The sequence below is a fragment of the Chenopodium album genome, chromosome 8, assembly GCF_948465745.1.
Source record: "Chenopodium album chromosome 8, dcCheAlbu1.1, whole genome shotgun sequence".
Taxonomy (NCBI): Eukaryota; Viridiplantae; Streptophyta; class Magnoliopsida; order Caryophyllales; family Amaranthaceae; genus Chenopodium; species Chenopodium album.
Window position 1 is genome coordinate 63,908,829 of NC_137841.1, and position 121,592 is coordinate 64,030,420.

The window sequence follows — 121,592 nt, forward strand, 5'->3', positions numbered from 1 at the left end:
TAAAACCAATTAAAGCACTTACTTTGATGCCTCGTACCTCTTTCTAATAACAAAATACACACGTTAGTAACTTCAAGGAAAATAATAAACAAACAATCAAATTAAATAATTGAAAGAGAGATTTGGGACCAAACCCTCAGAAATTAAACCTTTCACGTCTAGGGCGAAGGCAACTTCGAATATGGCTAGGTGTTTCTAGATCTCGCGAATGCGGAATTTTGTATGAAAAAAACAAAGTAAGAAAGAATTGAATGTTTTAAGAGAGATGAATGATTTAAAGAATGCTAAAGAATTAATGATTGTTGATGATGAATGAAAACAATTGGTGAATCAAAACAGAGTTTTTAATACGATATTTATAGAGAAAATCAGCCAAAAAGATAAATTAAACAAAACAGAGTCTGACGCTCAGAAAACAGAGCTGGCGCCAACCCTTGCTAGCTGGCGCCAGGCACCAGCACTAGCGCCAGGCACCAGGCCTGGTTCTAGGCGCCAAGCCTGATTCTAACGCGTTTTCGAAAATCCGATAAGTTTACCGTACTGGAGGATAAAATAATATAATTTCCTCGAAAATGCTATTTGATTTTGATTAAAACTCTGAAAAGTCAACAAAAGTCAATTTATCAATGCTAATTGAATTAGGAATGAAAAGAACCTTCTAGAAGAATCTAGAAGACTAAAACCATTCCTAATTGCATTAGGAATGATAAATCATATTAGGCCCTCCCCTAGATCATTGGGCCGTACATAAAGTTCAAACCGGGCCCAGTTTAGTAAATTGGCCATAACTTCCTCAATATTCATCGGAATTGGGCTTATAATATATCGTTGGAAAGGTCTTTGCAAGCCCCATCCAACTACACTACTATTGGACCCATATCATGGACCAACCAAACTGGATTGGCTGTTTTCTTAAAATAAAGTTTTCAAAAACAGAGAGAAGAGAAAAGAAATAAAAACTTTCCGCAACACTAGACTTTCCACACTTTCGTTTCATTCGATTATGATTCGACGTGAAAGGTACTCATCACTGGGTTTGGTTTTGGGGAGACACAAATGGGTGTCTACACACCCCAAATCTCCCTCTACGAAAATACTAGTATAATACGTATAATTATACCGTAGAGATAGACTTGTGCGTATTATCGCCGCGTGATTACGCAAGGCTACTCAAAATACTTAACTCAACAACAAAACTTGCAGCGGAAACTCAACTTTCTTTTATTAATACTTATAAAAATAGTAACATTGTTATGAGTGCTCAAAAAATAAAGACAAGACAAACATTCCTAAACTAGGTGAAGCAAATCCCGGGACTCCCATATGCTCATTCATGACTACACCTGAAAATAGTCAACACTACTTACCATTACGGTAAACAGGGCGAACCAAAACAAATAAGAAATACGGATTAGCAAATTATGCTAAGTACGATAAGTGCAAGATAGTGTAAACTCAATTTATTTGCAAACATGCTTTTAAAACTGTAGGGAATAATTTCAAGCCTTTAAATACCACTAGCTTGAACCCCACTGTGATCATACACTAAAGTACGGTGGCGTCCAAAAGGGAAGAAGATAGAGCAAAAGAGTCGCCAACAAGTTTTTAAGGAACTTGTAAACCGTTGATAGGATGAAGGTTACACCCCTTAACGGTCCAAGAGATCGTCAACTCCATAAGGTCATGAACCAAATAAGGGTCCGGGGATGAAGGTACAAATCCAACCTAAAAGAGATTGAACCTGCCCTAATAATAGGCCTCTACTTTATTTTGATCGTATTCATGTGCGCTTTCTGATTAACATACAATCAATAGGATTACCCCTAAACCTGTTTAATCTATGTTGGTTGAACATTAATGCACAAACAAATCTATTATTGGCGATCACTTGAATTATAATCACAATTAACCCTAAACAAGATTATTAATTATCTTATCAAGCGTGATTGCAAATACCAATTCCCATTAACATGCAATAAAAGGTGTGATCAAGCAATAAATATAAATAATCAAGCAACACAATAAATAATCAATATCATGAATAATAATTATAATAATAATAATAATAATAATAATAATAATAATAATAATAATAATCATAATCATAAATAAAATAATCATTATCAGAATAATAATAATAATAATATTCATAATCATCATAAATTATAACAATTATAATCATAATCATGTTAAAGCATAGCAAGATCCTAGGCATGATACTAACAAGATTAATAACAAACCCTAGCATGTCAGTAAACAATAAAAATCAAATCCTTATCCCTATCATGATACTAACATCAATAAATATTAGAAAGAGCATAGGAAGCATCGTACTTTTAATCATACTTGATATTAAAATTACCCTAGACATGATACTAGGAATCAAAATAACAATCTAAGCATGATTTCTACATCATAATATCAATTAAACCATTAAAGTACTTACTTGGATGCCTCGTACCTCTTTCTAATAACAAAATACACACGTTAGTAACTTCAAGGAAAATAATAATCAAAGCAATTAAATTAAATAATTGAAAGAGAGATTTGGGACTAAACCCTCAGAAATTAATACCTTTCACGCCTAGGGCGAAGACAACCTCGAATATGGCTAGGTGTATCTAGATCTTGGGAATGCGGAATTTTGTATGAAAAAGCAAGAAAGAATTGAATGCTAAAGAAGAAGAATTCTAAAGAATTAATGTTCGAATGAGAATTGATGAATGAGAACTTGTGAATGAAGAGAGTTGATGATTGATAGATGTAGATGATGAATGAAAACGGAGTTTTTGATACGATATTTATAGAGAAAATCAGCCAAAAAGATAATTTAACAAAACAGAGTCTGACGATCGCAAAACAGTATTGGCGCCAACCCTGGCTAACTGGCACCAGCACCAGTGGCTAGCGCCAGGCGCCAATGGCTAGCGTCTGGCGCCAAGCCTGGTTCCAGGCGCCAAGGCCTGGGGTTGGACGCCAAACAGGATTTTAACGCGTTTTCGAAAATCTGATAAGTTTACCGTACTGGAAGATAAAATAATATAATTTCTTCGAAAATGCTATTTGATCTTGATTAAAACTCTAAAAAGAGTCCTAATTGAATTAGGAATGAAAAGAACCTTCTAGAATATTCTAGAAGACTAAGACCATTCCTAATTGCATTAGGAATGATAAATCATATCAGGCCCTCCCCTAGATCATTGGGTCGTACATAATACTCAAACCGGGCCCAGTTTAGTAAATTGGCCATAACTTCCTCAATATTCATCGGAATTGGGCTTATAATATATCGTTGGAAAGGTCTTTGCAAGCCCCATCCAACTACACCACTATTGGAACCATATCATGGACCAACCAAACTGGATTGGCTGTTTTCTTAAAATAAAGTTTTCTAAAACAGGGAGAAAAGAAAAGAAATAAAACTTTCCGCAACACTAGACCTTTCCACACTTTCGTTTCATTCGATTATGATTCGACGTGAAAGGCACTCATCACTGGGTTTGGTTTTGGGGAGACACAAATAGGTGTCTACAAAAGCCCCCACTTTGATTGAGTTTGGAGAAACGCAAGTTTCGAAAACGAAAGCCAAAGTATCGATAGGGACGGAGAATGATTCAGAACGTTCTACGATCCTAAATCAATCTTGTAACGCCGACACCTGCAAAACTAGCATTAGTTAAACAGATAAAAGAGTTAAGAAACGCATATCTTGCACCGTCGAGCACACGTCTCTGAAAGTAACCGATTTGTTTTGATGACCTTCTACAAGCTAGAGAATGCCATCCCGCTTGAAAACGGCTACGCCTATAACTGCTTCCAAATTAGAAGATTGCTTCGCCTGAAACGATCCTCCTCCGCAATGATAATATTCCGCGTCCAAGGGAATACCATCGAAGATTGCTTCTCTTGAAACAAACTCCATCCGCATTGATAATATTCCGCGTCCAAGGGAATACCATCGAAGATTGCTTCTCTTGAAACAAACTCCATCCGCATTGATAATATTCCGCGTCCAAGGGAATACTATCGAAGATTATTTCTCTTGAAACAATCCTCAATTGTTTGTGACAACTCTCCACAATCTAGGGAACGCCACCTTGCTGTTTCGATGTTCACTCGTCTCTGAACAAAGAGCTTCTTTTTTATATGACTCTAATTTTCGCTGTGATAGTCTTCGAAAAGATCAGTGCTTCTTAATGTTTGCTATGCCAGTACGCCGGCGCTTTGCTGCTTGTGAACCAGTATGTCGGTGCTTTTGCTGTGATGACAATCCTCTTTTCTTTGAGAATAGTTGCCAACACAACTCTTGTATGATGTATGACAATCCGATTTAGGGAAAGTTGTCAATGCCACGTAACAATACATCCTTGGAAATGTTGTCACGACGAAGCGACAATCTGTACCTCGGAAAATTTGCCAAAATCCAATTTTTGGAAAAGTTGCCAATGCTTCATAACAATCTTTCATAAGAACTTTGCTACGATTGACAATCCACATCTTGGAATATAACTCTTGAAAGCAATCCACCTTGGAAATTTGCTAACGCTCTGCGACAATCCTTTTAGAAAAATATTGCCACAATTGACAATCCGCGTCTTGGAACATTTGCAAGAAAGAGTCGACCGACAATCCACTTCGGGAAAATTTTCCACTTGCTGAAGACAATCCACGTTGAGGAACTTTTGCCAAAATTTATGATGAGTAGAGACCTACAACAATCCTTTGGGAAATTTTGCCATAGGGAACTGGGTGTATGACAATCCAATCTTGGAAAACTTGCCAGCGATCTATGAATGTATGACAATCCGAACTTGGAAAAACTTGCCAATAAAGAAGGAGCACGACAATCCACGCTTGGAAACTTTGCCAGAGATGACAATCCAATCTTGGAAAAATTGTCGTTGAAGAAGATGCACAACAATCCATTTTTGGAAATATTGTCAGTTGGGGATGACAATCCAATTTTTGGAAAACTTTGTCGTTTAATAAGAATGCGCGACAATCCATATTTGGAAATATTGTCGTTTAAGTGCTTGCTTTTGAACCGATTGTAATGAGCCAGTGTTTTAGGCGCTTAAGCTAAGTGAGACGATCTTTTGTCAGGTCAATCACTTACTACGATTGTAATCGAGCCGGCCACTAATCATGTCAAATTGCTTATAGGGGCTAACTGGCGTACCAAGGAACCCGAAATTGCTGCATGAGGTCGAAATCACCTTTCTGAGAGGCTTCGAGCTCTATCGTTGCTGAAATATTTCTGGCGCCAAGAATTGGAGTAGGGTCTTCCCTGTTCTGCTGCACCTGTATTTATTTTGACTATAGAACTTTGCCAATTTCTTTAACCATCTTAGGGTTGACCTAAGGCTTAATGTTGCTTGACTCATCGACTTGGCACAACTCAAGGTATAAACTTGACTCGATATCTTTGACTGACTCGAGGTTGACTCGACTCGAAGTGTAATGACACATGTGTTAGACTCAAATCAAAGTGATATGGCATGACATGACTCAATGTGTACATGACTCGTGTGTGCATTGTAATGTGATCGTGCGACTCGAAAAATGCAAAAAAGCAAAAAATTTCCGTCAATTTTGTGGAGGGTATCGACTTTCTCCTGAAAAAGAAAGACGTGAAAAAGAAAATCAAAAGTTTGAAGATGCATGTTGAATGAGCTTAGTCAAATGTTGTTTGATACTATCTCTCAAGGTGCAAGGATTAATCCATCCTAGGCTATCTCAACTGTTGACTCCATGATGAAAGTATTTGGGTAACTTAGGCACGGAGGCTAAGCACTTCATACTTCGATGCTATGATGATTATGAGTGATGAGTGATGCGACAAGGCATGCTTCAAAGTTAAGATTCCATGACAAAGGGTTCCTAAGGGAAGTATATTTGGTCATGTATGTGTGATGTGTGTGATAGTGGCACTAAAATTAGGCCGCAAGAGCTAAGTGTGTGAAAAAATATTACTTGTTAAAAGAGTCAAATGGTGGTGACTCTTAGGCTAGGGTAAGCTAATGATGTAGGGATCAAGCCCCCAAGTCTAGCTCTAAGTGAATAGGGATGAGCATAGGATATCCCTTGATATGATCATGGTGTAAGTGTGTGAATGTGAATATGAATGCATGTTTATTGCGGCCGCACCTCGATGTGAGGTTGCCTACGTATCCGTTAGGAATCAGCCGAACGTAGCCCTAGCCGAACCTCGCACAAGTGTGTGTATACCTCAAAAAGGTCTTTTTAAGGGTTGTGACGTGGTTAGGCTAAAGGTTATAGAAGAAGAGGATACAAGGCTCAAGACCCTAGATAAGCCCCCAAGGTGTGCAACCTCGCTTTTGAATCTTTATAATTTTATGCTTGAGTTTCTACTCTTTTTTTTAGCTCTCTTTGCTTTAGCATTTATTTTATTTTTATAAGTATGGGCAATCCCGATCATGCGGTCTATCACTCACTTGGCATTCATGTTTCTCAGGCACGGTACCGAGCACTCGATAAGAGATGCAATCTGAGACGTGTTCTTATCGAAGATATTTTCATATCAAAGACATTGGAACACTTGCCCTTTTGTACACTTTTATTTATTTTTGCTTGCTTATTTTTGCTATTTTAATCTTTTGAATTACTCAAGCTCTTTTTTTTAGAATTACATAAGTTACACACCATCCCATCCCAAGGTTAGGTAGATGTAGGTTGAAGAAAGAAAGGTCTATCGTTAGACGAGGCTCAAAGTGGTTTATGAAGAAAGGATCGCATATTTAAAGGGTGAAAGGAGATATGATGTGGCTACAAGGGGTGCCTCAAATCATTGGTATACCTTATGCTTAATTCATTATGTTTTTTTTTTATTATTTTTTTTTATTTTTATTTTTTTAAATGCAATGTAATGAAATGATCATATGCAAGGAAATAAATGCTCATTTTATTAAAAAGGGAAAAAGGAAAAACCTACAAAATTAATCTAAAAGAAAATAAAATGTGTCTATGCTAGACTTATTGGGGAAGGGGTTAAATGAAAAAGAAATAGAAAAAGAGGTCATAAAATCTTGTCGTTGAAGCTCGCCTCTTGTCTTGTGTTGTTTCATCATTACCCTCATTTTTTGTTTGTCAATCATATGACTCAAACTCGATTCAACACACATGGATGGAAGAAGTGAAGAAAGATTGGAATAGAATGCGAAAGAAGATTTAGATGGAGGGATATGAAGAATTAAGAATAGAATGTACCCCCCAACTCAAATGACGGAAAAGACCGACTCATGCATGAACCTAAGACATGGTCATGGTGATGTGTACTCAAAGTGTGTGCTAAGACTAGTGAGTGAAGGTGACATATTAAGACTCGTGTCATGACCATGTGGCTAGACTATGTGACCAAGACTCGATTAATGACTTAAAAAGGTGTTATTGACAGCGAAAATTAACCGAATTAATTAGCAAACTGGTTAATTAGACCCTAGGTGATGACTCAACAAATAATCTGAACTGTCGGCCAAGCGACAGGACTGGCGTCACACTATGGTGGTTGGCGCCAGACAATTTAGTTAATGTCTGGCGCTACACACTATAACGTGGCGCTACAGCTCAGACTTTGGCGCCAATATTGGAGCTTCGGTCCGGGACTGTTTTCGGTATTATTAGTCAACTGGGGTATGCCTAAAGTCGTACTAGGTCAATTCCGATTGAAAAATTAGACTTTATTGACTCAAATTAATTAATTAATTAATTAATTAGGCAAAGTTCTTTAAGTCATTAATTTTAGTCTCAACACAAATTAACAAACGGTTAAGAGAAACATAGAATATATATGCGCAACAAATAATGCACAATTAGTCAAGTAGGCACAATATGATGCAATGAGTTTGCAACCTAACCATGGCTCTAGTTCTCTAAAGTTCAGGATATGGCTTAGTCAAATAGGGTCCATGGTTAATTGTCTGGATGCACCGCGCAGAAGCCTAACCGTGAAGGGTTAGCGCGTGTGGATGGGACACCGCGAGTTTTAGAAAAAACTCACTTCCATGGTTTGGTGAATTCAACATCTCAGATGTACCCTTTGTTGCCAGGAGCGTTCAATCGGGTAAATAGAGCATGAATTCCCAGAGGGTTATGTCCATATGTAGAACACATATGGGTTTCAGAAAAGTGAGAAAAAATTCAATCAGGAAGTAGGATCGAGCAAACAATACGAAAAACCGGTTGAAATTAGAACGCATATTTCTGGCTCGGTATTGGGGGAAATTGGCGCCAGCAAACAGAGACTGGCGCCAACTTTTAACTGTAGCGCCTGGCGCCAATACTGGCGTCTGGCGCTACGGCTAAAAGTTTGGCGCCAAGCTCTGGCCCCTGACGCTACTTCCCACATGCCTCAGCAGCTTTCTGTGCTCGATAAAATCTTCCAATTTCGCGTGGTGTTATTTCAGTCCTAGTTGTGAAAGACATTTCTCAAATTTCCTACGTGTAAAATCCTATGTTTTTTACTCATTACGGATGGTCTTTCCAATGAGAACCTTTTTATGCATATGACAATAATGTTAATCAAAATTACGCACATGAAATACTTAGAACTTTTTGAGTCTCATCCACTCATTCTAAATCATTGCCGAAACAAATTCAGGAATTAAAATAGAAATCCTCCCTAGCGGAGTCGCCAAAAACTGTAGGGAATAATTTCAAGCCTTTAAATCCCACTAGCTTGAACCCCACTGTGATCATACACTAAAGTACGGTGGCGTCCAAAAGGGAAGAAGATAGAGCAAAAGAGTCGCCAACAAGTTTTTAAGGAACTTGTAAACCGTTCACGAGGTGAAGGTTACACCCCTTAACGATCCAAGAGATCGTCAACTCCATAAGGTCATGAACCAAATAAGGGTTCGGGGATGATGGTACAAATCCAACCTAAAAGAGATTGAACCTGCCCTAATAATAGGCCTCTACTTTATTCTGCTCGTATTCATGTGCGCTTTCTGACTAACATGCAATCAATAGGATTAACCCTAAACCTGTTTAATCTATGTTGGTTGAATTTAATGCACAAATAAACTATTATTGGCGATCACTTGAAATTATAATCAAATTAACCCTAAATAAGATTATTAATTATCTTATTAAGCGTGGTTACAAGTACCAATTCCCTTTAATATTCAATAAAAGGTGTGATCAAGCAATAAATATAAATAATCAAGCAACACAATAAATAATCAATATCATGAATAATAATTATAATAATAATAATAATAATAATCATAAATAAAATAATCATTATCAGAATAATAATAATAATATTCATAATCATCATAAATTATAACAATTATAATCATAATCATGTTAAAGCATAGCAAGATCCTAGGCATGATACTAACAAGATTAATAACAAACCCTAGCATGTCAGTAAACAATAAAAATCAAATCCTTAGCCCTATCATGATACTAACATCAATAAATATTAGAAAGAACATAGGAAGCATCGTACTTTTAATCATATTTGATATTAAAATTACCCTAGACATGATACTAGGAATCAAAATAACAATCTAAGCATGATTTCTACATCATAATATCAATTAAACCATTAAAGTACTTACTTGGATGCCTCGTACCTCTTTCTAATAACAAAATACACACATTAGTAACTTCAAGGAAAATAATAATCAAAGCAATTAAATTAAATAATTGAAAGAGAGATTTGGGACCAAACCCTCAGAAATTAAAACCTTTCACGCCTAGGGCAAAGGCAACCTCGAATATGGCTAGGTGTATCTAGATCTTGCAAATGCGGAATTTTGTATGAAAAAGCAAAAAAGAATTAATGCTAAAGAAAAGAATTCTAAAGAATTAATGTTCGAATGAGAAGTGATGAATGAGAACTTGTGAATGAAGAGAGTTGATGATTGATAGATGTAGATGATGAATGAAAACGGAGTTTTTGATACGATATTTATAGAGAAAATCAGCCAAAAAGATAATTTAACAAAACAGAGTCTGACGATCGCAAAACAATATTGGCGCCAACCCTGGCTAACTGGCGCCAGCACCAGTGGCTAGCACCAGGCGCCAATGGCTAGCGTCTGGCGCCAAGCCTGGTTCCAGGCGCCAAGGCCTGGGGTTGGACGCCAAACAGGATTTCAACGCGTTTTCGAAAATCTGATAAGTTTACCGTACTGGAAGATAAAATAATATAATTTCTTCAAAAATGCTATTTGATCTTGATTAAAACTCTAAAAAGAGTCCTAATTGAATTAGGAATGAAAAGAACCTTATAGAATATTCTAGAAGACTAAAACCATTCCTAATTGTATTAGGAATGATAAATCATATCAGGCCCTCCCCTAGATCATTGGGCCGTACATAAAACTCAAACCGGGCCCAGTTTAGTAAATTGGCCATAACTTCCTCAATATTCATCGGAATTGGGCTTATAATATATCGTTGGAAAGGTCTTTGCAAGCCCCATCCAACTACACCACTATTGGACCCATATCATGGACCAACCAAACTGGATTGGCTGTTTTCTTAAAATAAAGTTTTCTAAAACATGGAGAAAAGAAAAGAAATAAAACTTTCCGCAACACTAGACTTTTCCACACTTTCGTTTCATTCGATTATGATTCGACGTGAAAGGCACTCAGCACTGGGTTTGGTTTTGGGGAGACACAAATGGGTGTCTACAAAAACCAATTCTAATAATTAATCCAATAGATTCAAAACTCATTATTCCAAAATCGATTCTAATGATTCAATATTCAAAATAATAGTTAATAAAACCAATTCCTTTATTAAGAACCAATTCCTTTTAATCCAATTCCTCACCCAAGTGTGCACACCCCCCAAGTTAGTCTCCTTATATTACAAGGCTATTCTTGAGGAAAGACCCGGTTATACAAAGTCCAAGGCCTTATCAATAAACCAATCAAATCTGCATAGCTGGATTACTAACATGCTTATAAAGCATTAATAATAATATTAATAATCCAATGGCTCAATAAATCCTTTTAATATCCAATAGTTCCCAATATTATTTAAACACGATAAGTAATCCAAACCATTCAAAACATGATTTAAAAATCAATCATTCAAATACTTTTATTAAAATAAATACCTTCAAACATAATTTATTTCAAAATCAATTTAATTCAATCACCAATCAAATCATGTAAAACATGTTATTCAAACCAATTACTTTCAAAGGTATCTAGCCACCTAAACGTACCTTGATCATTGCTAGAAAAACCACACAAAAAGAACCTCAAGAACCTTGATTGAACACACCCTACAAATAAATATAACCTTAATCAATATAAGGTTCACAAATACTTAAATTAAAACCTCCCAACTATATGTACATGAACCTTTCAACATAAATATTATTAAAAATCTGAGTTTATATATGTAGGGAATATTTCAAGCGTTAATCCCAAACTTGAAACCCACTGTGATCATACACTAAAGTACGGTGGCGTCCAAAGGGAAAGAAGATAGAGAAAAAGAGTCGTCAACAAGTTTTTTAGGAACTTGTAAACCGTTCACGAGGTGAAGGTTACACCCCTTAACGATCCAAGAGATCATCAACTCCATAAGGTCTTGAACCAAATAGGGTTCGGGGATGAAGATACAAATCCAACCTAAAAGAGATTGAACCTGCCCTAATAATAGGCCTCTACTTTATTCTGGTCGTATTCATGTGCGCTTTCTGACTAACATGCAATCAATAGGTTTAACCCTAAACCTGTTTATCTATGTTGGTTGAATATTAATGCACAAATAAATCATTATTGGCGATCACTTGAATTATAATCATATTAGCCCTAAACAAGATTATTAATTATCTTATTAAGCGTGATTACAAGTACAAATTCCCTTTAAACATGCATAAAAAGGTGTGATCAAGCAATAAATAATAAATATCAAGCAACATAATAATCATCATAATAAAAAATAAATATCATAATAATCATAATTAAAATAATCATGTTAAAGCATAATAATTGCAAGATCCTAGTTATGATACTAACAAGATTAATAACAAACCCTAGCATGTCACTAAACAATAAAAATCAAAGTTTTAACCCTAACATGATACTAACAATCATGAATATTAGGAAGAACATAAAAGGCATCATACTTGATATTAAAGTTACCCTAGACATGATACTAGGAAGATCAAAACGCCCTAACATAACATTAGAAATCATAATAACAACCTTATAAGCATGATTTCTATATCATAATATTAATAAAATCAATTAAAGTACTTATTGGATGCCTCGTACCTCTTTCTAATAACAAAATACATACGTTTATAACTTCAAGCAAAATAATAAACAAACAATTAAATTAAATAATTGAAATAAAGATTTAGAACCAAACCCTCAGAAATTAAAACCTTTCACGTCTAGGGCGAAGACAACTTCGAACTTGGCTAGGTATCTCTAGTGCTAATGTATGAGGAATTATGTTTGTAAAAGGGTTGGGCTAGAAATAGAGAGAGAATCAAGAAATTCTTAATGAGAGTTGATGAGAATTAGAAAGAATAAGAATTGATGAGAATTGATGAATGAAAACGGAGTTTTTAGAAGACTATTTATAGAGAAAATCAGCCAAAAAAGATAGAAAATCGAAACAGAGTTCTGACGCATATAAAACTTGATTAGCGTCGACGCTGGAAATTAGTGCCAGGCACTGAAGGTTAGCGCCAGGCGCCAAGACTTAGCGCCAGGCGCTAATGCTTAGCGTCAGGCGCTAATGCTTAGCGTCAGGCGCTAATCCTGGCGCTAATAATCAGTTTCACGCGTTTTTATTTTTATCATATCTTTTGTTCCGGAAGTCCAAATAAGGCATATAATATGTCGTTGGAAAACTCTTAAAGTCTACTTTCCAACCCAGTTGAAATCATATTAAAATATTTTGTAGATAAAAATATATGGCCAAAATAGTGGAAGGGTGTCAGTTTTGGATAGAGTTTCATGTCTCATTCATATCTTTTCCGTTATAACTCGGATTTAATATTATAATACATCATTGGAAAGATAATTTCAAGATCTATCCAACCATATAAAATTTGGATAAAGATTAGGAAAATTTGCAAATTACCACCCAAAAAAAGTATCAATTACTAAATAACCACCCATTTAAAATTTTTATTTTAAATTACCACCCACTAAAATGATTTTTTATGCAGATTACCACCTTTTTCAAAATCCGATGGAATTCAGATGAGTGGGGCCCTCCTAACGGCTACTAATGGCTAGTTTCTCCTTCCCAAATGAATTTCCACCCGATTTTCCCCTATATAACATTTCTCCTACCCTAATTTGCGATTTGTACTTCAAAAATTCCTCAAATTCCTCAAATTTCACTCCCTTGTAATTGTTGTAGCATCTTGAAGAAACCTCATAGGTGAATTCGCATCAGGTAACCTATGACATTCTTTAAATTTAGGGTTCTTATTGTGCTTAAATTGGGGAAAACTTGTTGATTAGTTGATTAGGGTTTACTTTCTTCGCAAATTAGGATTCTTTTCCTATTTAATTGGGGGAAACTGAGTGTTTAGTTATTTAGGGTTCATGTTCTTTGCCCAATTTAGGTTTTTTGTCATTGAATTGTTGTTTGTACTGGGTAAGTTGTGTTTGCAATTTGTGCACTTAATTAAGTACTGGTAGTATTGATTGAAGCATGTTTTAAGCTTTTATGTTTATTTGTTGTTGGAATTATTGTGGCAGAACTGGAAGAGAATAAGGTGATTCTCAGATTTAAGTATTTGAGTAGCTTACAATAGTGAAATCGACAAAAAAAAAAATTTAGGATGGAAATAACGACTGTGGGCTCCACACGCCTGAAATTAACCGGAAATTTTAAAAAGGTGGTAATCTGCGTAATTAATTATTTTAGTGGGTGGTAATTTAAAATAAAATTTTTAATGGGTGGTTATTTAGAAAATGGAACTATTTTTGGGTGGTAATTTGCAAATTTTCCTAAAGATTATGAGGCACGAAAATAAAATCTGAATATATTTCACTTCGTACAAAACAAGGATTCTTAAAAAGAGTAGTTTTATTCAATTTCAAACTCTTTGAAACATAATTATCAATCCTAACTCCATTAGGATTTAAAAGAACCTTCTATAGTATTCTAGAAGACTATAATCAATCCTAATAGCTTTAGGAATGATAATTAATAATAGGGTCTCCTCTAGATCATTGGGCCGCATATAAGGATCAAACCGAGTCCAGTTTAGTATTTTGGCCATAATTTCCTCATTATTCATCGGAATTGGGCTTATAATATATCGTTGGAAAGCTCTCTTCAAGCCCTATCCAACTACACTACTATTGGACCCATATAATGGACCAACCGAACTGGATTGGCTGTTTTCTTAAAATAGGTTTTCAAAAACAAAGAGAAGAGAAAAGAAATTAAAACTATCCGCAACACTAAACTTTCCACACTTTCACTTCATTCGATTATGATTCGACGCGAAAGGTACTCATCACCGGGTTTGGTTTTGGGGAGACACAAATGGGTGAATACAATATAATTAAAACTACTCATAATAATTATTTATAAATCCCCCATAATAATAATAATAATAATAATAATAATAATAATAATAATAATAATAATAATAATAATAATAATAATAATAATAATAATAATAATAATAATAATAATAATAATAATAATAATAATAATAGTTGAACAAGAGAAGAGAATAAGAAAAGATAAGAAACCAAGGAAAAAGAGAAGAATTGGATTTGCGTTGGAAAGAATAGGCAGAACTTGAAGAGGCTATAAATCCTTCGATATAACTCAAAATTGGGTGATTCTTGAGCCTAACCTCAAGGATTTTTCGAGAGGAACAATATTTTGTGAAACGTCAATACCCCAAAACTGACCAAAAATGCCCGAAAATTGGATTCAAAGATAAACGGGATGATTTGTGTAAAAAGAGGAGAAGAAAAATAGAGAATTGGTGTGAATAAGTGGGAAGAATTAAGGGTCTATTTATAGTGTTGAGGGTGTAGAAAGGATAGAGCTTAAGGTGGAATGAGATTAGAATAAGAACATGATAAGTTTAAGTTTGTTGAATGAATTTGAGTAACATTTGGTCTAGATTAGTAGATTGGTTAAAAGATAAGAAAAATTAAATGGATACACATATGGTTGGGAGAAGAAAGATAGGAACAAAATGAGATACACTACTAGAAATGAGCCATTTTCCGATGGCCAAAATCCATCAGTAAAAGTGTAAAAAATCATCGGTATTTCATTTACCGATGGCTGCCATCGGTAAAAAACCATCGGAAAATAATACGTCGGGAAAATCGAAAATACCGATGGAAAAGCCATTGGGAAAATTAATACCGATGGTTTTACCGATGGCTACAAACCATCGCTACCTTTTTAAATACCGATAGCAATAGCCATCGGCTTTTTTCTTCCGATGGTAAAAAACCATCGGTATTTTTTATTTTTTTTAAAAAAAAAAAAAAAAAAATTAAAACCCCTACCCTCTGCCCTCTGCCCCATACCCCCCACTCATACCTCCTACTGCCATCTACCCACAAACACCCACCACGCCACCACCGCAACCCTAATCCACCTACCACCACCCCCTTGAACCACTTAACACTAGTAACCACCACCCAAAACAGTACAAAATCAACCCTAAATCAACAATAAAAAAATCAAATGAGACCCTCAAGATCAACCAAAAATACGAAAAACAACAAAGATTACATCGAAAATCAACCAAAAAACAAAATTCAACCCCAAAAAGACAAAAAACATGAAATCAATCCATTTAAAAAACCAAAATAAACACAACATTGCCGAAATTAACTTTAAAACAAATATAACCACGAAAAAACAATAACCAACAATGAAATCAACTCAAAAAAAAAAAATCAACTTAAAAATCCACGAAATTAAACAAAATCGAACATACCTTCAATTTTTGTCACATACTTAAGGTTTAAAAGGTCAAATTCGACCACAAAAACTCCAGATCTGGAGTTTTTATGGTCGAATTTGACCAAAAAAACCAACCACCACTACAACACCGCCGCAACACCGCGAAAAAAGAGATATGGCGTGAGGAGATAGAAACGGCGACAAAGAGAAGAGGGAGTAAGAGTGAGAGCATACCCTAGAGATTGAGGAGAAGAAGAAGAGAGTAGAAAGAAAGAGGAGATCGGTAAGAGTGAGAGCGGAAACACAGAGGAGATTGGGAAGAGTGAGAAGAAGAGAAGACATGAGAGGAGAGAGAAAGAGAAGGAGAGAGGCGAAAATGATCTGGACTCTGGGAGAGGAGAGAGAAAGAGGAAAAAAGAAAGTAAAGGGGTGGGCTAGGGCTTGTGAAGGTTTTTTTTTTTTTTTAAAAGGTAATCACCGATGGCTAAAAGGCATCGGTAAATTCCCGATGGTGTAAAGCCATCGGTATATTTATTTTACTGATGGCTTTTAGCCATCGGTAAAAAAAATTAAATGTTCTGTTTAAAATTAAAGATTTACCAATGGAAGAAAGCCATCGGAAAAAATATGTCGATGGCTAGACCATCGGTATTTATTTTTATACCGATGGCTTGATAAAACCATCGGTAATTTATTTTTTTACCGATGGTTTTTAATGGCCATCGGTATTTCCCATCGGTAAACGCACTTATCCTTGTAGTGATAGAGAATTAGAAGTTAACTTAAATAATTATTAACAAACTAAGGTGATAAATCACTCTTACAAACATGATAGCTCACGTTCACAATTTTTTTTTTTTAATAAAAACGAAAATCATAATAAAATAATTGAATAAATAAATATTTTAGATAATATCAAAATTAGTTAAATACATAATGTATATTAGATATTTCTCTTGAAATAGTTAGTATAATAAAGTATGGACTGGCCTTAAAAAAAAAATAATTAAACCTATATTATTAATTTAGAAATCGAAAATAATTAATTATTCAAATGATTAAATACTTATATTTGATGCCAAAATTCAAATATTATTTTGGCTCCAAATAATGATTTTACTAAAATACCCTTTTTATAAAATAATTCTTAATTAATTAATTAGAAAATACGTATGAAAATATGGGGTATTACAGGTGGTTTTTTTGCAAAATTTTCATTCTCTTAATGGTATCTACGAAAAATATATCACACATATATTTTTCGATACCTCGTATATATAATGGATAGATTTGTTTTTGATAAAATATATATATATATAAATAATTGATTATTATTTTTTTGTGGAAAAAAAATATATTTTCATTGACAATAGAATTTTACTTATATCAATACACTACATATTATAATTAATACAAATATCCAATTAGAAATAAAATTTTACTCCTATACGAATAAACACGTAATTATAATTATAAATATGGCCATGTATCATTAATTTTTTTAGTCCACCATTGATTTACTATTATTAAAGCTTTTGAATTAGGTATTCTTCATATTCGACAATAATACTTTTGTGCATATTTGTGATTTTGTTAATGAAATTAAAGAAGCAAATAACTACTAAAATTAGGACACAACATAAACCATAAAATACAAGTGAATTCATACCAATGTTAGCAAGGTCTTAGAACTTTACGTGTTTTTTTTTTTTTTTTTTTTTTACTTACTTAAAATGCATTTCAATAATTTTTTTATTTTTTTTTTATGCTAATCATTTTTTTTTTCAGCTTATTTTAAGGAGAATAGGAGCAATAAACGGTAAAAGGTACTTCTAAATTTAATTATACAATGACATTTTATGAAAAACTACCTTATAATACAATTTTTTTTTTTTGCGAGAAACTTGCTAATCAAAAAATATTGTAAGAAACTACCTTATAAAAGGGTAAATGTTGTAAGAGACTACCATTGGTCGGAAAGTCACCGTTGACTTTCATTTTCCGGCATTGACCACATCACATGCCAATCACGTGACCAAGGATAGTCTCTTACAACATTTAAGTTAGTTTTTCACAAAATGTCCATTATACAATTAGTTTCCTTTTGCTTTTTTACGTTAATTTATATTTCTCAATTTATGTTTAAAAAATGTTCTAATAACCATTCACATGCATACTTTTTTTTAAAGATAAAAATATTGTATAAAATTTTATTATCAATATACTACTACTATTTCATATACCTACAAAATTAATTTTAACATTTGATAAATATCCTATAACTTTATTCTATTTCCATCCTAAAATTCATATTAAAAAGTTATTTAAAACAAGATCTATTATTGATATATTGTATTTATTTTAAAAAAAATAATACACAATCCGTAAAAATAAGTTTTGATCAGTATAAATAATTTTAGCTATGTGAAAGACCTTAAAGATCATAAGACAAAAATGACAAATAATGGAGTGGAATAACCATGTCAATATGTTTACGCTTTGAAAATCAATTAAGTAAAGGTTTTTTTTTTTTTTTTTTTTACTTATCAGATTAGGTGGTGGGTTATTTTTGCTTTGGACGTGAATCTCGTGTTGCCGCAAAAAAATGCTTTGGGCATAAACCTTGTGTTGTAGTCAAAAAGCTACTAATTAAAAAAGGAAATAATATGGAGTAATAAAGTGTAAAAAGCTACCGTACTAATTAAAAAATAAATATTAAGAAAGTTACTCCCTTTTTACAAAATATTCCCTCCATGCCGTCCACATAAGCAAGCAAGTTTGTTGTGTTTTTATTTAAAAAAAAAAAAAATCATTCAACACAAAACCGTTAATTGAATTAGCGGTTTCATAAAGGATAAAACCGCTAATTCAATCAGCGGTTTTATAAGAATTTGTGTATACAATTGTGGAGATTATTTCACCTAACAACTAAACCGCTAATTGAATTAGCGGTTTATATGTGTATAAAACCGCTAATTGAATTAACGGTTTACTAGTAAGTTGTAAAAAATAATAATTAATTTAAATTCTGAGTTGGACGGTATGGGGGGAATTTTTTGTAAAAAAAATGTAATTTGGGAATTTTTGAATCTTTGAACAATTTTTATGGAAATCACCCCGGAAGTTCATATTAGTACATTCAAAAAAAAAAAAAAAAAAGGTTCATATTAGTACTTATTAAATGCAGTTTACATCAAAAAAATACTCTCTACGTCCCTTTCTTAGATTTCTATATTTTTATCATTTATTACTCACATAATAGGGTGAAATAGAAATCTAATTGAGAGACGGAGAGAGTAATTATTTTTGTAACATTAGTAAAAAAATGTATAGTCAAATTTAGTACTCCATTTGTTTTCTTTAGTTTATCTCAATTGAATTCTTAAGAAGTTCTTGTTGGGAAATTGATTCAAAAGTTAGTTATTATTTAGAATTGTTAGTGTACATGGATTTATCATATTTGAATAATTTTAGGAGTCTAGTTGAGTGGATTATTATGAATTAGTCATAGAGTATATTAGAGTAACTCCAATGGTTGTAGCTAGGGACTTGCTTGCAATTTCAATAATTTACTAGCTACTAGCTTGACCACTGGAGCTAGAAAACTCAATTAGCTTGGCTAAGCAAATTAGCTTTGTCAAGCTAATTTGCTTGGGAATTAACTTGCCAAAATAAAATGCTCATTGTACCAATTTAGCTCTTTTCATGTATTTTCTATCAACAACTATTACTAAGCTAATAGCTAGCCATTGGAGCAAAAATTAGCTAAAATGATAATTAGATTAAAGCTTATGTGGCATGGCAAGCCGATTGTCAAATTAACTTGCCATTAGAGTTGCTCTAAGGGTCTGTTCTGTTCACCTTATTTTCACCTTATTTTCACTTATTTCGGGTTTAATAAGTTCAGATAAGTTCAGTTAAGTTTAGATAAGGGTTAATAAGTTCAGATAAGTTCAGGGTTAATAAGTTCTAAATTAACGTTCTCCTCACCTTATTTCCACTTATTATATTTATATAGAGCTATTACTAATCAAGATTGCTTTTCACTTTTTTTTTTGTAAAATTTTATGTGTTTAATTATCATGATTTCATATAAGAATAAAGTAACATTTGCATAAAAAATAAAATTAAAGTAACGTTATACTCATAAGTTATGGTAAGACTAGATAAATTTTGCTTATATTAAAGTAAGCAAATCAACAAGTTCATTATTTTTGTGAAAAAAACAAAGGGAAATTAATGAGAATGAAAGTCAGATCAACAACAAAACCAAAGGAGAATTTTTTACTATTTCTAAACTATAAAATAGTAGTGTTGTTAACCGTTAAGTTTTTACTATTCCTAAGCTATATAGAATAGTGATTAGTTGCATGTTGTTAAAAGTCAAGTACACATTTAAGCTATAAAATAGTGGTACCAATATGTTACACAATATGTTTCAAGAATGACAAATAATGTCTAATAAAGTCTTATAAGTGTTAATAAGGTCAAATAAGTGAAAATAAGTGTTAATAAGGTGTAATAAGTTCAGATAAGGGTTGATAAGTTCAGATAAGTAAAAATCAGGTGAATAGAACACACCCTAAGATTGTCAAATAAGCTTATGGGTGTTAGTAGGTCACGTATTTACTTTGTATTGTTAGTGGGTATGAGTGGGTAAATCTAAAATCAGGTGAATAGAACACACCCTAAGATTGTCAAATAAGCTTATGGGTGTTAGTAGGTCACGTATTTACTTTGTATTGTTAGTGGGTATTAGTGGGTAAATCTAGCCTTAAAGATAGGATTTTTAGTTAGCATTATTTACTATTTAAAAGGAAGATATCTATACTATATATTAAAAAGCGTTCTTAAGAAGACCACGTCATCTTATGTAAGGATGTGGAGAATCGAACCCTCAACCTTTTATAACAAGAGTAACTATTTCACCATCTAAGCCAATTATCAAGTGTGTTATTAATATGCATAAAAAAATCATATAAGTGCAAACCAAAAGGTTCTATTAAAAAAAAACTCAATTTTAGTTTGATAGTGATAATTACAATTTTAAAAAGTCTTTAAAAAAATTTATCGATTGCACGTTTACAATAGTAGCAACCCGGGGCAATGCCCGGGCTATTCACTATTAGTGATGAAAAGTCGAACCCGTGCATTTGTTTTGAAAGGGAGCTGATGACATATTTTCATTCATGAAACCTTGCATTTAGAGAAAATTTGTCGTTTTAGGAAAGTGTTAGCATTAAAAAGATGGAGGAAGTTAATATTAGTATTACTTGACATTAGTATATACGAGTATACCCACAAAGTATTGGGTGTGGCAAGCCGGACACCCAATTATTTGTACGACAATATTAAATGACGCATAGTACTATACTTATTTTTTTTTTGAAATCTACGCATAGTACTATAGTACTGTAATTAAAGACTTCTCTTCCCTTCTCTTTCTACTTTTCTCCTTTTTCTCCATTTTCTCTCCGCTCTCTCTTTCTTTCTCCTTTCTCCTTTCTCCTTTCTCTCTTTCCACCATTGCCGCAATTTGGTGTTCTTCGTCGTTGTTGCAATTTTGGTATTCTAAGCTGTCGGTTTTCGTCGCGATTTGATGGGTTGCTTAGTTTTTCGTCGTTAAAGAGTTCTAGCTAGAAGTCGATAGAGGAGAAAGACGAGTTTGTTGTCAAAGGCCTATGACGGTGGCTTCTTGAGGGTTGTTGTGTTAATTAGTCTAAGGTGCACCCTTGTACACCTTAGATAGGTGTAATAACGCAGCTCAAAAGCCCAATTACACACAACCCAATTAAAAAAAAGCCCTAAAACTAAAAAACAAGAAAATTGCAATACACTCACCCACACCCAATACACCCACCCACACTCAATAAATGTAACGTCACTTCCAAAGTCAAAACTCTTCTTCTATATAATTTTCTCTCTCCTCTTTTTCACTTTCTCTCTCCTCTATTTCATTTTCTCTCATCAAAAAATTGCAAAAACATCAATGGACATTAGAGAAGAGATGCAAAATCAAAAGGATCCTCCTTAAAAAAAGGCAATTTTATGTAAATTTCACTTAATTTTGTTTGAATTTATATGATTATCACTTAATTTTGTTTTCATATTGTTCGATACTCTATTGTTCGAAATTTTTTATTGGAATTGTAAAAAAAAAAAAATAGTGAAATCAAACGGATACCTTATGTTCACATTCTAAAATGGACATGTTCATATTTTGAATTCTTATGTTCATATTTTGAATCCTTTTGTAAACTTTCTGAAATGCATATATTCACTTTCTAAATCCATATGTTCATATTGTTTAATGTATATGTGATATGTCCAATTTATATAGTATTTTACCCCCGTCCCTTGGTCATAATTAGTAGTGTTTTTGGCTCTTTTGAGCCACTTTTATTACTAATTGGTGTTTTCTAGTGTTTTCGTAGATTTAGTTGACTTTTGTAGGGATTTGCACTTTTGGAGCATTTTTCTGAGATATTATTGAGCAGTTACGAGCATTGGAGAAACACGACCAGATTCTATAGCCCATGGCCGGTTAGAGTCATCGAACCGGTGATTAAGGGCTTGGTATATGTGATACCAGGGCATTTGGACCGAGTATTCAAGACTCGAAGAGGAAACCCAGATTGGCCCGAAGAATTGGAGCCCAATCGTAGTCCAAATTGTGGCCCAAGAGTGTCGCCCGGCCAAAGAGGTTGGCGCCCGGAGGCGAGCCCGGCTGGGCGAGGTAAGCAAGGCTGGCGCCCGATCTCGTGCCCGGCCGGGCGCGAAGAAGTATATCTGAGGAAAAAAGGCGCGCTCGATCGGGCGGTGCCTCGCCCGATCGGGCGCGTGTAATTATTAAGAGACGAATAGCGTCGTTTAAGTTTGTTTTAGTTTAGGATTCTTGCTTAGTATAAATACTTTTCCGTTAAGCGAGTTTAAGATCTTCTTTTACTCTTTCTTAATTCTTTCTTAGATTTTCTCTCTCTACTTAGCTTTTAGATTAGTTTCTCTCTTATATACTTTGTTCTTAACTCTATTCTTAATTCCAGATTTCTTTGGTTACAATTTCTCTTCTCTTAATCTTAGTTATTTATTTTATTCCTTTGATCATGTCTTGTTTTATTGCTTTGATTAGTTTAGTTTTTATTATGTGTGAGTAGTTCTATTTCTAGGGTTTGTGGGGATCCATAAATAATATGAAGGGGTACTTTATTGTTGTTGATTATCAATGCTAGATTAATTTCCTATTGATTGATTTAATGCTCTGTGACTAAATTTGCGCAGATCTTTTATGCATGAGTTTAACAATATTGATTCGAGATTCGAAAGATGAGAATTAATGTTTAGGTCTAGTTTCAATAGGTAGGTCAATTTATAAATGGTTAAGTCGAGATTCGAGAGATGAGATTTAATACCGGTAGATTAATTGTGTGATTGTAATACGTAGCGAAAGCCCTTTATGATCTGATTAATGTATGCATTGATGATTGATTATTATGCTTTACCCTAGAATATTATCTATTGGTGAACCTATGCCCTAGGCCTTTTATTCATTGTTTTCTCCTTATTCTTAATCTTCGTAGTTTAGTTTCCTTCAATTATTATATTTTGGTTACTTTATAATCTAGATTATATTAATTAATTAGGAATAGAAAGACTCGTTTCTCTATGGATTCGACCCTACTTCCCTCTCCACATTAGTTAGAGGATTTAGGAATTACTTTTGATTACGTGATACGACTTTAGCCTGTCAATATGTTCACCTTTTAAAATGCTTAATTATGTTCATACGCATTAAAAAATGAACCAATGCATATGTTCATATTTTTAATACTTATGTTGCATATGTTTCATAATCATATTATTTTTTATTTCTTCAATTTTTTATGTTTATAATTAAATGCCTTATATTCATATTAATATTTTACATGTTCATAATGTAAATATTCATAGTAAATATTTGTTGTTCATAAATATTCTCATTAAGTTTGTTTATGCATATATTCTCTTTCTTAAATGCATATGTTCATATTTTTTACGCATATGTTCACCTTTTAAATGGTTATATTCACTTTAAGAAAACCAAAGCTTACGTTTATATTTTGAATTGTTATGTTTACTTTCTAAAATGCATATGTTCATATTTTTTATGCCTATTTTCACTTTCTGAAAAGCTAATGTTCGCATATAAAGGAATCTATGCATATGTTCATATTTTGCATGATTATGTTCATTGATAAAAAAAATGCAGAAAATCAGATGAAAATCACACACATATGAAATTGATCATAGCTAAAAAAAAGTTCAATTCATATGAATTAAAAAAAAAATCAGATAAACAACCAATTCCATATTCTAAGGAACAGATTCAATCGTTAAATCGTAAAAAAACAAGAAAAACAGGGGGAAAAAAAAGAGGAAAAGGAAATTAAAGAAGGAAGGAGAAAAACAGAGTAAAATTTGTGAATTGAAAGATTCATATAAACCTTAATCTATCGAAATTAAAGCACAAAATCGAAATTCACACAAAAATTCATACTTAATAACTACTTTCATGTTGTAAGAAACAAATTCAATCAAAAAGTTTAAAAAGAGGGGGGGGGGAACAGAGGAGAGAGAAAATAAAAAACGAAGGAGAAAAACAGAAGAGAAGAAAGCTAATGTTCACTTTTTGAAAAGCTAATGTTCATATTGTGCTATTGTTACACCTATTTCTAGGTGCATGAGTGTGCACATAAGAATATGCATTGTTGTGTGGGTGGCTTGTGGATTTTTTTTGGATTAAATTTGGGGTTTAAATGAAGTGGGATTGATTGATTTGTAGGAGGAAAAAACCCAAATTAAGAAGCAACTTGGGGATTTCGATTTGAATGAATTAATGGGGGAAAATGGGATTAACATGAGTAAAATTGATGGATGCTGAACATTCGAAAAAGTTTACTTACAAATAATACCTAAGTTGCTACTAATAAAAATCGGATTTAAGTATTTAAATTTTAAGTTGGATGATATCGTTCATTATATAGATGATATCATATACGGGCTAGATAATATCATCTATTGGGTCTATGATATCCTCTATCTATTGCATAGTTGATATCATCTATAAGATGGATGATATCATGCATCTATTGTTTTTATGGTATCCTTTATTGGCTGGATGATATCTTTTATTGGCTAGATAATATCATCTATTGGCTATATGATACTCCGTATCATTTATGATAGTGTCTATGATATCCTTTATTGGTTAGATGATATCCTCTATTAGCTATATGATATCATAGATGATTGTGTCTATAATATCCTTTATTGGCTTGATGATATTTGTATTGGCTATATGATATCACCAGCCATAATATCATATAGCCAATAGAGGATATCAAAAACCCGTGGACTGACAAAACATTTGGGTAGTGCTGCCTGACGCAATTCCTTCTCATATATAAAACATATTTTTATTTTGGACATTAACCATTATATCTTACAGCTTGTTTGACATGATTTTTTGTTTCCACTTTTATGTTGTCAGCTTTCAAAATTATCATGATTTCAACATGTTTAACTAATTTTTTGATTCATTAAATATATGACAAATATCATATGATTTTGAAAACAAAAAATCAAAAAACATAAAACACAGCAATGTCAAACGAACCTTTAAGTTTTGGTTTAGTTGTCAAGAGCAATTGAGCACGTGTGGCAAAAAGGTCACGGGTTTTTGTCATGCTTTGCTTTTGATTTTTAATCTCAATTGAATAAAAAAAAAAAGTAACTGGTTCAATTCTCATCCCCCATCCTTTCGATAAGTAAAACTAGCATTATATGCACACAATGCGTGCGGAGTTTAAAATATTATGGTTTTATCACACAAAAAAAGGTCGAAGATAATATAAATAATCACATAAAAATAAATATATTAATTCGTGAATATTAAAGGATGAAACCGTGAATATCATGGTTTTATCTCACACACACACACAAAAAAAAAAAATTTTGTTTTATACTCTGTGTTATATTACAAAGTTTCATATGTGGCTGGCCACACCGTGTGGCCACCCACAATTTTTTTTTTATTTTTTAAAAATTCTTTCTCTCTCCTCTCTATTCTCTTTCTCTCTTCTCTTTTCTTCTTCTTCAATCCAGAACCTTCATCTCATTTTCTTAGAGAACGTAACACAAATTTCGCAATCGTCATCAATAGTCGTCTTCATGGTTCGTTCGTCGGTGGTTCGTTCGTCGGAAGTAGTGGTTTCACTGGGAGAGTAGTGGTGGTTTGGTGACTCCGTCGTCGGAAAACAAGTTCAAAGTTTTTAAGGTCAAATTCGGCCATGAAAACTCTAGATCTAGAATTTTCATGGTCGAATTTGGCCTTTTTAGCCATATTTAAAGTGATATTCGAAACCATTGTTAACATTTTAAGGTATTTGTTTGATTTGATTTTTTTTTAATGGTTTGGTTGGATAGATCGGGGTTTGTTTGTGGGTTAGGGGCTAGTGGCAAGGCGTTTAGGTTGGTAGTGGTTTGTTGGTGGTGGTTGTTGGTGGTAGTTTTTTGTTGGTGGTAGGTAAGGGGTTACCAGATCCGTTAAGGGGTTACTAGGTGGTCCGATTAGGGTTACTAGGTCGGCGGTCAGGGGTTACTAGGTTGGTTAGGGGTTACTTCGGGTTACTAGGTCGGCGGCCAGGGGTTACTTGGGTTTACTAGGTCGGGGGTTACTAGATCGGTTAGGGGATACTTAGGGTTACTAGGTCGGTTAGGGGTTACTAAGTCGGGGGTTTCCAGGTCGGTTAGGAGTTACTTGGGATTACTAGGTCGGGGGTTACCAGGTCGGTTAGGGGTTACTTGGGGTTACTAGGTCGGGGGTTACTAGGTCGGTTAGGGATTACTAGGTCAGGGGTTACTTGGTCAAGGGTTACTAAGTCAGTCAGGGGTTACTTTTGTCTTGGGGTTACTTTGTCATTTGCTGATTTGACAACCTGCCGCACCAGAAACCCACTGGTTTTGATTGTACAAATTAATTGATAGATTTAAAAATAGAATTATGTATTAATTGATTGATTATAGACATATATAATGTAAATTATTTATTTTTAAACTTAATTCAAATAATAATTTTAGTATTCGATGTTTCGATCCCGGCCAATTAACCATAATAGATTAATAATGGTTGGAGTACCCCATCCATGCTCACACAAGTCACCCCTATAGATAGAGTTTCGCGCTTTCTCAAAATTTGCATTTAACAACGAACCTATTTCTCACTCCTATATTTTCCACCTTAGATGGAAACTCTAGAACCAAAGTTGAACCTTCCAAATGATGAACAACATCATCAGCAGCAAATTGATGATCATCTTATGTACGCTCGAGCTCGACTTGTTGGATTGATTCAAAGTAACTAGCTATTTTTTAGGTGAATTTGTTAAATGCCACTGATAAGTTAGAGTCTTTAGGAGTAAATGGTTAGCTAATTACGTGGGAGTAGTCATTGTTACTGTTAGTGGAGTCATGCATAGTGGGTTAGTTAGATAAGATCATGCTCCTAATTATTAGCTTTAGGTTGTTCCACATGCTATTTATATTCAAGCATCTCTGAATTCTCGTAGTGTAGCAGTGAGTTAATAAAATCAGTTTTTGTTTATCTCCATTAATATAATTATATCACTTGAGTCTTAGTTTCAACTTGGTATTAGAGCCGATGGTTCAATCCTAGGCCTTTTTAAAAAAAGTCGTGAGTGAAATAAAGAAGAGTCGTGAGTAAAAAAAAAAATCAGTCGTGAGGAAAAAAAGTGTCGTGAGTTTCATAAAAAATAATAGTCGTTCATTTGTTTGTGAGTCAGTAATCATGTCAAATGGTGGTATAAACTCGTTGTCGCAGGCCTTAATTCCAATGTTTAAGGGTGAGAATTATCACCTATGGAGTCTCAAGATGAAGACCTTGTTTAAGTCTCAAGAGTTATGGGACTTAGTGGAGAACGGTTATAGTGAGCCGAACCCAGCACCGGCTATTCCTGATCAACAATTGCGAGAAAATCGTAAGAAGGATGCAAAGGCTTTATTGTACATCCAATCGGCAATGGATGATAAGGTTTTCCCACGAATATCCGCTGCATCAACATCTAAACAAGCGTGGGAAATTTTGAAGAAAGAGTATTTTGGTGATAAGAAGGTAATTGCCGTTAAACTACAAACTTTACATAATAGTTTTGAGAATATGACAATGCAAGACAAAGAAACAATCCAAAGTTTCTTGTCTAGAGTATCTGATATTGTGAGTCAGATGAAAATCTATATATGGTGATACTATTACTAATGAGACTATTGTTAGTAAGGTATTAAGGTGTCTTCACAAAATGAAGGACTATAAGCATGTTGTTACCGCAATTTTAGAGTCAAAGGATTTATCAACCTATACATTTGATGAGTTGATGAGTTCTTTGATGGCTCATGAAGAGAGAATGGATAAGTCTACGGATGAAGATGTCGAGGAAAAAGCCTTTCAAGTTAAAGGGCAAATGTCAGAGGGTTGTTATTATGATGGTGGTCGTGGTCGAGGTGGTCGTATTCGCGGTTGTGGTCGTGAAGAAAATGGCAGTGGTGATCATTTTGAAGGTCAAAGTTCGTCCATGAGTAGAGTCCAATGCTACTATTGCAAGAGGTATGGTCACAAGAAAGATAGGTGTTGGGATAAGCAAAGGGATGAGCAAAAGAAAGCGAATACCAATTTTGCTCAAAATGTCGAACAAGAAGAGAGTAGGCTCTTCTAAAGTCGTGTGTCGTGGTTATGTCGTGAAAGTCGTGATTGTGGTGCCTTGGGTGTCGTGAGTTAATGTTTGTGTCGAGTTAAAGTCGAGGTTCATTGTCGCAAGTCGTTGAAGTGTCGATGTCTGTTGCAAGTCGATGAAGTCACAAGCAAAGTTTAGTCATGTATGAGACTTTGAATCAAGGGGTAATGTTGGATTGATTCAAAGTAACTAGCTATTTTTTAGGTGAATTTGTTAAATGCCATTGATAAGTTAGAGTCTTTAGGAGTAAATGGTTAGTGGCTAATTACGTGGGAGTAGTCATTGTTACTGTTAGTGGAGTCATGCATAGTGGGTTAGTTAGAAAAGATCATGCTCCTAATTATTAGCTTTAGGTTGTTATTCCATATGCTATTTATATTCAAGCATCTCTGTATTCTCGTATTGTAGCAGTGAGTCAATAAAATCAGTTTTTGTTTATCTCCATTAATATTATTATATCACTTGAGTCTTAGTTTATCGAATCCAATGTGTGGTTCTTACAGGCGTTGGTACCTTGCATCGTACATCCGTTTCGCGAAAAGAACATATTACACACATGTAAAGAACATACTATTGTAATGAAAATAACATATTATTAAAAAGTAATGAACACATATCTAAAGTAAAAAGAACATATTTATATTAAAAATGAGTGAAAAGAACATGTGTTCATGTTCTTTAATTGTCAGTGTAATGTACTTTTATATGTGATATAATGTTAATTATTTATTGTGAAATGTTCTTTGATTTTTTTTTTTTCTGTTCATTACATAATATTTTCATGTTCTTTATAAATATTAGGGATATTTTTTAGATGTATAAAAAAACATAAAATTGGATGTTCTTTACAAAGCAGTTACTTCCTCCGCCCACAATTATGTGCAACAAAGGAATATTTTATATCTCACAAATAATACCCCATTTGTTGCACATAATTGTGGGCGGAGGAAGTATATGTTTTTTACAAAACAACTTTATGTTCTTTAAAAAACTGCTACATGTTCTTTTCATGTTTTTGCCAAGGTACAGGCGACTGTACCTTAAAATTTTCATATCGAATCAGATGTTCCTTTCATTAACAAACTCATCCATAGAATGGCAGAATACTACAATCTCACACACAAATGTAACGCAACCGAATCCTCTCTCTTCGCCGCCCTCTTCGACTCCCATCAGCCTCCTTCAAACCCCTTCAATAGTAATGTCAATGTCTTCCTCCTTGAAGTCTCCCCTACTACTCTTCCTCCCCACATAATTGAGCCGAAAGGTCGCGAGTTCGAGGATAACCCATACTACAAGACCATTCACCATAATCACGACCTTGTCAATGACCCCGAGGAGTCCCTTTTTCGGTACCCTTTACCCGACCTACTCAACGCTTCTTATGAAACCCGGGATACATATGGAGAATTTGTTTGTAAGGAAGGGTTACCGGAAGATGGGATTCGAAACGATGCTGATGAAGGTGGTTGCAAATCTAACAGTGAAATTGGGGTATGCCAAAATGGAGTGGAATGTTATTACATGGAATGGAGATTCTTGCAGCTTTTATGAGAAGATTGGAGCTCATCTTTTGCAAGGTTGGCGTATATTTCGACTTGATGGTGAATTTCTCTTATCTTTTGGTCACATTGCTGATGGAGCTGAAGACTTAGGCCTCATTTAGTTTAACTTATTTTTACTTATTTCACAAAAAATAAGTTTGTATCAAATCAGATCAGTAAAAATAAATTCGTAGCAAATCATAACAGAAAAAATTAAATAAGTTCAGATGGTATCATTTTTTTATGTATAGTTTTTTTAATCGCTAAATACTTCGTATCTTTAATTTTGTAATTAAAAAAATATAAAAATTTCCCTATGATAAGGAAAAATAGGGTGAATTTAATAAGCCCTTAATTAGCTTGAAGAAGTTACCAAGAATAAAAGTTAAGGGCTTGTTTGACATCATTTTTGTTTTTCAGTTTCCTGTTTTTTTTTTTAAATCAAAAACCAAAAACAGGAAACAAGAAAAAAATGTTTTCATTTTTCTGTTGTCAATTTTCTAAGTTATCATGATTTTAATAATTTTATATATTTTTTTATTCATCATGGGACATATATCATATACTTTAAAAAAAAAACCAAAAAACAGAAAACCACAGCAATGCCAAACGATCCCTTAATTAAGGATTTTTAATATATATATTTTTTAAAAACTACCTTATACACTTTAGATTTTATGAAAACAAGAATGTACAATTAGCAACAACAACGTAGGTATGCTAAAATGATATTTTTTTATTTGATTCAATTGTCATTTATTTATCCCTACCTTTGTAAAATTATAATTTAACTCTTATACATAGCGTTGAAATTATTATACCCCCTGCTGCTCTAGTTAGATTTAAATGTCTTTGTAAATGTCGTATGACTTTTTGTTTATGAATCAATCTTTATCCTAAAAAAATGTTACACAGCATAAGAAACTATCTAATAAAACACTGTTGTAAGTTGTTATACGTATTGTGTCGAATTTAACGATGAAAGAAAAGGAGAATTGGGGGTTATAAGGTAGTTTCTTATAACCACTTATTATAGGAAAAATTGACCTCAACTATGGCTTGGGTGCACCCAGGACTTTTTACTATGCTTACCAAATCATCACAAACTAATGACTTGGGTGCAAAGCGCACCTTTAGTGAGTTTTTTGGCCTCCATTCTCACCGGTGCCGGAGAATTTTTTCCATTTACTTGCCGAAAAATGTCCCGTAAAGGTTTTGGGGGTCATTTTGTCCCTTAAGAATCTAAATTGAGCTCGAAACAAGCAAAAAAATAGCACAAATGACTCAATTCGGATTAAAAAATAATGACACACAAATCGAGATATTTTATAACGCGCTAAACGAATCATGTATGTTGTTTTTTTTGCTTGTTTCCAGCTCAATTTGGACCCTACAAGATCAAAATGACTCTCGGCCCAAAACCTTTAAAGGACATTTTTCGACACGTAGATCGAAAAAATTCACCGAGATGAGAATGGTAAAAATTCTAGCGTAGTCGTCAACTACGGACGACTATGGTCGACTACACTAATATTTTTAATCTAGACCATTGATATTACATTTGTCTAATCCTAGCCGTTCAATCCAACACCTAAGCTACACAGTCATTAAATGATTGTTTGGTTGGAATTTTTTAATTTTTTTTTTGTTTTTTTAACAAGCATGATTTTTTTTTTTGTAATTAAAATCAAACTAAATTTATATAATTTTAAATACTTCATCTTCAACCAATCTATACCATTGTTAACTTTATTAACCTTTTAATGAGTTGAATTTGACCTTCATCTTCAACCTATGTCATCTTCATCCTAAAACCTTCATCTTTTATAAAAAATAGTCATTGTTCATCGATTTCAAAATTATATAAATTTGCTAAGTTAATGTTTAACCATTGTAATTCTTCAATTTTAAGTCAAAAAAGTCGAATAGTTTTAAAAATTAATTCCAGATCGACATTATAGTCACCTTAATTATTTGTAAAAAAATATTTTCGTTAAAAAGAACAATTATATTATATATTATTATTTTGTGATTAAATTTGATATAATTTTACGATTAATTCGACACTGTTGAAGGTTACACATTTCTTGTTGAAACTTGAAGATAGGCAAGATTTGAGGTTGAAGATGAATGATTTATTTTTTAAAATTTATTTAATTAAATTTATTTTTAAAATAAAATAATAATAATAAATTAATAAGTGGATTGGTGGGTGTTTTTTTTTGTGGAAGGAAATATATGATAAGATATTTTTTCCGTGATTAGTGTGTTTTTGGGGGGATAGAGATATCTGATATGTAGCATAATTTTCCTTTCGTCCAAAAAAAAAAAAAAAAGATACAGTAACATAATTTTCCTAAATTCAACTCTGATTTCCTATACCAACTTGGAATTTTCTAACATTAATAATAAGTTGCTTATTGCTTAAATTAACCACTAAAAGAACGTACCTAATTTTGTAGTCAACACAAAGAAGACATAAAGTTAAATAGCCAAAATGATAATTTTAAGAAGTTTTTTTTATCATATATTCGATCATATACATGTATGATTAGATTGATTACAAAGTTACAATTATTAATAATTTATTTTAGTAAAACATGTGAAATATTTTATTAAATCAATATATTAAACAAAATTAGTGATAATTTTGTTTTATTAAAGATCAAATCATATATTTTTTTTTTGTCAAATATGTCATTATAACTAGTGTAGCCGTCATTCATTAAAAATGAAAATTGTTATATACATCCGTGTCACCCGTGTGTAAGGTGCACTCAAGTGTATACTCCTCATTGAATATATTTTTTTGCTCATTATAAAATCTAAAATGAGCAAAATTATATCAAATGAGCAAAAAAAAAAAAAAGAGGTGCACTTACCTCTTTATGTGCACACGAGTGTATATGTGTATATAAAAAGGTTTAAACACTTGTTTTGTTTCTTAAAGGATAAAAATTAAAAAAAATAATTATTTTTTTGGTCTAGAGAATTAATTTTACATTAGTAGCACTTTGGTTAAATCCCTACAAATTACAGTTTGTATGTAATTCACCGATATAAAAATAAAAACGATTAGTTACCCATTGGTTAAAAAAATGCATACATTATGTTAGGCGTGAATCAGGGATACTAATAATATTTAACTTTATTTTTTCCAAAACTAAATTCACAATCATTTTTTTTTTGTGAAATCTACTAAGGGCCTATTATGTTCACCTTATTTTCACTTATTTTATGTGTAATAAATTCAGATAAGTTCAAATCGGATTTAATAAGTTCTAATAAGGGTTACACAAGTACAAATTACAACTAAATAAGTTATAATAAGGTCTAATAAGTTCAGATAAGTTTAGGTAAGTTAAGCTAAATTCATATAAGTGAAAATTAAGTGAATAGAACACACCCTAACATTCAACAATTCAAAATCAGTATTTCTATTTTAATAAGAATCATGCTTAAGTTAATGAGACCTTGGTTACATAGAGTGGAAATAAATATAGTTAAGAGTACTAAAAACGGGTGTGATTATTCGAAATAACTTTAACTTTTGTATTTTGTAAAAAAAATAAAAATTAAACCACTTCATTTTAGGTACGCCCATATATAACTTAGGTATACCCAATACATGAAACATTTTATACACCATTATCGGTGTTTTAATTAAATCATATCTTTGTAAATCATTTGGTTAACTATTAACATTTGAACCCAAAATTAAATTGGAGATACCTATAAGTGAAATTTATTAATAGACGAAGTTCATTACAAACAACAGAACTAATAAACAAAGTACATGAGAAGCTTAATCCACATTCATTTGTATCAATGTAGATTTTAAAATTAATCTTTACCTTTTCAAATAATACTTCAATAAAAAGTATTTGAAGGTTTTTCCTAAAATAAAAAAAGTATTTGAAGGTTACTACAATAAAATTAGGTAGTCCTAATTATCCAAAAAATTGTTTGGATATCCAAATAATATATATCTTATTATACATATCCAAGTAATATTTGAAGGAGTATCTACAACTTTTTATTGCATAGAACTTATGTAATAAAAATACGTATAAGAAAATAAAATTGTAAAATTATACAATTATTATTTGATAAAATAAGTTTAAAACAAATTTAATGTATTAATATGTCCGCCTCTATAATACAAATATTCTCTATGTCTATATTAAGAGCACCATTTCTCATAGGCATGAATGTCGTCAATGCAAAATTTTGTTTATTGGGAATGTTTAGCCATTGTTATAATGAGAAGAATTAAAATTAGGCATCTTCAATTAAGCATTATAAAGTCCCAATAAAGAAGATTTGAAGATTATTATAAATAATTTAGGCAGTAATTAAGTATTATAGAGTCTCAATAAAGATATTTAGGGGTTATTATAATCAAATTAGACAGTCCTTATTAATTATTATGGAGTCCCAATTAAGATATTTGGAGGTTGTTATAATCAACTTTAGGCAATCCCAATTAAGTGTTATAGAGTCCCAATAAATGTATGTGCGTAAAGGTTATATTATAATCAAGATTGTGTGTGTATGTGCGTGTGTATGCGTGTGTGCGACTAATAATCTAATGGAATAATCCAAAAACTCAAAAGAACGATAAAAAATATCAATCAATCACATGTACTGATGTACTCCCTTTGTTTGTTAGATCATCATTATTCAATATCTTCGAAAAATTTAAGAAATGGAATATTAACACCAAAAACATAATCTTTATTTCATTTTTCTTAAAAAGTTATACAACTATTGGTAAATAAATTAAAAAAAAACAATATAATTTATACTTCTGTGTGTTGTATATCCAATTTAATTAAACCCTATTCATTTGAGGTTACCTATATATTAATTGGGAGGTCCCATTTAAATATTACAAAATACATATTCAACATGAAAATATTTAGTACTTTGTTTGGTTCAACATTAGTACAGAATAGAAAAGGAAATGAATAGAAGGGAAAGGGGAAAAAAAAAACTAAATCCATCCAATGTTTGGGTTGATTTTTTTTTTTTTAAATTTTTTTTGCCACGTATGTTTGGGTTGATAATAGTAAAGGAATTAAGAAAAATGAGAGTAATTTCTTATTTGATATGATATTAGTAAATGAAGGAAAGAGAAGAGAAAACCAATTATAAGATTGGTATATTTAATTTCTTTCTTTTCTCTCAATTTCCTCCAATTTTGAGAGGAAAGGAAGGGAAGATTTTGTGAAGGGAGCTTTCCTTCCTTTTTTGGTTCATTTTTTTTTTTTTTGATTCAAATCTCAATTAATTTTTAGAACCAAATAAAGGAATCCATATTTGGAATTACCCTTATTCAAAAAATAAAAAATAAAAAAATAAAAATGGAATTGCCCAATATTCATTTGGGACTACCTAATAAGTTATATATTTTGGCTTAATCATCATTTTTTTACAAATATGTGGTTTTGATTGTTATGCAAAATAGCTATGATTTTGATTGTAAAAGTTATGTTATTTTCTCTAGATTTATGGTTTACAAATCTTTATTATTATTTTAGATGTCGTATGACTATTTATTATCAATAATATTCTTCTTTCAAAAAAAGAAAAACAAAACAAAACAAAAAATTAAGAACACGCCAGAATATGACATGTGTTATGCTAATATGCTTGTGTTATTGCTAATATGCCTTTTAGTATATAGTTATTGATTGATTATTGATTTATTTGGAATTACCTAATATTTATTTAGGACGGCCTAAGCCATTTTACGTATAACATTTCATTTTTTTTAATTACTTGGTGGACATATCATTTTTTCAATTAACGTACACAATGTAGTATAATTATTTAAATAATTATGATTGTCTAAAATGAACCTTAAATTGATAGCATTTTGGTAGACCTAACTTTTATTTGGGCACTCTTAAATATTAATATCATGTAATTTATATTTTAGTAATGCCTAACAATTATTTAGCATTTGGGAACGGTTATTCTATTTATTCAGCAATAAAAATTAGGCAGACCTAACTTTTATTTGGGCACTCTTAAATATTAATATCATAATTAAAATGTAATGTCAAGTGATTTATATATTTGTTGTCAATTTAGTAATGCCATTAATTAGTAGAAATGCTTAATCCATCCAATAATTTCTTAAAAACTAAATCGGCAAACCTAAATATAAGGGTTCGTTTGGCATCACTGTGATTTTCTGTTTTTTAGTTTTTTTTTTTTTTTAAATCATATGATATATGTCATATAATGAATCAAAAATTAGTCAAACTTATCAAGATCATGATAACTTTTAAAACTGACAACAGAAAAGTGGAAACACCTTTTTCTTGTTTTCTGTTTTTGGTTTTTTTGTTTTTTAAAACAAAAAACGATGCCAAACAAGTCCTTCAAATGTATTAAAAAGTGAACTTATACAAATTAAATTCTTGTTGGGTGATCCCAAATCATTTGTGGATATTCCCACCTTGTTAGGGTACGATGAAGAGGGGTTAATATTAAATTGCATTTTTAACAGCTTACTAACAATGACACCTTTATGATGAACTTCATATGTGGCACTAGTGGCAGACTACATTCTGTAGTCTGAGTTATTTGATTGCTCAGGGTTACTAGACCAGGTGTTACTCAAGGGGTTACACAGTCAGTCAAGGATTATTTTTTATTTTTTATTTATTTTTGACAAGAGTCAAGGATTACTTGATTGGTCTCTGGTTACACGGTTAGGGTTACTCAAAGGCGAGGACGTACTCTGTTAGCTAGGGGTTACTTGAGAAGTTAATCGGTCGGTCAGGGGTAGCATGTGTATCAATTGGCCACATGGCCTAGTGTGGCCAGCCACATAGAAAACATGTGTTTTTTTTTATATTTTTTTAATTTTATTTTATTATATATAACCTTATTAAATATCTATACTTTAGGTAAATCCTATACAAATTTTTTTGTTGGTGTGTCCTTTATCGTACTCTATATGTTACTTTTGGGACAACCTATATTGCAATTTGGAGTAACGAAATAATGTTTTGATTTGCACATTATATTGAGTATTATATGTAAGGAAATTTTTTTGCCAAAGGGTAGAACTATTATAAAAATAATTAAAAACAAGGTATAATTAGGCTAAGGCCCTCAAAAAAAAAAAAAAGTACAATTAGGCTAAGTGAAATAAGATCAATTTTTATCTTTTCATTTGTTTTAATCATAGACAATTCTATTATACATCTCTTTTAATTTGTTTTAATTATAAGCAATTCTATCATTTACAATACATAGCGGTATTGTCATATATTGTAGAATCTCCCATAAATTACGCTAATTGGTCAAAACCTTAAATTGAACATTACATTATGCTAAATCTTTTAATTAATTAGCTTGGCTAAAAAAATCTAAATATGAATATAAACATAAATTTGTTATTATATATATACAAAATTTTAAAAAAATTAAATATTAACACAAAAATTTGGTATAAAAATCAATTTTAAATTATATTGTAATTAATATTGTAACAAATCATTGGTTGGTAAAGAATATTAGGATCCCTAAAAAAAAGGTAAATTATGTTAGGATAAATTTAGTCAAAGCTCACCACCACCCACCCCCCCCCCCCCCCCCAATCCCCAATTCACGGAATTGACAGTGGTGTAAATTTTTTTTTTATTTTTTTTATTCTTTTTTTAAAAAAAATCTGTTTCATTGTTTCTAAAACCAATGTTATATATTTTTTTAATCTAAAATCATATGACCACCTTCCTATTTTATGGTTATTATCTTTGAGGTCTTCAACTTTCAACAATGACATGTTGTTTATATTGAGTGCTTCAATATTCAACAATGGTGGATAAATAAAAAAATATAATTGTAGGGAATAATTTCAAGCCTTTAAAATCCCACTAGCTTGAACCCCACTGTGATCATACACTAAAGTACGGTGGCGTCCAAAAGGGAAGAAGATAGAGCAAAAGAGTCGCCAACAAGTTTTTTAGGAACTTGTAAACCGTTCACGAGGTGAAGGTTACACCCCTTAACGATCCAAGAGATCGGCAACTCCATAAGGTCATGAACCAAATAAGGGTTCGGGGATGAAGGTACAAATCCAACCTAAAATATATTGAATCTGCCCTAATAATAGGCCTCTACTTTATTCTGATCGTATTCATGTGCGCTTTCTGATTAACATACAATCAATAGGATTAACCCTAAACCTGTTTAATCTATGTTGGTTGAATTTTGATGCACGTATAAACTATTATTGGCGATCACTTGAATTATGATCATATTAACCCTAACAAGATTATTAATTATCTTATTAAGCGTGATTACAAGTACCAATTCCCTTTAACATGCATAAAAGGTGATCAAGCAATAAATATAAATAATCAAGCAACATAATAAATAATCAATATCATGAATAATAATTATAAATAAAATAATCATCATCAAAATAATAATAATCATAATCATCATAAATTATAACAATTATAATCATAATCATCATAAATTATAACAATTATAATCATAATCATGTTCATGTTAATATTAAAGCATAATAATAGCAAGATCCTAGGCATGATACTAACAAGATTAATAACAAACCCTAGCATGTCACTAAGCAATAAAAATCAAATCTTTAACCCTTACATGATAATAACAACCATAAATATTAGGAAGAACATAGGAAGCATTGTAATAATCATATTCAATATTAAAAATACCCTAGACATGATACTAGGAATATCATAATAACAATCTAAGCATGATTTCTACATCATAATATCAATTAAACCATTAAAGTACTTACTTGGATGCCTCGTACCTCTTTCTAATAACAAAATACACACGTTAGTAACTTCAAGGAAAATAATAAACAAAACAATTAAATCAAATAATTGAAAAAGAGATTTGGGACCAAACCCTTAGAAATTAAAAACCTTTCACGTCTAAAGCAAAGGCAACTTCGAATATGGTTAGGTGTTTCTAGATCTTGTGAATGCGGAATTTTGTATGAGAAAGCAAAGTTTAAAAGAAAGAACTGAAAGAAGAATGCTAATTAAAATAGATTGTAGAACTTGTGAATGATGAGGATTGGTGAATGAATGAATGTAGATGATGAATGAAAACAATTGGTGAATGAAAACGGGGTTTTTAATACGATATTTATAGAGAAAAATCATCCAAAAAGATAAATTAGACAAAACAGAGTCTGACGCTCAGAAAACAGGGCTGGCGCCAACCCTGGCTAGGTGGCGCCAGACACCAACACTAGCGCCGGGCGCCAATGGCTAGCGCCAGGCGCCAGGCCTGGTTCTAAGCGCCAAGCCCTGGGGTTAGGCGCCAAGCCTGATACCAACGCGTTTTCGAAAATCCGATAAGTTTACCGTACTGGAGGATAAAATAATATAATTTCCTCGAAAATGCTATTTGATTTTGATAAAAACTCTAAAAAGTCAACAAAAGTCAATTTATCAATGCTAATTGAATTAGGAATGAAAAGAACCTTCTAGAAGAATCTAGAAGACTAAAACCATTCCTAATTGCATTAGGAATGATAAATCATATTAGGCCCTCCCCTAGATCATTGGGCCGCACATAAAGCTCAAACCGGGCCCAGTTTAGTAAATTGGCCATAACTTCCTCAATATTCATCGGAATTGGGCTTATAATATATCGTTGGAAAGGTCTTTGCAAACCCCATCCAACTACACCACTATTGGACCCATATCATGGACCAACCAAACTGGATTGGCTGTTTTCTTAAAATAAAGTTTTCAAAAACAGAGAGAAGAGAAAAGAATTAAAAACTTTCCACAACACTAGACCTTCCACACTTTCGTTTCATTCGATTATGATTCGACGTGAAAGGTACTCATCATTGGGTTTGGTTTTGGGGAGACACAAATGGGTGTCTACAGAAGCCCCCACTTTGACTGATTTTGGAGAAACGCAGGTTTCAAAAAACAAAAGTCAAAGTATCGATAGGGACGGAGAATGATCCAGAACGTTCTGCGATCCTAAATCAATCTTGCAACGCCGATACCTGCAAAACTAGCATAAGTTAATCAGATAAAAGAGTTAAGAAACGTGTATCTTGCACCGTCGAGCACACGTCTCTAAAAGTAACCGATTGTTTTGATGACCTCCTGCAAGCTAGAGAATGCCATCTCGCTTGAAAACCGCTACGCCTGTAAATGCTTCCAAATTAGAAGATTGCTTCGCCTGAAACGATCCTCCTCCACATTGATAATATTCCACATCCTAGGGAATACCATCAAAGATTATTTCTCTTGAAATAATCCCCATCCGCATTGATAATATTCCACATCCTAGGGAATACCATCGAATATTATTTCTCTTGAAATAATCCTCATCCGCATTATGATCATCTTCCATGCCTAAGGGAATATGATCGAAGACAACTTCGCCCGAAATTACCTCTAGTTGTTTGTGACAACTTTCCGCAAGCTAGGGAATGCCACCTTGCTGCTTTGACGTTCTGAACAAAGAGCTTCTTTTTTCCGCTGTGATAGTCTTCGAAAAGATCACTGCTTTTTAATATTTGCTATGCCAGTATGTCGGTGCTTTTGCTGTGATGACAATCCTCTTTTCTTTGGGAATAGTTGCCAACACAACTCTTGTATGATGAATGACAATCCAATTTAGGGAATGTTGTCAATGCCACGTAACAATCCATCCTTGGAAATGTTGTCACGATGAAGCGACAATCCGTATCTCGGAAAATTTGCCAAAATCCAATTTTTGGGAAAAGTTGCCAATGCTTCGTAACAATCTTTCATAAGAACTTTGCTACGATCGACAATCCACATCTTGGAATATAACTCTTGAAAGCAATCCACCTCGGAAACTTGCCAACGCTATGCGACAAACCTTTAGGGAAAATATTGCCACTATTGACAATCCGCGTCTTGGAACATTTGCAAGAAAGAGTCGACCGACAATCCACTTCGGGAAAATTTGCCACTTGCTGAAGACAATCCACGTTGAGGAACTTTTGCCGAAATTTATGATGAATGGAAACCTACAACAATCCTTTGGGAAATTTTGCCATAGGGAACTAGGTGCATGACAATCCAATCTCGGAAAACTTGCCAACGAGCCGACGAATGTATGACAATCTGAGCTTCGAAACTTGCCAAATAGAGAAGGAGCACGACAATCCATGCTTGGAAACTTTGCCAGAGATGACAATCCAATCTTGGAAAAATTATCGTTGAAGAAGATGCACGACAATCCATTTTTTGGAAATATTGTCAGTTGGGGATGACAATCCAATTTTTGGAAAAATTGTCGTTTATTAAGAATGCGCGACAATCCATATTTGGAAATATTGTCGTTTAAGTGCTTGCTTTTGAACCGATTGTAATGAGCCAGTGTTTTAGGCGCTTAAGCTAAGTGAGACGATCTTTCGTCAGGTCGATCACTTAGACTGTAATCAAACTGACTACTTAATCATGTCAAATCGCTTATAGGGGCTAACTAGCGTACCAAGGAACCCGAAATCACTGTATGAGGCCGAAATCACCTTTCTGAGAGGCTTCGAGCTCTGTCGCTGCTCAGGCGCTGGAGTAGGGTCTTCCCTCTTCTGCTGCACCTGTATTTATTTAGACTATAGAACTTTGCCAATCTTTTTAGCCATCTTAGGGTTGACCTAAGGTTTAGCATTGCTTGACTCATCGACTTGACACGACTCAAGGTAAAAACTTGACTTTCTGTGATTGACTCGAGGCTGACTCGACTCAAACTGTTTGACACATGTGTTAGACTCAAATCAAAGTGATATTACACGACATGAGTCAATGTGAACATGAATCGCGCGACTCAAAAATGCAAAAAAGCAAAAAAGCAAAAATTTTCTGTCATTTTTATGGAGGGTACCGACTTTCTCCCGAAAAAGAAAGACGCGAAAAAAGAATCGAAGTTTTGAAGGTGCATGTTGAATGAGCTTAGTCAAATGTTGTTTGATACTATCTCTCAAGGTACAAGGATTAATCCATCCTAGGCTACTCAACTGTTGACTCAATGATGAAAGCATTTGGGTAACTTAGGCACGGAGGCTAAGTACTTCATGATTCGTGATGCAATGATGAGTGATGTTGATATGACAAGGCATGCTTCAGCGTTGTATTAAGATTTCATGACAATGGGTTCCTAAGGGAAGTATATTTGGTCATGTATCTGTGATGTGTGTGATAGTGACACTAAAGCTAGGCCGCAAGGGCTAAGTGTGTGGAGAAATATATTTTAAAAGAGTCAAATGGTGGTGACTCTTAGGCTAGGTAAGCTAATGATATAAGGATCAAGCCCCCAAGTCTAGCTCTACATGAATAGGGATGAGCATTGGAGATCCCTTGATATGATCATGGTGCAAGTGTGTGAATATGAATATGAATGCATGTTTATTACGGTTGCACCTCAATGTGAAGTTGCCTACGTATCCGTTAGGAATCAGGCCGAACGTAGCTCTAGCCGAACATCGCACAAGTGTGTGTATACCTCAAAAAGGTCTTTTTAAGGGTTGTAACGTGGTTAGTCTAAAGGTTATAGAAGAAGGGGATAAAGGCTCAAGACCCTCGATAAGCCCCCAAGGTGTGCAACCTCGCTTTTGGATCTTTATATTTTTATGCTTGAGTTCCTACTCTCTTTTTTAGCTCACTTTTATCTTTTGCTCTAGCATCTATTTTATTTTTATAAGTGTGGGCAATCCCGATCATGCGATCTATTACTTACTTGGCATTCATGTTTCTCAGGCACGGTACCGAGCACTCGATAAGAGACGTAATCTGAGACGTGTTCTTATCGAAGATATTTTCATATCAAAGACATTGGAACACTTGCCCTTTTGCACACTTTTATTATACATTTTTTGCTTATTTTTGCTATTTTAATCTTTTAAATTTGCTCAAGCTTTCTTTAGAATTGCGTAAGTTGCACACCATCCCATCCCAAGGTTAGGTAGATGTAGGTTGAAAAAAGAAAGGTCTATCGTTAGACGAGGCTCAAAGTGGTTTATGAAGAAAGGATTGCATATTCGAAAGGTGAAAGGAGATATGATGTTGCTACAAGGGGTGCCTCAAATCATTGGTATACCTTGCGCTTAATTCGACAAGAATTTTTTTTTTATTTTTTTTTATTTTTTATTTTTTTTTTTATTTTTTTTTTACGATGCAATGTAATGCAATGATCATATGCAAGAAAATAAATTCTCATGTTATTAAAAGAAAATAAAGAATCTACGAAATTAATCTAAGGAAAGGAAAAGGTGCCTATGCTAGACTTGTTGGGGAAAGAAAAAAATGAAAAAGAAATAGAAAAAGAGGCCATGAAATCTTGTCGTTGCAGCTCGCCTCTTGTCTTGTGTCATTCGCTTCATTATCACCCAGTCTTCTCGCTAGCTAGAGGCAATGGGACCTTGTTTGCTTCTATGAGGTCTTGAATGAGATTTTGAAACCTATAGCATTCATCAGTTGTATGACCGTTTCCTCGATGGTACTTGCAATAGGAATTTGGATTCCATTTCGAAGATCGATTTTCTGGTGTTGGATCCTCGGTAGGGCCAATAGGTTTGAGTAATCCTCGATCATAGAGACGATCGAAAGCAGCATCGTAGGTCATTCCAATGGATGTGAACTCTCGCCTGGGTTTCCTTTTAGATCCTTGATTGTCCATGGCTAAGACATCATTATGGTCAAAGGTACTAACATTATTACTAGAGTGGACGTTTTCGGAAGAAGAAGGATTGTCGCTCTTCTTTCCTTTCCAGCCACCGTGGTTGCTATTGTTAGTAGCTTTTTGCTTTGCGAGGTCATCTTCGATTTCAATACCTATGTCATAGACGGCTTTGAAGGTATTCAAGTTGTGTTAATATTTTAAGTGCTTTGAATAATTCTCTTGAAGGTTCTTGATAAACATCCTCATAGACTCCTTTTCGGTGGGGACCTCAATCATCTTGGCGGAAGTTTCCCTCCATTTATTAAAGAAAGAAGTAAAACCTTCATTCTCTTTTTGTCTTAGCATCTCAAGTTGTCTATGATCGGTTTCAACTTGAATATTGCACTTGTATCTATCAACGAAAGCGTTTAATATCGATTCCCAGGTAGAGGTTTTCTCCTTGTCAAGGGAGAAGTACCACTGTTGGCAAACGGTTTCAAGAGATAGTGAGAACAGAGAGGGGAAAACCTTCTTATCGATACCCTTAATGCTCATTATAGTTTCAAAAGCTCTTAGATGGAAGTAAGGGTTATCTGTTGCCTTGAATTTAGGGATGTCAGTGGCGTTGAACTTATGCGGAAGAAGTTCCTTGTCCAGCGAGACCCCTTGTGAACTCATGCCCTGAAATTTATAGTCACTAGATAGCTTGCTTAGACTCTCTTGCATGGGATCCATCTGTTTTTGTTTCACGGGGTCATCGATCCTAAGTGCGAGAAGTTTCAGTGTCTCAGTCACAGTAGCCAGTTGGTTCTTAAGATCATTGACTTCTTCTTGAGTTGCCATTATCTTCTTAGCCTTCCTCTTTTGACGAATCAGTTTATCAAAAAGTGAGACTTGAATAAAGAGGTTGTCCTTGATTAATCGCCCTTCTCTCCTCGACCAAGTACTGTGGAAAAGGAATTTGGGGATACTTATTATTAATTATTTGACTCAAACTTTATTCAACATGCAATGGATGGAGGAAGTGAAGAAAGATGGAAGAATGTGAAGAAGATTTAGGTGGAGGGATATGAAGAATTAGGAATAGAATGTACCCCCCAACTCAAATGACGGAAAGACCGACTCATGCATGAACCTAAGACATGGTCAAGGTGACATATACTCAAAGTGTGTGCTAAGACTAGTGAGTGTAGGTGACATGTTGAGACTCGCGTCATGACCATGTGGCTAGACTATGTGACCAAGACTCGATTAATGACTTGACAAGGTGTTATTGATAGCGAAAATTAACCAAATTAATTAGCAAACCGGTTAATTAGACCCTAGGTGATAATTCGACCAATAATCCGAACTGTCGGCCAAGCGACAGGACTGGCGTCACACTGTGGAGCTTGGCGCCAGACAACATAGCTGTCGTCAGGTGCTACACTCCATAATGTGGCGCTACAGCTCAGACCTTGGCGCCAATATTGGAGCGTCGGTCTGGGACTGTTTTCGGTGTTATTAATCAACTGGGGTATGCCTAAAGTCGTACTAGGTTAATTTCGATTAAAATATTAGACTTTATTGACTCAAATTAATTAATAAATTGATTAGGCAAAGTTCTCTAAGTCATTAATTTATTTAGTCTCAACACAAGTCAACAAACGGTTAAGAGAAACATAGAATATATATGCACAACAAATAATGCACAATTAGTCAAGTAGGCACAATATGATGCAATGCGTTTGCAACCTAACCATGGCTCTAGTTCTCTAAAGTTCAGGATATGGTTTAGTCAAAGAGGGTCCATGGTTAATTGTCCGGATGCACCGCGCGGAAGCCTAACTGTGAAGGGTTGGCGCGAGTGGATGGGACACCGCGAGTTTTAGAAAAAACTTGCTTCCATGGTTTGGTGAATTCAACATCTCGGATGTACCCTTTGTTGCACGGAGCGTTCAATCGGGTAGATGGAGCATGAATTCCCAGAGGGTTATGTCCATACGTAGAACACATATGGGTTTCAGAAAAGTGAGAAAAAATTCAATCAGGAAGTAGGATTGAGCAAACAATACGAAAAATCGGTCGAAATTAGAACGCATATTTCTGGCTCGGTATTGGGGGAAATTGGCGCCAGCAAACAGAGACTGGCGCCAGCTTTTAACTGTAGCGCCTGGCGCCAATACTGGCGTCTGGCGCCACGATTAAATTGCTGGCGCCAAGCATTGGCCCCTGACGCTACTTCCCACATGCCTCAGCAGCTTTCTGTGCTCGATAAAATTTTCCAGTTTCGCGCGGTGTTATTTCAGTCCTAGTTGTGAAAGATATTCCTCAAATTTCCTACGTGTAAAATCCTATGTTTTTAACTCATTACGGATGGTCTTTCCAATGAGATCTTTTTTATGCATATGACAATAATGTTAATCAAAATTACGCACATGAAATACTTAGAACTTTTCGAGTCTCATCCACTCATTCTAAATCATTGCCGAAACAAATTCAGGAATTAAAATAGAAATCCTCCCCAGTGGAGTTGCCAAAAACTGTAGAGAATAATTTCAAGCCTTTAAAATCCCACTAGCTTGAACCCCACTGTGATCATACACTAAAGTACGGTGGCGTCCAAAAGGGAAGAAGATAGAGCAAAAGAGTCGCCAACAAGTTTTTTAGGAACTTGTAAACCGTTCACGAGGTGAAGATTACACCCCTTAACGATCCAAGAGATCGTCAACTCCATAAGGTCATGAACCAAATAAGGGTTCGGGGATGAAGGTGCAAATCCAACCTAAAAGAGATTGAACCTGCCTTAATAATAGGCCTCTACTTTACTCTGATCGTATTCATGTGCGCTTTCTGATTAACATGCAATCAATAGGATTAACCCTAAACCTGTTTAATCTATGTTGGTTGAATTTAATGCACGTATAAACTATTATTGGCGATCACTTGAATTATAATCATATTAACCCTAACAAGATTATTAATTATCTTATTAAGCGTGATTACAAGTACCAATTCCCTTTAACATGCATAAAAGGTGATCAAACAATAAATATAAATAATCAAGCAACTAATAAATAATCAATATCATGAATAATAATTATAAATAAAATAATCATCATAAAAATAATAATATTCATAATCATCATAAATTATAACAATTATAATCATAATCATGTTCATGTTAATATTAAAGCATAATAATAGCAAGATCCTAGGCATGATACTAACAAGATTAATAACAAACCTTAGCATGTCACTAAGCAATAAAAATCAAATCTTTAACCCTAACATGATACTAACAACCATAAATATTAGGAAGAACATAGGAAGCATTGTAATAATCATATTCAATATTAAAAATACCCTAGACATGATAGTAGGAATATCATAATAACAATATAAACATGATGTCTACATCATAACATCAATTAAAAATCAATAAAAACACTTTCTTTAATGCCTCGTATCTCTTTCTAGTAACAAAATACACACGTTAGTAACTTCAAGGAAAATAATAAACAAAACAATTAAATCAAATAATTGAAAGAGAGATTTGGGACCAAACCCTCAGAAATTAAAACCTTTCACGTCTAGAGCGAAGGCAACTTCGAATATGGCTAGGCGTTTCTAGATCTTGTGAATGCGGAATTTTGTATGAGAAAGCAAAGTTTAAAAGAAAGAATTGAAAGAAGAATGCTAATTAAAACAGATTGTAGAACTTGTGAATGATGAGAATTGGTGAATGAATGAATGTAGATGATGAATGAAAACAATTGGTGAATGAAAACGGAGTTTTTAATACGATATTTATAGAGAAAATCAGCCAAAAAGATAAATTAGACAAAACAGAGTCTGACGCTCAGAAAACAGGGCTAGCGCCAGGCGCCAATGGCTAGCGCCAGGCCTGGTTCTAGGCGCCAAGGCCTGGGGTTAGGCGCCAAGCCTGATACCAACGCGTTTTCGAAAATCCGATAAGTTTACCGTACTGGAGGATAAAATAATATAATTTCCTCGAAAATGCTATTTGATTTTGATTAAAACTCTGAAAAGTCAACAAAAGTCAATTTATCAATGCTAATAAAATTAGGAATGAAAATAACCTTCTAGAAGAATCTAGAAGACTAAAACCATTCCTAATTGCATTAGGAATGATAAATCATATTAGGCCCTCCCCTAGATCATTGGGCCGCACATAAAGCTCAAACTGGGCCCAGTTTAGTAAATTGGCCATAACCAATTGGTCTTGGCTGCACTCTAGTGCAGCTAAGATAGCTACAACAAGTGAAGCCCAAAAGGCGCGGCCCAAATAAAAAATGAACATTTAGTTGAAAAATATGAACATGAAAAAAATGAACATATAAAAACAAAAAATGAACACGTAAAAAAAATGAACATTTAATACTAAAAAGTGAACATGTTACAAGGAATGATAATTTATTAAAAATGAATCTAATTATCATATAATCATAAATTTTCTAGACCACGACCTTGAAAATGAACATTTAGTTAGAAAAATGAACACATAAAAAAAAAAAAAAAAAAAAAAAAAGAATATTCAGTAATAAAAATGAACATTCAGTAATAAAAAGTGAACATGTCAAAAAAAAAAAAAAAAAGAAATGAACATTTAGTATATTAGAAATGAACCTTTATCATACAACCATAAAATTGGGATCATATACATTGGAAATTCTCCAACTTATAGGCAAATTCATTGTACATATCATATACTTCTTCATCACTTCTTAGTTGTTTCTTCACTAATTCAGAGTCTTTGTCTTCTACAAATACAATTAATCTGTACTCACTAAAATATAACAAATAATCAGATTTTTCATAATCATCACAAAATGTCTTCATAATAATTATTTAGAATGTTTATAATATATAATCATCAATACAATACTTAAAAATATAAATAATATTCACTTTATATGTCATATGTGTTCATAATCAATAACAGATATGTTCGTAAAGAATAACGAAACATATATATTCATAATAAATTGTTCAGATTTTCAACATAAATGTTCAGATAGTTTAACTTTCAACGTATTATATTTTACTTTCAACCTAATAAAAATGAACATTTAGTATTAAAAAATGAACACTTATAAAATGAATATGTAACAAAAAGTTATGAACATTTAGGATATTAAAATGAACATGATTTTCATAAAGGTTCAAATTCATTGTACATAATTATTAATGAAAAATAAAGATAAAATAAATTGTCGAAATATGTTCATTTTTTATGTATTTAATATTCATTTTCGGTGTACTAAATGCTCATTTTATAAAAGATGTTCATTTTAAATTCCTACGTATTCAGTTTTTTTTACAGAAATTATATTCAAGATCGATTGTAATTATTGAAACTCTAAAAAATTGATTATAAACCTTAAATATAATTTTGATTCATCATAGAGAAAATAATTATTGATTGTAACATGATTAGAAATCAAAAGAAAAAAAATCAAAAGAGAGAGAGAAAGATAGGGGAGAGAGAAAATAACTACAAATTAAGCAATACAATTGATATTCATCAACAATTAAGCAATTTAATTGATATTCATCACAAACTCATAATAATTTCAAATAATCAAACAATAAATCATCATGCATGATCAACGAAATCATACAAAATACAATTACAAATTGATAAAATCTAACCTCCATTGTTTTCTTTGACCTCAACTTTCTCTCTCCTCCATTTTTTTCTTTCCTCTTTGATAAAGCCAAATTATTAAATTTGAAACTCATAGATTTAGAAAGAAAGGAGTATACCCATCAAAACACGAATTACTAACTCAAAATTTTATATAAAGAAGAAGAAAACTTTAAAGATTGAAGGGAAGTGAGGTAAAGAGGAAAGAGAAAATTTTAAATTGAGAAGAAAACTGAAGAGAGAGAAAAATAATATAGCTAAGGAAGAAGAAGAAAGAGAATTAAGATATAGGGAAGGAAAAAAAACGTATGTTCATTTTAACGTACTATATGTTCATATTTATTGCTGTTGCAGCTAGCTTGGCTGCACTAGAATGCAGCCAAGAATTTGTATGGCCATAACTTCCTCAATATTCATCGGAATTGGGCTTATAATATATCGTTGGAAAGGTCTTTGCAAACCCCATCCAACTACACTACTATTGGACCCATATCATGGACCAACCAAACTGGATTGACTGTTTTCTTAAAATAAAGTTTTCAAAAACAGAGAGAAGAGAAAAGAATTAAAAAGTTTCCACAACACTAGACCTTCCACACTTTCGTTTCATTCGATTTTGATTCGACGTGAAAGGTACTCATCATTGGGTTTGGTTTTGGGGAGACACAAATGGGTGTCTACAATAATAAAATTAAATAAACAAGAAATCATAAGATACAATATAATACAAGATTCCTTAAATGAAAATATTCATGAAGATAATCATATTGATTATAATCTACTATAAGTTATTAGTTTGACGTGAAATTGAAGAATAATCATGATAGTTATACATTAAATTTATTAATTTCATATAATTTGGTAAATTTTGGATGAATAATGAAGATTAGAGGTTGAATATGAAGTGTTCCAATATATATATGTTAAAAATGAATTGCGACATGGAAGAAGAATAAATTTTATAATTTATTTAGATAATACTTTATAATATTATAATTTGGGAAAAAAAAATACCCTCTTAAAGTAAGAAAACAAACAATACCTTGCTGACTGGTCGCTGACTGGTCATTATTTAAATGATGTGTAAATTAGATTTTTTAATTTATAAAAAAATGTAATATTCAACGGCTAAGATTAAGCAGCAAACATAATAAACGGTTTAGATTTAATCTTTTAGTGTAGTCGTCTGTAGTCGTTTGTAGTCGACGACTGGTGGTCGGAAAACTCACTAAAGGTGCGCTTTGCACCCAAATCATTAGTTTGTGGTGTTTTGGCCACTAAGTAAATTATAGGGTGATGGGTGCACCAAGCCGTAATTCAGAGTGTTGAAACCAATTTTGCCCTTATTATATAATTCACGATATGATCTATAACTTCAGATACAAAATATTACGTTCGATAGTTCTAATGTAGTCTTATGATTTTGACTATGTATCACAATTTTAAAAAATGGACAGTTGAGATTGTTTTTTTTTTTTTTTTTTTTATAATTATAGTAGTTTTAATTAAAAATCATTTTATTATTTTAATACCTCTTCGTACATATTTAAAAGCATAATACTAGTTAGATTGAAAACGTGCATTACGTGATTTTCTTTAGATTATACACGATCTTATGGGGCCATGAAAAGCATTTAAGCTCTATAAATAAACAATCAATTAAGGACATTACTCACTAAAATAAGATTCAATTTCAAAAATAAGCCACAACTATCCTAATTGTCACATTACAAACCCTCCCAAAAAAATAACCAAATGAAATTAAAGACCATCTCTAAACACATAGTGAAACCAGCTGAACCAACATGGAATGGCTTACTCCCCCTAACTGAACTTGATCATATTTCAGTCATTACACACACCTACTTCGTATACTTCTACGATAAACCGATTCAACACGATTCGTGTGTTACATCAACCAACAAAATCGTCGATACTCTTAAAGACTCCTTGAGTCGTGTCTTGGTTCCTTATTATCCTCTAGCCGGCCGGTTAAGTTGGATAGGAGGTGGTCGATTCAAGCTCGAGTGTAATGCACTAGGTGCCGAGCTTATTCAGGTAGAGTATACCATGAAAATCGCCGATTTTGGTGATTTTTACTCATCTAGTGATAGGTTCTATAATCTATTACCTGAAATAGATTATTGTGGACGTCCAATCCAAGACCTTCCTTTATTGTCCATTCAAATCACTAGATTTTCATGTGGTGGTCTAAGTGTTGGTATCGCTGCATCACATATTGTGGTGGACGGGACGAGTGTGTTCCGTTTTGTAAAGGATTGGGCACGGCTCACTCGTGGCGAGCCCCTGGAGGTTGCTCCTCTACTAGATCGACGTGTCCTTCTAGCTGAGGACGTCGATGAATCTAGTGTACGAGAAGAAGTTGATGGTGGAAGCATGAAATTTTTTAGGCAAGTAGGGTTGGGGAAAGTAGGAAATAATGTGACTCCAATTTTTAAAGTCCTAACCAAAGAAAAAATTGAACGACTCAAACAAGATGCTAATAATAGCAACAATGATAATATTGGGCATCCATATAGTCGTTTTGAAGCTATTACGGGTTATGTGTGGAAATGTGTATGCAATGCACGGGAGCTCAAGGGTGAGGACAGTACCACATTAACTATTGTTGTTGATGCACGACATCGTATGGATCCACCGTTAACATCAAGGTACTGACTCAACTCTCATATAACTTTTTATCATCATATACGTTTTTTTTCATTGGAAAAATATAGTCACGTAACATCTTGTTATATTCAAATCAATTTATACTTTTATAAAATGAAATTGTTAAATTTAATGTTATTGATACATACTTAGACATAGGAGTTAAACAACATGTTAGAGAAAATTTTAGTCAACGTCGGTGTTTGGTCAACAGACCCTCCATACAACCCAAATGAGATATAAGGACCTTTTGTGCTTTTTTTTTTTTCTTTTTTTTTTTTTTTTGAGAAAAAGGCTTTTCTCACAAGGTTGAGCACTTAAAAGGCCTTTCTCGCAAATTTTCCTATAATAAATAAAATGACTGCTTTGCTAAAATCTGCTGATACATGATACTTGTCTGCCTGTTGCGCCCTTCTTTGCTCTATTATCCTCCGCTCAAGAGCTCAAAAGAACTATGCTAGTGAATTTTTTACTATGTTCTATTAAAATGGCCTGGTTTTCACTTTAATAGGCTAATGTTAAGCTGCTTTATTTTGAACTCCTACAATTCTTCTTGATAGAAAACATGATATTTTGTTTCTTACAATCATGCAGTTACTTTGGCAATGTTGTTACCGACGTTCATATATCAAGCACGGCAGGAGAAATAATGTCGAAACCTCTAAGCTATGCTTGTAGTAAGATAAGAGAAGCCACAAGCAAGGTGAATAACAAGTTCGTTTTGGAATTAATCGACTTCTTAAAAAGCCAACAAGATCTAACTAATCATCAATTTTTCGATGATAGAGGCAAACAATATAGCCCTCCGTCTCCATGTATCGACCATGGTAAAGTAGAGGTTGTAAGTTGGCTGAACCTCCGGTGTTCTGGAGTTGATTTCGGGTGGGGTTTGGAGACCTACATGGGTCCTCCTATGGTCCATGGTAGTGATGGTTCTTTTATGATCACTCCTTTTAAGCACGATGGATCTATGGTCATTGGATTATTCTTGCGAAATAAGTCTAATGTGCAGCTTCGCTCGTTGCTGTAAAGGCGAAATTACAACACCCAAGCTTCTCACTTCATCCCAAATAAGCAAGAAATTCTGCATACTGCTAATGTAATGCTTTAATGGTTAATGTATTTTCACCAAAATTTGAGTTTACCCATAAATAAATTATAAGCACTTCTAGGTGTATGAGTGCATTAGTGTATTCTGTATCGTTATATATGCACATGTTATGCATTGGAGGGTGAAATATATCTTTAAAATTTTACTTATTATTTGTTGTTAAAATATTTTAACCACACGACAGGCACACATTTACCAACACAAACTATAGATTGTTATCATCTTTAATCATTTGTTATCATCTTTAATAATTTTACTTATTATAATATCATTTGGTATCCCAAGATGTTAAATATTGTTATACAAATTGCATGCTAAATTGCTTATGTAGTGATTTTAATTTTTAATTGATTATCAAGTTATATTTGATTTTTTTTAATCAATAGATCCAAAATTGGTGTACTCCATTAGTTTTCTTTCTTTAATATTAATGTCAATTTTTTCAAATTTGAATTCCGGTGATTTGTGTATTTCGTTGAATAAATAGATCCAAAATTGGTTTACTCCATTAGTTTTCATTTTTTTGACGAACGTAGTGACGAGGCAGTATTCTTAGGATATGCCTCAAACTGTAAATTCTATAGAGTTTATAATAAGAGAACAATGTGTGTTGAAAAATCTGTACATGTAATTTTTTATGAAACTGAACAATTGATTGATGTACAGGAGGATGATGATGATTTTAAACTAGGACTTGTATGAAAGTATGATCCAGATGAGGAATCAACATCATTGGAGAAGCAACATGTAGAAAATGAAGGTGAGCTGAACGCTGAAGCAAATGAAGTGTAAACAACAGAAGATGCACAAGGAACTCCAACTCAAAATCAAGATCAAGAGCAACCTGAAGTTCCAGAAGAAGTTCAAGCTGAATCACAAGATGAAGTTCCAACATAAGTACCAGTCAACAACAATCAAGAAAGGCTATATCCAATCAAGGACTTTGCACAAAGTCCTAGAAGCATCAGAAATCACATCCAGTTGATGCAATCATGAGTGACATCACTAAAGGAACTCAAACCAAATCTCAGCTTAGGAACTTATGTGCATTTTATGCATTCCTATCTTCGATGGAACCTAAGAACTATGTTGAATCTTTAACTGACGCTGACTAGATTAATGCTATGCAAGCTGAGCTAAATGAATTTGATGAAAGAAATAAAGTTTGGCATCTGGAACCTAGACCAGTTGATCAAAAGACAATTGGATTGAAATGGGTATTCTGGAACAAACTAGATGAACATGGTATTATTGTTAGGAACAAAGCAAGACTAGTTGTACAAGGTTTCAATCAACAAGAAGGAATTGACTATGAAGAAACATTTGCTCCAATAGCCAGGTTAGAGGCTATTCACTTACTTATTGCTTTTGCTTCTTATATGGAATTTAGGTTGTACTAAATGGACGTAAAATGTGCATTTCTAAATGGTTTACAGAAAGAAGACGTCTATGTGGAACAACCTCCTGAATTTGAGAATCCAGAGATTCTAAATCATGTTTACAAGCTTGACAAAGCCCTTTATGGACTTAAACAAGCTCCCAGAGCATGGTATAAAAGACTATCTAAGTTCCTTTTGAAAAATGGTTTTGAACGTGGTAAAATTGATAAAAATTGTTTTTAAAATCAAATGGAACTGATATCTTAGTTGTACAAATTCATGTTGATGATATAATTTTTGGTGCAACTAATGAATCTCTGTGCAAGTATTTTGCTGACCTTATGAGTAGAGAATTTGAGATGAGCATGATGGGATTATTAAACTTCTTTCTTGGTTTGAAAATTAAGCAAACTAAGGAAGGCTTATGACCCATCAACAGAAGTTCATTAAGGAACTGGTTAAGAAATACAAGCTTGATAATGCAAAACCAAATAGAACTCCTATGAGTATAGCCACAAGGTTGGATGAAGATCTATCTTGAACTTGCATAGATCAAACTATGTATTGAGGTGATTTGGTTAATAGAAAAATCACCTCAGGTATGGCACAATTTCTAGGACCTTGTTTGGTTTCTTGGGGTTCTAAAAAGCCAAACACGGTTGCTTTGTCTACAGTTGAAGCTGAATATGTAGCTGCATCAGCTTGTTGTTCTCAAATGTTATAGATAAAGTAACAGGTTAGAGATCTTGGTATTTAATTTAAATGTGTCCCTATTTATTGTGATAATACTAGTGCTATATGTATTTCTAAAGATCCCGTTCAACATTCAAAGGTCAAGCATATCCACATTAGGCGGCATCACTTTCTAAAAGATAATGTGGATCAAGGGAATATCAAGTTAGAATTTTATCCCACTGAAAATCAAATTGCAGATATTTTAATCAAGCCCTTGAACAGAGAAAGGTTTGAGAATTGAAATTGGAACTTGGGATGATCAAGCTGACTTGATTGCTGTTGAAGTTCCAAGATATGGAAAAATAAAAAATAATCTAAAAAGAGCAACGACATCTAGTACAATTATGGTGCGCTAAACATAGTTGAAGTGTCACCATTGGTGAATTCCTAGAGATTAGTTCATAAACACATTATTGCGTGTGTAAATAGTAATGTACATTGCATGGGTGTAGAAAGCATGTTCCAAATACGTGTTTTTGGTAATTAAATTCTTTTGGAAATTAATTGAATTTGGAAATAGAAGAATTTTGGAAAAATTCCTGTTTAAATTTTGAAAATCAATTGAATTTGCCCAATAAATGACTAAATGGAACAAAACCCATTTATTTCACTTACACTGTTGCATTAATTATAAAAGGTATCTTTACCCATCTCCACTCATCACTGTCAAATCACATTTACCCAATGTCAAAAATTCTCAAAGCTTCCCTAAAACCCTTAACCTTGAAAATTATGGCCATTATCACATCCATTAGATCTTCAAAACATTCCCAAAACAACCTAAAGTTCGAACCAGAAATTGTCTCTCCCTTAACCATGGTGTCCTACAAAGAAATTGAGCAAACTTAAGGCAAATATGTTCCAACTTCTTCCTCAAAATAGATTAACCCTAAAGAAAAACAATCAGTGGTTGAGGAAGTTGAATCTTATGAAATTCTCAAAAAATTAAGGGCCTAGAAAGAGAAAAAGGAAAATTCGATGACGGTTGAGGATCACATCAAGGAAGTTGATGACTATGTTGAGAGGCTTCATGATTCGGGGGATGAAGAAGAAAAAGAAGAGAAAGAAGAGGATGAGGAGCAATTAAATAACTCACAGCAGGTGCTGATAGGTATGTTGTTGGTCACAGACTCGATTTATCATGGTGTAGGAAGTCTAGGTTTTTGGAATTTCTTGATCTTATTCGTTTTCAAGGTTGGGAACACTTGGTGTCTGATGCGTCTGATAAATTTTATACCCAGCTGCTATGAATGAATTTTGTAGTAAATTCTCTGTGAAACAAGGGGTAATCTCTAGTGTAGTAAAAAAAAAAAAGATTGAGTTTGATGTTGAAAAATTAGGAACTATTTTGAAAGTTCCTACTGAAGGTTTTGAAATGTATATCAAAGGGAAGTCTGGAGTGAAATTTAATAGTTTTCTAGGAGGTGATATTGATGAATATTTAGGAGGAAAAAGGGGGAAGAACATCATGAATCATAATGACCTGAGCCCTTTAAACAAGCTGTTGTTTAATTTAGTAAGAAAAATCATTCTGCCTAGATTCCAGAAGAAGAATGAATCATGTTTAATGGATATGGCTATGATATTCTGTCTGGCAAAGAAAATAAAAATTAATTTTCCTTCATTGATGTACCAACATTTGGCCCACTGTGTTCCTGGAAAGAACAAATTTGGGTATGGGGCTATGTTGTCCACTTTCCTTGAGTCACTGGGAATGAAACTTAAAGGAATCTATGCTGGACTGGATGAAAAGGCTGAGAATGTGATCAATGGTGAAACTCTACTTGGAATTAGTCTTGAGGCAGTGAATGGGAATATTCAGAGGGTAGAGGAAAAGAAATTAGCTAGTGGGAAGAAGAAGAAGAAGATAGTTCCAGAGGAGCCTCTAAGGAAGAGCAGGAGGCTTTCAGCCAGCTCTTAAGCTCAGACTAGTATGGAGAAGCCTCTAGAACTGAACGCGGAAGAAGACAATGTGTTGGAAGGGCAGGTAGCAGAACTTGCTAACAGAGCATAAGTTGCTGAAATACAACTTAGAGAGGCTACAGGGAAAATACAAAAGTTTGAGAGAGGAGTACAGGGTCTTGAGAAGAGTTTAAGGGAATAGAAAGTGGAGTTCCAGAAGGCTATCAAGAACTTGGAAGATAAACTAGAGGCAAGCATTACACACCAAAAGGAGGACAACAAGAAGATTCTTTAGTTCGTTTAGAGTTAATTTAGTTTATATCTCTCTAGCCTATTCTAATCTTAGCCTATTTCAGCCTAGCCTAGCCTTAATCTTTTCTTTTTTCCATTTAAGTCATGAACATTTTCAGTTTTATTTTGTGAAAATTTGATAATATTTTGGTTTGTAATCGAATTAAGCAGGATTAACTTTTGGTTTTTCAATGACTGTTTGGAACGTTGCATATACACATGTGTTTTTGTATATTATGAAAGCATGTGTAAGAAAGTGGAACTAAATGAAGGGGGTTTAGTAGCGCTGCCTTCAGTTCCCATACTCGATGAATTGCTTGTGGGGCTATGGCTAGATGCTTAATAATTTGAAGTGCATGACTTTTTTATAATGACAAAAGGGGGAAAATAAGAAGAAAACTTGAAGGCTGAAGTTGTTCTAGGTTCCAATTGATAGAGTATCAGAAGTTTCTCTGGTGCTGCGTTTTTCTTAGTTTTATAGCTTAAGAGATTTGTGTTTGTTCTGTTTCTGTTTTGTTTTATTTTGTTCTATTTGTTTTTTTTTTTGTGTGTGTGTGTGTTTATTTTTCTATCAATAAATCAAAAATACAAAATATGTCCTTCTATTTGATTTAACTTTTCTTAGAATTTTGCTAAAGTTTGTCATCATCAAAAAGAGAGAAATTTTTGAAGCTTAAAGGTTTTGATGATGATGAATACAAATTAGCAAACCTCAACTAATAAGAGTTCTCTAAGTGTTGTGATTAGAACAAGTGAATTTGAATTTGAAAGTGGAAGAGTAATTTAGCTATGAAGACTCGTAGAGATCTCAAGGAAAATTAAAGAAGATAGGAGAAGAGTTCTAATGAGTCTATTTTTTATATATTTTTATTCTCCATTCCATGGTCATATTTTTTCTTATTTGAGCTATGTGGAGCTATTTTTATTACTAATATACGATTTCTAGTGTTTTTTTTAGCGTTGGTATTATTTTGTAGAAATTTGAAGAATTATGTCAATTCCCCAACTTATTGAATCACTAGAAAAATATTAGAGTCGGATCGTATTTTGTGACCGAGTATTTAAAGCTGAAGGTCGTACTGATAAAGGTCTTGATTGGTGAAGAATTCCAAGTAATGAACAAGCTAGAACCACGGATCAAGCAAGTTAAAGATTTCGGCTTAAATAAGAAGCCCGATCCCAAGAGGATGTTGTTGGGCTAGTAAAAACACCATGCCCGATCAAGCTGGTCGTGGCCCGGTCGGGCGTGCTTCCTTGTTGTGAAATATAGGTCGGTTAGTGGGTTATAATAGGCGATTATAAATGCCCAATTAGTGGGTTGTGAGGAGCTACGTAAGTTTTTCTTAGTTTTAGTTTGAATGGGATTTCATAGTTTTATTCTTTAGAGTTGACTTTAGTTTTTTAGATTTCCCGCACAGAAACTAACTAAGTTCCCTAACAGGAACTTGAAGACAGCAAAATTGAGAAGCTTAACTTGGTCTATGTTGAAGACAACAAGTTTCACCAGAACTTGGCCTGCGAAGTTCCAGTTGAGAACTGGAAGTGAAGTGACAGCAGGAACTTAAATATGGACTGTGTGAAACCCAAGTATCATGCTTTACAAAATATTGGCGAAGCAAATTAGTTTTGTTGAGTTTTAATCTTTTAGATTGCTGTAAATATGATTGTTAGGTTTACGCATAAGACCTATTAGAAACATGACAAAAGAAGCTTGGCAAGCTTAAAATAGGAAAGTTTATAAAAGATAAGTTTTTAAGAAATATTTTCTAAAATGTTTTATTGCTTAAAAATATATTATCAAAAGATATTATTCTTTTAATTATTTATCTTTGATAAGTTTTCTAAAAAGATTTTTTTCTTAAAAGATTTACTTAAAATCGTGTTTAGAGATTTTGGTAGATTAACATATTTATCTTTTGAAAACCCTACTTTCTATTCAAGCAAGCCTTGTATAAATTGTAGAAATCTTATTTCATTATTTTCTCTGTGAGTTTATGCGTGAAGAATTCGAAGTGTGCTTAATTGTGTAAGTTTTTCAAGTCCATTCTTTGTCATTTTAGTTTCGAGTTTCATGCGTAGCTTTCCTTTCATATACTAGGAGTCAATATTTTGTATTGGTTGGATTCTTGGGTGTGTGTGAGTTTTATCTTTGCATACAATGTTGTAGGCTTCAAAGTTGAAGCTGAGAGTTAGAATTGAAGTGCTCAGGGAGTACGAGTGAATCTAAGTCAGGGACTTAGGTTGGGTAGTGTAGACACCCATTTGTGTCTCCCCAAAATCAAACCCGGTGATGAGTACCTTTCACGTCGAATCGTAATCGAATAAAGTGAAAGTGTGGAAAGTTTAGTGTTGCGGATGGTTTTAATTTCTTTTCTCTTCTCTCTGTTTTTGAAAACCCATTTTAAGAAAACAGATAATCCAGTTTGGTTAGTCCATGACATGTGTCCAATAATGGTGTAGTTGGATAGGGCTTGAAAAGAGCTTTCCAACGATATATTATAAGCCCAATTCAGATGAATATTGAGGAAGTTATGGCCAAATTACTGAACTGGGCCCGGTTTGAGCCTTATATGCGGCCCAATGATCTAGAGAAGGGCCTAATATGGATTTATCATTCCTAATGCAATTAGGAATGGTTTTAGTCTTCTAGATTCTTCTAGAAGGTTCTTTTCATTCCTAATTCAATTAGCATTGATAAATTGACTTTTGTTGACTTTTTAGAGTTTTAATCAGAATCAAAGAACGTTTCTGAGGAAAATACGATTTTATCCTCCTGTACGGCAATTTCTATCTGATTTTAAGAAAACGCGTAAATTTATGAGTCAGTGCCAAACGCCAGCTATAGCGCCTGACGCTACGCTTGGCGCCTGGCGCTAGCCTTAGCGTCTGGCGCTAAGGTCTGCGTTTGGCGCTAACCTGGCTTTTCGCATCAGAACTCTGTTTTGATGTTTTATCTTTTTGGTTGATTTTCTTTATAAATAACGTTCTAAAAACTCCGTTTTTATTCATCAATTCTGATCGACCAATTCTCTCTCTCACCAACTCTCATCAAGATTTTCTTGATTACTCTCTCTCTCTTTTCTAAACTAGCCTTCTCTCAAATATAAAAATTCCGCATTCATTAGACTTAGAAACAACTAGCCATATTCGAAGTTGCCTTCGCCCTAGACGTAAAAGTTTTAACTTCTGAGGGTTTGGTCCCAAATCTCTCTTTAAATTATTTAATTTCATTGTTTTGTTTATTATTTTCCTTGAAGTTACTAACGTGTGTATTTTGTTATTAGAAAGAGGTACGAGGCATAAAAGTAAGTACTTTAATGGTTTTTATTATTAGGTAGGAATCATGTTTAGGTTGTTATTATGATATTCCTAGTATCATGTCTAGGGTAACTTTAATATTAAATATGATTGTTATGATGCCTTTTATGTTCTTCCTAATATTTATGATTGTTAGTATCATGTTAGGGCTAAATATATGATTTTTATTGTTTAGTGAAATGCTAGGGTTTGTTATTAATCTTGTTAGTATCATGCCTAGGATCTTGCTATTATTATTGTGCTTTAACATGATTCATGATTATTTTTATTATGATTATTTTAATTATTATTATTGATTATTTATTATGTTGCTTGATTATATTTATTGTTATTGCTTGATCACGCCTTTTATGCGTGTTTAAAGGGAATTTGTACTTGTAATCACGCTTAATAAGATAATTATTAATCTTGTTTAGGATTAATTTGATTATAATTCAAGTGATCGCCAATAATAGTTTGTTTGTGCATTAAATTCAACCAACATAGATTAAACAGGTTTAGGGTTAATCCTATTGATTGTATGTTAGTCAGAAAGCGCACATGAATACGATCAGAATAAAGTAGAGGCCTATTATTAGGGAAGGTTCAATCTCTTTTAGGTTGGATTTGTACCTTCATCCCCGAACCCTATTTGGTTTAAGACCTTGTGGAGTTGACGATCTCTTGGATCGTTAAGGGGTGTAACCTTCACCTCGTGAACGGTTTACAAGTTCCTAAAACTTGTTGGCGACTCTTTTGCTCTATCTTCTTTCCCTTTGGACGCCATCGTACTTTAGTGTATGATCACAGTGGGGTTCAAGCTAGGGGTTAATGCTTGAAATATTCCCTACAGGTAGGATAGGGTCCTATTGGGTAGAAAGTTCAGTTTGGGACTTGTGAGTAAAGGTCTGAGCATAATAGGTTGTAACTTGTGTGTTTCCCTATTATGTATAGTGGATAGATTTGGATTTGGAAATCCCTTAGAGGGTCAAGTTGGGATCTGGAAGGTTTCCTCGTAAAACATTGTGTGCATTGCAAGCAAGTTCCTTTACATTCTGTCTTTATATTCTGCAAAAGTAGCCACTAGGAACTCACTACAATGCACCTCCCCTCTTGTAGTGTTCGTCTCAACTAACACTTACAATAATCTCTTACGAGATCTAAATTCCCAATACAAGAATTTAATTAACACTCCTTAATTAATGGCATTGCTTCTGAACTGTTTCTGGATAATTTTAGATGCCTTTGCATTGCATCGTTCTTAACAGAGTTCCATTGATGTATAGTTGCAAAAGTGATAAAACTTGATTGGTCATCAAGATTTGCAAATTAGCAAGACGAATCTTCTAAATCTGCACCCCTATACCAACAGACTCACAATTCCACAAATTTGCAAGACGAATCTTTCAAATTTGTATCCCTGCACAAACTAAAAACAAACAAACAATGCTAAACTCTACATGAAGGGACTGACAAAACCATACATGAAGGGACTGACTATAATCACCATACTGATGGTGATTTTATTAGCTAAAAATATTAAATTAAATAAGAATTTAGGGCTTACCATCGATAAAAATCGACGGCGGCCCCTAAGTTATTATTGAAATTTGCATAGTACACCAGGATGTACCATGCTCATGGTACAACTTGTAAAAAATAAAGGCATTTTTTAATTCGGTTTTTTTTCTTTAAAATGATTCCTCCTTAATTTAAGAGATTGGTTAGTTATTCCCTATATTAATAGTTTTCAAAAATAGATTTGATATTTTTTGGAGATATATAATTACAATTTCGAAATACGGAGAGAATTTCTAGAGAGAGAAAATTTTAAGCATAGAAAATCAATGTCAGGGTGTAAGAAATTCGACATGATTACATTACAGATTTGTTGATATTACGTATGTATAAGAATGAAGAATCGGTTAATAATGAAGATGAATTTGAAGATTTCATAATCAAATGTGAAGGTAATTTATTTATTTTAGGTTTTTTCGTATTAAAATTTATAATTATAATTACGATGTTGATGCTAATGATAATGTTCTTTTAACTTATTAAATTTCATAATTCGTTGAATTCACTAGGTGTAAAAACGAATTTGGCACCGGTTCAAAACCCCTCAATGCCACCGGTTTTGAACTGGTGCCAATGTGGGGGGTGCCAATTGCTTGCATGAAAAGCCACCGGTTCAAACCGGTGGCAAAAATGGTTATTGGCACTGGTCAACTGGTGCCAAAAATGGCCAAAAAATATTATTTCATTGTTTTTGGCACCGGTTAACCTGTGCCAAAAGTGCCCAAAAAAATATATTTTTTTTGGTCTTTTTTCACTTAAAAATTAAACCGACTAAAATAAATAAGAAGAACATCAAAATATACATCGAAAATTTACAAAATATAATCAAATTTTTTTTTACAATATAGATCAATAAAATAGTTCAATTACAACATATAAATAAAAAAAAATTACAATATAAATAAAAAAAATTACAATATAAATAATAAAAAAAACCCCATACACATCTAAATCAATATCTTGCATCTTGATTCTTCGACTTAAGATCTAAATCAATATACTTGCACCAATTAAAGCAAAAAAATATCGATTAATATAATTAAGCTACGAATAAAAACCAGAAATTCAAACCTAGAAAAAAATTGAAATCGAAAAAACCCAGAAAAAAAATATTGAAATCGAAAAAAAACCCACAAATCGAAAAAACCCACAAATTGAAAAAAATTGAAATCGAAAAAACCCAAAAAAAAACCCAGAAAAAATTGAAATCGAAAAAAAAAAACCCAGAAACAAAAAAAAATCATAATCGAAAAAAAAAAACCAGAAATCGAAAAAAAAATTCAAAATCGAAAAATAAACAACCAAAATTGAAATCGAAAAAAATACCTCGAAATCGAAAAAAAATCAAAATCGAAAAAAAAAAATCTATTAAAATCGAATAAAAAAACCTGAAATCGAAAAAAATCAAAATTGAAAAAAAAAAATCAAAATTGAAATCGAAAAAAAAGACCCATAAATCGAAAAAAAAATTGAAATCGAAAAAAAAAACGCAGAAATCGTAAAAAAAAAAAATACTATTAAAATCGAATAAAAAAATCCAGAACGGTGTTGCATGTTGGTGGTCTTCGATTGAAAGAAAGGAGGAGGAATGTTAAGATAATATTAGGAAATATTGTATAATATCTTTAGATTTCCTAGTTATGTTAACATTTTATCTTATTCCTAATTATGTTAGGGTTAGGAACATCTTATGTAACTATATATATTCTTGAGTTGTGAATGAGAAAGTCAAGAGTTTCTATTGAATTTGTCATGGTATCAAGAGCTTAGGTTAAGAATTTTTTTTTTGAGGAAAACAAAGAGGGTCGTGAGTAATGGCCAAGGATGATGATGTTCCGCCACCACCACCACCGGTGGACCTAGAATATTCTCTAGGGTCAAGCGATCATCCAGGTGTGGTTATTACTCCGGTAAAATTGAAAGGGACAAACTATGACGAGTGGGCTAAATCGATACGTCGATCGATGATTGCAAAATTCAAGTTTGGTTTTGTTGATGGTTCTATATTAGAGCCAAAAGATGATTTAAAGAAGAAGCATTGGGTGGCTGTGAATTCTATGCTTGTGTCGTGGATTACTAATACCCTTGATGATGGCTTGCGTTCTCAAATTGAGGATTTTGATATTGCAAGTGACTTGTGGATTCATCTTAAACAAAGGTATTGTGTAGTGAGCGGTACACGAATTTGTAAACTTAAACAATCTTTAGGGGAGTGTAAGCAGACCCCTTCCGAGTCAGTGACGGACTATTTTGGTAGATTATCCAAAATTTGGAAGGAAATGGTGCAATACTGTCATGTCCCGAAGTGTTCGTGTGGTGGTTGCAAGTGTAACATTACTCGGCAAGTTACAGAAATTCGAGAAGAGGATTATCTCCATTATTTTTTGATGGGTCTTGATGATCCGTATGAAGCAATTCGAGCACAATTATTAGCACAATCACCTTTGCCTTTGGTTGATAGTGCTTACCAAACGGTAATTAATACGGAGAGATTACGTGTTCGAGATAGCAAACCGAAGGAGAACGTTATGACGTTCAAGGTGGATTCCCGTACAAGAAGTGACACGAATGATGGAGATCGACCGTTTTGTACTCACTGTAATCGTATGGGACATGAGAAGAAGGGATGCTATCAAATTATTGGCTTTACGCCCGGATGGGATGAGAATCGGAAAGGAGGTAGAGGTCGTGGAAGAGGAGGCTCCAACAACCGAGGAGGTCATGGTGGTCATGGCAGAGGGGGGGGGGAGCGTGGCAATGGTTCATCAAACGCCCCTGCTGCAGCTCGTGCTAATGCGGTGCAAGGTGGATTGCCTTAGAATTCAGGCAATTCATCTTCTTTGGCAAGCTCTATAGAAGGACTTGCGGGTGTGTCGTCGGAGCAAGCACAACAAATAATCGACATACTATCGAAACCCAAGGCTCGTTTGGAAGGTAATACAAGTGGATTATGGATTGTGGATACAGGAGCCTCTAACCATGTTACTAATGACCTATCAATCATGAAAAATATTAAAACGATACAAAATTGTCCGGTTGGTTTACCGGATGGTCAAACGGTGAATCAATTGGGTTCGATTACTTTAGATGGTGGTTTGGTGATTGATAATGTTTTATTTGTACCTTACTTTAATTGTAACTTGATTTCCGTTACTCAACTGAGTGATGAGTTGCATTGTAATGTACAATTTACTAACAAAATTTGTGTTATTCAGGACCAGTCGACGAGGACGGTGATTGGTGTGGGTGAACGACGAGACGGATTTAATTTTTTCCGAGGTGTGCCGCAAGTGAAGGTGTTAGCAGTGGATTGTGTGGTGGATCTTTGGCATCAACGAATGGGGCATCAGTCGACGAGGACGGTGTTGCATGTTGGTGGTCCTCGAATGAAAGAAAGGAGGAGGACACCAGGGAGAAGGAGATGAGGGAGAAGAAGATCGAGAAAGAGAAATAGAAGGAGGAGAAGGGGATCGAGAAAGAGGAGGAAAGGAGAGAGAAAGAGGAGGAGAGGAGAGAGAAATGGTTGAGAGAAATAATAGGGAATATGTTAGGGTTGGGGGGGTTAAATTGGACGGTTTTTTTTAAAAATATTTAATGGCACGGGTTCACAAAGTCACCGGTTCAAACCGGCGAGCTTTATGTTTTTGCCACCGGTTTGAAGTGAACCGGTGCCATATATCCACTACTAAAAATAAAGGTTTTTGCGACCGCCTCAAACGGTCGCAGAAAATAGCAAAAACGGTCGCAATTCATAATTACAACCGTCAACGGTCGTAAAGGGGGTGTCGTTATTTACTTGGTCGCAAAAAAACAAAATTGCGACCGTTTTTAATATTTTCAACGACCGTTAGGGGAACGGTCGCAAATATTAATAATTGCGACCGTTTTAATCGACGGTCGCAAAATTGGATTTTAGCGACCGCTTAAAGCCGTCGCTAAAAGTTTTCAAAAAAAACAAAAAAAAAGCACCCACAGCCAGCCTGTACTTCACAGCCAGCCTGTACTTCACAGGGATCCCCATCACCAATGTCCACCTAAAACACTACTAGCCACCACCGATACACCACCCAACACCTCGAAAGAACTAGCCCACCCCTTAAAACTCACCTTGCCTCTCTCGTAACTCCACCAGCCACCCCCATAAATCTCACCCAATAGAAAAAAAATAAAACTGAAAAAAAAAACGTTCAAACACACAAAACAAATTATACCAAAAATCAAACAAAACCAAAAAAATCAAACAAGCAAAAAAAATCGAAAGACATTCAAACACACAAAACCCACAGAAATCCAGAAAACAAAGGGGGAAAAAAACAAGAAAATCATGCTAAAAAAAATCCAGAAAATCAACCCCTAAAATATGAAAACATTTACAAAGTATACGAAATCTAAAATCAAACTCAAAATTAACAAAATTCGAACATCAACGAAATTGAAAATCAAACACAATATCAACGAAATTCGAACAATATATGAACAAAAGTCATGAAAATCGAACAAAATTAACAAAAAATATAATCAAACCCAAATAACAGAAAATCGAATAATATATGTAAAAATTCTTGAAAATTCGAACAAAATTAATAACAAATCAAAATCAAACCCAAATCAAAGAAATTCGAATACAAACTCCAACAAAAATCACAAAAACCGATTAAAACACGAAACAAAACCACAAAATAGAAAATAAACAAAAATTTCAGAAAAACTAACATACCTTTCCCAATATTTCTTCCTCTTTGGGTTTATATGTTCAAATTCGACCATAAAAACTCCAGATCTGGAACTTTTATGGGCGAATTTGACCATGAAACCCATAATTCGTTTGTTGACAAAAAATCCGAACACCCAAATTCAAGATCTGAAAAGAATGAAGAGAAAAAAAAGGAGGGTCGTGAGATCGAAGGAAAGAGGAAGGAAAGAAGGAGGAAGGAAAGAGAAGGAGGAAAGAAAGAAGAAGGAGGAGGAACGTGAGATTGAGAAAGGAAAAAGTAGAAAGAGAAAGGAGAAAGAAGAAAGAGGAGGACGTGAGATGTGAGCGCTGAGTGGCTATCAACATATTAGGGTTAGGAGTAGAGCACTTTCATACCCTTTTTTTAAAATAAAATAAAAAAACACTTTTGCGACCGGTATAGCGGTCGTAATTTAGCGACCGTTTGAGAAACGGTCGTAATTGTCGCATTTTGCGACCGGTATGGCGGTCGTAATTTTGCCACTAACGGTCGTAGCGAAATTAATTTAATTTTGAATTATTTTTCACATGACTTTTATTTTTAAAATATATTTAAATACCTTTGCGACCGTTTTATAACCCAAAAAACGGTCGCAAATTTGCGATCGCCTTAAAAATGGTCGCAAATAACATATTTCGCGACCGTTTTCATGACGGTCGTAGAAAAACGGTCGCAAAATGGCCGAATTTTAGTAGTGATCCTGGACTCCTAGTTCAGCTTCCCACCAATTTTTACGGCCATTTTTGCCACAGGTTTGGACTGAACCGGTGGCAGTTAGGGGGTGCCTTTGTGATTTTTTCTACTAGTGTTTTGTAATCAAAGGAAATTGTTTTTTTTTTTTTTTTTTTTTTTTTTACAGTTTTTGTATTATTTCCAAAGGTTGAAGATGATGTTCTTCTGATTATGATGAATGTTCCTTTCTCATACATTCAATTTGTTAATGGTAATGGAACATGTTCTTTAAGTCCGATTAATATGTTCTTTGAGTCTAAACTGTATGTTCTTTACATTACAAATCATGTTCTTTAAGGTATAATGTTCTTTGTGTTTCAATAATATGACTATGTTCTTTTTACTTGAATAATATGTTTTCTATTTTCATGTTCGTTTGTTTTAACTCTTATGTTCTTTTGGCTATTGGTTGATATAGCACATATTATTTTAAAATGAGTTCTTACATCATTTTTAATCACTAAACTATTCATCTTGAATAATATTTTCTAAATTTATATTTTTATATGTTAATAACATTAACTAATTGTGTACATTTTTTTTTTCAGGATCACGATGGTTGATGGAGATATTCTTTTAGGACATCATCTATTGATCGATGATTGATTTTCAAATCCAAATAACATCCATAACATTTACAAAGAACATGATTATATTATGTAATAAGCACTACTTAAATTTAAATACTAAAATTTAACAAGGATGGTCCAAACAAAAATTTAATAAATATTTTCACAATAAGCAATGAATATTAATAATACATGACAATAAATGTACATTACAATTACAGTTAAAGAACATGGACATTTAAAATATTGTAACAAAAGGTCTAATAAAGATCATAATATTTTTTTTGAAAGGATAAAGATCATAATATTAATAGTGGACATATGGAAGAAAAATTGTGCTAATAATAAATACTCCATAGTACTTTACATACAAAATAAAATACAGAAAAATTTTCTAATAAAAAACATTATAAAATATATAAAGAACATCACAAGATTTACACATGACCATTATTGTTATAGTGAATATTATAATAATTACATTAAAAAAAATTGCTGAACGAATATGATTGATTTTGGTAGAGATTTTTTAAATTAAAGAAAATCACATAAAATATTGGTAACTGAAATTTTAAATATGAAATGAATTTTTGAATTTAAATTTTGAAAATAAAATCTTGAAATGTTTTGAAAAAGAAAAAAAAATTATAAAATGAGAAAATTATTTTGGAATCTTTTCTTGAAAAGATTGTATCAATTAATGTGGGATTTGGTTGATACCTTTCCAAAATTCACTGAACTAGAGTGTGCCCGTGCATAATGCACGGGATATAAAAGAAATAATATATTTAAAATGTGGAAAGTTGATTTTGATGTTGTAATTTAGACTTGAACTGTAATGGTCGATTTTGGACTGGTCGGTTCTATTGAACCCTAATTAGCTCTGTTGTGCTGAGTATTAATAATAATTGTATTAATAATGTGCTGACACTTGATGTGCTATGCTAAAATACAGAATGTGATATTTTAAACAAAGCTTAGAAGCTCAAAAAACAGGGTCTTACTCTTTTGTGTCGGTGGCCACACAATGCTATTATGGGGTTTACTTTTTCAAAGTTATAGAGGTTACCCGTTCAATGTTATAGGGGTTACTCGTGTTACTCAGTTAGTGTCATATGGGTTAGTGTCTTGCTCTAGGAGTTATATACTTTTTTCTGTTGCGAGTAGTTATTCGCTGAGGCCAGTTGCACAAAAACGTGTTGAACATTTTTTTTTTTTTTTTTTTGTTTTTGATGATTAAAGAAATGGAACATGTTTGGAGGGTAGTCCCTAAAAAAGGCATATAATTGAAGGGTTGGGGATTTAAAGTACTATAATTGAAGGGTTGGGATTTAGAATACATTTTTTTTGATATGTTATACTACGTACCAAAAAAAAAACACACATAAAGTGAAATGTTAGTAGTAGCCCCATAAAAAAAACAAAAAAAAAAAAAAAAAAAAAATAGTGAATGGGTAGTTATTGATTTTTTTTTTTAAATGATAAAAAAAAAAAAATTAATAAAGTAGTGGGATTGGTAGTTATTTTTTCCCCTTAAAAAAAAAAAAAAAAAAAAAAAAAAAAACCAATCAAATGCATGAGAATTGAGGATTGGGGATTTGGAGGGCTCTTGTTAAGTGACTCTACAATTATAATAAAGATATACCTAAAAAACTTTGCGTTCTTTGCTATACATGTACATGTTCTTTTTTGGCAAAATGTTCTTTGTTCCAAAGCACTATGTTCTTTCCGCATTATTTTAATTTGTTTGTTGCCTGCGTTTTATTTTTTGGACAGCTTCGTTTTTGCCTGGGTATACCATGCTCATGGTACACCCGGGTGTACAGATCAACGATTAAGTTATTATATGGTGATGGCTAGGTTTGAAGAGAGAGAACATAGAAAATATTTGTGTTGTGTATAAATGCAAATGACATAATATATTATTTAAATCACATTGCTTAATATTTGTATTGACTATTATTGTGACTCAACAAAATTCTAATAATTAATTAATTGTTATTGAAAATGAGCCCTTTATTTCCAATTGAAGTATTTATTTTTCCTAAGGAATTAATAATTTGATTTAAAGACCATGCATTGTATGGGCACTACGTTAATTTTGTTTTAAATGATCGAAATTTGCAAAAATAAAAAACTTTAAATGCTTGTAATTGACAAATTTTTCTTTTTGTTTTAATAGATAGTTTCTTACAATATTGTTTTATTAGGTAATTTCTCACAAAATATGGCTTTTAATAGGTAGATTCTGCAAAATAAAAAAAGTTCTAAATTATATTGTACAATGGTGCTAAAAATTGGAAGAAAAGGTGCTAAAAAAAATGGAGTATAAATTAAATTAATCAACACATTTTATTAAATGCATATCCTACTAATATTGATTTATTTACGAAAATTTATTTTGTTAATCTATTTATAGAACTATCACTACATAAATGATTTTTCTTTACCATGAAATTAAAATAAACTGGGGATTCTTGGGGGTCCAAGTACCCCACTGTTCACCCAAGTCACCCCTATAGATAGAGTTTAGGGCTTTCCTCTCAAAACAACCTATTTCTCACTTCCAAGCCATAATTTTCCAACTTGGATTGATGGCAACTCTACAACCAAAGTTGGACCTTCCAAATGATGAACAACAACAGCAACTTTATGATCATATTATGTACGCTCGAGCTCGACTCGCAATCGAATCAGATGTTCCCTTAATTAACAAACTCGTCCATAAAATGGCAGAATACTACGATCTCACAGACAGATGTAACGCCACCGAATCCTCTCTGTTCGCCGCCCTCTTCGACTCCCATCAGCCTCCTTCAAACCCCTTCAATAGTAATGTCAATGTCTTCCTCCTTGAAGTCTCCCCTACTACTCTTCCTCCCCACACAACTGAGCCAAAAGGTCACGAGTTCGAGCATAACCCATACTACAAGACCATTCACCATAATCACGACCTTGTCAATGACCCCGAGGAGTCCCTTTTTCGTACAGAAAAAGGGACAATAATCGCGGGTTTTGTTACCTTTTACCCGATCTACTCAACGCTTCTAATGAAACCCGGGATACATATGGAGAATTTGTTTGTAAGGAAGGGTTACCGGAAGATGGGATTCGAAACGATGCTGATGAAGGTGGTTGCAAATTTAACAGTGAAATTGGGGTATGCCAAAATGGAGTGGAATGTTATTACATGGAATGTAGATTCATGCAGCTTTTATGAGAAGATTGGAGCTCATCTTTTGCAAGGTTGGCGTATATTTCGACTTGATGGTGAATTTCTCTTATCTTTTGGTCAGCTTAATGACTAAATTGAAGATTGCTAATGGAGTTGAAGACTTAATTAGCTTGAAGACGTAACCAAGAATAAAAAATTAAATGAAGGGTAATTTTTTTATTTAAAAAAAAAAAAAAAAAAAAAAAAAAAAAAAAAAAAAAAAAAAAAAACTACTTTATTATACATTTTAGGTTTTGTGAAAGTAAGTATCTTATAAGAAATTATCTTATCTTATAAAACACAAAATGTTGTAAATTACAATTTTTGTCGACTTTAACGGTGAAAGGGAAAGGATTGGAGTTATAAGCCAGTTTCTTACCACATGTTTTTTCTGCTAATAATCACAAAACCTAAAATGTATAAGGTATTTATTATTTTTTTTTCAAAAAAAAAAAACCTAACTCTTATGCTAACTTGTACGAGTATTTTATATTGACTACTTGTGTGAGAAGCGTGAGAAACATCTACAACCCTTGGATCAGATATATCCAAAGGATAACAATGAATCTATTTCATTAATGGCACTTGTGGTAATTATAGATATATCTCAACCACGGACCACGTAACCTGCCAGTATTGTCGTTTTCTTTTCTATCTCCTCCTTTATCTCCCTTGTCAATTAGAAATTTAGAGCACTGCAACAGTGAGCTTTGAACATGACATCCATCAATACTTCTCCTCTTTTCCGCTCTAATAATTATTACAATTTCAAATTGATTATTATTTCTTAATTTAATTTCCATTCTAAGAAAGTTGTTAGTGTATCTTTACTCTATCCATTATACACCTTCAATGTATCCATTATACATCTTTAATGTATATAAAACTTACTCACGATGTACCTATTTAGTACCTTCAATGTTTATGGGCTTCAGTCAGGCAAGTATCTGACCAAGTTAAGGGGAATGACAATATGACGGCCATAGTATCACCCAAAAATCACAATTGAAAAAACAAAAATTGAACAAAAATAGGCTATTAAAAAAAAAAATTGAACAAAAATGTGCTATTAAAAATACCACATATCTCAACCAGAGATAGCCTATTAAAAAATCACAACAACAAACCAACATTTGCCCTATTTCCCCAAAATGGACCAACCTTTAAATTTTCCCAAAATAAACATAAGTTTGCATTTTTTTTTTTCTTCCAAAATGAACTCAACAGGTTACCTTACCTGTTATACCATGTAAAAATCTATGTGTGATTAAATCATTGGTCAAGGTTTTTTTTTTAATTTTTTTTTTTTTTAATTTTGATAGTTTTTACAAAGAAAAGGATAACAAAACCAAACACCCTTACATATGCCAGCCACCCCACTACCACCTACTAAGCCTGACTCCCTACCCCTGCCGCCGACCGGCGCCTAGAACCTCCTCCCTTGGTCTCCGGCATCGATATCCACACCTTAATAACCTTCACCACCTCTCGCCATCAAAACCACCATCAACCCAACACCACCAGGCCACTCCAAGGCGCCGAATATCCATTTAACCCTCAAAACCCCCAACGAACAGTAATTCCGGAAAACATCACAAACATTCAAGAAGAATTAAAAACAAAACTATATATATATAACAAAATTTCTCATGACTTATAAGTGATACATTCAATTATACAACCTTGTCACTAATCTCACTAACTATAAAGTCTATAACTAAATTGACACCAAAACTTGGTCATACAAACTATCAATCAGTGACATTTTGATAATAGGAGTATGTTTCAATTCCGAAATTCAATAAAAAAAATTAAAATAATTTTTAAAAAGTTGAAACAAATTTCAATTTATTTATAATATAATGAATTAAGAGTAATTATTATCTTAATTAAATTCTAAACCGATACCCTCATTATTATCCCTTCTCTTTCACTGTTAATTTGAAGATCCAGTTTTGATGAACTAACAGTACAATAACGAGGGTATTAAATTCTAAATCGAATACCCTCATTATTATCCCTTATCTTTCAATGTCAATAAACTATCAATATGATCTTTTCATTATTGTACCATCACATTAGAAGTGAGTTTAATTTTAAAAAGCTAATATAATTTGTAATAATTTAAGCTACACATTAAGTAGATAATAATAATTTAATGTCAAGCACATTATTATACCATATAATGTCAACAAAATGTCACTAATGGTCTTTAATGATCAAGCCTTGTCAACTTAATATATAGAGAAAAGCTTTGGCTGTATCAATGAGACAATGAATAGTACTACCCATCGAGTTGGTGTCATTAAATGTAATTTTTTTTTTTTTTTTGAAAGAATCATTAAATGTAATTTTGATTATGATTTGTATTTTTCTTTTCATCACAAATTTACAATTAAAAAGCAGATGAAGTATATATGTATAGTATATATGAGGTAAAAAATTAACATAACTCTCCCAGCTTTGCCCATGTCCTCCAATCAAAGGCCATGATTCTCCAAATCTATAAATATTACTAAAGTAGAAGTCGTTGACATCATATTGTCCACGTGACAGCTTTATAAAAAAAAAAATTCTCCCTAAATGGAAAGCTAAACGTCGCCTTCGAATCTCTAACTAACGCCCGCAAACACTACAAGAAATTCGACTTTGGGCAACGACTAAACTCGAAGCCCAAAACAACTAATTCGTCGCCCAAAGTCTTGGGCGACAAATTGGGCCTAGACATGGGTTCGACGCCCAAAGGTCGAAGCCCATTACATATTGTGCGACGACTTTTTATTTCGTTGCACAATGGTTTTTTGTGCGACGAACTAGCTGGTTGCCTATGTGCTGCCTATTTCGTCGCCCATAATATTTTGGGCGACGAACAAGTTCGTTGCCCTATCTTTGATTCTTTGGGCGACAAGTGTTTTTCGTTGCCCATAATAGTTTGGGCAACGAACCTATTCGACGCCCATCTTTGTGCCCATACGTGCTATCTTGTTGCCCATAGTACTTTGTGCAACGAAGTTACTCGTTGCCCATATTTGTCGGCATCATACAATGCTTTGTTTATGGGTTTTTTTATATATATTTTTTATTATACTAGTATAACCTATTAAAATTCAAATTTATCTGAATAATAACTAAATGAAATAGTTTATTTTATAAATAACATACTAAGAAATGTGCAAATTATAAGATAATCCCTCTTTGTCAACTTTCAACAAGCTACATGATCCTTTAAAAATTAAATAACAGAAACATAACACTATTTACAGACTTAATTCAATCGGCCCCTTCTCAATGCTGCTCATATATTTCACCTTCAATAGTTGCGTTCATCCATCTTTCATTGCTAGCCCATGTTATTCCTATGTAAGTGAAACATAAGTTAGTAACATCAAAATAATTATTGAGAGCATCCTAAATTTTCATAAATACAAACTTCATATAGACTTTATTACACAAAAGTATTAAAACTGATGCATCCAAAAATATATACTGGTCATTTTCCCTCATACTACTGCAAATTTTTGTTTGAAAACAACTAACAATTTGATAAAACTAACTACATTCATAAAACGAAAAACCCATCAGAAACAATTTCAGTTTATGTCTATGAACCATTTCAATTTCTGTACTATGAACAATTTATAGAGTGAAATAAAAAAAAATGTGTTAGAAGAGAAAAGAGTATATATATAAGCCATAGTGGGGAGTTTTAGAATAATAGCATACTATCAGGTAGTGTTCTCGATAGAATTTCAATTACCTTATCTTGTCATATTACGGTTTTTTTGTTTTTTAGCAGATTTATGTGTAAATATGAATTTATATATGATGTATTAAATTAAAAAAGAATTGAAAGCGGGAAAATGAAAAAAGTACGGAGGAGAATGAACTATTTTACATATAACAAAATAATGTTATTTCTGTATAAACTACAGTTACATGGTATCCTATACATGTAGAATTATTTTAAAAGAAAGTAAGCAGATTAACGTGATTTCAATTCAAGATTTTCTAATTTAAGGAATAAATTTAGATGGGTAAACTAATTAAATAACAATATAGATATATTGTATAAGATAAAAAGAAGGATGGAATTGGTACTAGAAAGAAATTTTTACCACTTAATTGCTATGCTTCAATATTTTAAAACTAAATTGTCATTAATAAGATGTAGATTCCTTGGTACTAATCTCGTGGGATGTTGTAGCTAACATTATTTAATTAATCTCTTTTATCAAACAAAACAAAAAGTTACTTGTCATCAGTTAAGAATCTAGATCAAACCTAAGTTAACAAAAAGTTACTTATTTTAAATAAAGGTTATGCATATCCTTATATCTAAGCTCTAATTTATGATTATCCCTGACAACAACAATATACAACTGCTACTCTGTATTGTATTTTTTTGTTGGCACAATGACTGACATGAAAAAATAGCCTTCTATATCATATTATATATATTGCAAGATATCATACATGCATGCAAAGATATATTGAAAAATTCTTTCTGAAAAACATATACTTCGTACATTAACAGTGAGACCATATAATTAAATGGTTCTACGGCACTCTGATTCTCAATTTCCCAATTAAAACAGGTCAAACACTCTAAATTACCAACAAATAAAATCATATACTACCTTTAATTGCTCCAAAATACCAATCAGTAATTGATTTAATACAAATCAAATGCCCCAAATTAGTAAGTATCAATTAACATAAAATCAAACTCCAATTAAATTATCAACCAACAATTGAATTGGGATCAATCAATTCAATTCAAACAAAATAATATGTTCCAAACTACCATCAATTGAATTTGTGAAGCAGTAAGACCAAATTTAACAAAAAAAATTAAAAAATAAAATAAAAGATAAAAGGGTCGAATTACCTAGGAAAAAGAAGGTGACGCTGCCGTCGCTACTACTAGTATAAGACGCTTGAGGCTGCCGGAAAGAACCCAGTCGGAGTGATCACTGTAATCGCAAAAGTACGGGGGTCTTTGATGGCAGATGTAAGGGGTAAGATTCGTGAGAGGGTTTAATAGATTAAAAAAATTGATTTTAATAATTGAGTATTTGAGGGGAAGAAGGAATATGAGGTGGGGTGGGAGTAGAAAACTGAATTAGAGTTCTCTTTCTAAAAAGAAACCGCGAGATAACCCTACTAGTACTAATCTAAACGTGGGAATTTTGCAAAATAAAAACAAAATTTCCGCCTTTTTTTTAGATTTTGGGCAACGATAAAATTTTAATATTTCGTCGCCTTATCAGGTCTGGGGCAAGGAAAAACTAATTAGTAGCCCATATAATTCAACTCGTTGCACAAAACCTATTTTAGGCTACGAGTGTATATGCCGTCGCCCAAAACATAGATTTGGACAACGAAACTGAACTAGAAGCCCATTTCATCAATATTGGGCTTCGAAAAAAAATTTAGTCGCCCATGGTAATATGACTCGTCGCCCAAACCCATTTTTCTTGTAGTGAAAATAAACTAAAATTACAAATTTACCCTTTTTATCAAAAAAATTACCCCCTCAATTTACCCCCTCTACATCATACTACTATACCCACCAGCACCACCACCACCACCTCCTCCTCTTTTAACCACCAACTCCTTACCTCCGGTTTCACGATCTACACAGCCGCGGTAATGACAAGTAAGGACAAAGGAAAGTCAATCGCCAATGGAGAAAATGTTTTTTATTTTATTTTTTTTAATTTGCGGCAAACGCCTAGATTTTTCGCACGTCCTAGGCTCAAACGCCTAGTTCTTGTGAACAACCGTGTGGTTGTATGAAAAATCTGGGCGTTTGAGGTGAAACGCCTAGTTTTTTAGAATATCCTAGGATATTTCGAAAAAACTAGGCGTTTCAGCCTAGGGTATTCTAAAAAACTAGGTGTTTCAGCCTAGGGTATTCTAAAAAAATTAGGCGTTTCTTGGGTTTTGAATTTTTTTTAAAAATTTATCGCGACGTACCGATTTCATACGGTTTGACGAGCCTTCTACAAGCGTCTAAGGTTGTGTTTCTTGTATTCGTCGTTGTCCATAAGATCTAACGAAATTGATTTTGCAAAATTTTAAAAATTTGTTTGATTTTGAAACTCACGGTGGTTTGGGTGGTTGTTCGATGTCATTATATTTTATTTGGATTTAATTTCAAATTTATTTTCTCCTCTTCTCAATTAATCTATATTCTTTAATTTATTTATTTTTCTTCTATCACCAACTATTGATATCTAATGTGTCTTTCCCTTATGCTTCATCGAACAAAATACTTTGATGTATATATTATATATTTCAAGTTTAAAATCATACTTCGTATTTTCTTAATTAAAATCGTATAGTACAAATCTAACTTTTTTGTATATGCTCTAGTTTTCATATTCGATTCTTCAAAAATTAAGTTTCTAAAATTAGCATTTACAACTAATGGTTATGTCTCTGTAATTTTTCTGATACGAGGTAAGAATGCATAAAATATACTATATATCAAAGAAATCTGTGCATCGCACGGGATTAATCTAGTAATCTAATATATGTATATCTAAAGGGGAGTTTTTTTCCCAGAACTTTAGAGAGCTACGTAGGATTAAAATTTGTTAACACTCCAAGTATATATAATTATAATTTTTAGTTATGTTATAGTCAATTAAATGAGAGATTTGTGTCGTGATAATTGGCGAAAAATTGAAATGTCAAGTGTCATTGTCTCGTGACCAGGATGTGAGACTAGCTTTATTATTAGTGATATGTTATTAGATTTGTTTTACAAAATACAAACAAATCATGCATCGCACAAATTTCATCTAGTCTATACTATATATTATAGTTTTGCGGTGGGGTCAACATCAGAAAAATTGGTCAAAGCTGGAAATCCGGCTAAATGTAGTCTTTGACAATATTTTACCTTTTAATAGTTAGTTTCTTACAATATTTTTTTTAGGCAAAAGCTAACGAACGTCCTGGGGACGTTGGATAAGCTAGTTAAAAGTAGAAAGATTAAATTAAAATGAATTAATTACACCGATCGACGCATGATTTTGTCATGCTTTCCCAAATTTATACCACTTTTGGTTCTATTTTAAATGTTTATCCAACGCTCTCGGGGCGTTCGTTAGCGAGATTTTTTTTTTATTAGGTAGTTTCTTACAAATTCTAGATTTTAATAGGTAGTTTCTGAAAAAAAAAAAAGAAAAAAAAAAACCTTCAAAATTTTTTTCTAAAAATTAATCTCCTTAATTGATAAATTTTTTAAACAACGGTATACATATATTAATAACACATCATAAACTTTTTTTAAAAAAAGTTATCTATAGTTTAATTTTCAAGAGATGTACGTATAAATAGATATACTTTATCTATCTTCATCCTCCTTTCGCGAGTTCATCTAATTTCCTAAACCAAACAAATTTTTATTTAACTTCACAAACACTTCAATTCAGTGATTGACCGTATTTCTACTATCTGCCTTATAATTAAGGTGACAACTATATCTAAAGATTGAGTTGGGGACTTGGGAAGTTAGGGTACATTAGAGTCATGAATAATTCGTCATTCAAGGACCAAGAAGGGACTAAATACATGCTGGACGTAATCAAAATGACTCCATCATACTACATTAGCCTAGTTATTAATGCATGTATATTTCACACACTTGCATGGTTAGAAGTAAGGAGTATACGATATACTTCATCCGTTGATTTAGTTCATCCGTTTTTATCTAGTTGAAATCTAGTGAAATGGCAAATTGACTCTCTGACAGTCGTGCAGACTATCAACCAAGAATCTAGGGTATTCTCTCTAATTTACATTGTGTATGACGATATTAAAAAGTTGACTAATTTCTCTCCTCCGTTTGTTTTTTTATTTTTCTCGTGAAAGAGCCAGTAATACCGTTGCCCTCTTGATTGCAAGATGGGATACTAATGGTAACTCAGAACGTATTTGTATGAATTCCTTCCCCCAAAGTTTATCAAATTTGGCGGTATTCAATTTAATATAATCTCTAACTTACTTTTCTTCTAAAAAAATGAACATTTATCTTTATAAGAATAAATATCATACGACATGAAAATGAACATTTATTTTATAAGAATTAACATCATATTGCATGAAATGAACATTTGATTATTGAGGAATACAAAATTATTTTAAAATATGTTCAGTTAGAAAATGTCCATTTTTACTATGCTAAATGTTCATTTTGGCAGTGACTTCAGCCATTAACAACTGTGCAACTTAGACCAATTGCATCTTTGGCCTGAAGTTGGGCACTGCTCATTCCAAATGTTGGCCCGAAATGGACCAATTTTTAAGGCAACTTCCGCTCCATTATCACCTCTACTACTTGGTCATTTTTACGGGCATGTTCGGCAAAATATAGCTGTGTAGCTAGCTGTTAGCTGTGAAGGTAGCGATTAGCTGTGTAGGTAGCTGTTAGCTGCCAATAAGCTGTTAGCTGTGAAAATAGATAATTTAGGTATGAGTATTCGGTAAAGTAGTGGTTGATTAACTATTACATATAAGATCGAATCAATATTTTATTTTTAAAACTATACATTAAATATTCAACAGCTACTTCAAAAGATATCTCTAAGGGCGTGTTCGGCGTTAGCTTTTGAGTAGCTTTTAGGTAGCTTTTAGTGGTTTGACCAAGTCAAACCACTACTCAACAAAAAATGTGAGTGTTTGGCAAAGTAGTGGTTAGGGTAACTTTTAGTGGTGGAGGTAGCTTTTGTGAAAAGTTAGAAACATTAGCTTTTGAAATTAGAGGTAGCTTTTCAAGTACCTGTTGAAAATTTAATCTATAGTTTTAAAAATAAAAAATTAATTTTTATATTTAACAGCTAATCAACCACTACTTTACCGAACACTCATATCTAAATTATTTATCTTCACAGCTAACAACTACCTACACAGCTAACAGATACCTCCACAGGTACAGCTACCTTCACAGCTATATTTTGCCGAACACGCCCTAATTTCAAAAGCTAATAATCCTAACTTTTCATAAAAGTTAACTCCACCACTAAAAGCTACTTGAATCACTATTTTGCCAAACACTCACATTTTTTATTAAGTAGTGGTTTGACTTGGTCAAACCACTAAAAGCTACTCAAAAACTAGCGCTGAACACGCCTTAAATGTATTCTATTCTTATAATTTTATATAACTAAACTTATGTTAAGATGCATGCTTTTGAACTCTGATTATTATTATATTTTTTTTTTTGATAGAAACACGATCTTTTATTTCTTACAATAATCATGCAGTTTCTTTGGCAATGTTGCTATTGACGTTCATTTATCAAGTACAGCGGGGATGATAATGTCCAAACCTCTGAGCTATGCTTGTAGTAAGATAAGAAAAGCCACAACGAAGGTGAATATTGTTAAATATTGGGGAAAATATTTCTCTCTGTATATTTCCACTGTATTTTTCCCATCTATCATATTCAATCTCATTACAATATATATAGACAATAGGAATATCTAACCCTAATATTCCTAATTATCTAAACTTCCTAAATCTATCATAATATATAACATATATCTTTTCACAATCATATCTCATATGATATTCACAATATATGTTATCTCAATAAATATCAATTTCGTTTTGGAATTAACAAGATCTAATCAATCATAATTTTTCGGTGATCAGGGAAAACATTTTAGCCCTCCAGCCCCTTGTATCAACCATGGTAAAGTAGAGGTGATAAGTTGGTTGAACTTCGGGTGTTCAGGAGTTGATTTCGGGTGGGGTTTCAGAGACCTACATGGGGCCTCCTATGGTCCATGGTAGTGATGGAACTTTTATGATCATTCCTAAGCATAATGGATCTATGGTGATTGGATTATTCTTGCAAATACATAAGTCAAATGTGCAGTTTTGCGAGTTGATGTAAAGGTGAATTCAGAGCACCTAAGGGTTCAACTGTATGAACTATTGAAATTACGCATGCATAATGATATATAGATATTATATTTAGGATAATATTTATTCCTAACGTGTTTAGGCCTAGCGTTGCAAACTCTATATATTTGATCAATGGTACACACTCCAGATTGAGGAGTTTTTCCGAAATCTAACATGATATTACAGCTTTAGGTGATATTGTATTTCCACAATATTTTGAGTTTACCCATAAATAAATCATAAGAGCATCCAGTTGTGGATAAAGATCTGCTAACAATTTTTAAATAATTTCTAGCTACATGTTAGCCATTGTGGAGCTACAACTTATTGTAATTAAGCCAAACTACATAAAGCTTTGTTTGTTTATTTATTTATTACTTTATTTTAATTTTTATGGTTTATTTATTACAAAGAAATGTAGCTTACCATTGTAGTGGTTGCAACTTAAATCATTTAGCTGGCCATTATCGATGCTCTAAGCATTATTTGACGCTTAATTCTATAGGTGTATCTTAATGCACATGTTATGCATTGAAGTATTTCTTCAGTACTCATACCATTTTATTAACTTTCTTCTTTGTTAAAGTACTTCAACGTCACGTTTGTTGACACAAAATTTTGTTTGTTGTCATCTTTAATTGTCTAACAGTCCAATTAATACTTTATTTGACGATAACCACCCAATCAAACTTACAAATTAATGAAAGCCATTGAAAATTTGATGAAGAAATCAACCACTTTATTACAATTGGCTAGGGATTTAAACACAAAGGAACAAAAATCTCGTAATGGTTGATTAGTGAATTAAAGAATAGTAAATTAAGGGTGGTACAAGAGAGGAAGTGAAGGTAATTAATAAATTAAATATCCCGTTTTGTGTATTAAAACGTGAACACGTATATCGAGATATTTCTTAATAAGCAAAATAAGGCATTTAAGTTATTTTTTTTGCCAAATCTGAGCTCAATTTGGACCCTTAAGAACTAAAATAGCCCCTAAAAGTTTTAACGGAATATTTTCCAACGCGCAAATCGATGAAAAATATTAATAAATTGAGAGTGGACCCCACTAATGAAATTTTTTAACGGCGGGATAACGATAAGGTTACCGTATAAAAACAAAATGTATATACGATTACAGTATGGAAAGTGATATATATAGGAGCATAGAAAAGTGAAAATAACAAGGTTATTATATAGAAAAATCCTGGAATTAATGATTATTGCATGCATTGTATTAATACAATCCATTTAAAACCAGTAAATAAGCTAGCAAGGCTTGTTAAGTTGTTATCTTGAAAAACAACACTTATCATCATTACATAGAGTCATTTAATGGCAGCATAGCAAGTTTAGCCCTAAGTCTTAAGACTTGGATGTAACATCATTTTTTGTGGTTTCCATTGAAAATGATGTCATCAAATTCTTGTTAAGACTCACTAATACTTACACAAATTTATCACTTTAGCCCTAAATATTTGACATATTATATGTAGAAAAGTGTTTAAAAAAAAGAAATAATAAAAATAAAAATAATAAAGTGGGTAAAGTGGGTCCCAATCTCAAGTCTTAAGTTGAGTTTTGAAATTTCAAGACCTACCCCAAGTCTTAAGACTTGGATTTGACATCATTTTTGGTGGTCCCCATTGAAAATGATGTCATCAAATTCTTGTTAAGACTCACTAATACTTCACATATTTATCACTTTAGCCTTAAGACTTAAATATTTGACATATTATATGTAGAAAAGTGTAAAAAAAAAAGGGATAATAAAAATAAAAGTGAGGTGGGAGTAGTGGGTCCCAATCTCAAGTCTTGAGTTGAGTCTTGAAATTTCAAGACTCAATTTGAGACTTGCTTGAGATTTTTGAAGAAAAATGGGAAAAGTCTTAAGCATAAGTCTTAAGACTTAACATGTTGATGTCACCTCAAGTCAAAGACTTGAGGCTAAACTTGAGACTTGCTTAAGATTTTTGAAGAAAAATGGGAAAAGTCTTAAGTATAAATCTTAATACTCAAAATGATGATGTCATCCCAAATCTTAAGAATTGGGGCTAAACTTGCTTAGCTCCGCCCCTGATTTAATTATTCGATCAGATAAGTCATAATACTAGCTGTCTAATTTAAGTTAAGTGGTACTCGAACGGGATAGAATGGGTAAGAATAATAAGGTGGTGTTTGGAAATAGGAATGCGATTTTTTGGTTTTACTTTTGGTCATTAGTTATACTATAAGAACAGTCGCTAGAGCAGCGCTGGAAGGATTATAAGGACGCCAGAGAAAATTATTTAAGTAATCCGACTCTATCCGAAAATAGAATTATGTACGTCGAGCTCCAAAAATGCTCGGGGGTTATGACGACAACTGGATCTATTAACGTATATTAAAAGTAAATTCTTTCATAACATTTGTCATTACCTTGTGAAAAATATCATGCCAATTTTTTTTTTTTTTTTTTTTTTTTTTTTTTTTTGGCAAAATCAATAAGTAAAATTTTGTTTTGGTGCACATAATTAAAATATTTATATCTTATAATTTTTTTTTCCAATTTGACAATCACATTCCATGCATACCCAAATGAAATATTTCTAAATATCTTTTATATAATTTGTATTTTGTAATATTATCGTTAAAAATATTTAACAATCGTGCATTGCACGAGATTTTACCTAATAGCTTTAGGTTGATTTACGAAAGTATGGTTATTTTAAAATTTATTTACACTTTTTCGTCGGAATGAAACTTAATTGCGAAATTACTGTCCACGTAGGCTCGGATAAGTTTTTATTTTTATTTTTCAGAGTAAAACCGTTACCTCAAGTAGCGGTTTATGTAAGGTAGCGATTTTACCCTTTATAAATTGATTAACTGTATCTTTACTTAGAGTACTAAAGACAAACCGCTACCTCAAGTAGCAGGTTTAGACTATAACCGCTATCTAAAACCGCTACTTAAGGTATTTTTGAAGCTATTTTAAAATAGCTTCAAAAATAAAAAGAAAAAAAATCTAAAACCGCTACTTAAGGTATTTTTGAATTAAGAGCAATTACTTAAGATAGTAGCGGTTTGTCTCTAAATAAAAAAATTACCCCAAATGTATCTCCAAGCCTACGTAGACTGTATTTTCATTCTAATGCAAAACTGTAAATAAGTTTTTTAAAAGTTACTGTAAATCATCCGTAGCTTTATAAGTGGGATTTGTATGCATGCATTAATAGTATGAAAGAGATGTGATTATAAACATAAAACCACTAAAAAAAAAAAAAAAAAAACAGCAACACTAATAATACGAATTATGTGGCTACTGGCTAACGTTTCTTCGAGGAAAAAAAAAACAAAAAACGAATCACGCGAACAATATTTAATCAATCATCCAACTACCAATCTTATCTAGCTGGTGCTTCAACCACTAGACTTGCTGAATAAAAGGATGCATTGCATTATTGCAAATTTGCAATATCACATTTCCAGTTTTCCACACTCTCTTAATTATCATTAGTACGTGGAAACTTTTTGGCTGAACAAATATACTACCAAGTACGGTCGAATTATAGGTGGCATTGAACTTTTTTTTTTTTATTTTTTTTTATTTTTTTATTTTATTGTTCTCGATTGGCCAGCTTATAAATAGTTGTTTTGGTATCCGATTTAGAAATTAATGTAATTTACCCTGCTAAAAGTTAGAAGGTCTGTGTGGACCTGGTCCAAAACAATATTATTGTGGACCCGAGATTTATACACATGCAACTGATATTATATTGAACATAGTGACTCTTACTTTTAACATAGTAACCTTATTTTTAACATACTATCTCCGTTACAGGTTATGTGCAACGATTTGACATAAAATAGAGAGGGAAAATGTCTAATCGTTGCACATAACCTTTAACGGAGGTAGTAGTAACCTTTTATTAAAACTTGTATAACGTTTAATATTATTGTTAACTTGAATACGAAATTATGACCCTAATTTTAACCTAGTGACCTTTATTATTCATATTGACCCAGTATATATAATATTTCATTAAAAAAGTTAACCTCTTATAGCCTATATATTACCAAAATGACTTTTATTTGAACATAGTGACATTTTTATTATAGTGACTTTTTATTATAGTGACTTTTTATTTTATTCATAAAACAACCATAGTTTCTAGTTTCTCTAATATTAATGATCCACAATAAATTAGTGTGAACCAGGTTCATTTAAGAATTTGTAATAATCTAATAGGCCTAAAGCTAAGAGTTCGTTATATACAGGAGTATTCCATAACTTTTCGTAACAAAATACAGCAGTTATTTTTCTATAATAAGCCACTTCTATTCCAAAAAAAAAAAAAAAAAAAAAAAAAAAAAAAAAAAAAAAAAACACACAATGAGAACCATCTCAAAACACATAGTGAAACCAGCTGAACCAACATGGAATGGCCTTCTCCCCCTATCAATACTTGATCACATTTCAGTCATTACACATGCTTACGTAGTTTACTTCTACGATAAACCAATTCAAAACGATTCATGTGTTACATCAACCAACAAAATCGTTGGTACTCTTAAAAACTCCTTGAGTCGTGTCTTAGTTCCGTATTATCCTCTAGCCGGCCGGTTGAGTTGGATAGGAGGTGGTCGATTCAAGCTCGAGTGTAATGCACTAGGTGCCGAGCTTATTGAGGTAGAGTCTACCATGAAAATCGCTGATTTTGGTGATTTTTACTCATCTAGTGATAGATTCTATAATCTATTGCCTGAAATAGATTATTGTGGACGTCCAATCCAAGACCTTCCTTTATTGTCCATTCAAATCACTAGATTTGCATGTGGTGGTCTAAGTGTTGGTATTACTGCATCACATATAGTGGCGGACGGGATGAGTGTGTTCTGTTTTGTAAGGGATTGGGCACGCCTCACTCGTGGCGAGCCCCTAGAGGTTGCACCTCTACTAGATCGACGTATCCTTCTAGCTGAGGACGTCGATGATGAATCTAGTATAAGAGAAGAAGTTGATGGTGGAAGCATGGAATTTTTTAGGCAAGTAGGGTTAGGGAAAGTGGGAAATAATGTGACTCCAATTTTTAAAGTCCTAACCAAAGAAAAAATTGAAAGACTCAAACAAGTTGCTAATAGCAACAATGATAACATTGGACATCCATATAGTCGTTTTGAAGCTATTACGGCTTATGTGTGGAAATATGTGTGCAATGCAAGAGAGCTAAAGGGTGAGGACAGTACCACATTAACTACTATTGTTGATGCACGACATCGTATGGATCCACCATTACCATCAAGGTACTGACTCAATTCTCATATATTTCGTATTATCGTGTATATTTTCTTAATTGGAAAATAAAGTTATATGTAAGATCTTGTAATATTCATCTTAATTTATACTTTCAAGTATCAAATTGTTAAATTTTGTTTGTTTTTTTTTTTTTTTTTTATCTTAATTATAGCAATTATAATACTTCCTTTACATTTGTCCATTTCAAAATATTTAGTCTATGAGAATGAGAGATATCTAAGTTGATTATAACTTTTTTCTCGATTTCAGTGATTTATGTCCTTGAGATTCTCTAAACACACACAAAAAACGTAAAAAAAAAACTATTAGAGTACGTATGTTGTTTTTTTTTTTTTTTTTGGAAGGTGTATAGTTCATTATTAATATTATGCATGTTGAGTCATTATCTAATTGATCTACTCTATTACACTATGAAGCTCAAATGAAAAGAGCTAGACAATTTTTTAATGTGTTCTATTAAATTGATTTTCACATTTTCCGATCTAATGTAATCTATTTTATTTTGAACTACTCCTGTAATTCAATTGATAGAAAACATAATCTTTTGTTTCTTGCAATCATGCAGCTACTTTGGCAATGTTGTTATCGACGTTCATGTATCAAGTACGGCAGGGGAGATAATGTCGAAACCTCTAAGCTATGCTTGTAGTAAGATAAGAGAAGCCACAAGCAAGGTGAATAACAAGTTCGTTTTGGAATTAATCGACTTCTTAAAAAGCCAACAAGACCTTATCAATCATCAATTTTTCGAAGATCGAGGAAAACAATATAGCCCTCCGTCTCCATGTATCGACCATGGTAAAGTAGAGGTCATAAGTTGGTTGAACCTCGGGTGTTCTGGAGTCGATTTTGGTTGGGGTTCGGAGACCTACATGGGGCCTCCTATGATCCATGGTAGTGATGGCACTTTTATGATCACTCCTTATAAGCAAGATGGATCTATGGTGGTTGGATTATTCTTGCGAAATAAGTCTGATGCGAAGTTTTGCGAGTTGTTGTAAAGGCGAATTCACAGCACCTTAAAGGGTTCAACCGTTGAACTAATTTAATCTCGCGCTTCATAGCAATTAAGCAAGAAACCTGTAAGCATAATGCTAATGTAATACTTAAATGACAATGTATTTCCGCAATATTTTGAGTTTACCCATAAATAAATCATAAGCATTTGATGATGCTTAATTCTAGGTGTAATCGTAATGCACATGTTATGCATTGAAGTATATCATTTGTACTACGTACCATTTTATCAATAATTACCTCTCTACGTACTTCTCTTAGTTAAAGAACTTGACACGTTTGCTGACACACAATTTTTTTTGTTGTTACCTTTAAGTCGAATAAGTGTTTTTATTTGATGAGAACGACCCAGTCAAAATTTCTAAATTAATGAAAGCCATAAAGGGGTAATAATGATGGAAGACAGTCTTCCATCCAAAGTACGTTGCTCATTTATGAGAGGGACAATTTGGCGAGGGAATCAGCCACTTTTATTACAAGCCCGGGGCTAAATAAACGGGTAATTCCCATTTTCTCTTCTTGAGAAACAAGGAGTGTTTCTCAAGAGGGTAAATTGGTCTGTTTTCGCAGGAATATGAGGGTATAAGTGACTTTTTCTTATGACTGCATATTATCCCTGGCAACTGCTGTTATGACGGAAAGTTAACTGTTTTAACTTGGAATAGAGAATAGAGATCCAGTTTTATTTTTCTCAAAACAAAGACAACCCAGAGCAGTACTGTTTGCGGCGGTTGTGGTGTATATAACAGCTTCAATGGAGGAGAGAGGTTCACAAGCGTCAAACACCTATCCATTAGGGGTTAAACATACCCTTAATTTCAATATTTTCTTTAGGGGTTTTCGTTAAACTCCGGCGGCGAAGCTGCCATTCAATGGAGGCATTCGAGTTTGAATGGAGGAATTCGAGCTTTGGCGGCGAAGCTTCAATGGAGGACGGTCACTGCACCTTTACCCTTTGGGTTGACCATGCCATAAATTTTACCCTTTCTTATAGGGTTTTTAATTTGATTTTGAATTAGCGGCAAAGCCGCCTGTGTTCGCCACCGATAGTGGTGGTTGTCGTAGGTGGAGATGATTTAGACGATAGAGGAAGAAGATGGTGTCGGTGGTTGTTGTCGGTGCTGAAAGAGGAAGGTGTTGGTGTTTGTTGTCGGTGGAGGTGGAGGTGAAAGATGAAAGAGGAAGGTGATGGTGTTGTTGTCGGTGGAGGATGAAGTTCCAATGGTGTTGTATTGGATATAAGTTCACTCAGATCTGGAATCAATTAAGCCCACTTCACAATCTAACGCCGTCTACAATGATCCACTTCACAAGTTTTAGTGGAACTTGCAGTCAGCAATTATTCAGATTAAAATACTAATTGTTTACAATTACCAAAGCATTTTTATTACACAATTGCCACTAGAGAAACTCTTCTTGTTTCTCAAGAAGAGCAACTGGGGCGCCACCTAAATAAACACAAAGGAACAAAATTCTAACTTACCAACAACCTTTAAAATGTCAATGACAATTACAGTAGGAAATCTAATCTTTCCTGTTAGTTTCTTTTCTACACAATGAACTTCATAAGATGTACATGTGATGTACATATTGTTAAAAAATAAGGCCCTGGTCTGGGTAGAGCAAAGCTTCCCAACATTACAGAGCAAAGCATAGCAGATTTGAGCTTAGCAGAGCAGCACAAAAGAACAGGGCCTAAGTGAAAGTTAGTACTATATGGTACTCCATACATATAGTCTTTGTAGTACACAAGGGTAAAGTCGAAGGTGTTGCATGTTCATCCAAGGAGTAGTCACCACTTGTACAGAGCTACGCTAGGCTCCCACCACTAGCCATTGAGCTAATGAGGAAGATAGAAGAATGTACAAATGGGTTAATAGATTTAATGATTTATGTCATGTTAAAATCATAAGTAAATGAATAGTGGATGTTGAAAATTAATGAAAATTAAAGGATTCTAAGGTTTTCTTAAGGGATCAATATGTAATTGAATGACCACATTAAAAAAAAAAAATAAATAAATAAATAAAAAAAAAAAAGGTGAGTTATTAGTAGTATGCTCAAATTAAAGGATTCCAAGTCGGTTTTTGGTTAAGGATAACAATTTAGTCTATATTGAATTGGTAGCTTACGTCGATCAAGGCCGCCTAAGAAATCTTATTAGAAAGCAATAGTATTGTCGAGGTTGATCCCAAATCCCAATGATTTTGTTGAGAGTTAATCTTTATGAGTTAGTCCCATAATTTACATGAGCCCAAAACTCATTACTCCGTATATGATTTAATTTTAAATTAAAGGCATTTGCATATGCCTCCCTAACATCCATATTAAGAAAGACATGAAGTTCAGTTGATGTTAAAACTGCATTGTATGAAATTCCCGAAATTAAAGTTAGTGGACCAACTACTAATTTACCTAATGAAAATTTATTTTCTTACATAATAACTACAATTCAAGAAAAGGAAATGTGAATGTGATATTCTCCGCATGTTTCTTGTGACAAATTAATAAATTACGTGTATCACAATCTATAATCTAATCATATCATGTCATATCATATATATAACTTAATATATAAAGCTAAACTTTTAGCCAGATCATGTGACAGTGACACTTGACTTTCTAACTTTTCGCCAAGTGTCGCTGCCATGTTGGATAGATTTAAATAGATTTCATAAGATATAAAAAATATAGAATGTTATGATAAAATTATTAGTTTAGAGTTTTATTTTGAATAAAATACAAATATTTCAGAGGTACAAATTGAATTATAATTTTATTCAAAAAAATTATTAGATTATAATTCTCAAAATTATCATATAAATTTATTTTTTTGTATCATAATATTTTTTTGGAACGAAGGAAGTAGTTCAAAGCGTAAAACATCCTTTTATAATATATATTAATCGGTTAAAATAATATATATAATTCATAATCTAATAAAATTTTATTAGGGTCGGGTCATGAGTTATCCCAGATTAAAAATTTATATCAAAATTAAATAAACAACCCGTGCATTGCACGAGGCACAAAACTAGTAACTAATATATAAAGTTAAACTTTTAGCCGGTCACGACATTGTGACACTTGACTTTCTAAATTTTCGCCAAGTGTCGCGCCATGTTAGATAAATTTAAATAAATTTCATAAGATTAAAAAATTGGTTTAGAATTCTATTTGGATAGAATTTTAGGATAAAATTGTTAGTTTAGAGTTTATTATCAATAAAATATCAATATTTCAGATGTACAAATTGAATTATAATTTTATCCAAAAAAATTATTAGATTATAATTCTAAAAAATTATCATATAAATTTATTTTTTATATCATAATTTTTTTTGGAGCGAAGAAAGTAGTTTAAAGCGTAAAACATCTATTTTTAATACATAATAATCGGTTAAAATTATATACTTCACAATCTAATAGAATGGATACCTGTCAATAAGGGTTGGATCATGAAACATCTCGGATTTGGTCACTTCAGGTTATGAGTCAAGAAATGTTCATCCCTTGCCCAAAGTTTTGGGTTCGGGTCAATCCGACATGCTTTGAACATTTATTTTATTTAGTTTGCTAATTTTTTTTTTAATTATTTTCTTAATGTATTAAAGTGAACATTTTCACCAACATTATTATTAGTCATTACATACTTACTAGATAGCAAATCGTCGGAAAAGCACATCAACTCCTAACTAAATTTGTATCAATGATGTATTTTAAATTTTGACGTATAGATTATAAATTTATCCTAAAATTCAATAAACAACCTGGGCATCGCACGGGGCACTAAACTAGTATATATATATAAAGGGGAGTTTTTTCTTGAATTTTTAAAGAGCCACGTAGGATTTAATTTTTTTAGCGCGCGCCACATAGGATAATAAATTTTAGTTGTAGCCAATTAAATACGAGATTATTAATTTCTTTTAGAATAAATAATTTAAATGACACATAAGCAAAATTGACAAATGAGATTTTCCAGTTTAAATTAATTAAAATAAAATATTATCTTTTCATATTAGGAATTTTATCTAAATATAAAACAAATTTTAGCACATAAATATATATATAAAAAATTATTTTAAAACATTCAAACGAACCGTGCATCGATTAATGTTAAGAGTAAAGTGTGACAATCAATAGCTGCTCGATCTTTCCACTACTGAGGCAGAGTATGTCGCAGCAACTGAAGGTATAAAGGAGGCTACATGGTTGCGAGGTCTTGTTATGGATCTGGGCATACCACAAGGTGTCACCGTGGTATACTCTAATAGCCAAAGTGCTATCTTTCTTACCAAGAATGATGTTTTACCATTTCAAGACCAAGCACATCTCTGTCAAATACCATTATATCAGAGATACTATTAATCAAGGTGAAATTGTGGATAACAAGGTACATACTTCAGAAATCCTGCGGATATGCTCATAAAGCCACTTCCTACTACTAAGTTTGATCGGTGCGAGTGTATCCTTGCTAGATTCAAACTCGCATTACAAGTACCCAAGATTTGGTCTAAGGTGGAGATTGTTGGGTATCATGAATGTGGCCCAAACTCTTGAGAAGCCCAAAAACCATCCTTCATGCTATGTCGGTGCTTGAAGGATAATCCACAAATCTCTTGATTTTTCTAGAACTTGCAATATTTTATAAAGAAGTTTAGAGGATTCTTCCAAAATATCACTACACTCCACCGACCTTACACATCTATAAATAGTTGTTGTATTGCTTATTTTTACCAATCCACTAACACACAAAATTGTTCATTCCCAATTACATAACCATACTACATAAAAAGCCTTTCTACTTTCTTATTCATACTTCCTCCTTTTTATCATTCCACTATTGTTTTTCATACTCCCTAGTGAGTTTTATTTGTGAGAGTTATGTATTGTAATATTTCTCACCCTAATAAATTAGGGTCTTTGTATTCTCATTTTAATATAGTGGATTTATTTTCATTGAGATCGTTGGGTGTTGTTTTTAATAGCTTTTTCTTGTCGTTTATGCTTTGTCAATTTATCAATTAATTACGTTTCCGCTAGCGCTCCTACCCTTACACACAATCCATATTATAGCAATCTCAAGAATACAATGATATCAGGAAACACAACAAATTCAGTAATCTCAAGAAATTAACTTACACAACATTCCAATAATTAGTGATTACGCCGATATAATGCCGACGTCTTTGATTGTTTTGGGATGATGAATTTGATTATGATTTTGCAAATCTTCCAAATATTTAAACCTACTGCCACAATCACATGTTAATTTGCAATTCTTGTGCCTCATTATATTCGACCAATCCATTTACAAAGAAATTTTTGTTGCAAATGAAACAGGTTGGCGTTGTGGGAACATGGGGAGAAAGTTTAGGAAATTGTGAAAGGAATGCAAAGAGAATTGTGAAAAGAGAAAAGAATGTGTTAGGGAAGTAGAGAAAGAGAGGAGAAGAAGAGTTTTGTATTGAATTGGAGGTTTATTTGGGAAAAACTATTATAATTATAAATATATGCAGCTAATTTTGATCACATGCATGCACGGACAACACTAATTTTTTTAAGAAAATAAAATTAATTTACTTGCCACATAAGTATCTCAGGGACAAACTTCCTGTTGATTATATAGATTCATCTGTCTGTGTAATATGCTTTATAAGATTGCTACCAATGTACAAGAAAATAGAATGAAATTGGTCCTATTGAACATTATTCATGAGTTTCAAAGTGGTTATGTCCCTTTGAATACTTATTTCATATAATTTTTTTGGTGGCATGTGAATGTTTTCACTACTTTAGAAAAAAGAAGGGGAATATGGGGCATCTTGTGGAATGGTCCTTTCTAAAAAGTATGATGATGAAATTGGGTTTTTTGAGTGTGGAGAACATTATGAAATGTGTCAAATGTATTTTTGTTATAAATTTTCAAGTTTTTATGATTCTAAAAATTTCGTCACTTAACATGTAGATGAAGTTTTTAGATCTATTTATTAGGGAAAAAAAAAGAAAAAAAAAAATTAACACTACTCGATTTCATCACGATTTGTTTGTATTTTTTCAAATAAGAAAATTTACTATTTTTTTATTTGATAAACTTTGTGATATTCGCTTGCTTACTACTTGAATTTTTTTTATTATAAAATGAATTATACATTTTGTTTCTCATATTTAGATATAATTCCCGATATACAAAGATAATATTTTATTTCACAAAATTTCATGTGTGGCTGGCCACACTGTGTGGTCAGTATTACTTGGTCAAAGGGTTACTCGCTCGATAGGGGTTTCGTACTCGGATGGTTGAGGATTAATTGATCAGTGTTTTGGTGTGTCTCAGCCAGCCACACTAAACAACGCACTGATTTAACTTTTATAATTAATATAAATTTTTAGATCTAAAATAAATTGCAATTCTTTTTTTCATTGGTTGAAATATAATATTTTCCTATGTACGCTCTAAAATATTTTGAAAAAAAAAAACTCTTTTATGTAATTTTGCAAAAATTTATCATAATGTTGGTTCCATTAATCACCCAAATAAATCATTCAATTTTATGAAAAGATAGTTTATTTTTTTATTTTTTATTATAAATTTATAATCTTAACTAATGGCTTTAAAAAAACTAATCTTACGTGGCGTAATCCTATTTATAATACGAATTATGTGGCTAACGTTTTTTAAGAAAAAAATTAAAAAATAATACTCCCTCCGTCCCCGAAAGAACGACTCATTTGGCCTAATATTAGTCCCAAAAATAAGAGCTAATTCAAGTTTATCAGAATGAGAAACAAATGTTGTTTATCAAAGGGTGGCGTCGTCATTTCGCGTCGGAAAGTAAGGGTAATTCGGACATTTGATCATAATCGTTGAAGACAGACGTTAGCTCTTGTTTTCGTTGACCGTTAACCCAAATTTTGTTGACCCCCTAACGCTGTTACTCTGTTTACTTTCTCTCTCATCATTAATAATTCTCTCTCTCATCAGTAAATTTGGGTCTCTCCCTCCTAAGGATTATCACCTTCATCAGTCGTCTTTGCACTTGTAAGAAATTGGAGTTGTTAGAACTTGAACCTGGATAATCCCCAATTGGAGCGTATTGCTGGTAAGGTTTTGAGTTGATTTTTGGAGCCGTAAGAACTTCAACCTGATAATCCCCAATTGGAGCTATTGCTGGTATGGTTTCCAATGCTAAGTTTGTCATTTACAGTTAGGGTTTTAGATTCAATTTTATTTTTTTATTGAATCAATTCTTTGCAATTATTTGCTTCTACTTAGGGTTTCCGAATTCAAGTTATTATGTTATCCAAATCAATTTGTTACGAATGTAGGGACAAATTCTTCCCAATAATGTTATTATTGCATTCGCTTGAATCAATTAGCTAGAAATATTGGGACAATTAATGTTATTTTTGTCGCTGATAGTTCTTGTAGTTATTGAATCAATAATCAAAACTCGTTATTGTGTTTATTTCATCTAAGTTACGTCTGGCGAATCAATAGTTCTTGTAGTAATGTTCTTGTATTCCCTGAAGTATTTGGTGTTATTAGAGTTGTGTAAAGGTGTTATGTTTATACGGTATGAAAATGTGCAGGTATATGTGTTGTTCCATCACATTTTACAGCAATGGATATTGCACATTTAAGAGAAGATTGTTCCTGTGTTGATCTTGAGTTGGTATATATTCTGACTTTTTTTTAATCTAAATTAGTTAGATTAATCTGTTAATTGATATAACTGTGAAAGATTACTTGTCTGGTTGTAGGAACTTGGTCGTTTTACCAAAAGGAAAAGGCATTTTGATTTTGATCAGGTATGTTGTATGTTCACCGAGTAACTATGCATAGTTGGGAATGACAATTTACTTAAAATGAAATTGTGTGTGAAAAAGGCTGGCAGCGTCAGGTGTGGGAAGATTGGACAATTGCATCCAGAGATGTTTAAGGTAACCTGAGATTTATTAGGTTGTTTTTTGAAGAGTTGTGTACCTATTTAATTAATGGTGACCTTCTACTTATTTGAACTTATCTTATCTGAACTTATTAACTCTTATCTGAATTTATCAAAACTTATTAACCCTAAAATAATTGAAAATAAGGTGAACAAAACAAGGCCTACATAATATATAGTTCATATACACTTCCTTCTTTTTTACTAGCAATAAAGTTAGTTTTGAAACCCTATCTATTGTTGATTTGTTGTTGGTAGAAAACATGATTTTTAATTTAATTTCTTACATATAATCATGTAGCTATTGTAAATGATAGTATTTTAAGCACACTATTGGCACACTTGCTTGCTTCTCTCTTTTGGTTATTTCAGAATAATTGACACACTACTATAAATGACAGTAGTTTATTAGATTACAAAGTTATCAGGATCTTTTACCAAAATGGCTAATTTTACAAAAGTATTTACCAAAACGGCTAATTATGAATTTTAATTCTAAAAATAGCTAATTTATTGACTTGAAAGGAAATAATTTATTTCTTATTTTTCTTTGAACCATTTTGGTTCACTTTATGGGTATTTTTTTCAAAAAAATAAATTGGGGGGTTTTTTTTATTTATTATTTTGGTTTTTTGGAAAATTTTAATGCCATGAATTAAAATATCCTATTAATTTGAAATAACAAGATTCAACGTAATATATTTACAACAATTCTCAAGAGACTCTACTTTATTCAGTGATGCAATTGTGCAAGCATCAACATTTTTTAAAATTTACACAAATTTTTTTAAAAAAAATAATAATCAAATCGATCACTCAAAAAATTGATCCAAATTTCCAATTTTTTTAAAAAAAAACAACAATTGAGAACATATTCATTGTCTGCATTATATATCACATAAATATCTGTAAGTTTGATTTATTACACACATTAAACTAAAAAATATTTAAATTAGCAGACATTAACAGAGAGTATCCAATTCACAGGCATGAAAATAATGATCAATACCTTAATAACCGTTGTTGTCGTATACATTTGCGGTAGTGTTGATAGAACAATACTACTTGAAATTCCTATTTTTTGTGATACAATCTAGAAGAAAATTAGTTTTTTTTTTTAATCAAAACTACGTACTTTGTATATTTGTATATGGCTTAAATATTCCAACTTAAAAAAAAAATCCTATATCAATTTTTTTTTAAAAAAAATAATAAAAAAAATATTTAAAAAAAGTGAACCAAACCGATTCAAAAGAAAATAAGAAATAGGCAAATAGCTAATTTCCTTCCAAGTCAATTATTTAGCTAGTTTTGGAATTAAATGTACAATTAGTCGTTTTGGTAAATATTTTTATCAAATTAGCCGTTTTTGGTAAAAAGATCCAAGTTATCACGGTCCACTTACTTTTCTCACTCTCACATTTCCCTTTTTTAAAAAAATTAATATAAATAAAATTCAATATATGTACTTAATGATAAATTGTTAATATTGAGCTTTGACAAGCAAGAAATGATGAAATAAGAATGGTTGCAAATACTAAAATAGATATTTTTTTTTTAAAAAAAAAAAAAACATTTTCACTAAATTAACTAAAGTTAATTAAATAATTGTTTAAATTTTTTTTTTTTTTTTAAAATTAAAAAAATATATTAAATAAAGTTAGTTTTGATTCTTTCGGAACCCTATTGTTGTTGGTAGAAAACATATATGATCTTTAGTTTAATATCTTACATATAATCATGCAGCTATTATGGCAATGCTGTTGTTAACGTTCACATACAAAGTTCGGCAGGGGAGATCATGTCGAAACCTCTAAGCTTTACTTGTAACAAGATAAGAGAAGCCATAAACAAGGTGAATCACAAGTTCATTTTGGAAGAAATCAACGCGTTAAAAAGCCAAAAAGATCTAATTAATCATCAATTCTTCGAAGATAGAGGAAAACAATATAGCCCTCCATTTTGCTACGATGATGACAATAGAGTAGATGCTATAAGTTGGTTGAACCTCGGGTGTTCGGGAGTCGATTTCGGGTGGGGTTCGGAGATATTCATGGGGCCTCCAATGGTCCATGGCACTGATGGTACATTCATGATAACTCCTTTCAAGCACGATGGATCTATGGTCATCGGCATATTCTTGAAAAATAAATCTAATGTGTAATGTTTTGTAGTGGGTTTTTATTATTGTTGAATAATATTGCCTTTATTACTGTTTGTCAGATATTGTAATAAAGGGATATTGAGTAATAGCTTGTTTTAGTTACTCCCTCCGTGTTTTAATAAGTGTTACACTTACCAAATCCGGCCATGTTTTAATAAGTGTTACATTTCCTTTTTGGCAAAAAACTACAATAAAATATTATATCTCTCTCCTCTCATGATCTCCACCCTAATCCACTACTACTTTTTTTTTTATTATATCTTTCCTCTCATATTCATTACTTTTCAATAAACTATTAACCCCACTATCTTTCTTTTACAATTTTTTAATACTCCAACTACCCCACTTACCTCTTATTTTATTTAAGTCAATTAAATTGCCTAAAACTATGTACCGGTCAAAGTGTAACACTTAAAAAAAACGGAGAAAGTATTTAATAATTAATGCAATGTATTAATTTAGTCCATTTAAAACCAGTATATAAATCAAACTAGCTAGCTAGTCATGTATCATTGTATATTTGTATATGTCTCTTGAAACACAAACACTTACTTAATATCATTACATAAAGTCTAAGTTGAGGTGGTGTTTGGAAATGGGAAAGGTAAGTTTTTGGTTTTACTTTTGGTCATCAGTTTCAATTATATAACAACAGTTGCCCAAGCAGAACCAATAGATGATGTAGTGGCAGTTGCGTCGGCCAAATTCAAACAGAAAGCAAAGGCATATAAGACTCAGACTGCGAGACAGTTACAAAAGATCTGCCAGAGACGCTTGTACCAAAGCCAATATTGAATATACGACTGCCTACACTTTAATTTGTCTTTAATTTATTCATTTATATATTGTTCATATTATGCATATTTAAAATACCATCTGCTTATTACAGTGGCGGACCTAGAAGGGGGATTCAAATGCTATATTATCTTGTGATGTTAATTTCTTAGCAAACATTTGCCGAAGATGTTCGCTGCATTCCGTGACTCGTGGTTCATGCCTCGTGGTTGGGAAATAGGAATAAGGGAATAGTCGAGTGGTTTGTTAAAATAAAGGAATTTTTTATTTTTACCCCCTCTTAAAAACAACTTAATTGCTTTTACCACCTCCATAAAAAAAAGTTTTATTTTATCACCACATAAAAAAAAATGAAAATTGACTTTTACCACCAATCACCGCCAACTAACGGATTCTGTCCATAAATTCGTTAGTGGGGCCTATCATGTCACCATATTATTGGGTAATAAAATAAATAAATTAACAAATAAAAAAAAAAAAACCCAATAATATGGTGACACGTGGACATGGTACGCCCCTAATGGATTTATGGGCGAAATCTGTTAGTTGGAGGTGATTGGTGGTAAAAGCCAAATTTTTTTATGTGGTCATAAAATAAAACTTTTTTTTATGGAGGTGGAAATACCAAATTTTTCGTTTTTTTGCGGGTGGTAAAAGTCATCTAAGTAAATCTGAAATTGGGCCCCTTGACATATTATTTTTAGCCCACTACCAACTTAGCTAAGGCAAACTTCTTGTTTATTCTTACACTCAATTTTATATAACTATTTTTCCAGTTTTATTTTTTTTCCTAAAATCACTACTACAAAAATGGGCAAAATGACCTCTAATAAAAGACCTGTTGGTTTATACAACGGGTCTCTTTGATTTAATAGATCTAATATTAGAGACAACGGATCTCTTATATATTATAGGGTCCACCAATAGTTTTATAAAGATGGAGGAAAAAAACAAAAATACCCGTTGTTTGACTTAATAGGTCTTTTATGTGTCCACCACCTAAACCAACATTTTTTTATTTGACAACAAAACCCTATTTTCTTTCCCTCTTGTCTCTTCCTATCGCCATTTCCCATCACCAGCAACCCATTCACGCCGCTCCCTTTCTCTCTTTCACTCTCCTCTCCTCTTATTTTTCTCCCGGAGGAAAAAAGCTGATGCCACGAGCTCTTTAACACCGGCGTCACTTCTTCCTCCTCCTCCTTAACAACGCCGTCACTTCTTCCTCCTCCTCCTTAACACCGTCGTTGCTGCCTCCTCATTTTATTTCATCACCGTCAATAAAAGCTCAGATTAAAGGCTTTAAATGTCAATTTTGACCATCAAAACTTCAGATCTGGAGTTTCATGGCTAAATTAAGCTAAAAAGCAAAAATTGAATTATTTGAAAAGGTATATTTCATTTCTATTTCATTTTTTTAAAAAAAAAAATAATTTTACAAGTTTTTGGTGGGGAGGCCGACTTTATTCTTGATGATTTCGAGTTTAGGTTGAGTATTTTAGAGAGTTTTCGCTGGTGGGTAGGGTTTTTTACGGGTGGTTTGGTGGTGGTGTTGGTATTTTTCTTGTTTTATTTTATTTGAATTTTGAATTGGGTGAATTTGTTTTTGGTTTAACTTTATTCTATGGGTATATTTTCTATCTTCTTTGCCCTCAAACCTTGTGTTGAAATGCCTCTGTGAGGATTTTGATTTTTTTTTAGGAAAAATTGCTCCCATAAATCCCAACTTTGCCTCGTCCGCCGAAATTAATCCCTACTTTTGATTATTATCTATTGCACCCAACTTTAGGGGTGATTAATTTTCGTTGCACCCATTTTACCTGGAACCTGATTAGAAGGTCACCTTTTTGTGGGTTGAGAGGTTTCCCACTTTTGTTAGTGCCACGTCAGCTTTCCCTCCCAACTACTCTCATTACTCTCTCTGCTACTCCCTCCCTTTTCATTAACTCCTTCATTTTGTACAACAGAGCATCAACAAAAAAAAACTCAAATTGACGCCATTATTGAAGCTTCAACCACAATTGTACTTGGGGAAATGTGACGATCGTTGATTTCTGAGAAGGATAAGCACCAATAGTCGTTGGGAAAGTGTCGAACTTCCATTTTAGGTAAGTGTTTGAACCCTAATCTTTCGCTTCATTTCTGATGAATTTTTGCTTAAATTACGCATATTGTCGTGAAACCCTAATTAATTAAACTGGGACATGACTAATTTGAGTAATGATATGATATTTGTTTGAGAGTTATGCATGCGAATTGTTGTGTATTTGTAATACTGGGTGTTTTGTTGTTGTTGGTTTGACTGTTTAAATTCGAACCCTAAATGCCTTGATTTAGTGTAGTGCTGGTTGTAATGTAATTGCTTTTAAATTAGGTATGGCTCCAAATAAATTTACCTTGAAAATGTGGCATGGAGGAGTGTTTCAACATCTTGACAATGATGAATTGTGTTATATGAATGGTAAAGGTAGAACCTTTAATGTAAACCCTGATCAGTTGTGTGCTTATTATCTTATGGAATTGGTTATGAGGTGTGGGAAGTATAAGGACAGAGTACAGGGGTTTATGTACTTAGTTCCAGGATTGAGTTTGAAAGGTGGGTTGAGGAGAGTTGATGATGATGACAGTATGAGGGAGATGATAGATGTGTCACTTAATAATAGAGTTGTTGATGTGTATGTTGTGCATGGTCAAAATGACCCAATACTCTTCCCAAAAGAGAAACAGCCTACCTCATCAAAAAACACAAAAAATGTGAGAACCAAAAAACTACCTGTGAAGAGGGGAACACAACTGAGAGCAAGTCCAAGGAACAAAAGTCAGCCTCCCTTGACTATTTCTGAGCCTTCCCAAAATACCCTTGACGGCTCATTAAATGAAAAAGAAGATGCTCCAACTCATTTTGTTGCCATTCCACCCACCAATGCTGTACCAAACCAAAGTACTCTCAAAGTGAAATATGTTATAAACCCTAATTCAGACTTGACAAAAGCATATCCCACAGCACCTACTTTTCCTTCACCTTCACAAATCAACTCTGAACTAGTGAACAGTTATGAATGGGAAGATGCAAGACCTGACAGCCCCCTTCCTTTACATGAGTTGATTCCAACAGTTAGTTCTGAGAGTGACAGAGAGGATCCACCCTACCAGCCACCAGAACCAGAAGTAGAGGTCAACAAAGGGAAAGGGCCAGCTACAGACAAAGGGAAAGGGGTAGAGTCAAGCAAAGGGAAAGGGGTAACTGTAGACATAGGGAAAGGACCAGCAACTTTTTTTGGTGAGGTGTACTCAGATGTGAAAAGTGATGATGCAAAGGAACCTGGGCAGGGTGATGACCTAGATGCTGAAGTAGCAGAACAGGTGCAAGGGTTGGATGACTTAGAGGTAGAAGAGAGGGAGGAGATATTGGATGAGGAATATTAGTCAGAAACTGATGATGAGGAGTACAGTTTAGCTAGGCAAAGGGTTAAAGATGCAACTGCAAAGTTAATTGACAATGCTAGGAGAATCCAGAGGGAGACAGTTCAGTGGCTGAATATAGACAAGGAGGGAGAGCTAGGGGCAGAGGTTGGTGAGGGGACAGCAACTGAGGTGGGTGAGGGGAGAGCAACTGAGGTGGGTGAGGGGACAACAACTCAGGTTGGTGAGGGTTCTGGGCCCCAGAGTGACTATGAGCAGAGTGATGAGGAGGTGCATACTCCACTTGACAGTGGTGAAGAGGAGTTAGAACCAGGAAAGAGAAGAAAGGCCAGCAGATCAGTGTCACTTGCACACACAGATTTTGGGACTTTCAAATGGGAAGTGGGGCAGAGATTTGCTAATAGATCTGAGTTTAGGGCAGCAGTAGCTAAGTATGGGATTCTGCAGGGTAGGGATGTTTATTTCAAAGTGAGTGACAGTGGAAGGCAACAAAGAACTGGTGTTTGCTGTGTAGATGGGTGCCCATTTTATGTGTATGCTTCATGGGATAGTAGGAGGGCTTGTATAGTTGTGAAGACTGTGAGAGGTGAACATTGGTGTCAGAGGAACATGAAGAGGAATAGGCAGCTGAAGTCAAGTTGGGTAGCTGGCCAGTTCCTTGAGGTATTCAAGACAAGGCCTCACTGGCCTGTAAAGGAAATCCAAGAGTGTGTAAGGAAAGCATTCAAAATGTTTGTGAGTAGGGACTTTGCTTACAAGATTAAGTACCAGGCATATAGAATGTTGCATGGTTCTATGCATGATCATTACAACAAGTTGGGTAGCTACATGGCTGCATTGCATAGAACCAGCCCTGGTACTAGGTTGGAGTTAGTCACAGATTCTGACAAAAAGCCTCCAATTTTTAAGAGGCTCTTTGTATGCTTTGAAGGGGTGAAGGTGGGGTGGCAGGAGGGTTGTAGGAAGGTGCTTGCAGTGGATGCTTGCTTCATAAAGACCTTTTTGGGGGGTCAGCTTCTGTCAGCTGTGGGAAGAGACAGCAATGACCAGATGTACCCTGTTTGTTGGGCCATTGTTGAAGGTGAGAACAATGACTCTTGGGAGTGGTTCTTCAAGCAAATGCAGAGTACTCTGGATCTGAAGGATGGGGAAGGCATGGCAATCATCTCAGATGAGCATCAGGTTTGATCTATTGCTTTACTTTGCTTACTTGCATAAGTTTTCCTTGTATTCAAACATGTTTAACTCCTTGTTCATGTACAAAGCATCTTGCATGGAGTGTCAACTGTGTTGCCAAATGCAGAGCACAGGCATTGTGCAAGACATATCTTTGCACATTGGCACAAGACATATAGGGGAGATGAACTTAAACTGCTTTTTTGGAGGATAGCTAAGGCATACAGCATGGCTGACTAAGAGGAGAACCTTGAGAAGTTAGGAAAGGTGAATGTGGATGCCATGAATGATTTCATTGGCTACAACCCTAAGCTGTTTTGTAGGGCATTCCTGAAACCTGACATCAAAACAGATGCCATTACAAGTAACATTGCTGAGACTTTTAATGGCTATATCATACAAGCCAGGACAAAGCATTTGTTGTACTGCCTAGAGGACATCAGAACTACTTTGATGCAGAGGCTAGTGGTGAAGAGGCAGCAAATGATGAAAGCCACAACAATGCTTTGTCCAAGAATTCAAGAAAATTTGGAAATTGAAAAGCAAAAGGCAGCTGAGTGTGAGGTCATGCCATCATCTGAGACCCTATTCAATGTGACATACTACTTGGATCAGCTTGTAGTGAACTTGGAGACAAGGAGCTGCACATGCAGGAAATGGGATATGCTTGGTATCCCATGTTGCCATGCAGTGGCTTCTATCTACTACATCAGACAAGAAGCTGAGCAATATGTTGATGAATGCTACCACAAGGCAACCTACCTCAAAGCATATGCAGGTATACAACTCACTTTTCCTTGCACTTTGTATTTATTTGTGAACTTAGTATGTAATTTAAAATTTTGGGTTGTTGGTTGTATGGTCTAGGATCTATCCCCCCATGTGAAGGGGAAAGGCATTGGCCTAAGGTCTCCCTGCCAATTGACCCACCTTCAATTAAAATTGGACCTGGGAGACCTAGGAAGAACAGGATCAAGGATCCTTTTGAAAATCCCAAAAAGGCTGGAACCATCACCAAGAATGGAGTTGAAATGACATGCTCCATATGCCACACCAAGGGACATAATAAAAGGAAGTGTCCTGAGAAAGACACTAGGCAAACCCCTCCCCCACCTGCTAAGAAACCTAGAGGGAGGCCAAAGAAGCAAATAGTAGTTGTAGAAGCTACAACAGCTGCTCAGGCTGCACCATCAACTGCACACCACTCAATGACAGTACAACCTACTCAACTAGGTAGAGGTGGCAGGATGATTCACATGGGAAGGGGTTCAAGAGGTAGCAGGGCAGGCTCTAGCTCTGGTGCTGGTGCTGGTGCTGCAAGGGGGGCTGGTGCTGCAAGGGGAGCTACTGCAGCAAGGGGAAGGGGAAGAGTTAGGGGCAGGAACCAGCTACCTCTTGGTGTAGGTGTGTTGTTTGCACCTGATGGATCAGCAATAACTTCAGTAAGTGTACAAGTTTGTAACCTTTTTTTTTTTTCTAACACTTTGTCCAATTTTCTAATGTTCTATGGTTTGCCTTGTTTGCAGACAACAAGGCAGGTGAGATCAACAAGGTCCAGGTCAGGGGCAACTGGAGATGCTGCAAGGCCAGGGCACAGATCAGCAATGGCTTGGTTCTAGATGAGTCAGTCCAGCCAGACCTCAACCCTGCATCAGCCAACCTAGTAATGGATGGATGTCTCACTTAGGCATAGATAGCTATAAAACTCTATTTTCATCAACTTTTGGGTGACATTGTTGTGTTGTCTCATAATTTGCAAACAATGTTTATGTGTAGTGTATTTTGCAACCAATGACTTGTAATATTTTGCACTCATGTTGTCTTTTGGACACAATCACTATGCATGGTAATATTTTGCACTATGCAATTACTTACAAATTATGAATTGGAAATGCTATTCACAACATTGTTTATTTATTCATTACTTGAGAATCATACATTAGATTGGTAAGGTGACTAATAAACAACACCTAACATTACCCCTAAATAAAGCCACCAAAACCACCATAACCATTACATACTCAAGTTCAAGCTTTCAAATAAACTAGAAACATTGCAAAGAAAATCCAAGATACAAAGAGTGCAACTGAGAATTTTTTTTCATTTCTTGTAGCCTTCATTAGTTCAATCCTAGTGTGGGAGAGCTCCATTTTTGTATCATTCAACTCCTCTGTCTTCATGTCCAATTTCTTCTCAACAATCTTCAATTTCTCTTTCATGAAATCTACTTCCATCTCCTTCTCAGCAAGAGTAGTGTCTTTTTCAAAGAGCTTAAATCGCAAATCTGCATCAATTCCATTTGTGACATTAACCCACTGGAAAAACCCACAATCACCGACCTGCAAAAGTTAAACCCCCAATTCAATTGAAATCACAAACCCTAATTCATATAATTCCACACAATAATTGTATATGAATGACAAATTAAACTCACAGGCCAATTAGGGCAGCCAAAGAACTTCATCCCTGCGTTATCACCGTTTTTCGCCATTCGCACCACCGCAAATGCGCCACATCTGCACTTCACTCTTGTAGACATCAACCCACCACCCCTTGAAGAAGAAGATCCAGTTGACATAGGAAATAAATAGTGAAATTCGTGAACCTTTACAAAGAAAAGGGGAGTAAGAATGGAGAATGGAGTATTTTTTTAGAAGAGAGAAAAGACAGGGGTCTTTGTTTAAGAGAGAGAAGGAAAAAGTCAACCCTTGTAACATGAAATAAAAAAAAAGAACCGTTGAGATGCCACGTCATCAGTTTACAGGCTACAGCAGGTTGCTTAACTTGTAGGGTGCAACGAAAATTAATCACCCCTAAAGTTGGGTGCAATAGATAATAATCAAAAGTAGGGATTAATTTCGGAGGACGAGGCAAAGTTGGGATTTATGGGAGCAATTTTTCCTTTTTTTAATCTAATTTGATTAATAGGATATGAAACTCGATGAAGACGATGACAACAGTGGTGCTCCAAGTGTATCGATGAACTTAATGGCGAAAGGTTCATTACTTTGAGGTGCAAATTAAATTTATATTTTCAAATTTGTTGTGCGTATCTCTCCTTTTCTTTGTTTTTTCTTATTGAATGTCAATATTAAGTTTTTTAAGTGGAATTCTCAATTATAGTCATTCATTATTTTAATTTTGTTTTTCAGATCTGCTTGATTTCATCACACAAAACTCCCAAACAAAGAATGTAGCAAATGGAGTACTCAAAGTCTTATTGATGTTGTAATTGTAAATTTCAATAAATTCAAACAATTTTTTTGTTGGGATTTTTCGTTGGTTGATTTTTTTTGTCTCATCAACTGTAATTTAGCTCATTGCTTTTTCGTGTTATACGTATAATTTATGATTTACAATTTTTTATTTTTTATACAAATTTCTATAGAGCATAAAAATCAAAATATTCATATGCAAAACGCATTACAGAAATAAATAGTATTTTTTTTAAAAAAAATAAAGAACAAAGAGACCCGTTAGTTGACTTGATAGGTCTGTTTGATACAATGGAACAGACCCATTATCTCCAACAACGGGTCTCTTTCTCTTCGAAAATATGAATCTCATTGCATAAATAACAGACCCGTTGTCAGTGACAACGGGTCTCTTTGTCCGCACAAACAGACCCCTCATGAGAAAGGGTCTCTTAATCAAAGAGACCCCTGAGATAGAGACCCGTCCAAAAGTGGTCTCTCAAGCATATTTCAACGGGTCTCTTTGCCCATTTTTGTAGTAGTGAATTTTTTTTCCTCTGTTTTTTTTCCCGAAAGTGGGGGGACAATGGTCCCCCCTTGTTCCTTCATGGGTCCGCCCCTGGCTTATTACATACTCTAGTAATTTAATGTCTTCAATTCGCACATTTGTATCAAGTGTCTACCTTTATCAATAACCTATATACTAAAAGACACACCAGTGTGTGTCTTTAGTATTTTTTTTAAAAAAGAAAATATTTAATAGAAAATTTATTTAAGGAAATTATTTGTAAAATTTAATTACTATATAAATAAAAATGATATTTACCTTTTTTTTCTATATTCACATTCAAATAACTAATTAATATGGAAAATAGAATAGCAAAATATAATCTTTGTAAATATTTTTAAAAAATACAATCTTCTACTATAAGTTTTTGTGAGACAAACATAATATTTGTTTCAAGGATACAGTTGAGATAAACAAAAGTTCAGTGATAGAGTTTAATATATGATTCTATGTCTCAACTATCAGTTTAAACTTTTGGTTAAATTGGTCCTTTAATAGATATGAGAAGACATACAACTGTGAGAGTGTATGTGAGTAGGGCTAGCTAAAATGTACTCCGGCTAACAAGTGAGAGCGACTATGAAAACATCTCAATTGCGTGTAGGAGTGCTTAGTTGTAGTAGAGAAGGACGAAGTGGCTGAGAGGCAAATAAATATTAGTGACTAAAAACGAGATATTACAATATATGATCACTGATAAATATATACGTACATAATTTATTTTGTCAATAATCGTGCATGGCACGAGACCTTTGTTATTAAAGATCAAGTTACCATTAATTTAATTCGGCTATATTCATTTTCTTCCTTCTTTCTAGTAATAATATACTACGTAAATAAAGAGGTGTCAATTTAAAATATCGGATTTATCAGATCGGTCTAATTTAATTAATTAATACTATCAATACAAGTTGAAATCTAAATTTGATTATTTCATATCAAGACCGTGTTCAACACCTCTATTATATGAAACATGTCTTGAGTAGATTGGGAACAATAAATAAATAAAAGTGCATGGCATAAGACCATAAGTGCATAAAAACACAAATTCACTAAAGTCGTACCGTGTTGGTGCGTTACACATGGTCTAATGGATGGGGCCGATAACATGACAAGCAATTTTGCTCTACAACTAGATATCGGGGAGACCGGAGACCATGTCGAAACCTCTAAGCTATTCTTGTAACAAGATAAGAGAAGCCACAAACAAGGTGAATCACAAGTTAAAAAGCCAAAAAGATCTAATTAATCATCAATTTTTGGAAGATAGAGGGAAGCAATATCGCCCTCCATGTTGCTACGATGATGGTAATAAAGTAGAGGCTGTAAGCTGGTTGAACCCCGGCGGGAGTCGATTTCGGGTGGGGTTCGGAGATTTTCATGGGGCCTCCTATGGTCCATGGCACTGATGGTACGTTCATGATCACTCCTTTAAGCACGATGGATCTATGGTCATTGGCATATTCTTGAAAAATAAATCTAATGCGTAATGTTTTGTAGTGGGTTTTTATTATTGTTGAATAATATTGCCTATATTACTGTTTGTCAGATATTGTAATAAAGGGATATTGAATAAGAGCTTATTTGGTTAGTTCACTTTATTTTTGCTTATCTAATCTGATATGAGTGTCTGATTTGACTAAACTTTGATCTTATGTGTACGATAATCTATAAATAAAAATTAGATTAAGTGGAACTTTGTTAAATTCGTAATAATGTTTTTTTTAAAAAAATTAATATGTAAGTTTCATAAATTTTTGGAAAATTTGAATTTTAGTACCTCAAAAATGGGGGTAATTGAATTTTAGTACCCATCTAAAATTTTATTTTAAATTAGTACCTCCAAAATGACAAAACTATAGGTTTCAGTACCTCCGTCTAGTTCCGTTAATTTTTTCGTTAGTGGGGCCCATTTCTAATTATTTAATAATTTAATTTATTAAAAAAAAAGAAAAAACATTTTATAAAAAAAAAAAAAAAAAACTTAAAAAAAATTAAAAAAAATAATTAAAAAATAAAAAAAAAATGAAAAATCCCTAAAATCTTAACCAGCCACCACCGACGCCAACCCCCACCGCCGTCACCCATCCCAATTGACCACCCTCGACCCACGAAGTCAGCCGGCCGACCTTCCTCGAACCATGAAACCAACCGTCCGACCACCCTCGATCGACCTTCGAAACAAGCCCAACTGTACCCTAACAACCACGACGCTTTGTGGGTTTGGTATGGGTGTGGGTTGGAATTTCGGCAGTTCGGCAACGGTTTTGGGTAAGGGAGAGGAGTTCTGCGGCGGTGGTAGGTTGATTTGCTGCTGTCGGCTTCTCGCTGGGCTGGTTTAGGTGGTTCGACGCTGGTTTGGAGTCGGGAGATGACGATGGGGGCTTCTCGCCGGGCTGGATTGGGTTGAGGTCTGAGTAGTTCGGCGACGGCTTCGGGTCGGGGAGACAACGATGGGGCTGGGTTAAGGTGACGACCATGGTACGGTAGTGGTGGCCACCGTTGCGCTAGGGTTTCAGGGAAGGGGAAAACAGGGAGGGAAAGGGAAAGGGAAAGGGAGGGGTGGGGTGTCGCGGCCAGGAACGAGGAAGGGAGGGAAGATGGTGGTGGTTGCGCTAGGGTTTCGGGGAAGGGGAAAACAGGGAGGGAAAGGGAAGGGGTGGCCGGCGCCGGTGCCAGGGGAATTCGGCCACCAACTGCCGGAAGCCGGCGCCGGCGCTGGTGTCGGTGGCTGTTTTTATTTATTTTTTATTTTTTAAAGTTTTTTTTTTTTATAAAATGTTTTTTCTTTTTTTTTTTAATAAATTAAATTATTAAATAATTAGATAATGGGCCCCACTAACGGAAAACTTAACGGAACTAGACGGAGGTACTGAAACCTATAGTTTTGTCATTTTGGAGGCACTAATTTAAAATAAAATTTTAGATGGGTACTAAAATTCAATTACCCCCATATTCGAGGTACTAAAATTCAAATTAGCCTAAATTTTTTTATTACGAAATTAAAGGTAGGATTTTTTTGAAAATAACACCACAAATTTTACCAAAAAATGGATTATAACACCACATAATCTCAAACTTTGACTATAACACCACAAAAAAAATCCAAAATTTGGATTTCACCACCTTCTAACTGAATTTTGGATGAAATCCGTTAGTGGGACCCAAGATAGACACGTGGCAATAACACATTGGTTTAAAAAATAAAGGTAAAAAAAATTATAAAAAAAAAAAACAGAAAAACACCCTATAACCCTAACCCAGCCACTATCCCACCACCGGCGGCCGCGACTCCACAGCCGGAGACTCCTACTGACGCCGGCAACCCTTCCTTCACCGGCGAAATCACCGCCCATCATCCCCACCCACCACAACCCCCCTCCCCCCGCGCAAATCCCACCAATCAATCCGTGCAAACCCTTACCACGAACCATCGAAAACCACCCATGTCGTCGCCTCACCGCAAAATCGACCTAGCTGGGGCTTCGAAAGTGGTTTTCGACCGGTTTGAAGGTGAAGTGGAAGTACAGGGGTGGTTTTTCGGGGAGGAAGCGAAGTGGCTGGGAGGTTTCGGCTGATGGTGGTTCGGCGACGGTGTGGGCTGGGGTTTCGACTAGTTTAGGTTGGGGTTTCGATGGTGTGGTGACGGTATCGAAGGTTTTGGGCCAGGGTATGGTGACGACGGTGGTTCAGCGACGGTCTCGGAGCTTCGGGGGTTAGGTTTGGTTGACACCCACCGGCGGTGGTGGCTGGTTTAGGATTTGTTTTTTTTAAAAAAAAAATTATTTTATTTAATCCAATAGATGAGTGACATGTGTTCAAAGTGAGCCCCACTAACGGATTCTTGGATGGAATCTGTTAGTAGGTGGTGAAATCAATTTTTGATTTTTATGTGGTGTTATAATACAAATTCGAGAAAAGGTGATGTTATAATCCATTTTTTTCAAAATATGTGGTGTTATTTTCAAAAAAATCCTTAAAGATATATACGATAAAAAAACCCACATATATTTTTTCTAATTTGATCTGATGTGAACTTATTTTTTATAATTTGATTTGAAATAATTTTAAATGAAAACTTCATGGGGCCTCCTATGATCCATGGAACTAGTGGTACTTTCATGTATGGGGCCTCCTTTTAAGCACATTAGATCTATATGGTGATTGCCTGATTGGACTATTCTTGAAAAATAAATCTAATGTGTATGTTTTATAGGAGGCTTTTCAAAAGGAGGTTAGTGAGGCGTGAAGAAATACATAACGAGGGGGTTGCTTGTCTTTTCACATGTAATTTGAAAAATCCTACTCAGCTTCTCTCGTTATTCCTTCTGACATCCCGTTGTGCCTTTTCTCATTATTTTATTTCAAATTTCTCTCTCCTCTGTTTAAAGAAGGCCTAAATTTATACTTCCTATTTGTTGTCTCTCTCTCCTCTCGTTCCCCATTGTTGCTTGTTCTCCATAGCTAATTCTCTAAGTTTAATCTCTTCTTTGATTTCGCCCTTGTCATCGCCCTTTTTTGTTGATTAATTCGATGCCTATCTGGCGTAGAAGTAGTCGATCTTCCTCAAGATCTTTTTCCGCCTTCTTGCAGACCGACGCCTATCTGGTCAAAGAATTGGTATGAAAAAGTGAATCAATTAGATCACGAACTACGCTTAATCATATACTAATTGTGACAAACCATAACCAGGCAGTGCTGATGGAAATTTGAACTTAATACAAATGGAACAATTTCAGTCCACAGTTGTTTGAATATTTTTCCAGTGGTTCTTTTGTTCATTCTAATAGTTTTATCACAAGCTTAATTTAACAAGCTGTAGTTGTAATTATCTACAGTGCAATAATCAAAGATATTCAACTGAACACCAAACTAGTCCAACTGGTAAAAAAACTTTGTACAAGTAGAACCTTTTTACCACGTAATTACTTGTAACTATCTACAGTGGTTCTAATTCGCTTACTAATCAGCCAAACAGAACTAATCTAGATATTCCTTGTTATTTTATCATGTTATGATTATGATGCGTGAATGACTTTAGGTTTGCTTTTTAACAGAACTCTTTATTAATTAATTGTTATTGAACTATATTAAGTAATTGTTGTTTTGTTTATGACCCAGTTTTGTAAAAGGCCAATATTTCATATCAAAGTAGAGTAGGAAGACTATTTTACATAAGTTGTACTCCTTACTGTGTCAATTGCTCATTTTAACCATAACTGGAACTATTTTACATACCAATGAAAGTATTATAATTCCAGTGGTAGGTAAGTAGGAGTCAAATTGTATACCAAACTTTGAAAGTAGTAATACACATCTTTGAAACATTTATGTAGGATGTATGGATGAAGGCTAAACATACATACGACAAAGTACATTACTTCGGAAAATACAAATAGGATGAACATGGGGACTCCTTTTTACAACTCGACTTTTATATTATAAAACATAGAAATAAAGGGTATGTGACGACAATAAGGGTACAAATGATAATCTAAACATTATACTCTACAAATGATAATCTACAAATCCCTTTATCCCTTCAAAGGATAATCTACATATATCTTGTAATGATAAACATTATAATTGAACATTGTTGACAGGGTGAACATGGTGATTCAAAAGGGTCCCACATTTATCCAATTTACAACTTATAACATAGATGGAGACAGTTCGTGACTTTATTTGAAATGAATCAAACCGTAAATCAAATTAAATTTTTCGTATTCCTTTCTAATTATAATATTTAATTGCAACGCTAAAGTAAATGGTATCTATCCTTGTACTCTTAGTGAAACCCTTTTATTATACAAACAATACAGTTGAACATTATAAAGATGTTTTCTAGTACTACCCTAGAGACCTCCAACGAAACCCTTGTATTATACAGTTGTACATTTTTTTTTAACTCAATGAAGGCATATGCACGTGAAGCTTTTAAACAATATATGCAAACAGTACATTCCCTTGACATCCTGGTAGTAGTACCCTAGGAACCTTTAGTGAAACCCTTTTATTATACAGTTGAACATTATAAAGATGTTTTCTAGTGGTACACTATAGACCTTTAACGAAACCCTTGTAGTATACAGTCGTACATATTTTTGACTTAGTGAAAGCATATGTATGTGAGCTTTTTAAAACATTATATGCAAAAATGAAATTAAAAAAGGTGATATGTACATTGCCCCCACTGTTGTAAATATATGAATGCTAGTTAGGTGATCATGGATTATGTATGGTAGTATTTCCGATTTTATTTAAACAAGATCTTAATTAGTTCTCTTGTACGAAGTGTATAATAAGATTAAGAACAATCCACATTTAATGTGACTGTATGATGTATGAGATATGTAAGATGACTTGGTAGTGTTAGGAGTTCCATGTAAACTTAATTTGAAGCTATCAATGGTATACTTGTGTGATGATTGATGATACATATAACGGCACAAGTATATTTTTTATCAAGCATATTCTCAATCATCATCACCATTCATTAACAATAAATTGCTACATATTTCGGGGAAGTTATAAGTTGATTCTATTAATTTTGTAAGTCAAAATGTTATATTTTCGAAACTTTTCAAGTCATTTTAGATGGAAGTTTTAAAAAAAGATAAACAAAATACCCTTGACTTCCTGGTAGTAGTACCCTAGAAACCTTTAGCGAAACTGTTGATCTTAAGTTTTGATGATGAATCAAGGAACCTAAGCAAACCCATAGGAGCTTTAACTTTTGTCTATTAGCTTTGATGTATTGACATGTTTTATATGCAACGAAGTTCTAGAGTCAGAATGGAACATGGAACAAGATCTAAGGATGAGCTATGGATGAGCATAGAAGACAATCAGAAGCCAAGTTCCTTGAGTGAGGAACTGAAGCTCCAGAGTCGAAGCTTCACAGTGTGTCAAGGAGTCTAATGTATCTTTACTGTTTATTTTAGGCTTCTTGTATATATGTTAAGTACATGGCTAGTTGATAGGGTTTAAGTGGATTTGATTTTATTTATTAAAGATTTTATTTTCCATATTTTAACTCAGTTATTTTCGAAAAATATCTTTTTGAGTTAAATTATCTTTTTTTGTTAAAAAGATTTTCTGTTTTAATTCTATCTCATTATTTGGAAAATCTGACTTGGAGAATAATCTTTCAAAAGTGTGGTTTACTTTGTCAAAGGAAGTTGAGAAAAATTAGGAAGCCAGTAAAACACTTCCTGATAAATCGTTTGACTTGCTGCCCAAGCTCCCACGAACTGCACTTCCTAGTTTCATGGAGGTTGTGGCTTAGTGGAAGTTGAGGCAAACGGAAAGGTTTTTAACTTCCCTTTTCTCCTATAAATAGGATCAGTTTTCTGTTGACAAAACACACTTGAGCATTACAGTCTTTTAGCTTTTGAAAAAGAGTCATAATCCACTTAAGTCCTTGAGTGTCTTTGTACTTAGCAATTTAGAGTTTAATCTTTGAGTTGTATTGGGTTAGAGTTTGGGGGAACTCTAAGAGTGTTTTATTGCTTTGAGTGAAGCAAGGAGAAAAAGAGAGAGTTTGAGAGTTCGACTGATTGAGGGATCAGCTGAAGGGAGCTTAAGTTCATAGAGGAACTTGAGTTTAGAGTCTTAAATTGTAATAGGTTGTTTGCCCTATTATTATTAAGAATTGAGTTTAAATCCCTTGTGGTCGTGGTTTTTCTTCTTGATTAGGGCCAAGAAGTTTTCCACGTAAAATCTCTCTTTGCACTTTTAGTTTTTATTCGAGTTCCTTTATAAATTCCGCAAAAATTACCCTAGTTCCTCTACAATACAATTCACCCCCCTCTTGTATTGTTCATTCAAGTCAACAATTGGTATCAGAGCTTGTTCCTCGAAGAAATCAGGAAACCCTGACGAGTTAAGTTCCTGGAATCAATATGAACAATCACGAGAAACTGGAAGAAGGTTACTCTACGCAACGTCCTCCTATGTTCAATGGGAAATTCTACACCTATTGGAAGAACGGGATGGAGATTTTTATCAAAGCCGACAACTACCAGGTTTGGAGAGTGATCGAAGTTGGTGATTTTGAAATAACCAAAACTACTGGTGAAAATGAGGTAGTACCTAAACCTATGTTTGAGTTTGATAAGGAAGATTTTGAGAAAATTGAAATTAATGCACTTGCTGTTAAATTACTTCATTGTGGTCTTGGACCCCATGAACACAACCGTGTTATGGGTTGTAAAAATGCTAAAGAAATTTGGGATTTACTTCAAGTTACTCATGAAGGAACTAACGAAGTGAAACGCTCTAAAATTGACTTGCTTATGTCAAAATATGAACGGTTTGAAATGCAACCAAAAGAATCAATTCAGGAAATGTTAACTAGATTAACTAACATTATTAATGAGCTTGTTTCTCTTGGAAAGCAAATCCCTATTGATGAGCAGGTCAGAAAAGTTCTAAGAAGCCTCCCTCAAGATGAGAGATGGAGAGCCAAGGTAACAGCCTTACAAGAAACAAAGGACTTCACAAAGTTCAACATTGAGCAACTTGCTGGTTCCCTCATGACTCATGAGTTGCACCTAGGAACAAGCAATAGTGAAGGAAACCGAGGAAAAGGCTTGGCTCTCAAAGCTGGAGATCAAGAGGACTCTGAAGTCGATGAAGAAGAGGCTGCAATGCTGGTGAGAAGGTTCAAAAGAATGTTCAACCGAAACAACAGGTCAAGGAACTTCACCAAGAAACCCTCTACTTCAAAGACTGACTCTGGTTGTCACAAATGTGGATCTCTAGAACACTTCATTCGTGAGTGTCTACTTTGGGATACAGAGAAAGGTAAAGGGAAGGCAAAGGAACAAGTTAAGAGCAACTACAACAAAACTCCTTTCAACAAAACAGACATTAGGAAGGCTATGATTGCTGCCTGGGGAGATTCGGAAAGTGAGGATGAAGAGGAACAACTTGAAGAAGAAACAGCTCATCTGTGTCTGATGGCCAAACGCGATGAAAAGACTTACAATGATGAGCTTGCTAAAGAGGTATTCCTTGATCCTAATGTGCTTAAGACTTATACTAAAGATGCTCTCATTGATTTAGTGTTTGAAATGGAAGATGAGTGGACTCACACTAGTATTCGTCTAGGTGAATGTCAAAGAGCTTTCAAAGTCTGCAAGGAACACAGTACGTGGATTGAGAATCAACGAACTGATGTTCAAAGTAGATTTTTTGAACTTTTTGACAAGAATCTTCTCTTAAAAGAAATGAATGAGAAACTCAAGTTTGAAAATATCATGGTTAATGTAGAACTGACTCAATACAAACTTGCTAATGCTGAAGTGTCTCCAAGTTCCTCCTCTTAATCTTTGCCAAAATTTAATGAGGATTTTGAAAAATTAAAATATGATCTTGACTAGTTAAGAATTGAAAAGGCAAAATTGGAAAAGGAACTTGAGCTTCGAAAAGAAAGAAGCATTAGTCAGTTTGGAATTCCTAAGTGGATTGAGAATGCTCAAACCAAAAGAACTGAAGGTCTAGGATTCATACGTTCTAAGCATAAGGGCAAGAAAAAATATGTAGACCTGCCTAGCTATAAAGTATGTACTTTCTGTGGTAAAACTGGTCATCTTGTTGCTACTTGTAACAAGAAGGAACAGTCTGTTAGCAAGAATGTTAGGCAAGTTTGGGTAAAGAAATCTGATATTGCTTCAACGTCCAAGGAAACCTGGGTTCTTGAATTTAACCAATAAGTTCTTTTGCAGGTCCTAGTGAGGGGGAACAACACGTGGTACCTCGACAGTGGTTGTTCAAAGCATATGACAGGAGATAAATCAAAGTTTCTCTCACTAGAGGCCTATCCAAGAGGAACTGTGACCTTTGGAGACAACAAAAAGGGTGAAGTAATTGCTAAAGGAAAAGTAGGAAGGTCCAGTTCTCATTCAATAGAAAATGTACTTTTGGTCGAGGGTTTGATGCACAATTTGCTGAGCATATCACAATTTTGTGATAAAGGAAACTCTGTAAGTTTTACCTCTGATTCATGCAACATCATTAATGATAAAACAGGAAGGGTTGTTCTTGAAGGAACTAGAAAAGGGAACACATACATTGTGGATCTAAATTCTGTTCCAAGGAACAACCTTACCTGCCTGAGTGCCATTAATGATGATCCTTTATTATGGCATAGACGTTTTGGACATGCTAACTTCTCACTCATGGATAAACTTAGAGCAAGGAACTTGGTTATAGGGCTTCCCTCAGTCAAGTTCCTCATACAACATATCTGTGATGCATGTGTGAGAGGCAAGCAAGTCAGGTCTTCTTTTAAAAGCAAAAACATGGTCAGCACCACAAAGCCATTGGATCTAATTCATATGGATTTGTGTGGTCCCATGCGTGTTCAAAGTAGAAGTGGAAAGAAATATGTTTTAGTTATTATTGATGATTTTTCTAGATTTACTTGGGTGATTTTTTTGTCTAGCAAAGATGAAACTTTTTGATGAATTTGTGTCCTTTGCCAAAAGAGTACAAAAGTCAAGTGGAAATCAAATTATCCACATTCGATCAGATCATGGAACTGAGTTTGAGAATTCAAGATTTGATGACTTTTGCAAAGAAAATGGCATGGATCATAACTTTTCATCCCCAAGAAATCCTCAACAGAACGGAGTTGTTGAAAGGAAGAACAGGACTCTAGAAGACATGGCAAGAACTATGCTCATAGCAAGTGGTCTTCCAAGGAACTTCTGGGCTGAAGCTATTAATACTGCTTGTTATATTATTAATAGAGTTATGATTAGACCAATCATCAATAAGACTCCTTATGAACTACTTAAGGGCAGGAAACCCAATATTTCTCACTTTCAAGCTTTTGGATGCATGTGCTTTGTTCATAATAATGGGAAAAGGAACATAGGAAAATTTGATGAAAGAAGTGATGAAGCTGTGTTCCTTGGCTATGCATCAAATAGCAAAGCTTACAGAGTTTACAATAAAATTACATTGTGTGTAGAAGAAAGCATTCATGTGATATTTGATGAATCTAATATGTTTATGAATGTGCAGGAACAAGACAATAATGATTATGAAATTGGTATGATTAGAGACAGGGAAGAAGAGGAAGAAACCTCCAAGAAAACCAAGGAAGTAAGAGAGGAACCAGAGCAAGAACATCAAGAAAATGCTGAAGTTCCTAATCAATAAACCCCGGAGGAACAAGATCATGGAGAATCTGGCAACGAGGAAAATGCAGAAGAAACTGAAAAATAAGTGCCTCAAATAGGAGTTCCTGCCAGAGAGTTTCAACCAAAGCCATTCAAATACCAAGGCTCTCATCCAACAGACCTTATTATAAGTGATATTGGTAGAGGAACTCAGACCAGATCTCAGATGAGGAACTTCTGTGCCTTTCAAGCTTTCCTATCCATTATTGAGCCAAGAAATCATGATGAAGCACTGAAGGATGCTAACTGGATAATTGCCATGCAAGATGAACTCAATGAGTTCGAGAGGAACAAGGTCTGGCATCTTGAAGAGAAACCTGAACACAAAAAGGTTATAGGGCTCAAGTGGGTATTCAGGAACAAACTGGATGAATATGGAACAATTGTAAGAAACAAGGAAAGACTTGTTGTGAAGGGCTACAATCAGCAAGAAGGTATTGACTTTGAAGAAACTTTTGCTCCTGTTGCTAAATTAGAAGCTATTAGAATTTTAATTGCTTTTGCCTCTTTTATGGGTTTCAAACTATATCAAATGGATGTAAAGTGTGCTTTCTTAAATGGTTTTCTTGAAGAAGAGGTGTTCGTGGAACAACCTCCTGGTTTTGAAAATCCCCAATTTCCTAATCATGTCTTTAAGCTTGATAAAGCTCTTTATGGGCTGAAACAAGCACCTAGAGCTTGGTATGAAAGGCTCTCTAAGTTCCTTCTTCAAAATGATTTTAAAAGAGGTAAAGTAGATAAAACTTTGTTTTTAAAATCTGAAGGAACTGACTTACTAGTTGTTCAAATATATGTTGATGATATTATTTTTGGAGCAACTAACAAAAACTTGTGCAAGTACTTTGCTGAGCTAATGAGTGGTGAATTTGAGATGAGCATGATGGGGGAACTCAACTTCTTTCTTGGACTACAAATCAAACAAACGAAAAGAGGTATTGCAATTCACCTACAAAAGTATGTCAAGGAACTACTGAAGAAATATAACCTTGACCAAGCAAAGACCAACCATACACCAATGGGAATAGGCACAAGGTTAGATGAAGATCTACAAGGAACTAGTGTAGATCAAACCAAATACAGAGGTATGATTGGATCCCTTTTATACTTAACTGCTAGCAGACCTGATATTGCATTTAGTGTTGGATTATGTGCAAGGTTTCAATCTAATCCTAAGGAGTCACATCTTACAGCAGTAAAAGGGATCCTACGATATCTCAAAGGAACTGACCATCTTTGTCTCTTCTATCCTAGAAGTGATACTTTTGATTTAAAAGGTTTTGCAGATGCTGACTATGCAGGAGATTTGGTGAATAGGAAGAGTACTTCAGGAATGATTCAGTTCTCGGGCCATGCCTAGTTTCTTGGGGATCCAAGAAACAGAACACAGTGGTCTTGTCAACTGCTGAAGCTGAATATGTGGCAGCAGTTGCCTGTTGTTCTCAAGTATTTTGGATAAAACAACAACTAAGAGATTATGGTATGAAATATAATTGCATTCCTATCTATTGTGATAATACTAGTGCCATATGCATTTCAAAAGATCCAGTTCATCATTCTCGTGTGAAACATATTCACATAAGGCATCATTTCCTTAAGGATAATGTGGAAAAAGGCTTAATTAAGTTACATTTTTGTGAAACTGAAAATCAAATTGCTGACATTCTTACTAAGCCTTTGAGCAGGGACAAATTTGAAAAGATGCGCATGGAACTTGGTATGATACAATTGAGTTAAGAAGATCTCAAGTTCCCCCAAAGGTATAAGTCAACTATGTATGCATTGTATATTTTACACAAAATGAATATGTGAAAACATAGTCCTAAGCATTAGAATGTATGGCATTACATATGGGATTGTGGCTGTATGTGAAGAAATCAAATTGCATTAGGCATGTCTGTGTTATAACAAACTATGTTGATTTGTTCCTAGTTCCTCCGAAATAATCTATAAGATTTTGTTCTATCTTTTTGAGAATTAATTAACTAATCAGTTAATTAATTTTATCTACTTAAAATCTTATCTTTTTTTTTTAATTATCCTTCATTGCTTATCTTTTAAAATTCAAATTCATCTCTCAAAATTGTTGATTAAATAACCGAGACTTTTTGCATTCAATTCAAAGTTTCTGATAAATTAACCTAGACCCTTCGTGTCTAATCACATTAATTCTTTAAACTGACCAAGTTAAAAGTAATTTCTCCATCCTTCATCAAACGACACCTGCACTATTCAATTAACCTTCCACACTCTTCCACCGACCCTTTTACCCCTTGAAATTCCACCCCTATAAAATGACACCAAACCCTACACACTATTCCTCACCTCCTCACTCCGTAAAATACACCCTGCATTTTACCGATTCAGCGAATTCACCCATGGATGTTTCACCAAAACCTCAAGTTAACCCTCAAAAAGATTCACCCATGGATATCGAGCAAGAAAATCAAACAAAACCCTCTGTTGAAAAACCAAAGAACTTGCCTGCTGAGTCAAAGAAACGAAAGCTGGAGGAACTCGAGGATCAGGGCTGGGAGGAATTAGGAGAAAAAATTCAGTTGGAAAAGTCTCCATCTCAAAAGAAAATCGAAGCAAGCTCTGAACGCTTCATTCATGGTTTCTGCATCAACTTGCCGTGGTGTGAAGTAAGTAAGTATTCTGAACTACTTGAAATCTTAGAGGCTCAAAATTGGGTGCAATTGTTTAGTGAAAGTTACAATAACGTGCTTGCTCATGCTCCTTTGAAAGAATTTTGTGCAAATTTTAGGAATTATGATGGTGTTTGTGTGTCAAGAGTTAAAAATAAGAAAATTAGTTTTGATGCTGATTATCTATGTGCTATCTTTGGAACTCCAAATGAGGGGTTTGATGAATATTTTAAAGGAGCTACTGATAAAAGTGTAGGAGATGTGCCCATAAAAGATATTGTGGAATCAATTGGTGGAAAGGTGTTGAAAGTCCAAACTAATCATAATCTGTTCTCTCCCATTCAAAAATTGTTGTTTATCTTTGTGCATTTAGCCATTGTTCCAAGAACTCAGCACGGGCATGAGGCTAACCACCTTGATGCTATGCTGATGTACTGCCTTGGAAACAAAATACAAATCAATTTCCCCTCCATCATGATAAAAC

At 33.6% G+C, this 121,592-nt stretch overlaps 5 protein-coding genes, 1 long non-coding RNA gene and 3 pseudogenes across 6 annotated transcripts; all 9 read left to right on the forward strand.

The window, feature by feature from the left end:
* The first annotated feature begins 27,751 nt into the window (after nucleotides 1-27,751).
* LOC145643165 (uncharacterized) lies at nucleotides 27,752-28,673 on the forward strand. Its single transcript, XM_081694322.1, has 2 exons — nucleotides 27,752-28,177; nucleotides 28,266-28,673. The coding sequence occupies exons 1-2, from the start codon at nucleotides 27,752-27,754 to the stop codon at nucleotides 28,671-28,673; spliced, it is 834 nt and encodes a 277-aa protein (XP_081550448.1).
* A 22,635-nt stretch (nucleotides 28,674-51,308) lies between these two features.
* LOC145643166 (spermidine hydroxycinnamoyl transferase pseudogene) lies at nucleotides 51,309-53,253 on the forward strand (annotated as a pseudogene).
* An 11,077-nt stretch (nucleotides 53,254-64,330) lies between these two features.
* LOC145643167 (uncharacterized) lies at nucleotides 64,331-65,335 on the forward strand. The gene has a single exon (XM_081694323.1). It carries the CDS (start codon nucleotides 64,331-64,333, stop codon nucleotides 65,333-65,335), a length of 1,005 nt encoding a protein of 334 aa, XP_081550449.1.
* A 5,809-nt stretch (nucleotides 65,336-71,144) lies between these two features.
* Nucleotides 71,145-71,858, forward strand: LOC145643168 (GCN5-related N-acetyltransferase 8 pseudogene; annotated as a pseudogene).
* A 14,201-nt stretch (nucleotides 71,859-86,059) lies between these two features.
* Nucleotides 86,060-87,984, forward strand: LOC145643169 (spermidine hydroxycinnamoyl transferase pseudogene; annotated as a pseudogene).
* An 11,956-nt stretch (nucleotides 87,985-99,940) lies between these two features.
* On the forward strand, nucleotides 99,941-102,485 carry LOC145556239 (uncharacterized). The gene is made up of 2 exons (XM_081617894.1): nucleotides 99,941-101,018; nucleotides 101,285-102,485. The coding sequence occupies exon 2, from the start codon at nucleotides 101,287-101,289 to the stop codon at nucleotides 102,334-102,336; it is 1,050 nt and encodes a 349-aa protein (XP_081474020.1). The 5' UTR covers nucleotides 99,941-101,018; nucleotides 101,285-101,286; the 3' UTR covers nucleotides 102,337-102,485.
* LOC145643170 (uncharacterized) lies at nucleotides 102,350-103,688 on the forward strand. The gene is made up of 3 exons (XM_081694324.1): nucleotides 102,350-102,361; nucleotides 102,427-103,515; nucleotides 103,599-103,688. The coding sequence occupies exons 1-3, from the start codon at nucleotides 102,350-102,352 to the stop codon at nucleotides 103,686-103,688; spliced, it is 1,191 nt and encodes a 396-aa protein (XP_081550450.1).
* On the forward strand, nucleotides 103,341-105,379 carry LOC145556241 (uncharacterized). The gene is made up of 2 exons (XM_081617895.1): nucleotides 103,341-104,951; nucleotides 105,036-105,379. Exons 1-2 carry the CDS (start codon nucleotides 104,541-104,543, stop codon nucleotides 105,126-105,128), a joined length of 504 nt encoding a protein of 167 aa, XP_081474021.1. The 5' UTR covers nucleotides 103,341-104,540; the 3' UTR covers nucleotides 105,129-105,379.
* Nucleotides 105,380-106,426: 1,047 nt separating this feature from the next.
* Nucleotides 106,427-106,888, forward strand: LOC145556242 (uncharacterized). The gene is made up of 2 exons (XR_014091814.1): nucleotides 106,427-106,522; nucleotides 106,662-106,888. It is a non-coding gene; the product is annotated as an uncharacterized LOC145556242 (long non-coding RNA).
* Nucleotides 106,889-121,592: the final 14,704 nt, after the last annotated feature.

Coding starts and splice junctions, on each gene's coding strand:
- LOC145643165 (XM_081694322.1), top strand. CDS start 27,752: ATGTCAAATGGTGGTATAAACTCGTTGTCGCAGGCCTTAATTCCAATG. Junction 28,178..28,265: donor TGTCTAGAGTATCTGATATT/GTGAGTCAGATG, acceptor CACAAAATGAAG/GACTATAAGCATGTTGTTAC.
- LOC145643167 (XM_081694323.1), top strand. CDS start 64,331: ATGGCCAAGGATGATGATGTTCCGCCACCACCACCACCGGTGGACCTA.
- LOC145556239 (XM_081617894.1), top strand. CDS start 101,287: ATGGCTCCAAATAAATTTACCTTGAAAATGTGGCATGGAGGAGTGTTT.
- LOC145643170 (XM_081694324.1), top strand. Junction 103,516..103,598: donor TCATCTCAGATGAGCATCAG/GTTTGATCTATT, acceptor TCATGTACAAAG/CATCTTGCATGGAGTGTCAA.
- LOC145556241 (XM_081617895.1), top strand. CDS start 104,541: ATGACATGCTCCATATGCCACACCAAGGGACATAATAAAAGGAAGTGT. Junction 104,952..105,035: donor ATGGATCAGCAATAACTTCA/GTAAGTGTACAA, acceptor CCTTGTTTGCAG/ACAACAAGGCAGGTGAGATC.